At 39.5% G+C, this 144,179-nt stretch overlaps 2 protein-coding genes across 4 annotated transcripts; one reads left to right on the top strand and one right to left on the bottom strand.

Moving 5' to 3' along the window:
- The first annotated feature begins 29,379 nt into the window (after positions 1 to 29,379).
- On the top strand, positions 29,380 to 125,703 carry LOC128741156 (protein expanded). Of its 3 annotated transcripts, none has more exons than XM_053836760.1 (6): positions 29,380 to 30,395; positions 103,764 to 103,898; positions 104,165 to 104,310; positions 119,994 to 120,073; positions 120,143 to 123,533; positions 123,598 to 125,703. In XM_053836760.1, the coding sequence occupies exons 2-6, from the start codon at positions 103,807 to 103,809 to the stop codon at positions 124,110 to 124,112; spliced, it is 4,224 nt and encodes a 1,407-aa protein (XP_053692735.1). In that variant the 5' UTR covers positions 29,380 to 30,395; positions 103,764 to 103,806; the 3' UTR covers positions 124,113 to 125,703. The 3 variants fall into 3 exon arrangements, with proteins under 3 accessions (XP_053692735.1, XP_053692737.1, XP_053692738.1); XM_053836762.1 differs by lacking the exon at positions 29,380 to 30,395 and adding an exon at positions 94,461 to 94,608; XM_053836763.1 differs by lacking the exons at positions 29,380 to 30,395; positions 103,764 to 103,898; positions 104,165 to 104,310 and adding an exon at positions 119,812 to 119,899.
- On the bottom strand, positions 125,413 to 141,234 carry LOC128741157 (neutral and basic amino acid transport protein rBAT-like). The gene is made up of 2 exons (XM_053836764.1): positions 140,252 to 141,234; positions 125,413 to 127,095 (listed from the first exon to the last, which is right to left on the bottom strand). The coding sequence occupies exons 1-2, from the start codon at positions 140,782 to 140,784 to the stop codon at positions 125,736 to 125,738; spliced, it is 1,893 nt and encodes a 630-aa protein (XP_053692739.1). The 5' UTR covers positions 140,785 to 141,234; the 3' UTR covers positions 125,413 to 125,735.
- Between the last annotated feature and the right edge of the window lie 2,945 nt (positions 141,235 to 144,179).

Raw genomic sequence — 144,179 nt, 5'->3', positions numbered from 1 at the left:
GAGGGTTAATTTCTAATTTTCTATGTGTATTCATTCAAGCCAAGCAAAAATTATCGTTTGTGGCTACATTTATGGTTCTATAACACGGAAAGAAATTTGCTTCCGATGCCATGAATGAAATCATAAAATCATGAAATGTGAGTTCATGTCAAATCATGACTGAACTGCCATATCAGACAGCACAAAATCATGAATAATAGTTCATGATTTTGCGTTGTGTTGTACTGCAAGAAGCTCGTGATATCATGATTTTTATTCATGGTGTATTTTCATAAATCATGAGCTAGAAACCAGGAATCATGAGTCATTTTGCTCGTTTTGAAGATCAAATTTCTACCCGTGAAATTATGTAAATAATATAAAACTAAATAAGATGTTGTTAAACTAAAACAAATGACGCTTACAAATATTTGCGTACTCTTGGAAGGAAAATATAATTATTGCACGCAATACGGACTTGTGAATTTTACTGTTAAATAAAGATTTTGAAGAATAAGGAACTGATATTTGAAAACATAGCCAACTTAATTATAGATGTTCCTGAGAAATTAAAAATTAACTGTTGTTGCAGTAGAAAGGCTGGGTCGCACCGCTAGGTAGATTAATTCGGGTTTTTAATTTATATTTATGACGATATGGGCCTACTACTTGTTGGTAGCAAAAAGAGCACTCACATAACATAATCTTACCTAACCTTCTTGCAATCCGGCTGATCATTTCGAATTTTAAAGTGGCATTCGACATCCATTTTCAGCTCTACCACTATCATTCAGCATATAAACTCAAGATAATTTTGAAAATTGGCATTTTTCTGTACACGTGAACGGGCAACCGCGCAAACGCAGGCCGCTTGGCGCAATTTGGTATTTAGATGAAACTTTCGCAATTATTTTTATTTTCTCAACTTCTACAAAAGTTAAATAGTTTCTTTTACCAACGGAACCAGATTTCTCGCATAAAAATGGCTACTTCTCAGATTCGGTACTCGTACCTCTCTGCCTTCGGAAACTTCTTCGGAATCGAACGCTGCTCTTCTGGGTGTTAAAAGAAAACAGTAGCCAAATTGGATGGAGCTTTTTTGTATTTTTTGTGCCTTTTCACCTTTTTATTGCTTTCAATTTTTATGTTCGTTCCATACAATTTTGTTCGCCTCAGCTTCGCATCTACCGGTAGGTATAGGTAGGTAGGTAGGTACCGGTTGCGCTGTCAATCGCGCGCTGAACAGCAGGGTAGAGTTGCGCTGCACGCGAAACGAAAACACGCAGAGTCCTTATTAAAGTTTATTTTGTTCACCGGTAGGAATGTGCAACATCACAGAGTGCAGCGAAGCGGGAGTGAAAAGCTTGTTCTGCCAAAGCTGAACAAATAAATCTTTCAGTCTGTTGCATTCTTGGGTGTACTTTTTTTGCCTCCGGCATGAGGCCATCATATCCGAAGGTTTTGCCATTATCACTCATAATGCTTCGCCTATCGGCGAGGACATACTACTATATATTGGCAAAGGTTCCGGACAATAATGGAAGTTCGTAGGTTACGTCGTGTAAGGGTACTTTCTTGAAACGAGCATGAGTGTGGGGTCAGCTAACTCGGAAACGAATTGTCATTCACTACTATATTTATATTATTATATTATATTTTCCAGCGCATTTGTTTCATATCATAATCCCTCCTAAATTATGCTTTCAAACTGAGAGCCGTTGTGAATTTTAGCGTTAAAACAGAACGACGGCGGATTCAAGTCAATAATCATTTGCTGCATAAACGTGCACACAAACGGAACACAATGTAAAACTCCAACGAGACGGCCATTGGCCGGATTACACAAAGTGGCTTCTGTGGCTCCGTGAAACTCCGCACGACGCGACGCGAAGGAAGCATCATTTTCATATCGAATTAGCATCATTAACGTTTTCGTGGCTCATGCACGATGGCATGGCCCAACGGAAAAAGGTTCAAACAAAACTCGACAACATTCCGGCCACTGCACATTTATCTGGGTAAAACGGAATTGACATCGCAGGATTATTTTTAGCGAGGGTACATTCCAGCCAAGATGCGATTGCTCCATCAATCATACAATGCTCTGCATCAGCTGCAACTATGTTGCCCCCAGGAATGTGACTGCCCTCAAACTTAATGCGCCGCTTGTGACCGGTAGTGTCGTGATGCGGGAGCGGATTAGTGTGAAAGAAATTCCTAAGCGGCGCCTGCAACGCTAATGATCGCGCCTTTTGCTTGGAATGTTCGGTTGCCCGATGTGAGAGACGTGCATCGGGCGAAACTGCATATTCATAAATTGTTGAAGTAATCTCTACCATGTGCTGGAACGGTTTTAGTTAAAACGAAACATCTTTAGGGTACAATAAATTAATAAAACTGCAGCATGGGAAATAGGGACACGTTTGTATCTGAATAGTGCAGTATAAAATACGCAAAAACAGGACTGACATACATACATGTTAATTTGATTATAGCTGGGCTAGGATTACAGGTTCTGGAGCGCCCCAGTCAGGCAAACTCGTTGCAAACGCTGACCGTTGAATAACTGAGATTATGATTTTATTTTAGAAATTAAATAAATGCGTGCTTCGGCCATAAATTGAATTTACATATATGCATACTTCAGGTTCAACCCACGGCAATAATGCCGCGACAGGAGTTCTTGCAACATTGTTGCTTCGAGCAACGTCCATTCGGCTATAAAATCCGGTTGTAGTTACTTGTACGAACACAGAGTTCACTGGATGCATGCTGTGAAATTATCTTAATGCTTTGCAATTTACGTACGGATGCGTTGATGTTAATAATATTGACAATAAATGATCATTGGACATTTTCCAATAGTCGCATCATTCTGAAAACCTCCATCTAATGCTTTTCACTTCACGGGCCTAGTAGCATGGACGACAAACGTGCGATTAAGTAAAGTAGCGTTATTTTGAAAAATTTCACGTCATTAATTTGATTTAACAAAACCGGAACGGCACGATTGATGTGGTTGACACTCTAGGGATAAGTAACCACGAACGGGCAACATTGTAAAAACGCTATCGACTATTTTTTCATGTAATTATACCCGAAGGGAGCACAAATTTTTATTTTTACGCAAAAAATTTATTTCGACGGTAAAAATTACTCAAAGTAAGAAATAGTCCATTTCGTATTTCATGTCCAAAGCTCTACGCAGATACTTTTCTTAGATGTTTTCAGATATTAAAGTCATATAAAGGATGTAAACTACTTGCAGACAAGTTTTGCGATGTATATTTTTATTCCAGATATCATATTTCTTCATAAGTAGAAATGGCAAAAATAACCAAAATATTTTTTCCACAAATTTCTAGAATTCTCGTAGTCAGAATACTGTAGTGTTGGTACGAAAATGTCAAGAAATATGTACTGAACACATTTTCAATATTGTCCATTCAAACAGTTTGAAGGTTAATATATACCAATATTCTTTAAGAAATCTGAAATAACGTCAAACCACAGACTAACAAACGTAACACTGAAGCCACATTCCATCGCCAATAAAAGGGATCATTTTAAATTTTCACTTTAGCCAAGACTCAAACAACAGTCACTGTGCGAGAACGCCACTAGCTTGCGCTGGCGCTGTTGTCAGATAATATACTTGAAAATTTATAGCATTGCTAAATTTATAGCAACCTACTCTGACGTAGCGCGAAGACTGCACCAAAATTCAAACTAATATTCTGAATCAAAGGAAACTAAACTGAAGTTGAACGCAATCGAAACAAAGTTCAGCAAGACGTGTTTTTCTTTTTATCATTGAGGTACAATTAAGGAACTGTTAACCTAAACCTGAAATAAAATAAAGTTAAATGAAGATATGATAGAAAAACTTGATAGAAAAAAATCAACGGACCAGCTGAGTAAACGTTAATACAAATTCGAGTACCAAATTAAGAGAGGAAAATTAAACAAAAATTCGCATTTGTATCTGTAAACCCTATCTATCTCCCACTGTCCGGCAGTGATGTAATGGAAAAAAGGTAACTGCAGCCATGCTTAGTCTCCCCAATCATCTTAGTTTCGAGCTATAGAAGGTGTTAGCTCAACTGACATTCCAAAGATGCATGAAGAATAACTGAATATCATTTCCCTTTGAGCAAACGCCGCCAGAGAGTAACACTAGAATCGTATGGATTTTACTATTACTTTCGGACTTTCAACCCTTTTGGGATGTTCATACCAAAGGAGTCGACAGTGATGTACAGTGAATTTAAAATCAAATTTTAAGGATTTTACACCTTCCGGGCTCACTAACCTCGGCAACGCACACTCTAGCTTAGCTTCTCATTTTCGAACATTACCGGGTATGGCCACGTCAGGCGCTAGGTAGGGTCTTGATGTGGCTAGAGCTATGTTTGATGCTCCTTCTCAGTTGCCATTCCTGTTTCATACCCATTAAACACCAATTTGTACCTGTAATATTTTAATCGTTTCAGAATTTGGTTTAAATCATTTTGGAATCGTTTTATTATTATTTTTGCATCTGTTTGTATGTATATGTTATTTTTGTGCATGTTTTCTATTGTATTACGTTATTTTCATATTAATTTTGAGTCGTTTTTATGATATTTATGTGCATTTGTGTCATTCTTGTATTATTTTCGTATGTCATTCATTAGACATTTTTGTGAAGATTTTCAGTAGTTTGAAATTCTTTTTTATCATATTTTTATTCATTATCATCATCATCATCACCATCACCATCATCTCTTTGCAACACTTTTTCATCTCTTTTCAGCACTTTTTCGTCTCTTTGCATCACTTTTTCATCTCTTTGCATTACTTTTTCATCCCTTTACTTCACTTTTCTATCTCTCTGTATCACTTTTCTATCTCTTTGAATCATTTTTGCTATCTGTATCACTTATGAGAGAGTGAATGCGTTTTTGTGAAGAACGAACATTGGAAGAACTGGGAAAAATGATATGCAAACAGTAAAAAATAATTGACTGTCCACGTGGTATTCCTGTATAACCTTTTCATCTCTTTGCATCACTTTTCCTCGCTTTGCATCACTTTTTTATCTTTTTGTATTACTTTTTTATCTCTTTGTATCACCTTTTCATTTTTTGCATCACTTTTACATCATTTTGCATCACCTTTTCATATCTTTGTATCACTTTTCTGTCCTTTTGCGTCACTTATACATCTCTGTATCACTTTTTCATTTCTTTGCATGATTTTTTCGTTTCTTTACTTTTTCATCACTTTTCACCTCTGCATCACTTGTTTTTTATCTCTTTGCATCACTTTCCACCTTTGTATTGCTTTTCTACCTCTTTGCATCACTTTTCTACCTCTTTCACTTTTCTTTCTCTTTGCATCACTTTTTGCATCTCTATATCACTTCTTCATTTCTTTACATCACTTTTTTATCTTTTTGCATCACTTTTTCATAGCTTTGCGTCACTTTTTCACCTCTTGGGAGCACGTTTCATTACTGTGCATCGCTGTTTCATCTCTCACTTTTTTATCTCTGCATAACTTTTACATCTTTGTATCACTTAATTTCAGTTCTTAACACTAGTTTTTCGTTTCTTTGCAACGTTTTTTCATCTCTTTGCATTATTTTTCCATCTCTTGCATCACTTTTCTATCATTTTGTATCACTTTTCTATCACTTTGTATCGCTTTTCTGTCACTTTTCTATCACCTTTACATTTCTATGCATCTCTTATTCTTCTCTCTGCACATCTCTTTCATCTCTTTGCATCGCTTTTTCATCACTTTGTATTACTTTTTTACTCTTCATCTTTTTACATATTTATATCACTTTTTATCTCTTTGTATCATTTTTCTATCTCTTTGCATCACTTTTTCATTTCTTTACGTCACTTTTTTGTCTCTTTGCATCTATTTTTCAGCTCTTTGCACCAGTTTTCCATCCCTTTGTATCACCTTTCTATCTCTTTGAATCACTTTTATATCTCTGTATCACTTTTTCATTTCCTTGCATCACTTTTTCATCTCTTTGTGCAACTTTATTGCATTTTTCTGTATCTTTGTGTTATTTTTGTATCGTTTATGAATAATTTTGAATCCTCTTTGTATTCTACTTATATCGTATAGTTATCATATCTTTGTTATTTCAGTATTGCTTATGCATTATATTATTTGATTCTGGATCAGTTTCGGGTCATTTCTATATATTATTTGTGTCCATTTTATAGCTATTTGGCCTTTTGTGGCATTCATTTTTACATTGACATTATTTTTATGTCAAAACTACGGAAAAAGTTTTGTGAATGCGATACTGGTCTAACAACCCAGTCATCGTGGGTTCAAATCTCGGCTGAGCAGAGCTGCAAGAATCAGTAGGATCTTTGCACCAGCCCCGTAGTTGTTCTGTACTCTAATAACCGGTTGCGAAGTCTGTCGATAAAGAAGGATCAAGTCTTAAGGACGTTTACGACCCAAGGCTTCGCTATGCTTGTATTGTTTTTAAAGATTTTTCACATCATGCTTGTATCAAAAGTTTTTTGTTTTTTTGTTTTTTGTGTGTCTAATTTATATCATGCTTTTTTAGTTTTTTATCCAAAAGACACCGACTTAACCAGTATTTAAACAGTTTTGGAGTGTTTCTTGTATCCTTTTATTTATTTATTTATCTTTATTCTTTACTGCGTCTTACATCTTGAATCATTTGGTGTCATATTTATATAACATATTGATTATATCTAAATCTCTATGCTATATCTTGTGTATTGTTTAACCATCTCCTACAGGACATTATTGTTTCAATTTTATCAATTTTTATTTGTATTTTATTTTATCAATGATGGAGTCATTTTTAAATTAGTTCTGTATCATTTTTGACAAAGTAAATCATACATAAAGAATACCAAAATAACGTAAGATTGCCACAAAAATAATTAAAAAGAACAAGCAAGTAACATGTCAACGTCACAAAAATGTAATTAAAATTAGGCCATTGCAAATAAGGCCATTACAAATCATATTTAAAGTTTTTGTCACCCCGCCCCCCCTTGGAAATTGGCTTGAAAAATCGGGGAGCAAAAAAATAATTTGTAGGATATGACTCAAATTTCTTTTTATAAAATCAATTGTCTGTGGGCTCTACAGTCTGAAAAACTTGAAAAATGAGTGTACGAGTTGAGTTAACACTTCTATCATGAATTAGAAATGGAAATTCAAACTTCGGAATTTACGAAAATCGGCCAAAAAAATTTTCTTTCGTTTTTGCCTTTTTTTCGTAGATTTTTGCATGAAAATTAACAACGTATATATTAAAAGCAACAATAGATTTGGTTTCCACGTTTAAACTTAAAATAAAAATGCCTAAAATCCATTTTTTTTTGCTCGATTAAAAAATTCACTTTGTTTTTTTTTCGCCCCCCCCCCTTCAGTGGTCCAACACCGGAAGGACAAAAACTTTTTAAAATATTTGTGATGGCCTAATATATAGGTAAATAGACGCAAAGACAAACACAAAAAAGCACAGATAATACGTGAACTATTAAGGTCATTGCAAATTATTTTTTAAGTTTTTGTCAACCCCCCCCCCCTTGGAAATTGGCTTAAAAATTCGTCGGGGGGGGGGGGGGGGGGGGAGAGCGAAATAATTTGTGAGATACAAGTTGAACTTTTTTTATAAAATGAATTATCGGTGGGCTCTACAATCTAAAAAACTCGAAAAATGAGTATTAACGCTTCTAACATAAAATAGAAATGGAAATTCAAACAATGAAATTTCCGAAAATCGGCAAAAAAATTTTTTTCCAATTTTTGTCTTTTGGTTCCTAGGTTTTTGCATGGAAAATAATAATAGTTTTCACGTTTAAACTTTAAGTAAAAATGCTTAAAACGCAATTTTTTTCGCTCGATTAAAAAAATCTCTTTTTTTTTTTTAACACGACCCCCCCAACCACCCCGTCAGTTGCCCAACACCAGCAGGACCAAAACTTTTTTAAATATTTGTTATGGCATAAACAAAATAAAACAATAGTTATACAAGAATGAAAAAAATAGTACAGAAAGAAGTGAATTCGATTTTTGAACAGAAAAATAAATGTTTATATTATAATTGCGTCATTTTGAATTACGCCTTGGTTAAAATAGATAGGTATGACAAAAATAACAAAGAAATTGTCCTAAAATGATGCTGTGACAGAAAAACTATTCCAAAATGAAAAAGTAAAAAAAAAAATAAACTGATTAATAAACAAAAAGTATCGAAATGGTTTAGAATGCAGAATGGGAATTCACCAGAGAATATATTTAGGTGCATTAAAATTAAATCCGAATTAAAGCTACGATTTTTATTACAATTGGCAAAACGGATCTACTGTGCGTTGCAACAGATTGCAGTTTGCAATGAAGGGCAATGAAGATATATGTTCAAAAGAGCGTGACATTGTCTAACAGACACCATATCGATGAAACGGTTACAGTTAACTCACATCAATCAAAGTAAAATTTAAATTTGTTGCACACAATTCAATATATTGCAATGAGCAATAGTGCAGCAACACCGGTAACAACGGTCACCGTATAAAAAAGAAGTCTGAACTTGTCGTAAATAAATAAATTTCAATTAACCCCGTACAGATTGTAGGCATACGCAAAAATGCCAAGCTAGTCGAAGTGAACGTACGCTCCGCCGAGAGTACAATATAAAAGGAATGTGAAGAATTTATTTGGCCAGACTCGATACCAAGCATTTTTGTATATATCCAGTTAATATCTCTCCAATAAAGCGTCCGACCAAACGTGTCCGCAAGGAAGAAAGTTAAAGAAGGACGTAAAAGAAATAACTTGATGTGAAGGAAAAAAATAACGAACCCCAATCGACAGCCATGAAAACGAGCAAGAAGAAACCGGGAGAAAAATACGAATTAAAAAAAATTCAAAACATTCCTTTGAGCGAACATCTTTTCTTCAATATCTTCCTCCACTTTGGGCTCCTCTTGTTTTGCAGTCTTCTTTCAGGCCGTTTTCAGTTTCTTATTAGCCACATTTTTCTTGCGATCGCCTTTTGCTCGCTCCTCCACTCGCGCAGCGTTTTCCGCTTCTGCTTCCATGCCTTAAGTGGTTGAACGTAAATAAATTTTTATATTCAGTCTTTCTTCGTCTTTTATATCATTTTATTTTATTATATATACACGTTTTATGTGTATACAAGGTATTTTTGGTGAATATCAAAAGCCCAGCATCACCTTGCTGCCACACTACCATCATTTTTATCACCGCAGTTCCCCATCTGTCGGGAGCCTGTCGGGCGGCGCGGTGGGCCAGGCGATGTTGGCTGCGCGGAGCTGATAGCGAACTTGGCCACAACAGCCGAGCTGCTCCAGTCAACAGACCATTTTACCCAGCGGAGCCTTCGTGATCCGGCTGCTTCTTCTCCTCATCCTCCTCCAGCGCGGTCTCCTCCACGTCCCGTTGGTTATTATTATTATCTGCGTTTTAGCTCATTTTTCAGTTCATCTGTCTGCCACAAGGACCGTCCGATCGTTCGGACGACACGTAAATGGCGTGCCATGGTCTGGTCTTCCTCCCTGTGTTACCCTAATCCGTTTGGAGTGATCTATCAACAGAAATCATTATCTTTGCTTCAGGCGCGGAAAGCTACGCCGAAGATTTCAGTGTGTTAATTGAAACTTTCGTAAAATAATCGCCAGAAATCGATACGTCTATCATACAAAAGCAGTTTGCTATGCTTAACTATAGGCAGATGAAGTAAAACATAGTTTATTGAATAAAAACCATTGGCCTAATTGCTTCACGTTAATAAATCTGATGCATGGAAAGATTCCCGCCCGGTTTGTTTACTTTTGCAATTAGGCTCTTTTGAAAAGTAGCTTTGCAAATAAAGGCAACTTCAAACTGAAATTAGATCAACCCAACCGACGAAACGTAATTAGTTTCGCAAGTGCTATGCCGTTCATTAGTCGCTTTAATTTCATTTTATAAACATCATTTGTTTGGAGTTCCAATTACAAAATATCTTGTATTCTTGTATGAAATTGTTCCCAGAGGGGTTGGGCTGAATCGTTCCGATAGCAAAAAAGTGCAAACCAAACAATTGCTATTGTTTACTTGCGTGAGATTAATAATTTTTCAATCGAATGGAAGATTCTTACTGAACATTAAAAAATTACATAAAATTAGTCATGTTTTTCTTCATTATCTTTAGCCAAATTAGCTTTCTGCTAAGAGCTGACTATTTAAAACCCGTTACGTTTACCGTAGATATCATCGCTTAAATCTTTGTTTACAGAAGAATTCTAATTGATTTAAACCCGTCGTGCGGAGCTTCGTTCGACACTCCTTTTTGTATTTTTCGACTTAAAGTAGCTGCAATTTTCGCGATGAGTTTTAGTTTTGAATTATTTTTACTTATGTAATAAGTTACATATGTGTAGTATTAAAAATAAAGTTAATTAAAGTAAAATGTATTCAAATATAAAAATCGCACTAGTTAACCGAGACTTTTGACGCTTTAAAGATATCAGTTGATTTTACTAAAGAAAATATTGTGGTATAGTTTGAGTTACATTTTCAGAACTAGGAAAAATTCATTATTTTTCCAATTTTTTTTTATCTCCGGAAATATTAAGTCTAGAAAGATACGATTTTCACATTTTTAACCTTTCGTTACTCGCGCAAACTTGGATTTATAGGCATGCTTAAACCTAACAGAATTCACTCCAATACTAATGCCGCTTGGTGTAAAACTTATGAAAGTTTTTCCATCGTTTGAAAGGTCTTGGTCTACGGATTAACTTTGCTGAAAACAGTAATTTTTTTTATTGCTGAACTCCCGAGATACACCGAGATAAAGTTAACGATTCACAGCCGTTGTACAAAATACAACAGCGCGAGTAACGAAAGGTTAAAGGAAATTGTCCAAGGAATTCGATAGAGATGTTTTTTTTCAGCACCAGTGCCGCCAAAAATATTTTTTAATTTGATTTTAAAACTAAATTTTCATTTTTCTCTCAATGAATATAAGGCCATTACAAATCATTTTCAAAGTTTTAGTCACCCCCCCCCCCCCTTGGAAATTGACTTGAAAAATTGGGGGGCAAAAAAATAATTTGTAGGACATGAGTTAAATTTTTCTTATAAAATCAATTGTCTGTGGGTTCTACAGCTTAAAAAACTCGAAAATTGAGTGTACGAGTTGAGTTAACGCTTCTAGCACGAAATAGAAATGGAAGTTCAAACAGTGGAATTTCCGAAACTCGGTCAAAAAAAATTTCTTTCGTTTTTGTTTTTTTGTTCGTAGATTTTTGTATGAAAAATAACAACGTATTTATTAAAAGCAAGAATAGATTTGGTTTCCACGTTTAAACTTTAAGTAAAAATAGAATCCTAGAATCCATTATTTTTTGGTCGATTAACAAATTCTCTTTGTTTTTTTTTCGCCCCCCCCCCCCCTTCAGTGGCCCAACACCAGAGGGACAAAGACTTTTTTAAATATTTGTTATGGCCTCATCTGATCCCAAAAATTTCAACTCCATCCTATTTTCCAGATTTTTTTACATAAGAATCACTTATCGTCACGAGGTAGTAGTTGCCGATCCAGAGCTACAACATTTTGAAGCAAGCAACCCCCAATTTCTCATGTAAAAACCAAGAGCGAAATTAATTTTTCATGAAGCAGGGTGTCTCCTTGGAATGTAAAAATCAAATCATCAAAGTTAAATTTTCCTTAATAGCATTGCCAGCTTTTCAGTTTAAATTTGGCACTTGGCAACACTGTTGGGAAAATATCTACTTCGGTATGACACATATATATTCGAAAAAAAAAATCATCTTATGCTTGCAGCGGCACATACAATTAGTACAATCAAACTAAGACCATGTGTGTGGCATCATGACTTAAGTCTTACTTGACCTAGTTTCATTTTCGTATTGTATCTCGTTCGGTGTACACGTACCAGAGTTTGAGTTACGGTCGTTGATAATAAATAAATTGGCAAACCGTGCTACATGCGGCACTATTTTTCGTGACCTCAAACATCACGGCATAAAAAGAGAATTTGTATACTATATACTAAAAAGATTTGTCGAGGCGAGATCTGTTCAAAGTCGTAAAAAACGGAAGAAAACGAATTGTTAGTACTGCAGAGGTCAAAATACAGCTTGGTCGCAGTAATGAGTCCACACAAGAAAAAAAACTCTGTCACTATCTCTATCTCTATCTCTATCTCTATCTCTATCTCTATCTCTATCGCTATCTCTATCTCTATCTCTATCTCTATCTCTATCTCTATCTCTATCTCTATCTCTATCTCTATCTCTATCTCTATCTCTATCTCTATCTCTATCTCTATCTCTATCTCTATCTCTATCTCTATCTCTATCTCTATCTCTATCTCTATCTCTATCTCTATCTCTATCTCTATCTCTATCTCTATCTCTATCTCTATCTCTATCTCTATCTCTATCTCTATCTCTATCTCTATCTCTATCTCTATCTCTATCTCTACCTCTATCTCTATCTCTATCTCTATCTCTATCTCTATCTCTATCTCTATCTCTATCTCTACCTCTATCTCTATCTCTACCTCTATCTCTATCTCTATCTCTATCTCTATCTATATCTATACCTATACCTATCTTTATGGCTTAATCTAGTTCTATCTCTATCTCTATCTATATCTATACCTATACCTATCTTTATGGCTTAATCTAGTTCTATCTCTATCTCTGTCTTTTGATCTAGTTCTATCTCTATCTCTAATGCATCCGTGAGAGTATTTGAAAAGTTTTGTAAACTGATAATGCATCACGTTCAAAAAAAACATCGGCAACCATCGTGCAATTAAAAACCAAAATTCGCTAATTCTCCTCATTCGTGCAATTAGCGAACAAGAGCTGTATTTTAGTCTAGAAAAATCAAGTAATCATCTAGCGGATCTATTTTTATGTAATTTGCCGAACTGTCCAGTTGCATTCCATGCATTTTTTGCAATTATTATAGAGAAAGTAAGGCAGCATGGGCTAATTCGTGGACAGAAAATTATGTTATATTATTGTATTATACTGAAATTGGTACTTCTAACGAGGGACTAAATGTGTTTTGGTGAAGAAAGAACATTGGAAGAACTAGGAAAATGATATGCAAACTGTGAAAAATAACTGTGTGTCTAGGTGGGATCACTAAATTACTAAAATCGCTCGAACGATCGATCAATCATTAAATTTGGGGCTGCATTTGAATTTGACTGACTTGAAGATTAATTTAATATTGAGCTCAAATCTTACTAGAATTTGGACTGGACAAATTGGACTTCAAATTAGACATGGAATAGGACTCGAAATGGGGCCTGCAATTGGACTTGAAATAAGACATATCGAACTGTAATTAGATCTAACTAGTTAAAAAAGTTTAGTTAAAATTCTGATTAACCCTTAAATGCGCAATGTTGCTTTAAAACAACATAGTGAAAAACATACCCAATCTAAATTATTTTTACCGCCTTTAGATAAGTAAGTTTTTTTTAAAAATGAGTTTCTTCAGCGTGCGCATTCAAGGGTTAAAACTAAAACTAGCTTGATAATATTCAAAAAATTAAAATTTAAATAGCAAACAACAAACGACAAAAGTCGAAAAAACATTAAAAAGCTCTGCTGCAAAATGCTTAGAGTTCTTCGTAGCACAACATTTTGGAATGAATTTTTTCTTTATTCATATCTATAATTTCGTTAAAGCATTCAAGAATGATTTTTCTAGTTATTGCTTTCGCGTGCAAAAAGGGATTCAAAACAGCGCAAATTTATTCTGATTTCTGAATTAGTATTTTAACGAATTTTAAGAAATCCACCTAAATGTCCTGTTTTACGAAAATAAAGTATTGTGTCTTTGTCCTAATTCAAATTGATTCTATGACAAAGTACTCACACGCCTCCATTAAAAAGAAATTTTTATTCATAATGTTGAAGCAGTGTATCCAATCAATATCGTATTCACTAATTACCTATTAAATTACTTTTTCAACCAAAAGCAAAGCCATGGGTTTATACCATCTTTAGACATTACCCTTCTTTATCGACAGACTTCGCAGCCGGCTGTTAGAGTACAGGAAAATTACGGGGCCATTGCAACAATCCTACTGACTCTAACTAGTAAGCACCGCCTAGCCGAAATTCGAACATACGACGACTGGCTTGTTAGACCAGCATCGTACCTCGAAGCTAGCTGGGCGGTTTCCAACCAAGACGCATCAAATGTCAAACTTATTAAGTAAGTTTTTGATTTGTGCTAGCTTACAAATGGATTTAAAAAATGGCATAAACACAAAGTAATTCAGAAAATTTGAAGCAATTTGGGCCTTTGCGAATTATTCGAATGTTTGTGCCATACGCGAGTTTCGGTTACGTCTTATAATATTCTTTAGTGTTGGGAAGGCATCCCACCAACCGTTAAATGACAGCACCGAAGTTACCAGTGGGACTCTTCAGTTGACAGCCGTCAACGTGACAGACGCTACCGCGGCTCTCGGTGTGCGATCATTCTTATCCGGTGACGGCCATCATGTTTCATCATTCTTATTGCGATAGCAGCAGCTCGCGGAGCACCTTTTATTTCATGTAGTTAATTATCGTACAAATATATGTTTTATCGTTAACCGCGAGTTGCCACTATACCGGAACGCCCTATCGCAACAGTGGCGACGAGATAGTGGCGGAGTTATACCGAAATTAGTGCGTTTTTCGAATGAAATAGTGATTTAGTGAGTCGGAGTAACACGAGGAAAAAATCGCGATGGCGACTAATCAGGCATTAGGAAGTGCTGGAGTTCCGCAACAACCAAGCGTCACGGATGCTATAATACAGATCCTGAACAACCAGCACGCGCTCATGGCGCAGCTTTCACAGCAGCTTTCCGCCACGCAGGTTGCCATTTCAAAGCTGTCTCGCGATGAAACCGTACTGGATTCCCTGGCAAGCAACATGGTGGAATTCGCGTACGAAAAGGAAAGCGGACACACATTCGACGCGTGGTTTTCTCGCTACAGTGATCTTTTCGATAAGGATGCCGACAAGCTGGACGACGCTGCTAAGGTACGACTCCTCCTACGCAAATTGAGCCCACCGAACCACGAGCGCTACAATAGCTTCATTTTACCTAAACTCGCTCGTGAATTCACCTTCACTGAAACGGTAGAAAAGCTAAAATCTCTGTTCGGTGCGTCCACTTCCATCTTTCGCCGGCGCTACAACTGTCTCCAGACAACCAAGGAGGATAGTGAGGATTATCTCGCCTACTCATGTAGGGTGAACAAATCCTGCGTCGACTTCAAACTGTCAGAGCTCACCGAAGAGCAATTCAAGTGCCTGACGTTTGTGTGTGGCTTCAAATCAAAGCAGGACGCTGAAATCAGGATGCGGCTAATTAACAAGCTAAACGAAGCTGCGGATCTCACTCTTCAACAAGTGGTCGAGCAATGTAATAACCTGATTAACCTCAAAATGGATACCGTTATGGTGGAAAACCCGCCGACTGTGAATTTCGTTCATCGCAACCAGCAGCAGTCTAGGCATCGATCAACCAGCAGTACACCGTCGCAGGATCAACCTAAAACACCTTGTTGGTCTTGCGGAGGGATGCACTTCAGCAAGGACTGCCGCTTCCGCGATCATAGTTGTCGCGACTGCGGTAAGCGCGGTCATCGAGAGGGGTATTGCGCATGCTTTTCATCGAAATCATCGAACAGCGTTCCGAGCAAGCGCAACCCCATGAAACACAGGAAGAAAAGAAACCGTGAGCAGTCAACAAAAACGGTGACAGTGCGGAACATCCATCAAAGTCGGAAATTCATCGACGTGCAGCTCAATGGTGTTCCTCTCCGGCTGCAACTGGATACTGGGTCGGACATATCCATCATCTCGCACCAGTCTTGGGTCAAACTTGGTCGGCCAAGAGCACAGCCAGCATTGTGCCGAGCCAAAACAGCGTCTGGGGAGCCACTCGACATTGTTTCCGAGCTGCAGTGTAGCATAACCCTCAACAACATCACCAGAGAGGGTAAGTGTTATGTATCAGCTCCTAACGTTCATCTCGACATTTTAGGCATAGATCTGATGGACCAGTTTGGTCTATGGAATCAACCGATCACTGCATTCTGCAACCAAGTTGCCATTCAGCAGACTCAGGATGTTTCCGATCTCCGGGCCCGTTTCCCCGACGTATGTACCACGAAAATGGGTCTGCGTAACAAAACAGACAGGAAGACTACCATGGAACCCTGGCCCCCACCGACAAAACCGTGGCAGCGCCTACATCTAGACTACGCCGATCCGCTAGATGGGAACTATTTTCTCATTCTGGTGGATTCGTACACAAAACGGTCTGAAGTGATACGAATCGAGGAGATTACCACCACAGCAACCTTGCGAATCCTTCATGACATCTTCGCAAGGTACGGTCAGCCGGAAACACTGGTTACTGACAATCGGACGCAGCTCACCAGTGACCGCTTCGAATCGTACTGCGACAAAAATGGTATCGTTCATCTGAAAACAGCGCCTTTTCATCCGCAATCAAATGGAATAGCTGAGAGGTTTGTCGACACGTTTAAACGTTCGCTTAAGAAAATCATCGCAGGAGGGGAAACTCTCGACGAAGCCATAGACACCTTTCTTCTGTGCTACAGAACCACACCCTGTCGCAGCGCACCTGGTGGGAAATCTCCCGCTGACCTGATGTATGGACGAACTATCCGTACGTCCTTGGAGCTACTTCGCCCGCCTACGCCGTACCACAAGTTGCCGAGTACTGCTCAGGAAAAGCAATTTAACCGGAAGCACGGAGCGAAAGCTCGGTGTTACAATCAACAAGATCACATCTGGGCTAAGGTCTATGCAGCAAATAAGTGGACCTGGCAACCTGGTATAGTGATCGAGCGCATCGGTCGGGTGATGTATAACATCTGGCTACCATCAAAGCAGAATCTCATCCGATCCCACTGCAACCAACTGCGGACTCGTCAATTAGCTGAAAGTGATGCAGAAACTGAAACGACACCGAGTAGCGTGCAAGTACCGTTGTCTATTCTTCTGGACAGTTGGGGTCTACGTCCTACACTTGAGCCGGAAGCCGAGGAAACCGACTTGCCGGCCTTTCTCCAATCAGACCTGCAGCCACAGGTTATCCGTCGACGTCATCGAACTCCCCTTAGCAATCAACTGCAGCAACCGATTCCTACTCGCCAGTCTTCGAGATTGCGAAGGCAGCCTGCGAGGTACGATCCGTATCACCTGTTCTAAAAGGGGGAGGTGTTGGGAAGGCATCCCACCAACCGTTAAATGACAGCACCGAAGTTACCAGTGGGACTCTTCAGTTGACAGCCGTCAACGTGACAGACGCTACCGCGGCTCTCGGTGTGCGATCATTCTTATCCGGTGACGGCCATCATGTTTCATCATTCTTATTGCGATAGCAGCAGCTCGCGGAGCACCTTTTATTTCATGTAGTTAATTATCGTACAAATATATGTTTTATCGTTAACCGCGAGTTGCCACTATACCGGAACGCCCTATCGCAACATTTAGTAATGGAAGTTATGAACTGCACAACAAAGTAGATAGTTTCTATTGTTAAGACATCGCTTTTTTGGTTGATAAGAAAATTTGTTATAGTTTTAATTTTGTGGTTCTCCTAGAAAAATACATTTTTTAGACATTTGATTTAGGAATGTCAAATCTTTTCATGAGTGACAATGCGAGATAACAACAAAGCTACCATACAACAAAGTCTACTCGTTATTTTGTAACTTCGATATTAACCAAATTGTGTGGACTGTAATTTCCTGCCAAAGTGCTGATTCAGGTATATATCCCCCCTTATCAAAAAGCTACAAAGCGACAACGGAAAATTGCACAAAATACAAATGAGCAAGGACAAGCCCAAATTAATACACAAAGCACCTTCACTCGATGCAAGCGTACAGCAGCTACCGGGCACAGCTTGGCAGCGGTAGGTACTTATCTTCTCAGAAATAATTATATTATTTAAATTTCATTTCACCCAACTCTCCGACAGGCCGAGGTGACTGTCTTCGACCATAACAGGCACTACCTACTGAGCACACAGCTACGTTTGCCTCTACAATACAGCGAAAGCGCAGATGCTAAAACGGCTGCTGCGCGGCAAAATAAAAAAAAAATATTTTGGAATTTGCTTCGAGCTTTGTAAAAAGGTCAAAATTTCTTCTCTTCCTGCCAGAAAGTAGTTTCAAGTAGCTGCTATGGCTGCTGTTTCATTTTGATCGAAAAAAAACCGGCTAGGCCCAAACCGAGGCACAACTTGAAACGCTCCACCACCTCCGTTCTTCCCGAAACTCCAGTCCACAACTCTCCACGCACCGACCAATCTGCGTTCCTGTCCAACCAAAAGCAGCCCTGCTGAACGAGATATTTTTCTGCTATCGCTTTTCAAGTTATAGCTTTTTGCGCGCTAATGTATGGAGATTTAAAACGCGCGAGATGTAGAAGAAGACTGCTGCAACGGTCGAAAAGGTAAGAAAAAAGTAAACTCACGCACACATCTGCTCGACAGCATCACCCAAAACCCATCCAACGGAGGGGGGGGCATTGCGTCGCAGAGCACGTGTATGTGAAGAACCCCAACATTCGATGGTCTACCATCAAACGCTTTTAAGCCAAACCAGCTTCGAACTCTCGAAAATGCCACATCTTTCTTTGCTGCCATGCTGCCACCACCCGCTTTATCGTAACACCACGGCCAGATCGAGCGCGCAGCTCCACAACTCACGTATTGCGGATCGCGCGCCATCGAAATATCATTATAACATGCGAATGTTTTCTTGCTCTCCTTCTTTCTATCTCTCTTTCTCCCCATCTCTATCTCGTTCGCTCTCTTTTCATCTCTATACCGTTCTTTCTCTTTCTCTCGCCGAGGTTCCAAGCCCAGCTTTGGCCAGTACCATCAAACCTCTGCTCGTGTCGTCTCTTTAGGATGCGAGGTTGTTTGATATATCAAAGCCCAACATTCCTGTCGTTCGGCTAGGGATGTTCAGTTCAGACGCAGACGCACAGTGTAGTTCAAAATCATGCTTACACTTTTTTGCTTATTCTGGAAGCTTTAGCAACATAGATGGAGGCGGATTGTGTTTTTTGTCCCCTCTCGATTTATATGATACCTACTGGATTTCAAACTCGTTGGATCGTAGCGAATGCGCTAGGGACGAAATGAAGGTTAAATATTCTACACATATTTGTTTTGCCTATCTGTGAAAGACGAGTTTCAACCCTAGATTTTCAACAAAACCAATGGAAAATTTAAAATAAACCATGATTCTCCTTTGTCTAATGTTGCAAACTCCATTTCCAATTCTATGCAATTTCTATTTGCTTTGTAACATTTGTAGCTGTTTCTATATATCAATAGCAGTGATTCTTCCAAAACGCAAGCTACTAGTTTATTCGACAATTTAAATACATAATTACAGAACTTGAACTTCATTAATGTATTACACTCACTACTACCGTGTGCCCCCATTGATTACTAACTAAAAGGGGACGCGTGGTTATTTTCTATTTGTAATACAAAAATTTTCGAAAAAAATTAACGATGAATGAAGAAAGAAGAATGACGATCAATCATATGTAAAAATGGCCTTTGTATATATCTCCTTGCTAAGAGCGACTCTCCGGGTAAGCTTCCATTTGTCTTCGTAAATAAATTCGTTCGAAAGTTGATGATTCGGCAAGGGATTTGTAGTAGCGGCGAAAAAACATGCAGCTAAATTCTAAAAGGAACAGACTTTACTGTCAAGCGAATAAGGTTGTACTTTATAACCAAGTATCTGGAACCCTTATCCTATTTGTATTAACTTGGTTTACTCTGTTTATGCGATAATCAAAAACTGTTAAACATTTAAGCCTTCAGAAATATAACAAAAAGTGATGAAACGATGACTTCGAATATGAAGAAAAGACAAGAAAGAGACGACGAACAGATGACATGAAGACGACGAAAATGTGATGTAAAGATGATGAATAGTTGACGAAAAGACGACGAAACACGACAAAAATAAGACGGAAATAACAGACATGTGCAATCAAAAAACGACGAAAACAAGCCAAAACAGCGGATAAAAAACAAAACTACGACAAAGAACGTTTAAAACATGGTAACAAAACTTGCAAAAGAGACGACGAAAAGATAATGAACATTGGACAGAAAGAGGACGAAAACACAACAACAAAACGGCGAGAGAACGACAAAAAAACGATGAAAAGATGCGAAAAAAAGTAGAAAAGATAAAAAAATGACGACGAAATTGATGTCTTTATAGCAAGAAAAACGACGACAAAAAGCCACCATCATCATCATCATCATCATCATCATCATCATCATCATCATCATCATCATCATCATCATCATCATCATCATCATCATCATCATCATCATCATCATCATCATCATCATCATCATCATCATCATCATCATCATCATCATCATCATCATCATCATCATCATCATCATCATCATCATCATCATCATCATCATCATCATCATCATCATCATCATCATCATCATCATCATCATCATCATCATTGAATACAATCAATACGTATGTAATTGAAACAAGACAGAACAAAAAATGCTTAAAAAAATAAGAAACAGTTGAAAAAATTAAATGAAATTTAAAATATACAAAATTTATTATAACAATTTAAACTAAAATACAAATTGATGTGAAGATGTGAAAAAGGGTTGAAATAAAAAAAGTTTTTAGAGAGTTGATCAACGATGCCGGATAGTCGTTTGATTTGAAGAAAATGTTTATAATTGAAAATGTTAAACGTTGAGCATCACTATACAAATATCAAGAGAAACAAAAAAAAAACTTCGCGCGCGGACATAATATCTGCATACATTTTTATACAGCCGTCTTCGCTTTCGTTTCCCCAAACCTCGGTCGCCCGGCAACCCAGTAGGGTTAGGCATCGCAACAGTCCTCCTGATCATCACCGAAGTCGATACGACGACCTGGACCAAACTGGTTGGTTGGTCGGTTCGTTGGTTCGTTGGTTAGTATCATGGAACTCCTGTGAGGATACCAGCGTGATACTTTTTTCCATTATCTTTCTTAAATCGACACCTGATATTAGCATCGGAAAGGAGGTTATTCAGCTGCGCGCGCGAGAGAGGGAGAGAGACCCTGGTAGCGGGCCGGCCAGTGGACCGTGTGGTTGAAGCCTGCCCGAAGACAAGGGAGAGAAATTTTGCACAACACCAGTGGCTTGACAGGCGAAATAATGTTACCAACTTGAGCAAGCAGACTGTGCGCACGTTTAATTTTTTTCTCCAGTTTTTGGGCGAACGGCACGGATCCCTGTCTCTGCACATATTCGCGCACGTTTGCCGATGATTTTTAATAGCCACAGCGTAGGGGTTATTTCCCTACCGGTGCCCAGGATTAACCTAAACAATGATTGTTGCTTGAGTTTTTCGTGAACCCTCGGCTGAAGAGTTGGTCTGCATACTCACCGGGTTGGGCAGTTCACGCCAAGTTCCTAGGACAGCTTTTTTTAACAATAATAAAAATTCTGGAAGTTAATGTATTCTTCTACAACATTCTAAATAACTGAGGTTTTCTTAGTCGCTTAGCGGACAATTTTTCTGTTTTTAGAGCAATATTTCTTCCTGATTCGATAGGATTCGATTCCTTAGTACTGAATAAAATAGAAAATAATATTACCACTTGGTAATAACGCATAATTTATTGAAAGTGAGCATGAGTTCAAAATAATAATTAGCTGTGGATTATAAATTCCCAAATATCTTTGATTTCAAAACATTCTCACCAACATTCACCCAAGCCGAAACCGAATCGCAGATTTATGATTGTGGCTATACGTGCCTGAGCCTGTCGTCAGAAAGTGGAAAGTTCAGTAAAAATTAAACATTTCCTTATTAAATTAAACAACTAATAATTGTCAGTTTCCGGCAGCTACCGTGTGCGTTTATCAAAGCGATCTTTTCGGCTCTCCCTACCATGCATGCATTGCAGAAGTGGTACGCGTGACGCGCATTTAGCAGCCAACCGACCAACCAACCAACCAGCCAACCAACAGCTCAAAACGAAAGGTCCGTTCGCCTGAGAGAAATAAATGATGCCTCCAATCGTTGTTGTTGGTTGTCCGGCACGTATACCCATAGCAGCCGTCAGAAGCAGCGACAGTTGATCCAGCCAAGTTTTGGCTCCTTCTAAAGGTTCTAAAATCTCTCGTAAGAATGTAACCAATGAAGATTATCAGCTGACCATGAAATTCACATAAATGTTCGAAAATTTACGAAGCTAGGAAATAGGCTCCCAGCAACAGCACAAACTTTCAAGAGGTCTACGATCTTTCAGAATTAAATGACACAACAAGCTGAAATATGATATCATATGAGTTCTCTGAAATAAAATAAACGACAGGATTAAAAAATAATAAGGCAGGTTTTAGGAACGTGGCGTCATACACTGATCATAAATAATATTTATATTACAACATAATAATAGTAAAAAGAGGCGAACCAGCCGCAGGCTGAAAACCTCTCTAATATAGAATTAAAAAAAATAATAGTAAACATTTAATTAACACTAAATTTTTACCTGAAATTGATAAACAATCTAATATTTTTCCAACACTCAAGCTCTGAAAATAGAAAAATATGAATTTTTTTCATTTTTTTTTCTACGTTTTACTCACTATTCTGACCGATTTCACATTCCTCCTTAGAGTTGCAAATTACGTCAGCGTTAGATTGATAAAATTAGTTGTACAATTAAATGGAAAAGTTTAATTTTTTCTGCCAGCATAATCAACAAACAGTTCGAAAGCAACATAATATTCAAAACTAAAAAAAAACATTATACAGCAAAACACGATATTCAGCAAACAAATGTGGTAATTAACACGAAAGGTTCCATGATTGTTCCAATGTACATACTACGTACAATGGATAGTTTCACAAGAATCGTAAAACCTATCCCGCAGAAGCTGATTTGCGCTATTGAGGTCGAAACAAGCTTTTAACTAGCTTTTTACGATAAAATTGTTATGTTCAATCAAAGAAAGTAGTTATTCATGTGGAAACAAAATAATAAACTCCGAACAAATCAATTGGTCTTTTGAATTCTTGAACAGTCTAGTTTTGACAGCAAACCATTAACTTAGAGGTTCCTTCTATATTATTTTGAATGCCATCAAATGTCAAAAATTAGAGATCAGAAAATTAGTAAACGCAATGATGTGGATTTTGCGGTCTCCTTTTGTCCAGCGCCTCTATGGTTCAAAGGTACAAGTACCAGCGAACCACATGCCCTGGCGGGTGTTGTGGGTTCGAATCCGGTTATAATCTCAGATTACAGCTTGGTTCGACTCATGCACCTTCCAGCATTGGACAGAAGGTAGGAGTCAAAATGACTACTTGTTAAGCATAGCTACCAATACCCCCCCCCCCCCTTTCCTTTCCGCACTTCCCCTCCTTCACCAAAAAATTTTCATTTCTTCCCCTACCGTCCCTTCATCAATTGTAGAACCATCGTTTCAAAAAAAAATATTAATATATATGTATGACCGCATTTCAAGGTCAAGACTAAAAACTTGAGATTAGTCTAATCAACTGTTTGCAATTCGTGTCTCTTCAGTTATTTTTGTACACCGAGAAACTCAAAGTCCCGAAGAAATCTTCAATTGGGCGCACTGAGACGGATTTTTCTGGTCGTGGTTTTTGGGTAAAAATGGGATCAAATGGGTATTCTGGAACGATTGTGTTTTTTTTTGGCGTAATGCGATGATGCTCTATCCGGCCATCTGCACGTATTGTCCATCTGCATAATATTTTTGTAGAAACGGGATCAAAATTTTCTTCAAACATTCGTCTGGTGCATCTTAATTGATAGTCAAACCAGAGGGCTTGTTATTGAAGAAACGAGAAAGAGAACGATGTCCTTCTGCGCCCATAATTTTGGCTGGTCTTTCACTATGTTGCTTGCGAATAGTTGTTGGGCATCTTAGGATATAGTAAACAGTCCAAACCGCAACATATTTGCTTTTTAAATGTTGTACCGTATACTTTTTGCCGAGATTTTTGTTGCAGTTCGTAGAAGTGTACAACGCGGTCCCGAAAGGCTTCTTGTTTCGACGCCATTTTTAGCAAAACTGGGCAAGCATAAACAAAACAAAAAAATATTGACAAAGAGAGAGAAGAGAGAGCTAACACATACACACCCTCATTCCTCTTTGAGCTCGTGTGTTGTCGAGCATAAAGGCCGCGAAAAAAATCCAAAATTTCAGTTGCCACCCGTTAGTTACGCTATAACAAACACAACAATTTATTGTTTCAATTCCAGTTGCAGATTTGCTTAATTATATTAACTTTGTCTTTCCAGTTTCAATTAACGGCGTTTAGGTGTAACCAAAATATGACCAAACTGTTTGTTCCCTCATAAACTGTATTTTAGTCTATTAGACTTATTTTTTCGGTCAGCTGGGTTTAGTCCTTTTCGGTTTTATTTCAAAGCTTATATCAGTATAAATATAAATATTATGTGTTTGAACTGAAAATGTTCGGTAGTACATCTAAAAAATGTATTAAGACATGAAGTTTTGCGCTGAAACACTTTACTTTTAATAGGTCCCCTTTTAATAGGTGCGCCAGGTGCTCTGAAGTGCTGACCTTATTTCGACCAATTTATTGATTGCCGTTTGTCAATATGAACAACTAGTTTCGGGTGTAACTTGGTAATACATTCATTATGTTTACCTATTGATAGAAAGGCATGTACTTTTACGAAAGCCTGTGGTCAAAATATCATTTATAGTCAAACTTACAACGCAAATTGACTCAAACAACGCTCAAATTTAAAGTCCAATTTTGGTGCTTGTATTGCCAATTATAAATAATCTATAATTTTAATGCATGCGTTTGAGTTGTATCTTTCATTTCTAGAAAGGTTTGGTTGGAGAAAATGAGGTTAAAGAGAGTTATGAGCTCCGCTCCCACTTACCCCGTATTCCACACACAACACTTGAGAACGGAGCGTCCGATTTTAGCTTTCCTTTTTTATTGTGGTCGATTCCACCACCACAATATTTTTACAGCGAGAAAAATTGGAAAATTTGCTAGAACGATGGAAAAACTCGAAAAAATAGTATTCCGTATAAAATTTGAAACGCATCATCAGCACCATGTCATTGAATATATTTTTGCTAATAACCATTGTTGTGAGGCTTTAGTAGATAATCTAGCCACCATTACGTAATGTGTTGTAGGTACAACTTATGCTATCAAATGAATCAAAAATTAAGTCACCACTCCACCCATTCGCAACACTTTGGTGGGTTATGGGAAGCCGGTGTCAAAAGTGTAAAATCCGTTCTGGAAACATTTTACCATTCCGCTTCTTTGACATTCACGGAATGCTCAACCCTCCCCTCAACCCTAAAATTGAGGCAATTTTAAATTCATGGCCGTTATATGCCCACTCGGATTATCCTCGAGTTTTAGAAGTTTTAGTCCCTGGAGACTAAACTATAGGCCCTTAGTCGCTGTTTCTGAGCCTTCGTATACAGAAATTTCGTAAAATCGTTTGGGACGGTGGTAGCACGTACTTCGAGAGCACTTTTGGAATCGTTGATAGAGATCACATCAAAACGAGAGCATTTCAGCGCACGTAAGAGTCGAGTTTTTTTGTCAGCAATTGCTGATTGCCAACCTTTTCCCCCTTACCGTCTTTGAAGAAGTTATGAAAACTACTGACTCGAATTGATAATATGAAAAAGATATTCAAGATAGATCTCTTGACATTTTGATATTAATATCACAACATTATGACCGTGCGTTCAAAAGTTATCATCTTTCAAAATCAAGAATTCAGGAAAATTCCGAAAAAAAAAATTATTGGCGATCAACTGCTTGTTGGTTTTGGCCCCAAAATTACCGGAATAGATCCGCCGTTTGAGAGAATTTTCAGTCAGCCGCAGCTGAGAAACGTTGGGAGGTTTGGAGATCTGCGGTACAACGTTTGTCTTCAGCCGGTCCATCTTCTCCGGTGTTCGAGAGTCCCCATCGTCCTTCGTGTGATACTTCTTGATGAAGGCGGTAACTTCTGGCGGACACTTCGTACTGTATATTTCTCCTTTTACCGCAAGCTCCGAAAGAAAGAACAGCGGCTTGGACTCGTCATTTATTATGACCACGACGTTGCACCTCGCCGGAAAGATGGTTTTTACCTTCACCTTTAGCCACTCCTTTTGAGTGATTGCTCAGACATCGTTCATCGCTTTCGCATGAAATGTCCGGGTACCTTTTTGGCCGGGTACGTTTCCTAAGTTTGGTTGGTTGCTCCGACCTTTTAGTTTAGTCCAAGGCGCGACACTGAGGAAGCAAATTTCCATTTGACACTCTTGCTTTTCTCCTGCAGGGAGATGTATCTAACGATGTCCAGCTTCTTCGCTCCAACGTGGAGCTGGCACTACGAACAAAGTATCCAACGCAGTTGCTTACCTATTTTCTTCAAGGCTGCTGCCAAATAATTGATAACTCTGCACAGTGGTCCAAAATCTCAAAAAGCGGACATTAGCAATTGGGTAAAATATGAGAAATTTTTGATTTTTTTTTATGAAGCCTGCGAGCCGTAGGTGAAATACGTATCTGTCGCGAATAAATAAAAATAGTAGATTTTAATTTGGAAAAAGTGAAAAATATGTGATGAGATATGAGTTGGATAAAATTAGTAATAACTATGAGCATTAGAAGCAGCAGAGCGTAAGCAGCATGACTTAGGTAATGAGAAGTGAGCAATGAGAAGTAAGTAAAGAAGAGTGAGTAGTTAGTAATGAGAAGCGAGTAGTGAGAAAGTGATAAGGGAGTAATGCAAAATGAATAGTGAGTAGTGAGATTAGTGGGAAGTCGTTCACGCCCCGGAAAATGTGTGCAGTCTTGTCCTATAAATTTTGTTTAGTAGTTTTAGTGGCCTATTGCGAAAGTTGTCATTTATTTCGGTTGGTGTAAACCAGGGGGGATTTATTGCTGTCAAATGCCTTGCATGTGTGCGTTTATGCAGATGTTGTTCGTCCACGACGTCCTGCCAAACAGCTTACGATTGACTGCGAACCAGGGGACTCGCAACTCTATTCTTTTCTACTCCATTTAACTCACATTCTAAATATGCAGCGCAATGTTAGTTTGATTTATTTTGATGCCGGTAATGCATTCATTTCCTTTTCTAGCATAAATAAAATAAGTAACCTTTTAGAAGCTATGATGGCAGGAGCATCAGATCGGAAAACAAAAAGTGGCAAGAGCGGCATATGAAATCATGGTCACCTGCCTGGCCTGCCTCTTGACGTGTGAGTTTCACAATTCTTGACAGCTAGATCCCCCCCTAGTGTAAGCTGATCAAACGTTCCGAATTTTGTCGGGCATGCACGGATTAGGATAACTTATCACTCGAGTTTCTATTTGGCATGGCCGGTTTGGTAATGGGAAGTCAACCAAACAAATTAATGTGCTCTAAGTTTTGTTTTCTGCAAATGCACTTTCTAAATTTTGTTTTCTGAAAATCTAGCTTGGTGTAGTCCAATAAGGGTAAAAAAATTTTAAAAATCGGAAAAATGAGTAAAATGAGGCACTTTTCGATAACAACAACGGAAGGGATGGTCTTCACGTAATTCTTCGGAAAATTTTACACAAGATCAGTTATATTTTATCATTCTTCAAACAGTATTTTAATTGCGTCCGTGTTTTGGGCTGCTTTTCCCATAGTGCATTCCCAAAAAACATTTTTGTTAAATAATAGCTTGTTCATCCATTGTACAGCTAATTACCAGGTACAAATCGCTTGATAAGCTGTTATTCAACAAAAATGTTTGGTGTGTTGTTGTCTGATGCAAAAAAGTAAGAAATTGTTACTCAAAAGTAATGCAATCTTCTTTCACTGGTTTTAATATCCAAATTAAAAATACGTATTTTTATCAACAATCTCACATTACTTCATCACTTTCAAAAATACTCGGGTTATTAGGCCTTATTGCTGGCTCCTGCACCATTATAGTCCTCTAGAAAATAAAACTATAAAATACTTAAATTTGCTTAGGTCCATATGGTTTATCTGTCTATTACCACTACTGCTATACTACTGTATAATCAACCCGCCTAGTTAGCTTCGGAGTACGATGCTGGCCTAACAAGCCAGTCGTCGTATGTTCGAATCTCGGCTGGGAGGTGCTGCTATAGAGTCAGTATGATCGCTGCATTAGCCCCTGTCGATAAAGAAGGGTCAAGTTCTCAACAAGACGTTTATACTTATGGCTTTGCTTTGCTATATAATCACAATCTGATTAGACACGTAGACATTGAGCAGTTTCGGAGTCTATTTTTCATTATAAGGAAATATTGCATTCTATCACCATTTTATGAAAGTTTATAAATTCTCAACTTCCACTAGGCCCTCTGTCTCTATTTGGCAATTTTAATATAATCCTATCCTTGGCCGGGTCTCGGCATGATGATTTCAAATTTTTATTTTTGCAGTCCGTGCGCGGAATGGCACGATCTTCTTATAGGAAGCATTCTTTCGGTACCTTCATGTGATACCCTCCGGTATCAAATGATCGTGTTTTCTCTTTGTTTCTCCCATTGGAAGTTGCTTTCCAGCTCGCTTCGCCAGGTGGAGTTGAAAATGGAATCGATGTACGCACCGCACCATTCATCCACTCTACTCTGCTCTGGTGCGAAAGAGAGTGTGATAACTTTTCCGAACGTGAGGAAGAAGGAACACACCGAGCACAGAAACGAGTATCAAGCATGTTGCTACTTCTGGTCGGTTTTTACTCTGCCTTGCGCTGGAATTTTTGAAAAGGCATCCAGCAACGGGTACAGTGAGTGGTTGATTTTTATTCGGTAATCTTCGATTGCTAGCTGAATCATAATTTAACCACGCTTTTGTTCTATAATTTGTAAGCAACCCGGTGTGTTATAAAGGCAGGGAATAAAAGTTGGCAACTCACTGTACGTATCTTTCTGAGTGGCCGTCCAAGTTCCAAAGCAATATCACAACCCCAAACGACTTGGCGCGGCTTGCCATTTGCGCTACTTCAGTTCACATAGCAGTGTTGTATTTTCCAGCAGCATGTTTCTCTCACACTACTAAAATTGCATGTTCATGGTAATCTCACGAATGGCGGAGTATTGGGCATTGCAGCGTCCATTTGTAGTAGTGTAAACGTGGTTTTAGTTTGTACAAAGCATATTTTTTTCTATCTGTGCTTTCAGTTTGCAAGAGAAACTTGTTCGAGCTGCAGTGTTGATCCGGACAGTCTCCGTGCGGACAGCTAGCCCGTGTGTGATTTTGTGTGTTTCAATGGTGGCTCCTCCACCCCTTTACTGTTAGTGTTATTTTTCGGAGAGCTTCTGGAAAAACTGCTATACCACAGTGAGGAACTTGTGAGTGAGAGGCAGGAGTAAAGCTATTTTGCCTAGTTCTCCCTTCTCAAGGTGCAACGAATGTGACTTGCAATTGCAGTGCAATCACGTTGCATTATTTTGTCTAGCGAAGCGCGATTTTTTGAAGCCCAGAGTGTAGCACCGCTGACTAGATGGGACAGTTTTGGAGCTGACTTGCCTGGTGTTGAAAAGCAAATTCAAACCTCGTTCAGTGTGTGAAACCCTTGCCCCGAGTGAAATGTCCAAATGTTGCGACGGAATTTCACCAATCGAATTCAATAGTGTGAAATGTATAACAATACGTGGATATAAATATTTATAGATATCAAAGCGAAACAGAAGAAATTTGTATGTTTGTTTTCGGATCGTAAATTCGAATCCAGTGTATATATTTAAAAACAAGTTAACGGAAGAGGAAGGAGTCACGAAATATAAGATTAGTTTACAATGAAATGCTTCAAGTGACCTTAGTTACAACAGAGTTTTGAAGCAAAAAAACAAGCGACCAGAGAGAAAGAGTGCAATGAAAAAAGGTATTAATATTATATGTAGTAATGAAACATGCTACTAACCAGGCGATAAGTTGCAGTTGATTGAATGAAACATGTGAAAACATCAAAGCTCAGTGCAAGTATACACACAGTTTAGTGCCGTTCACACTGAGCGTGGAATAGTTACAAAAGTAGGAAAGACGAAGACCATAAAATTGTTTCCTTAATCTGACAACATAGTTTATACGAAACAACAATTACGTTAAAACTAACCATCAATACTAAAGTGCGCGTAAATAGAAAAAAAATCGCTCGAGTGTAAATAGAACTTAGATGCAATTCCGACTATCTCAAACTTTGTGGATTATATTGAAAATAAAAACTGATTTTTCGCATGTGAAAGTTACACCGCTCCAACACCATGGTAAGTTACTACCTTCACTAGGGTTATCTTAACCTTAACATACACCCTATGCCCCACGATGCCCAGAAGAAATCCAGTGAATGCCAATTATTGATAGAGGGTCAAATGGCAGGCCGCAACAAGTAGTTTGTCCGCTGAGTTGAAGCCTGCTCACTGTACGCGGGGATTAGAGATATTCACAAAACAACATTATTAACTTTCAATTTAAATAGTCTACCAGAAGCGAAGCATGTATTTAAATCCATCGACAGTGTGAGTTTCATCGGGTGCTCGCGGTGAGCGCTCCATCTCGCTTGTTTGCTTGCGTCTAAGCGAAAGAAAAATAAGCAGGTACACACACACATACACACCGCCTAGGTTGTAGCAGTGGCTAAGGAATTTCTTGTCGCTGATAGTTTCATAATACGGCATTCCACGAACGGGTGACCCAAAAGCTACTCTCTTCAATGATTCTTCGCTGATTAACTAAATGCTAGCATAAGCATGTAGCGCGTGTTACACTAGTGAGGCTACGTGGTTGAGTCGATCCATCGAGGTGCCGCATTGCACAAATGCATCGATCGATGCACTGCCAGCAAACACCAGCCGGGGCCAGGTTTGACGATGACGATGACTCAACCAGTAGACTGCAGTTGAGTTCGCAGAAAGCCGATTGTTTTTCATGTTTCTTGTATCAATTGTGGGAAAAATTAAATCAAAACTTGCGCCTCTGATGGGCAAATAAAACTGGTTAGTTTTTAATATTTTTGCACTGATCGATCAGAAAATCTTCTGCGCATCGATTCGCATGGAAAAAAGATCCTATTTAGCAAGTCACTATTGGAACAAGCAAATAAAGCACTTTCAACAATTATTTAATCAATCAATCACATACATGTATGCACGCTTTTGTTTCCCAAGACCGTGACAAAGAAAAAAAGTGACAGTCTTTCCGGTTAACATATCACGGATTATTCGTTTACAATAAAAACACTCTGTCGTTTTCAACTAATTTGATTGTTTAAACATTGAACATAGACTAATTTGATGTCCTGAGAGTGAATTGTTATAAAAAAGTGATCGACCATCCTTTCCTTTTGCCCGATTGTACCCATATGTATTTCAAAAGTTTATTCTGAACTAATGCTTTGTACGAAACAGCGTTATTTGCACATGTTACGTGATGCAGTAACTCTCAAAGTGAGGAAGAATTAGCGACTGTCTGATCCGAGAATAGGATTTTGGACGTCTAATTTGCTACTTTGTATCAGTTAGTTACTTGCAATTCTTTACATACTTTCGATGATGAAAAGGATATGCAGAGCACAGGCATTTAGGAAATTTAAACTCATCTCATTTTAACTCCATCTAACAAATGGTCGATGTTAAGTCAGGCCGAATCAAGTGATATCACTTATATAAGTTTGATTTCGAGAAAATTCAAAGTTTAAAGGTCGTTCACTTTTATAGCTTTCAGTCATTCTGCTCAATTTTTCCCCAAAACTTTTAGTTAATCAGCAACAAAGCCGACTAATGCTATTATTTTAAGAAAATTATATTTTAACCTTTCGTTATTCGCGCCAACTTCAATTCATAAGTGCTGAAACAGAACAGAATTCACTCGAATACTAATGCCACTTGGTGAAAACTTTTGAAAAACTTGATCTACTGATCCAGCTTGCTGAAAACAGTTACTTTCTTTATTGCTAGAATCCCAAGATATAACGTGACAAAGTATTACCAATTCACGTTTTCTTTGTATCAAATACCTAACAGGACACGATTGAAAACAGTTTTTCGAAACTTTTGAAGGAAAAATATGGGAAGTTGTCACACAATGCTCATATTTAAAAAATTCTCCGAAAGGCTGCATCATTACCAGTGCTCTGAAATTTTGGAATACAGTATTGTTCCGATTATATCAGCCTTTCCGTGAATGCTAGTCTGACATAACTGAAAAAAATTTTTTTTGCCTGTAGTATTCCAAGTTTACTAATGAATTATGTTCTATTTTTTACATTATTAGGGTACTCACGTTTCCACACATTAAGGTGATTTAAAAAAAAGTTTTAAATGCGTACCAAAAATATGATGTCTTTATAAAAGTTGTAGAACATACTAAAATAAGTAACTTTGTCGAATATAGTAACTATTTATCTGTTATGGTTGTCGAAATATAATGATTTGCTTGTAAAAACGCCTGAAAATCTAATTATGTTAATAATCAATAACTTTTGAGGATATAATCAGATACAGACAACTGCTACTTGCTTTTAAGGGTTGTTGTACTTCCATGAGTAAGTTATTTGATATGCCACCATTTGCCATCTTGAGAAATATTTGAGATCAAAGAAGTACTGTTTTTCACCGAAAAAGCTCAATATCTCGGAAAATTTAGAAAACAGCATATAAAGATGTTCCATTAAAACGTGCATTTTAGTAAAATAAATAACTTTGTAGAACACTATGAATACGTAAGAATTGACCAGTATAATTTAGAGACAAAAAACAATTTTAAGAGTTGGTCCACAAATAATGCTCCGTAGCTAATTTCTATGAAGAGATACAGCTATAACTTCTTTCACAAATTTGCTTGTAGTGAAAAAATAAATTTCGTGTTTCACTTTTAAGAAGATTAATAACATAATGGTTCCTGTCAAACGAAGGGTTTTTTATACCAAGAAGGGTTTTTTATACCAATAAGGGTTCTTTTATACCAAGCCTGGTCCTTAAAGGGTTGAAACGTCTAAACACTCATTTGGCGGTTCACATGACATCAAAGGAATCATTAAATAACTTGAAAAGAACAAATAAAAAATAATAATTTTTAGGGGTTGGAACCGTACTGTATAGTTATTTAGTCAGTCTACTTTCATAGGAACATAATGCTTCATTCAAAAACTTTAGCTCCATTTTGTGTGCTTTGCCCACTATTTTTTACTGTGCGCCGTAAATAATTGGTTACTTTTTCTGCTGCTTTTCCCTAGCACATATATTAAATTCGTCTAGGTTTATCGCAGTCCTAAGAAGTCTTATTGAGACGAGCAGACCTTGTGATTTTTTCTGGCGCACTTCCGTAACGAAGCAAAGCCTTGGGCTTAAACGTCTTTTCTAAGACTTGACCCTTCTTTATCGACAGACTTCATAGCCGGCTATTAGAGTACAGGACATTTACGGGGCTAGTGCAACAATCCTACTGACTCTCACCGCTATTCTATATTTCGAACGGACTGGTATTTCGAACGAAAGTTTTTTCGAACGAAGTTTCCGCCAGCAAAATCAAATGGGCAAAACATCTTGTTCGAAACAAGTCGAACGAAATAAAGGTTCGTTCGAAATACAGAATAGGGGTGTCTATCTAGCAGTACTGCTTAGCCGAGATTCGAACATACGACGACTGACTTATTAGACCAGCATCGTACCCCGAAACCAACTAAGCGGCGTACTTCCCTAACCCAGATATCAAATTTGTGTAGGTTTTTCGTGGTCTTAAGAGAGAGGATTTTTCTGGTGTACTTCCCAAGCAAAAGACTTCAACTTGGTTTTGGGTTTAATCGTCGTAAAAATTCTTCGACCTGTTCGGACAAAGAGATTCTGTCACTTTTTTTTTTCTTCTAAAAACACGTTAAAACTTTGATGACATCTTATCCAACCCTTCACGAAGCGAGTGCTTCATTGTTTTCAGTTTTTTTACCGTGCACACTTAAGAATCAAAATCGTCATTTATTTGGCTCAACGCGTGGAAGATTTTCCGATCGATTGGTGCAAAACAATAGAAAATTGACCCGGAAATTGTTATTAGCGTCCAAGACCTGACCACTTTTCGGGATAGATTTTTTGAAATGATGTCCTACAACAGCTACCTACCTGAAAGACGTAGGACTACGTCGTCAAAAATAGCTGTGGTCTCAAATTGCTACCATGTGGTATACTATTAAGAACTACTAGTAAACGCGCAAAATCGGCAGAAAGTTTTAAATTCATAGATGCTAGTATCCAAACAGAGTGTGACAAGGCATGAAGGGGAAAGAGTATAAAATTAGGTAAGGGAGGGTCATTGAAACTACGCTTATTAGGTTCCTAATATCGAAGAAAAAGTTAACTTTTGCACGGATATTTATGACGCATATATGGACGCTCATTGAAAATGTTGTTAATTTTCGATTGTCTTCAGGACAAATTGTGGAAGCAACAAGTACAGCAATGTTTCGATTCTGTCAGCCCCATGTTGAATTTTGGGCTGACAAAATGGGGAAACTGACAAAACCAGGAAAAAAAATTCCGAAATTTTTTCCAAAATTCAAGACTTAAGACCTTGCAATATCGAAGACTTCTATTATTCTATATTCTAAGTTAATTTTTAGAACTTTTTACCCTCAATTGGTCAACCGAAAGCTCAATGAACCGGACACAGCACACTGGTCCAAAACCGTTTTTGGTGCGCATTAGCTTTGAGCGAGAGAACTTGGTTTTAGGTTTATGGAACCTTTGGAAGAGTTTCTTAAAATTAAAAGCTCTATCGTCCAGCGGAATTCAAATTTTGATTAATCCCCCTAAAAGTGTAATAAAAAATTCATTTTTCTTCAGTTTCAATATAATACATGGATGTGTTCTGCAAAGTTTTACAGCATATTATTACAAAAAAATTTGCTGAAGGCAGTAACCTTCTATCTCTTCAGCAAAGAGAGAAAAATCTTATTTCTCATAAATGAAAAATAGTTAAAATCAGTTTTTCTATGTTAGCTGTTTTCGTAGTTGTTGTATGACTTTTTCTTGTTTTACAAAGTTTTGCATATAGTAAAAATACACTAAATTGCTGAATATAGTATACCTCTATCTTTGCTTGTTTAGGAATTATAGAACTTTTATTATAAAAATACCCTAATTTTGACCTCGCAAGAAGGCATTCATTTTATTCATAAACTCTCCCCATAGAATCGGAATAGTTTCAAGCAGGCTGTAAAGTATTATAAAACATTTTTAAAGGCACAAAAGTTGAGCAAAATTTGTTGGCTGACAAAATCGGAATAAAAAGCTGATAAAATCGGGGGTAGACAAAATCAGGGATAGACAAAATCGGAAGCTGACAAAATCGGAACATTACTGCACTGCGTTTAATTAGACTTATTAGTATTGCGTATTTTGCACCTCATAAGGAGCCATCCATAAAGTACGTCACGCTTATAGGGGGGAGGGGGGGGGGGGTTGACCTAAACGTGACGATTTGTGACGTAGGGGGGAGGGAGGGTATAAAGTTATGTGACGTCACAAGAAAAAAAAATTCAAATGTAAAATTTATTCGGGGATTTATAAAAAGGCTACTTCATTTTGAGATAAAACTATTGAAGGCTTCTATAAAATTAACGTACTGATGGATTTTTTTAACATATTTGTGTAAACAGGACTTATTTATATTTGTTGTATGAACTCTCCATTAAAGCTTTACAGAATATGCTGTACACCATTGAAGCACTCTTTGAGTGCCGTCCTGCCTAAAAGATTTTTGCAACCGCAAATTGTAGTCGCATAAACTCTTTAGGGGCTACGGGGTGCTACCAGAGATCAATGGCAATGTTTCCACTTGATATTCTTGCTGAACTCAAACGATGAACCTAAACTCATACCGAAGTTCCACGGCTGGTTTTCAGGTTCTTCTGTACAACCTATACTGCCCCTCTCTCAAAAGCTTCCCGGAGGATAGAGTTTGTGCCACTTGCGGATTAAATTTCGCATCTAAAGTAATGTTGAATGATTGCAAAAAATACACAAAATGACAAAATCCGTCAGAAAAGTTCTTCCAAGGCGTGTTGCTACAAGACGTCAGCAGGAAGTCCTGATTCTTTCAATTATAGTTCTATAGATCAGACGAATTTGGGTGGATGGATGTAAAGGACGTGGATATGCGCGAAACATTAATCGATGACTTATAAGCTCGAACATGCTCCTTCTTTTATTTGCTGAAATTCATTTTTATTATTTGTTGAATTGATTGAAGTGAATTAAATTAATAGTTTGATATTACAAGGCTGGAACGTATATTTAATTTTTTTGTTGTGAAGGGGGGGCGGGGGCGGGGGTGCGCTGACGTGACGTACTTTCTCAGGGGGGGGTCATGAATGTGTGACCAAATGTGACAATGGGGGGAGGGGGGTTGATTTTGGTCAAAATTTGCGTGACGTACTAAATGGATGTCGCCTAAGAGTGATGTGCAAAATAATTTTACATAGTGATTATTTTCGCACCTCTCGTACGCACATGCCGTGGTGCTTGAATACCGTGAAGCGTACATATTGGCGAACCAAGAATTGTAAATATTAATAAAATGTCAAAATATTTTCATATTTGTTTGTCAACTCGAAAGTCCACCAATTGCGACAAGACATGACGTCAAACTCCAGAAAAAAACAAATGCACTGATCAATGTGGTTTGTTTTTGGAGTTTGTTGATAGAATCGTCATTGTTATTATTGTTAAACAATTAACTTTCACTACCATGCATGTTTAAGACACATTGGCTTGAGAAGTATAACTGACAGCGGATTTATATATATTATTGCTTTGATTATGCTAGACTTAACTGACATCCTGGATTTTGCTCTAATTCTTGCGGATTTGGATAGCGTGTCTCGGATGACCAAGCTTTTCGAAAGGTGTGCTACGTTGATTGATATTTTTATCGTACCAGTTCAATGTTCAAGCGCTCAGAGTTCTCTATTTACGAGCAAGTTGAGTTGCCACTAAATCAATTTGGTATGTAGTACAGAACCAATTTGGCAAATAAGCCATTCAATATATCCCATAGTCATCCAGCAAAAATCTGCAAGTGTGGCAACTTAAAGTACTGGACTGCCACACTGATGAAGGGTACAAGTCGTAACCGAAATACGTGTATCTATGAAGGTCGCTTAAATATAATAGAAATAAAAGGAATTCTACAAAAACATTCGAAAATAATTTATAATTAGAAATATAAATGAAGAAGAAATGAGACGTGATTTGTTCCCTGAAAATTACTATAATCTGGTGTACCTTTTTTGAAGGTCTGGTCGGGCAGTAATACCATACGTTTCAGTAAATTTATTGTATGTATGTAACTATCTACAAATGCTTTTCAAGTACAGGAAGCAATCAATGTCAGACATAAATTTAGATATTTTTACCCGTATTGTGAACAGCCATCCACTCAAGATTGCTAATCTACGATGACTAAAACTCACTCATAAAATTTATTACCGGTTCCTATATTTGGATCTGACGGTATCATCAAAATGTGAAGTATGTCAGCTACCAACTTTGGGACTAATCGCAACTCTCACTGTAGTTTTTATTTCAAAACCCTAGTTGCATTATTTTACTAATTATTTCCTCTCGTTCAACGAAACTTAAAAGTTAACCTAAAAGAAAATGAACCAGAACGATTCAGTTGAACAATCATGACCGATGGATTGCAAATAGGTAACCCATTCAAAGACGCAAATGCTCTGCTGATTGTCCGTCCATCGATACCCGTTATCGGCATAGGGGGGCACAACTAGACTCTAGAGTCTGTATGCACTGCAGAAAAAAAAACCTACATTATTGCAAGTCCGAGCAGGCTCAACACGTTCAGCTAGCCAGCAGTCAAACACCAAGCTGGAACCAAGCGAGCAGCGTCGTTCGTCCGTTCGTTCGCTGAACGAGAGCAAAATTATGTGGCATTGGAATTCCACCATACCAGGCATGCCATTGCGCACACACAATGCCAGCCTTCGGACAAAACCGCATCAAGACCTGGTTCTGCGTAGGCATTTCGGATCGGACCATTCTGTGCGGCAATGCAATGTACAAGGCTCGAAAAAGCGGTGCTCAACCAGTAGCCCTTGGAGCCGATGATACCACATGGTCGGGATACTTTTTATGGAAGTGAAGATTGATGCGATTGGGCGCTTGCGGAAGACGGTTCAGTGGCAGCTGAGCCGAGGCAGGCGCGTCCCTTCACGATCGAAACCATTGCATTGGTCTGCCGTTGTTGGATTGCCGTTTGCGCGAGAAGAGGAAAAAGACCCGTTTGACAAGTTCTAGTTTCAGTTCCAGTTTTTACTGAGCAGTGCTTGCACTTTTCGTTATTACTTTAATTCATGTTCTTGTGTACATCAATTTTCAGCACTAAGAGGACGTGATATCGAATGCGAAAATTCGAAAATTCATCGCACGATGTAATGACGTGAGTAACTGAGGCCTAGCACTGCAGTTGAGGTAACAGCCATGTGCACAGGGAAAGCTTGGCAGACATTTCGTGCCGTCGGTCGTTCAGCTTCATGCTGCAGCGCGGACTGAGGCTGAATCACGCGTGTCGTTGAATATGTATCAAATCGAAGAAACAGAGGAAATAGGTGGTTTGGTCTTTCTCTGCCTGGTGCATTCATGGTCAGTACTACGATAGTTATCGTTTTGATATATCTACTATTTGCAGTAAGTTCGTAAAAATTGAATGCTTTCTTGTATTTCTGATGTTCACCAATACCGGTACAGCTCTTATGATGATTAACATTCATGTTGGCGGCAACAATACCTGTCCGGCGAGCTCGATATAGACGCCTATCGTAAAGTTTGACCAGCAGGGAAATATTGGACAAAGGTGCTGTATTGCATAATACAAACTCAAACATGGTCATGTTACCTTTCTGATATGCTAGTGGAATATGTGCAATTTGGACGGAAAGTTTAGTTTAAACATTTCCCGTGCTACTTAGTACATTTCCATAAGTAAAATCCATGTCGGAAACGGCCAAAGCATGTAAGAAACAAATAATTGCAATAAATGTGATTTTTAAATCACTAATGAAATTTAACCTTTCTGAAAAATGAAATGTACCCATCCCAATGAATTTCTATTAATCATGAACAGCTGGGGATAATTGCGCTCTAATTTTGTTTAGCTTGGTTTGGTCAGCAGAATCAGTTCAACCTTCCCGCGATTTGTTTGTTTTTATTTTGGCCACGATATATGGATCTATCGATTCACAAGAAGAAGTTATACCGCCATAGTTTCAACGCTCCGCTGAATGAAAAGGAGGCTAATTGGATTTAATGAGCAGCAGCAGCAGCAGCAGCAGCAGCAGTAGCGTGTGCTTCCATTGTAGTGAAAATTGTACAATTGAATCATTGGATATAGAGGAAAAAGTCGGAAAACAGTTGCAAACATCATTAATTATTACTTCAGCGTGTGATTGCTGACGATCGGAGGTGTGAGAGAAACAAATCGAAGACACTGAGTAGAAGCGTATCGAGCATGCCGGTTGCGAGACTGTTTATGATTATTTATTAATTTTTTAAAAATCATCGTACGCAAATGATTTTAACAGAATCAGTTATCATCATGACATATTCACTTAAATCCAGGAATTCAATTCATCGCCGAAAATATAAGAGATAAAGCAATATTTAATACAATTTTGTAAAGAATAACAAGCTCTATAAATACCCCATACCTACATAACTTTTTCAAATTTAGTTTGACTGAAGTGGTACAGTCAAATAAGTAAAAATAGATAAAATGAGAGCATAAAGAGTAGGACAGCCCTGCTTAGGTCTCATTTCATTGATGTAGGAGCTATATGAAATCTGCATTTTTCAAAGTCGGAAAACTACGGACATCAGACGCTGTAACCAGTATAAAAATCAGAGGGGTTGTGTACAAGACACGACCGCATATATAGGTGACGCAGGACTACGTAAGTGTCTTTGTAGTGATAGTAGCATGTATTCATGCTTGTAATCATTCGACTCTTCATGTATGCATGCTATATGCAACATATATACATGCTACATGCGTTGTATGTAACATTTATCAAAAAGTAGTAACATTGCATACGTTTAATTATCAAAAGATTGTACATTTGAAAACAATTTAACAAAATCAAGAACACAAACTATTGCTTTCCTGCTACTTTACTGAAATTAAAGACTGTTTTTATTACCCATGGTTCCCCACGTTGAAGGGATTTTACCAATTCAATCCTATTTTATCAACAGCACATCTTTTCACTACACTTCTAATGAAACGGCAAGCATGCGTATTCATACAAAGTCGTATTATAACCGAACACTACAGCTGTAGTACATTTTTCCAACACAGATATCAAATTCGTCGACGTTTAATCGTCTCGCAGTAAGGAATTTGCGATCTGTTGGGACAACGAACTTGTGTCATTTTTTTCTGACACACTTCTCTAACACAGACATCAAATTGGTTTAGGTTCAATCGCGTTCGTAAGAAATCTGTTGGTACGAGGGGGCTTTGTCACTCTTTCTGGCATACTTCCCAAGCAAGGACATCAAAATGGTCTAGGTTTAACCACGGTGTTAAGAAATCTTGTTGAAATGAGGAAACTTGGTCACTTGTTTTGGTTTACTTCCCAAGCACAGATATCAAATTGGTATAGGTTTAGATCATCGTAAAGAATCTTCCAACCAATCACAATGCGAGAATTCTGGTAAAACATAGGTTCATTATTTTCAATTTTTCAATAGTTCAACATCAAAAATCCATACTTTTCTTCACTTGGGTCAATTCTTAGAAGATTTTCCGAACCATTGGTGTAAGAATATTGAAAATCTATCGGAAAACCGCTGAGCTATTAGCGCTCAAAACCTTTCATTTTTCGTGACGCTCGCATTTTTCGATTTTTTGGAATGACACCCTATCTCAAAACTTGCCGTAAGACGTAGTCCTACGTCAAAAGACAACCCAAAATACACAAACCAGGACCCGAAATACAGGAAATTATTACGGCAAATGGATCACCCACGCAACAGATTGTCACGTGATTAATAACTAAGTTCCAAAAAATGCCCTCAAAATACCTGAGTCGGTCCATTACCAGCACACGAAAAGTCGTCGAATACCTAAGAACACATCGAAAGAACTGACAGAAAACAATATAATGGTCTCTTTGGATATTGTGGTTTTATTCCCTAGTATCCCAGTTAGTAGCTTACATTGGCATGCCTAGGCTAGGGAACGTACTCTACTTTCTCTTAAAAATCTTGTGCAGAACAAAATAATTGCTTAATGTGTAATCCGGAAGTATGCAGATGTAATTTCAATAGCCAGTAGTTTTTCAATAAGGAACTTAATTGCGTAAAATTAGATCCAACCGGTCTCAAGTCCGATTTCAAGTGTAATTTGAAGGCCAAATTTAAGCCCATTTTGATGTAAGATTTCAGTTTAAGCCCCATTGCAATTGAAACGTTAAGTCCAACTTGAAGTCCGAATTCAAATCGTAGTGCACAGTGATTTGATTGCTCTGGTATAGTGAACTTTTTTAATAACTCTTTTCATAGTGTTTTTTTTTTTCAATATGGCGTCTTCGGAAGAATTTCTGTGCATCAATAGATGCATCGACTGATGGTTAGTATTAGCTCGGAACTAAAACACAGGTTGCGCTGCAAAATTTAACTTTCTAATTTGATGATATAGAGCTATAGGGTAGATGCTCAGTAATGGAGGGATTATGTCGGGGGATAGTGTGTAAAGACAATTTGAACGCTCAATTTATCAGTTTCCAATTGAACTACATGATAATATGATGCACCATAGTGTTGGCTTTGAATGCATACCAAAATTATACCATTCTGCTGGTTAATATATCTAAAATATTGCTTTTCCTGACATTAGTATGCGCTCCTAAAGTAGTGGTAATGTTCCTATAATAGTGGAAAATTTGCCTATAATAGTGGAATATTGTTTACCGCCTTAGCAACGCTTGCAATGAGCATGGCAGCAGGTGGATAACAACGTAGGCTTGTTAAAATGCTATGGATTGTTACGAATTTCTTAAGCAATTGCACTCTATTGGACTGCTGAAAAGGAATTTGTAATTTTTGCACCAACATCTTGAATTTTAACTGTGTATCTTAGATAAGACTGTTAACAAATATATATTTAACAATAGAAAACGGAAATTATCTCGAAATCCGCCAAAATCATGATATATTTCGAGTTTCCACCACTACTGGTACCACCACAACTACTGGAGCATCTACCCTAGTATGTTCTAGAAAGTTTTAGATCATCTTATTATGAAGCTTTTTACTGAAAACATTGTTCCTCTAAGTATCACGGTTTTTGAGACATTAAGCGTCTTTCGTGCCGCACCCTCAAAAATCGGGGTTTTCGCTGTAGCTTCAAAACTATGTGATTTAGATTCTGCAAACATTTGCATCTATTAAAATCACATACTTTTGCAGAAGAATGTGAACACGTACCTTCTGTACAGAGCAATTTAGGTAAAAATTAGCCATATTTCGTACTGCTATACAATAAAAAGTTAAAAAAACTGATAACCGAGATATAATTAAAGTGAAAGTACATTCAAAACTGATCTTAAAATATGCTAAGTCATTTGTCTCTTTTAGTATCTTCATCATTTAATTTGCATTTCCAAAAAGTGTGACTCAGTCTTTTGGAGGCATATATCCTAATGTTTACTATATCCCAATTGGCTATTGAGCAACACGAGGATAACGCATGGAGGAAAAAAGTGGGAGAATATTTAAGGCGCATGCGGTTGTGCTGTAGGAGAACTACCGTCAAACGGGGTAACTTGCAACAGCTCTCAACTATGATCGCAAGTAAAAGTAGTTATCTCTAGCACATTTGAGGACATATAATTTATACAAAGCTATTAGGTCTAGCAAAGAATAATTTCACATATTGAGAAAAAATATGTGCTCAATATTGGTTGTTGTAGAAATTTTATACTAGTTTGTTGCTAGGAAACCCTTCAACGGGGTAACTTTCAATAAGCAATATTTTTTGGAAATTGAACCAATTTAATGAATTTTGACTTAAATATGCAAATGTTAATCCGACTTGCGAGTTTTAAAGCTTTTGCAATGAATATATGTCCTATGTCACGTTGGTCAAAAAAATTAATGAGGCCATTCTAAGGCCATTCTCAGTATATCCCGAGAATAACTGGCATATTTCCGACTTACCGAAGCCATCTTACACTCTTCTGTGCTGTGCTTTAGTTTTGCTCGATACAAAAATTAAATGATAACTTGCCTCGTGAAGTTAACGGAACACAGCTTTTTATGTCTACCAGCTGTTGCAAGTTATCCCGTTTAAGTACTTAAGTACGAAAAATGTTATAACAAACAGGATAAACAAAACTAGTCATCATGAATCAATTATTTTGTTTCCTTATTATACACTTTACTATAAAAAATGTAAAGTGTATAATTTACTATAAAAAATGTATGTTAGGCTTCTTTTATTTGAAGTGCTTGTGGGCGAGAGAAACGCTCTACAGATGAAAAAATGACAACGTATTTGGCACCATGTTGTGAGATTTTTTAAAAATCACCAAAACAGCAGAAAATCAACATAACAGTATCTAACGCTTCTTTGACCTGTTATCAACAAGGTTCAGTCACTGATATAGATTAAAAATTGAAGTAACAGATCAAAAAAATACAATAAATTCGACCGATATAGCATTGTTACATGTTACCCCGTTTGACAGTACACTGAAGTCGCTTTTTACGCGACTGTTCTTACGCGAATTTCGGAATTTACGCATTTTTTTACGCGAATTTTGGAATTTACGCAGTTTTTTTATGCGAATTTCAGAATCTACGCGGTTTTTACGCGATTTTCGGAATTTAAGCGGTTTTTTTACGCGAATTTCAGAATCTACGCGGTTTTTACGCGATTTTCGAAATTTACGCGGTTTTTACGCGAATTTCGGAATTTACGCGGTTTTTCTACGCGATTTTCGGAATATACGCGGATATGCTCAGTCTATTTTTTCCCGTAGTGTTGAAATCCACAAAGTTTTTTTTACGCGAAATTTTGGTTTTTTACGCGAATTTTGAAATATACGCGGTTTTTACGCGAATTTCGGAATTTACGCGGTTTTTTACGCGATTTTCGGAACTTACGTGGTTTTTTACGCGATTTTCGGAATTTATGCGGTTTTTTACGCGATTTTCGGAATTTACGCGGTTTTTTTACGCGATTTTAGGAATTTACGCGGTTTTGATTTACGCGGGACGCATCCTTCGCGTAAACGCGACTTGAGTGTACTTCATATTCAGGGAAAATTTCTACTATCAATTCAAACGAGCACCAATGAGCAGTCCGCTATCGCCGTCCTAGTACGAACTGATTATTGTAAATTATGAAACAAAGCTGGAACAAAAACAGCTACGATTAAATTTTCTGAGAACTTTTTTGAGGGCCCACTGTATAGTACGATAAGAAAACTGATGAGATTCAAATAGAGTTTTGAAACTTAGTAGAATCAGGACGCCCGATGTCAAGTCACTTTAACATAGTTTATTCGTAAACCCAACCACATTTTTTATACGACCGTGTAGCCTCTTGACAAAGTTAGTTATAAGAGCGTTAGTTACTGGCTTACTTATTTACTTTTTCGGTAACAATTTGCTTATCGAATCTAGCCGAATCTTCTCCACCCTTGTCGGTCTTAGACTACCACTCTCTCTAGCATCCTCGTCAACAGTGATCATCCAATGGGTACAGGGTCTGACTCGAAGTCGGCGGCGCCTTTCGGGTTACCTGCTGAATGTTGATTCCGCTGGTCTCTAATACGGCATCCTTCCTACGTGGCCAGCCCACGGTAGCCTGCCGTGTGTTATTCGTTTCACAATAGTCGTATCTTTGTAAAAAAAGCAAAGCCTAGGTGCTACATTCCGTTATCGAAACTTGACCTTCTGTTTTTATACGACAGACTTTGCAGTCAGCTGTTAGAGTACAGAACCATTGCAGGGCCAGTTGCTACGATCCTATTGACTCTAACAGCCTCTCCTAGCCGAGATTCGAACATACGACGACTGGCTTATTAGACCAGCGTCTTACCTCGAGGCCAACTGGGAGGCAACCGCATCTTTGTATGCTTGGTAAATCTCGTGGTACATGAGCCTACACCACACTCCTTTTTTATAACATGTCACCAATAATTGATTGCAGGATTTTACACTCAATTACACCAAAAACTCGTCGGTCGCTCTATTTCAACGTCTACGCTTCGTGGCCGCAGACTACCATCGGGCGGGAATTAGTGTCTAATAGAGCGCGAGTTTTGTTCGGAATTGCAAGCTATGGGAACCTCAGCTGACTATGTAATCCGTAAAAGGCCCTGTAGGCAGCTGCTATCTGCTTATTATTTAACGGCTCACATCGTTGTCACCAAAAGTACCAACATAAACAAATTTGTCGACCACTTCAAAAGTATCTCCATCTATCTCCTCCGCAATTCCAACATCCAAAGCGATGTCTCATCCGCTGTTCTGATGGTTTAATTTCAAAATAATTCAAGCATAATCCACCACAGCTAATTTCATTTAACTGAATCGTACGCCACCTTCAAGTTTCTAAACAAATGGTGAGCCTACAAGTTGAATTTCCGAGAATTATCAAGGATTTGTCGCAAGACGTACATTTGATTCGCCGTGGAGCATTCCTCTCGAAAACCGCACCGGTATTCACCAACAAAGGTTTCCTGCAACGGCCTCAGTCTAAGAAACAGGATGCGGGAGAGAATTTTGAATGCAGAATTCTAGAGAGTCATTACTCGATAATTGGTGCATTCGAATCGATGATCCTTTTACTAAATAGGGCATATGAGACCTTCCAATAATAGGGTATTGGCGTTATCGTCGGGCCACTGTTATGGTCGGGCCATCTCGATTTTACAGTTTTAGTAACTCATGATATCTATGATACAACCATTGTAAAACTTCTTACTGTGATAGCTAACTTTTCACAATATTGTGAGTTTCAATCGTGTATTCAAAACACCCGTACTGAATTCAGTGATTAAATCTTACAAAACAAAGTTTTCCAGGCGCAATGAACTTTTCTTCAAGAAATGATTCATGAAATGCAATTATCGAGATAAATTTTGAAAATGTATGAAGTGTCTTGTGCTGCACACGAAGACTACAGAATAATCCCCTCCAGTAGGGTGTTTGGGAAGGCTAACGGGAAATACTAGAAAAGCGCTATTTGTAAAGGTCACTTGTGTAGGCATGGTTGAGCCACCATAATTTTAAGCGCAGAAGCGCAATAATCGCTAGAGAATATCAGTCACGTAAAGTGTGATGAAATAAAGCAAAATTAATACGAAGAAATTTTAGATTTTTGTTGTTTTTTCATTGTAGCTGTACACTTCGGAAAAGGCGATTGTAGCAATATTGATTTTACAAGATCGCCAAAATTCCGCAAAAATGCAATTAAAAATAGGGTATTTGTATCTATATGAGCCGTTGTTCACGGAATTCAATCTTTTTATGTCTCCATATAGAATTTCAATACGTATGTCTTAGATTTTCTGCGGTGGCTCAACCTGTACAACATGGCCCGACTATGACAACATTTTTTGCCTTCACGTTAATGCCTATAACTTTTTTATTTTTCAAGCAATCAGTTCAAACTACCTTATTCTTAGACCTTTGCAACGATGTATTTATATTTTCAAAATTCCTTTTGAAACAAAAGTTATGGGCGAATTCCAAAACGTGGCCCAACCACGACGACACTTCCCTACATATGAGTCCGTAGGTAGATGCTCCTCAGTCCATACCTTTAGTATAACCTGATGGATTGCATAATACAACCGTTCGCTCCCGACTTTCAACGTCTGGCCATCTCCGATTTTTTGGTAATATGAACAGTTACTAGCACGGTTACTGGCGGTTAATGGCTTAATGAAGTCTCTTAGATAAAGGCAAACTATAACCAGCTTTTGAAGTTCTTGACTTTAGAAACGAAATTGGAACTGAAAAATGGTAAGAGAATAAAGGCAAAAGGCTAAACACGCCAACACTCAAGCACGTAGAATTGGCAGTTATCGGTACTGCAATGAATGAAGTGCGGAATACGCAATGTAACAAAAATGCTAGTCGCAGTGATAATGTCCAGACAGAAACAAGGAACGAATAAAACTTCCTTTTCGGTAATGCCTTTTTCTACTGTAATTGCTCTGTATTTGGGCTTTGGAGGGGGTCTAAGGCGACATCCATTTTGTGCGTCACGCAAATTTTGACCTAAAAACCCTCTCTCCCCCCTTTGTGACATTTTTTCACGCTTTCATGACCGCCCCTGAAAAAGAGCGTCGCGTCATCCGAGCTCAACGTCACGGCATTAAATCTGAACTTAAAAGTAAAATAAAATGTTGGTTTCATTTGGTACTTTAATTAGTATAAAATACAGAAAAACTTTACATTCATGTTTCCGTTTAACCGAATTGCCGAGCCTTCCGTTTAACTCCTGCCAACAGTTTCTGCTTGACCACCTCTTCCACTTTGTTCACCGAAGAGCGTCAGTTTGCCTTAAACTACTTTTTTTGTGTGTCTTTTTCCGGTTCCGCGTGACCATGTTCAAAATTTCTCGATTGAGCGGAGCTCTGGAATGTTGGGAGGGCTCTTGCCTTTGGGAGACATACCATTCCATGAGCTTTCTTTTATATTGGCAGAATGCGAAATCCGGCTAAAACAGCACGGAACAATCGTCCCGTTTCAAAAAAGATACAGTAGACGTTTTTCTAGAGACACTAGTTCACGTAAATTTCGTGGTGGATGGCCTTGGGCTTAAACGACTTTAAGACTTGATCCTTCGTTATTGACAGGATTTGCAGTTGGCTGTTAGAGTACATGACATTTAGGGAGCTAGTACAACGATCCTACTGACTGTAATTAGTAGCACCACCCAGCGGAGATTCAAACATACGACTAAAATGGCTTGTTAAACTAGCATCGCACCTCGAAGGTAACTGGGAGATTCGGTTGCAATAAAAATGTCGTTTTTTAAACCACAGGTACAGATACTTATTACCGAATTTGGACAGTTTCATATGCTTGAAAATGTCTAACCATCTTTCTCTATCCGCTTGTCTTTAAAATTTCTCAGAGGAAGTTGTTCGAAATTTGCTTTGATGTCGTCGATCACCACGCAATTGAGTTTCATCAGCATCGTCCTGCGCAACTTCCGGGATTGTGATTTGACCATCTTGTTTTGAAGAGTTTGTGATTCCGCTTGAAGGCACTTGACACTTTTTTGTTGTCATCGCTGCGAATTCCGGCCCACAAAAGTGCTCTGGCTAGTGACAAATGTTCCTCGAAAGCTTTTATTATGTTACTGACAGTTGATTTGGCCTCATTCAACTATTTTTTTTGGAATATACAAGATGTAATGTAATTTATCACAAAACTTCAATCAGTTTAAACAGCCAAATGCTGTCCACACAGTCGGATATGAATGTGGCAGAAACCATCGAAAATGGTCAGCTTTTTTATCGGTGTATTTATTTAGCACCCACCCAAATTAGCGAGGAATGATTAATCGAGCACTGGAATCCGTACCGCACCGGGGTCGCCCATTTGCACAGCGGCAACCAGCCAGCAGGAGCAGCAAACGGCACAGGCCACAGTTAACCATTAATCAACCAATTTCGACAGCTCTCTCCGCCGCGCGCACGGTTCGAGAGCACAGCTCCGTCGAGCGGTTCGAAACCGCAAAAAAAAGGTCGAGAGGTAGAGCTTGAAAGAAATATTTCAGCGATCACTCAGCAAAATTTACAATCTCCCTCCCCGTTTGCAGAAGTGGCTCACAATTACTGCAGGCACGACGAACGGTGACTGCTGGTCGGCGAGCGTCGTTAATGGGTGGACCCGACTAGTGAGGCAAAAACGGGTTGACCAGTGTGGAGCCAACTCGCGTTCGAACATAAACGTGGCACTCCACACTATTCCCTAACATCCAATCAATTACGTATGGACTAAAAAAAAAGCTGTGAGTAAGCATGTGCCGCATTTTTTCCTCTATTGTGTGGGGATTTTCACCAGAGCACAAGCACAGCAGCCGTACAGCGCGTTTGCCGTTTTTTATTAACAATAATAAACGCGCTATTAGCTTTCGGAATTTATTGGCCCATTTACGCTCCCGACAGTAGCGAATCTGGCCGCATTCTAAACTTTTCTATATAGTCAGACAAGACGGAACACAAAACGTGGGGAGAACCGGTTGTCGCAGTTCCAGTTCCCGAGCGGATCGTTCAGTCAATCGCGTCAATGCCAATACGGGGCGATGCATGCAAAAATCCACCCTGCAGCCGAAAGGCATCCCGTGTGTTCATGCAGCCAGAGAGCCAATATAAATTTAATTGCATATTGTAGCACAATTTATGCCAGTACTATGCAAGTTTTTTTTTTTTGCTTTTGCAATGACGATGACGATGTCATTGCATCGCCAGTTACCTGGTATGGCCGATGAGCACGGGCAATCCAGCATTCCTATTTCTATAAAGAACGAACATCGGCATCGATCCTACTAGCAGAGCGTTAAAAACTGCTTCATTTTAATGCCATGCCACATTTTACCGTCTGAACGAAACGTTTGAAAGTGTTACGGTACTAAGCAGTTGATAATTGATTTTTGTTGTTCCTCAACAACAACACCAGTGACTGAGGCGCCTTTTGGATTGTGGGATGATGAGTTTTATCTGTGCTACGCTCTACGGAAATAACCTTCATAATGTGAGGAATTTCGAATCCCGATGCGAGCGTATTTTATTATCAATTAGAAAACTTCTGTGAACCAATTTTGAACAATTCACAGTTTTTTTATATGTTTCGTGAACAAAGCCAATCAATTGTCTGGGGCGCATGGTAGCAAGACAGCGTGATTCAGCAGGAAATCGTAGGTTGCTGTTTGGATTTGCATAAATTCCTTATCGGTGACGGACACCGGCTGAGTCACCGAGTTAGCTGATCCACTATCTGGGACAGCCAGTGTAATCTATTTCAACAGTTTGTTTAGTCGCTCGTTGTACTGCTGCGTAAAATTTGCACCTGATTGCGAATTATAAACTGTAACGTGACGGCCATGACGACGGACGGTACCGAAATTAAACCCGTTGTGCGCAAAATTACCGTTCGACAACTCATGCGAATTACGAGTGCCCACCGCTCGACCACTAGGCGACTACTCCAGTTCCGCGCAAGAAGCACTTCCAATGTGTCCGAGGGCTCTTGAGCGTCCGTCGTACTGCCGCGGCCGAAGCTGCCGCTGCCCGGTAGGTATCGCAATAGACGCCATAAAACCTTGCCAAGCCATGCTGCGGAATGCGGAAATCATAAGCTTGAGCATGGTTAGCAAGAGTGCGGCTTGAGGTACCCTCGAGCTGGGTGGAGAGCTTTCGTCGCGATTTTTTTTTCTTCTTTTGTGTGTTTTAGCAGACAGGGTCGTAAAAGAGCGGCAAGGTAGAACGGTTTGGGCAGAAAAAGGGTAAAAATAACCCAAGCAATTCATACGGATAACAGTGAAAATTTCACTTGATTTATTGACTGAAATTCAAATACCTAAAAACTTTTTTGTAAAAATAACAAATTAAAGAAAACTGGTGTACATTTTTCAAGAGATATCTCACTTCAATCAATTAACGACCTTGCCCAGTACAGTATTTTAAAACACTAATTTATATTTCAATTTTAAAAATGCTGCAATTAAAGTTTGGAACAACAGTTTTTGATTGCAAATTTTGTAAATTTTTGGCTGAATTAAAAAAACTCGCTTGAAACACTTTGTTTTTTTTTTCGTTGAATGATGTTAGCCATCGGTTAAGCACATCAAAAATGATTAGAATGAATAGAACAATGAACGTTATTTTGCTTCCAAGAGAATTGCAGCTTGATTACACCGTAAATACTGAAGTTAGACTTCCACTAGCCCATAACTCTGCTGTACTCTAATTTCCGACTATGAAGTCAGTCGATAAAGAAGGGTAAAGTCTTAGAAAAGATGTTTAAGCCCAAGGCTTTGCTTTGCATTTTACTATAGTCAGAGTAATTCTGTAATCATCAATATTGAAGATGATTAATAGCTCTACAAGTGTCTCATACATAACTTTTTACATAACTTACTAGTTGCAAAAACATATCGACGAGAAGGAATAAGTTTTGAGCTAGATGACCACTACTTTAGTTATTTACTTACTTACTTATTCAGCCGAGAGCCGGAGTGGCTCTTGCCGTATTAAGAATTCCTCTGCATTGTACTCGGTCCCGGGCTACTCGTCGCCAATTCGTTTCGCGTCTCGACACATGCAAGTCGGCTTCAACCTAGTCGAGCTATCTACCACGTTAGGCACCTCTATTCCTGGTGCCGGTGGGGTTCTTGAAGAGAACGGATTTCACTGCACAGTCGTCCGGCATTCTTGCTACATGGCTGGCCCACCGTAGTCTCCCAACTTTCGCCAGGTGTACGATGGGAATCTCTCCAAGCAGTGCCTGTCGAATCTAGTGATTCATATACTTCCGCCACTCTCCGTTTACCGTTTGTATACCGACAAAAATACTCCGCAACACCTTTCGTTCACTATTTAGTACCTTTTATGAAAAATTAATCTCAAAATATCCGAAAACGCTTCTTGAGGTTAGAGAGGCAAAACAACAAATCTCGAATTTAAATCTTTGAAATCTCGCTTACAGGCCAAAAAAGGTAAAACATGATTCGAAATTAAGGCAAAAATTCTAAATTAAGCTTAAACAAACTGAAAAACGCCACATAAGTCCAGAAAGAGTCAAAAAAGGTCACAGATTAAGTTTAACATATTCACAATATGCTCACAAAAAAGAGTCAGAAAAGGTCAATAGAGAAAATGTTTCCAAATTAAAAGAAAAATCGGCTGAATACGCTTCTAAACGACAGAAGCGTTTTTTAATCTTGAAGTAACTATAGTGGTGATCAATAATAAACAAAAAGAACAATATTAGCAATATTAAAGCAAGGGTCAAACAGAATGTTATTTTGACAGTTTTCCCAGAGGTGATGTAGAGCACTACACGGTGCCCTTTCCCTTCTGGTTTGAAGTTATTGTGTGGTTTGTTTTGATCACTATTTTCTTTATAATGGTTTCCTTTTTAAATTAAATTTAATGTTTGTGGATATATTATTAGTAATTTGTAGCACTTGTTGCTGCACCGGAAGTTCGTTACTTTTCCGATGCCGAAAATTGATGGTATTTTTTCACAACGCACATTTTATCATTTTTGCAGCTTTTCTGCTGGTAGTTTTTACGAATAGGCGGGCAAAACAAACCAAACATAACTGTCAACCTGGTACGGGAAGAACGTGCTGACGACTACGTGCAACGGTCTGTAAAATATTCTCCAAAATACTTGGATGCACCGGAGGCCAGTAAAACGTTGCGATTTTTCATGAAAATAAAAAAAACATGCTCACGTTTTGATTTTCATGCAAATATAATTATCAGAAGGAGCACCAGATAAGAAAAAATAGGAAATTTGCTGCGTTGGGCTGCTCTATTCTTGTGACGCGGTGGGGTTATTGAAGAGACAGGATTTCCCATCTTTAGCCAGGTATACGCTGGGAATCTCTCCAAGTAGTGCCTGCAACTCGTGGTTCATACGCCTATGCCACTCTCCGCCATCCGTTTGTACTCCGACAAAAATAGCCAGCTACACCTTTCGTTCAAATGCGGCAAGTGCACGTATGTATTCTGTAAGCAAAGTTACTCTCTCTAGTCCGTATATGACTACCGATCTGATTAGCGTTTTGTACATCGTCAGCTTTGCACGGCTGCGTATGCTTCTTGATCGAAGCGTCTTGCGGAGGGTAGGCTCGGTTTCCAGCTTCGATGCGTCGTTGGATCTTTGCACTCGTATTATTGTCGGCGGTGACCAGAGATCCCAAATATACGAACTCATCAACCACTGGCAATTCATCGCCGTCAATAGTCATTATCCGTGGGAGGCAAACGTTGCTTTCTCTGGAGCCTCTTCCTACCATACAGTTGGGTTTCAACGCAATGGTTTGCAACCCAATCCTCCTAGCCTTTGTTTTGTGTCTAGCGTAGATAGATTCCGCCGTCCCAAGGTTTCTAGTAATGATGTCGTGGTCGTTCAATAGCGATATCAAATAACATACAGACCAGTTCATCCCGTTATCGAAACCCTCTGTGTGAATTGAAAGGACTTGAGTGTGCTCCTAAAATGCACACGTAGTACTTCACTCGCTCCAGGGTAGCTTTGATCAGCCGCGACGGTTAGTCCGGAAAACTGTACTCGTGCGTTATCTGCCATTACTATTCGCGTTCAACTGTATCGGTTGCTGCCGTGAAATCCACGAAAATATGTGTGGGCATATTGTATTCCCGACATTTCTGAAGGATTTGTCGGAGAGTAAAAATTTGTTCCGTAGTAGCACGTGCCTCCATAAAGTCCGCCTGACACTACGCTACGAATTCTCTTGCTATTGGGGATAGACGACGCAACAAAATCTAAAAGAGCACCTTGTAGGCGGCGTTGAGCAGCGTAATGTCGTGGTAGTTACAGTCATCTAGCCGGTCGCCCTTTTTGTAGATGGTACAGACCACATCTTCCAGCCACTTCTCTGGTATTTTCACTCCCTTCCAAATTCTTGAAATTACCCAGTGAAGTGCCGTTGCTAGCGGTGCTTGGCCATTTTTGTAGAGTTCTTTCGAGAATCGGGGGACTAAACTACTGCTTAGGTATTAGGCAGTCTAGTGCCTAGTTTGGGTTTATTCTCTCAATTCTATCATTTCCGTATACGCACCACATGCTCCTATGTGACGATATATTTTTTGTGTAACAGCTCTTTGTTTCTATTGCCAAGAAGATAGACTGTTATTTACTCGGTCAGTGCGATAGAAACAAGCAATACGTTGCCGATAGTCGCTCCGGCAAGTCTTGAATTAATCCACCACATGGTGTGTTTTTTTATTTACACTTTTCTGTATACAGTAATTGTAAATAATGGTAAAAAAATAAAATTACAAGTTAGGTCCAAACTTCCCGAAAACCATTTTAAATGCCAAAAAGGATTAAAAAACCAAATCAAGTTCAAAACCATCGAAATATGCATCTACAGGGTCGATCTCGAATGGTCCCAAAACTCATTTCAAATATCAGAAAAGGCCAATAAAATGATCCCAAATTATACTCAAAATTTACTAAAAACGCTTCTGAAGGCCAGAAAGACCAAAAGAGATCTGAAATACTTTTCTAAAACAAGAAAAGTTGAAATACTAATTCGAAATTTACGATCACTGAAGACCATTTCATAGGACGAATAAAAAGAAGAAAAGAAATTTAACTTACAGCCGCCGATAAAGCCAGGAATGGCCAAAAAGATTCCAAATTAGTCTTGAAATGCTTAGGAAAACAGTCAGAAAAGGTTAAAAGAGAAAAAGATTTCGGATTAAGGACAAAATTTCTGGAAAACGTTTCAAAAGAACAGATGATTGCGAAATAAGACCAAACTCTTCGAATAACATTTCAAAGGTCAGTGAAAGACCGAAATCAACTCTAAATTATCGCTCCAGATTGCCAGAAAATGCGTTTGAAGGCCAAAAAATACAGATAAAGGTCCTAAATTAAGCTTGAAATATGCATAACAGGCTTTCTATAAACCAAGAAAAGCCAAAAAATATGTCAAATTAAGAGAATTATAGTAACTGTGTCAAAAGTCAAAATTGTCAGGCAAGATGAAGCTAAGAACCGGCGAAAAATGCTTCATAAAGCTAGAACGAAACCTTATAAGAGATCCCCAAAATCGCCGAAAATGCTTCTAGAGGTTAGACAAAGGCAAAAAATGCTAAATTAACAACGAAATCTCCAAAACACGCTTCTAAAAATCAGCAAAATGAGCCAAATCCAAATCCAAGCCATTCGGGAACTTTTTCAAAGGCCAGGAAATGGTTCATAACTGCTGGAAAGCGGCGCCTTTAACGACCGGAAAAGGACAATAAAGAAAATGATTCCAAATTGAGGTCAAACTCACCAAAAACCATTTCAAAGGCTATAAAAGGTCGAAAATATAGTCTAAAACTATGTTTCAGTTCACCGACAAACTGTTCTGGAGGCGATATTTTACATTTTCGGTTTAGACGATTTATTTTCCGATGAAAATTGTTATACCAAAACCAATACACAGTGGCACGTCAAAACAGATACGACTATCACCTTGTAACAAACCTAATCTCTGTGCAAACCAATTCGGGAAACGCGCACATGACTTTATTGGCTGCAAACAACATTCTCCAGCAACCACTTGCAGTCACCACAGTTTTACTGCCCCCCAAGGCAACGCACACACAGCCCACGGATGGATGCTGGCTGTAAGGAGGTAAAGGAAGGTACTACTAGCAAACCGCAATAAACACTAAAAGGTGGATCGGGGAGAGATGGAAAGCTTCCTAGAGTAACGATTGCGCTTTCCTGCTAGCGTAAAATTCACTTTCTATCCACGAATAATGGCAGACCTGAATCATGTGTGTAAATAAATCTACCACCACGACTGGATTGAACTGGTAAAGTGTTGAGGAGATGCAAAGCGCTAGCAACCACGTCGTAGGGTCTTACGCTATGCTGTACAAACACAAATGGAGGGAACCACAAAAAGAGCATGAAAAGATTATAAACTTACTCAAGTTCATTACCATTACAGTTGGTTTTAGTACGACTTCTCTATGGCCGGTGGTTCGTGTGGTTTAAACCTCTTTTCCGCTTCCTATGTTCTGTGGAAAGCTCGGTTCCACCGACCGAGCTGAGCCCCCATTGAATGGTGGTGTAATGCAACAATAAAGTCAAGATAGAAGCAAATACGATATGCTTTGTATGCCATGGTATGCTGTTATCTTTCCGGGGGCCATTTCAGATGGTCAGTTCCACTCTGTTGCCACAATGTTCACTTTTCTATTTAAAACTCGCGAGTATCTCCAGATCGGGTTTCTATAGGAATACATTCTTCAACAGTTCATTCTGCCTTGCTCGTTGTGGTAAGAATGTTCAATAGTTGTCGGGTCTGTGGTACTTTTCAAGTTCGTCAGCGAGTAAGCATGTAAATTCAAGTACCTTTCTCCGGGTTCCGATAGAATTACCATCGCTGGCTTTCAGTTTGTGGCAAAACGTAGCTCGCGTCTTAAAGTAGGTATACACAATGAGAATTTTGATGGTACACTCGCTGATTAAGAATTCACAAATCCATTGTAAGAGAAATGTACTTTAAATCGCCTAACAAGCACACTTCATAGGGCAGATATTCTATGTTGATTCTTGCAGTTCCTGTTCTTACATCAACGGCGGTCAAACTTTTGGTTGAAATTACCTTTTTTTTGTTTTAGCTATTACCTATTTTGGTATTAAAATTGCCAATTTTTCAGTGAGTTCCTTTAATAGTTCCTGCTGATTGAGAACTATTAAACTTTTCTGTTTAATTCCATTATGTTTTCATTATTTTACTGTCACGTATATTGCCTTCGACTTGCAGCATATATGAATGAGTAAACAGTCTACAAAAATTCCTTTCATCAACCGATAAATTATTTTGGGATCTACAGACTGTCGAATATTAACATCTTTAATTGTTGAATCTATAAATGATTATGCTTTTTTGAAGGATTTTGCGAAATAGCGGATGGGAAAAAAGGTGTTTTTAGAAAATAGCCATGCGTGCTCTTCAGCTTCGAAATCGGTGGAGGTAACTTGTACCTTGTTCGGTTTTTGGCGATTTCTATGCCTCGCCAAGTTAAACTACAAACCTGGGTTGGAATGTGGAAAAGTCGCTATTTATAGGCTTCTTATAATCGAGCTTTAATTTCAGTTCTTTTTCTTCTTTTCTGATCTTTGACGTTTCACGTCCACAATAAGGAGTATCACTAATTGTTTTCGGCAGCATTATTCTGCGGGATATGATTGGGCTGTTGTGCCGTTCCCTGAGCATGGTGTGGAATTTCAATATTATTTTCGACTAGAATTTCTGCCCATGGTCCAGGTATCGGTGATCTCTGCCAGTGGGCCGAAGCAACGGTAATCTAATTCAGTACATGTGTACAGGATGTACCAATATTTTAATACAGACCAATAGGAAAGTACACTTTCCCAATTAGGACGCAACCACTTCATTCATCACTTCTAACGACAGCGGTAAAGACCACCTGGACATCCGACACCAAAGCGGTCCGATTAGCATCACAGAACCGCACACAATAACATTAACCGTATGTTGCTTATACGACATGCTCTTGAAATATCTTCCGATTCAATGTGGCCCTAAACACTGACCATCAGTTGTTTCCTCGATACCTGAAAAGAGTGACTTCTTCGAGCACACACGTACCTATCTCGTGGGTGTAAATTTTTTCTGTTTATTTTACTGCTTCCGCTCAATTACTCCCACGGACTTGACACTACGCATAAATTGCCCTACCACCGTATACCGAAGAAACATCAAAAATTAACCAAGACTACCAACGATTCAAACCACTTCCCAAACGGTAGCTGATTGTCTTACAATGGCACTTAGAAAACCTTTCCGACGCTTCGGATTTTCAGTTCTCTCTCTCTCTCGCTCTAACCGGCTGCTGCGTCCCAGCAGCCGTCACCGTGAATGCACAGGTGTGTCTTCCAGTTTCCTCACTCTTTGGCTTATCTGCGAAATAGAATCTAACAGCTTCGGGGGGCGACCGGCACACTGGCACGTCGGTCGCGGTCGTCCAAACCGGATTCATCGATTCGAATGAAATTAGTCTCAAACCCCGTCGTCAGCATGGTCCTACTGGGGATCTAGAAATACACCCAGACTCCCGCCCTCTCGGAGCGAAACTCGTAGCGGAGCTGAAAACCAGTAGCTTTAAATTGTTTCTTATCTTAATCTCGTACCTATATGATTGATAGTGACTGCGCTAATGTTGTAACGGTTTTCGATTGGACGCGGTGCGCGGGCCCGGCGTTGAATCTCGCTTGGATCGCTTGTGGGAAGCTCTGGAATATATATACGTACGTACGGTCGCTTACGATAGGAATCTGTTAATAGGATTGGGAGTACGACGTACTAACGACGACGGTTTATTGTCGTTTTTCGAAAGTGAGATACATATCCAATAAATCGGGCTTATGGTTGTCGCGTTTCCGTGACGGCTAAAGTTTTGTGACGTTTATAAATTCATAAACGTTGATTGATTGAAGGGATTTAGATTAAATGGTTGAAACGGTTTGCTTTGGATGAATTTTCGTATGAGATTCGGATCATTTGCATGACAAAACTATACTACAAGCACTTTGTTGAAGAATATTCCATAGACAGACATAATTGCTGCTTTAGGAATTTGTTTACTACGAATTCCTTTCAAGTCAAATTGTTTCCCCATTATAAGCGCGACTCTCTCTAAACTCATCTGCTAACTTAGTACCTATTACTTTTGCAACGCATCATTGCCTCGAGGCAATGTCAGCAATTCGAGATGTCATCAGCGTGGCAATTCGTCGCATTCTCTAGTGCTTACCTTCGCTCGAGCGAAGTACGATGTAGCACGTGCACGCAAATTCCTCTAATGCTGCAATGTTCCTTCCGTTCCGCATGACCCACAACAACAACGACAATGGGGAGGTGCACGGAGACGAACAATGACCGTAATTACCGGTCAATTTCCTGTGCACTGCGCATCCACCAACTGCAGTTCGGCTCATACATATAGCTAACTAATAGCTGTTCCCATCATTGCATACCTCGGCACATAGGCACATAACTCAGCGACAAAGTTCAATAGCAGTCATTTTGTATCTCTACCCGTAATTATCTTGTCATTTACACGATGTCAAACCGGTAGCATCAACATTCTTGTCCGAAAACATTCTTTCTGTTTTCATGGTCGCTCGCACTCGATTCTACGACGTGACGCCTGCTGGGGCGCGTGGAGAAAGGGTTTATTGGAGCATGGACCCCTCGCTGGGAGCAACAAGCACCGCTTGGTAAGCTTCATTCAATCAGATCTGCATTGCTGGAAAAACGCATCTGGAGCGAGTGAGCCAGCGAGGGAGATGAAATCAAAAATTAATTGGCCCCCAAAATCATACCCTGTTGAGGTTTAATTTTACTGCCAATTTTTGCACGTTCACTTCGAAATCATAACAGTGCTGGCGAGTTGATATTCATTAATGGTACACAGTCACACTGCTTTTTGGTAGTGCTTAAGATACGGGAATATAGTCAATTCCCGGTTGGGTTGAAAACGTTTGTCGACCAACAATTCAAGAGAGCCAATAAACCAAGTGTAAACAATAAAACGAATGAGACTTCCTATTCTTGTCCAACAGAAAAGAACTTATAGAAGAAAGAAATCACAAAAATTTAAAATGCCTATTTAATAAATTGTTAAGGCCATTACAAATATTTAAAAAAGCTTTTTAGGCTGTAGAGCCCACAAGCAATTGATTTTATAGAAAAAATTTGACTTATATCCGACAAATTATTTTTTTGCCCCCCGATTTTTCATGCCAATTTCAAAGAGGGCTGACAAAAATTTTAAAAATAATTTGCAATGGCCTAACTCGCTTGAACCAACGAACTTCGTTTTTGAAAATGTGAATATTTCCGATGGTATTTTCTCTAGATTGCTAAAAAAATTTACTGGTCTTTTTTTAAATAAGGGTTTATGTTAAACTTGAGCCTACAATTTGGAGACGAAATATAGCGAATAAACAGGGAATTTGAAAGGATAAATTTAATCTTTCTCAATCTGTAGTTTCTATTAAGACTCCCACGGAAAAAACATTAGACGAAATAACATAAAAGTTGTACTGGAATAGCACAATAATGACACTGTAATAACATACAACTGACACTGCAATGACATACAAGTGACGGATTAATGAAACAGAAAATAACGTAGAAACGATACAAATGGCCATATTCTACTAACATGATATGCAACATCGGATAGTCATGATAAAATGGCATAGAAATGGTTCAAAATTAATGCAAGCATGTCACTAGGATTATACAAAAATGTTATCAAACAGAAACAAATGCACATAGGAGTAACGGGTGGCAACTAAAATTTTGTATTTTTTTCGCGGCCCTTTTGCTCAATAACAAACGAGCTCAGAGAGAAATGAGCGAATGTATGTGTTAGCTCTCTCTCTCTCCTCTTTTTGTTAATATTTTTTGTTTTGTTTATGCTTGCCTAGTTTTGCTAAAAATGGCGTCGAAACAAGAAGCATTTCGGGAGCGCGTTGTACACTTCTACGAACTGAAACAGAAATCTCTACAAAAAGTATACGGTACAGCATTTAAAAAGCAAATATGTTGCGGTTTCGACTGTTTTCCATATCCTAAGATGCCCAACAACTATTCGCAAGCAAGGTAGTTGAAGACCAGCCAAAATCATGGGCGCAGAAGGACATCGTTCTCTTTCTCGTTTCTTCAATAACAAGCCCTCTGGTTTGACTATCAATTGAGATGCAACAGACGAACTTTTGAAGAAAATTTTGATCCCGTTTCTACAATAAACATCTTGCAGATGGACAATACGTGTTTTGGCCGAATAGAGCATCATCGCATTACGCCAAAACAACACAATCGTTCCTGAATACCCATTCGATCCCATTTTTACCCAAAAACCACGACCCGAAAAATCTGTCTTAGTGCGCCCAATCGAAGATTTCTTCGGGATTTTGAGTTCCTTGGTGTACAAAAATAACTGAAGAGCCACGAATTGCAAACAGTTGATTGGTAGAACCAAGAGTTGCATTCGCAAAGTTGACATGACGACCGTACAACGCTCCTGTTTCGACGTCAAACGAAAGTTTCGCCGAACAGCCGATTACGGACTGTTTTCAAATGTACACTAATTTTTTTTCAACAATGGATAATGTTTCTTTAATTTCGATAAATCAGCTCTTCTTCCTGTATCTTTGTCTTTTTTTGACAGCTTGAGAAAAAAAATTCCAAAATTTTAGTTGCCACCCGTTATTTGAGCCGAAAATTTAGGCAAGAATATTGTTATGCATTAAAATTCTCCGACAGAGAAAGAGAGTTAAGAGAGAGAGGGAGGGAGAGAGCGAAAGAGAGAGAGAGAGAGAGAGAGAGAGGGAGGGAGGGAGAGAGCGAAAGAGAGAGAGAGAGAGAGAGAGAGAGAGAGAGAGAGAGAGAGAGAGAGAGAGAGAGAGAGAGAGAGAGAGAGAGAGAGAGAGAGAGAATATCTTTTCTACCTACAAGTCCAAATGCTTTCGTGTAAAATGTAATTAAAAATTATGTAAACATATTAGGCCGTATGAATAAAAGAGTTAGAGCAAATGCTCCCATACAATTTAAACGGGAAAAGCAAAGCAAACCGTTTTATTCATACGGCCTATTATCAAAATCATGCAAACTAACGCATAACAAAGCAAAAACACGGAAAGATGACAAAAAATCAATCAAAATAACACTTTTATCCCAATAATAATATCAACAAAAGACTCAGATAAAAATTGATATCAAAACAACCGAAACATTATTCAAAAATAATGTAAAAATAATATAAATTGATAGAAAAACAACCGAAACATTATTCAAAAAATAATGAAGAAACGGCACAAAAAATAACACATAATAAAACTAGATAAAAGACACAGGATTTTAGTGTCCTAAAACAAAAATCAATCGGTTTTCAAAAAAGCTGGCTCAACCTCAAAATTCGGCGTTGACTTAATAATGAAGTCAGACATTGGAAAACAAAAATACGCAAAAAGCACTAATATAGGATCAAATAAAATTATGCATTTTATAATAATATTAGTTTTAAAATAGAAACAAACATGACGAAAAAAGTCAACAAAATCAGAAGATTTGTGTTCCAGACACGACCGCATGGCTAACGTAGTACTATGTTAAGCATATTTATGCGATTTACAGTGTAGTAAGCTGATATCGTCTTAATTTTTGTAGAAATTTCACCTAACTTTTACACCACAAAGCAGTGAAATATAGGGCATTAGATATAGTACTTTATTCTATGTTGTGTTAAATGTAGTCTGGCTTTCTGTAGCCCGCAAACAAAAGTTCATCAAAGCAAAGTGGGAGTTACTGAAAGAAAGTTGTTATCAATCGGTTTTCATGTCACGAAATTCAACTAGAATGGTTTTGCTTGGAATTGAGATTGACTAAACGAACAAACCTATTTTGTTTAAACAAATAGTTTTCAAAAATTTCGGAATAGCGTCGATTTCAGGTAGGTGGCTTGCGCATATGCTGCACAACCTACAACCTAAAAGTAAAAGTATTTGTCGATATCGAAAAGTCAATTTCTTCATACATGTCATTAAATATACAGCACATTGCATTAATTGGTTTTTGTTGTCCATAATGTGTGCGGTACAAGAATTCTCGGGATCGAAGCCGTCGAGGCATAAAATTCACGTCTATCATACTCAAAAGCTCTGGAGCCGAGCATTGATCTCCCATTTCAAGAATTAGGCTACAAAGACTACTCTGGAAACATAGGGTTTCCACATTCAGCAGTTTATAACGATTCTGGGAGATTTTGATGCTCCGACCACGAGAGATTAACGTCTTAACGCGTGTCTGATAAATCTCCACTGTGCCATTTGCTTTTGAAATAATGTCTGAATAATGGTTGTTGAAGGTCATTCTAGTGTCCACCTTAACTCTTAGGTCCTTAACAAGTTTGACTCGCTCAAGACAAGAGTTGTCGATTTCATAATTGTACACTAAGGGTATTTTGATTCGAGTGAAGGTAATGACTAAGCATTTGAAAATACCGATGGTCAGGTTGTTTAAGCGACACCATATTGTAAATTAGTTGACGAAGCCTTGAAATAACTTACAGTCCTCAACAAATCGGATAGAGAGGAATATCTTTAGATCATCAGCGTATAGTAGCTTGCAGCCCGATGGGATCACAAAGCAAACGTCATTAAAATATATGATGAACAGTAACGGTCCCAGGTTGCTTCCCTGCGGAACTCCAGATTGATTGCGAAAACAGTTCGATTCATTTGTGCCTAATTAAACTGAGATTAGCCAGTAGACGAAGCTAATAGGAGCCCTTAAGCGACTCAGTTTCCGGAGCAGAATTTGGTGGCCAATGCGTTCAAAAGCAGCTTTGAGGTCTGTGTATACTGAGTCTTCTTGAGTTGCGTCTACTATCTGGTGAAAGCAAAATGAACAGAATTGCAGTAGGTTCGTATTAATTGAGCGTTTGGGAAAAAAGCCATGTTGCTCCATCGAAATATATGATTTCACTTTACTAAACAGTAGCTCACTCACGAGGATCTCAAGTAACTCAGAACCAGGACATAAAGATGTTATTCCACGGTAGTCGCGTCGTTGCATTTATATCCTTTTTTAAATACTGGAAAAATATAAGAACTTTTCCAGGACTCCGGGCACTTACTTTGTCGAAGAGACGTATTGCAAATTTTCAGTAATATTTGACTTCGATTATTGTGCAGAGGGGGAAGGGGTTGTGAACCACCATAGAAACAAATCCTGCCTTCAGAAATTCTCACATGCCAAAAATGGTTCCATTTGCTTGATTAGTTCTCGTGTTATGCATAAATTTCTATTTCACTCCACCCATAAATTTCTATTTCACTCCCACCTTTTCAGAAGGGGAAGGAGGTCCTGAACCATCATAAGAACCTTCCCCAACCCCAAAAACCTCTGCATACAAATTTTCTCGCCGATCGGTTTAGTAGTTTCCGAGTCTATAAGGGTTACACACACAGACAGACAAAAATTGATATAAGATTCTTTAGGATTTTTTTTGTTTGACGGGAAATTAGCTGTCATTAACTTTTCGTCGGAGATCCCAATTTTGGAAGCAGTTTTTGGACTCAAAAGCGGGGTTCTGTTTGCAAAACTGTAAATACTGCATTGTTCTTGCCAATATGAACGCAGCAAATATATTTTCATTAAAAGAATTTTTGATTCAAACAAAAAAACTGTTTTTGAAATTGTCAGAATCGATGACGGCAAATTTTACCTTAACCAGTTTGGGTCATTCGTAACTTCCTCGGCATGAGAGGCGTGAATGCTAACCACTGCGCCGGGACTGGCCCCTGTTAGGATATTATATTATGGTCGCTATAAACGAAATCGATCAGGATGATTTGACAGCTGTTTTTTTTTTGACTGTCGTGTATCTGTCGTGAATCAAATTCATAGTGGAATTTATTAGTGAAAAAGTTTTTCTTTCAATCAATTCTCGTATTCCACTAAAATGCTTACAAAAACATGAGTGCAAATTTAAATTACTTCTCACGGTTATATATTTGAGTAATTCTCGCTGAAACGGGGCCACTACTGACTCAATGTCTTCAAATATTGGAAGTTCCAATTTGGAACTACACTTTTAATACCTCGAAATACTGGACTCCTCGTTCGTCCCTTCGGGGCCTTACAGTTTCAAAAAAAGTTGAATTTTGAGCAAACCTTGAGATCTATATCATGTGATATTTCATAAATTTGCCATGAAACAACTAAGAAACGGTTTGGTTCTGTGTAGAAGAAGAACAGGGTTTTCAAATGGAGTAAAAAAAGTTTTAGCGGCCATCTTGGAATTGGTCGCCACATAGGATTTTATCAAAAAATCGCCGTTTTCACCAAGAGCCCCCAACCGATTTTCATTTTAAGACCAGCATTGGAACCCCCCTGGGCCCTAGAGCAAGCGCCTCACCTATAAAAATTAATGCAAAACAAAATAATTTCACAACGTGAGGTCCGGAGTTTTCCATTTGAACGTCCAGTGTATTTGCAATAAGTTGGATTGCGGCTTCAGTGTTTCAGCCTATTTCTATTTTGGGCCTACTCTCTGTTCTCCGGATCCTAAGGGGGAAACAGGGATGGTTCGATCACTTTGACTCAATTGTGATTCATTTGACAGCACCGTCTTAACGGGGCCAAATATGACAAAGTTATGTATGGGGCATTTGTAGAACAGGTTATTATCTATAATTTTGCTGAATAAAGTTTTGCTGTATCTTTTGTAGTTACGGCGCTACAATGCTAGTATCTTATTAGTGACTAAATGAACGTTCATTTAGTAACTGGTGAGTTACTAGCGTTGTAGCACTGTAACTACTAAAGATACAGTAAAACTTTGTCCAGAAAAATTGTAGATTAGAACTAGTTCTACAAATGTCCCATACATAATATTGTCATATTTGGCTCGGCTGAGACGGTACTGTCAAATGAATCAAAATTGAGTCAAAGTGATCGGACCATCCCTGGGGGGAAACCATCACTAATTCTTACCCATGCACTATTATGGTTGCACATTTGTTTCGTGGGAATAAATTGGTTCTTCAGGTACAGGCAACACGAATACAGAGTAGGCGCAATAAGTAGAAGCCTGTCGATAATACTATCCAATACCTTAAATTATTTACATAAAAATAGATCCAGTTTCAAATCCAATTTCAGGTTGAATTTTAGGTCTGATTTCAAGTAAAATTTAGATATTATTTTATGTTCGATTTTACTATAGTTTTAAGTATGCTTTTGGATATAATTTCATGTCAAATTTCCAGTGCAGTTTAAGGCCCAATTTCTATCCTATTTTAGTCCAATTGGAAGTCAAACTGTAAGTCTTATTTCAAATCAAATTTAAGTCCAATTTTAAGTGAGATTTCCAGTCCAGTCTCAAATGCAGTTTGAAGCCTTATATCCCGTATAACTTCAAATACAATATCCAGTTCAATTTGAAGCTTGCCCAGTTAGTTTCGAGGTACGACGCTGGTCTAACAAGTCAGTCGTCGCATGTGCGAATTTCGGCAGAACGGTGCTGCTAGAGTCAGTAGGATCGTTGCACTATTCTAATGTCAAGTACAATATCAAAGGTGTTTTTTAAATCCAGCTACAAGTTTACTTATGGGACCAGGCTCCATTGCTTCTGTAAATTTTCGGTGTCCTATCTTAAATTGATATCTGAATTAGTGTGTGTGTGTGATTAGTATTAATCAATATGAGACATAACTCTCCTTATATGCCTGATTCAATTATTTTCGCCTAGCGTTCCAATTGCATACCACTTCAAAGACCCGCATTCTTGTGCTTGAACCAAATTACACAGCAAAACAAGTATCACTTCGATGAAGTTACGCAAGTGATAAATAAAATTTGCAAACGGGGAAGGCAGTCCAGCATCATACATCATCTGCGGGGCACAAGCACCGCCTAATTGACGTTGAATGTCTGACTAATGTTCAAATAATTGGATGACACTAATGCCTTTCGATTTGGTAATAACAACTCTCGAATCCTCCGGCAATGATGGTGTGCCTTCCTATGCTAAACCCACACTCGCTGGCCGGACATTCCAGCGAGCGAGCGTGTAAGCGGCAAGATGCTGCTTCGAAGAAAACATATTTAAACGGAATCACCGTCTTCTGCGAATCGCCTTATGAAAACAGCGCAAAAGTTTAGCCCATCACAACGCATTCAGCCTGCAGGCTACAGTTCGAAGGTTCTAGTAGTCGAAAAAGCACGCTGGCACACACTAACCGCTGCTGGCTGTGCTGCTCATCATTCCAATCAGCCAGTGCTGGCTCACTCGCCTTCACGGACCGAGCCAATATATGTAGGTACTCAGTAGCGAGCAGCGAACGAACAAATCGCAGAATTATGATACACCTCGATGGGGTTGGTGGGTTTAATTTTGGCAAAACCCACGACGAGCTTCGGTTGTGGATAATAACGTAAAGGAATGCATGAGATTAAATAGCGATGAATTCCTCGAAACAAGCAGTCCATAAAAAGACAGGAACGTAAATTAGTTTCCCTCTGTGCTTGCGGGGGCCCAATTTAAATTGCAAGTAATAGAAACAATTTTTAATACTTAATTGTGCATAGGTAAAATTCTGGCAATTTAAAACTAAACAATGTTTAGTCCCATTCAATAATGAATCATCTGCTGCAGTTTAGATTACCACCGTGAGACTTTAAATTATCCAGAAGCAACTAGTGATACATTTTAAATGGTTTATTTTTTTTCTTGTTTCTCTCTTCTGGAGTGCCTTCAGGCAGCCAGAAAAGAATGAGTGAAAAGAAAAATATCGTTTCTCCCTGGCTTTAAGTTAATAATATCCAGCTTCAAAAACCGATTAAATTATACTATCAAACAGGAATCCGGCAAAAGAAGTAGCCCTTTCGCACTGGAGGGCCCAACCCTTGTGTTTGAATTTTCATTCAGTTTTGCTTCGGCGAACAAAAAAAAAACAAAAAAAAAGTTGCATGTTGCATGCCACTATTTGATTGACTGGAGGGCACTCCCTTTCCGTGACGCCTCATTCCGGCCACAATCCCTAAACAATCATTACCGGTCCAGTCCAGGCTTTGTGGCCAATGGAGCGGAGATGCACCGCCGTCGCTGCCGAGGTACGGCTTCTGTCAAAATTAATTTCGGCCTGACTGCCCGAGCTCCTGAGCTGAGCTGAGCTGAACTGAGCTGTTCGTTCGGCTCAACGAGAACCTGGAATGTGACCTTCAGACAGCTCTCTGACGACCGGGATACACTCGTCGGATGGGCAAACGGCAAAACTCAGTCACGCTACAGAATTTAAATTAAACTGTCGCTACGGGTTTTGCATCAGAACAGCGGCTGAATGATTGATGACGGCTTGGCAAGTTGACCAGTTTGGAGAATTAGCCGGTTTGCGTGATGTCCGTCGCTATGCGGCCGCCGATTCTGCGCTACCTGAAAAATGCTAATTTAGTGCAAGCGCGAATACTTGGGCATTTTTTCTGAGCTTAGCTCAAAATTTAATTTAGTTTTTTTTTGTTTTGCATGCTCTACACAGTTTATTAATTTGATTTTCTTTTCTTTTTCAGGTAAGCAGATTAAGGCGCAACAGCCGTAAGTTCGGTTAGATTGTATGAATTATATGCGATGACAACCAATCAGATTTTGTAGCAATAACATGAGAAATAAATTATAATGAGCAGCTACCTATTTTGAATAAATCAGCAAAGTTTTGTGTCAGACTGAGGTCAGCCTAGGAATCGAAAATGTTTATTTTCGAACAGCATTCGGAACATCTACAAGTAAATTATTCCGGATGCAAACGTTGATCCGGGATCACATCCGAGACCATCAGCGCACATTTCTCTCGACATCATAATCTGCCCCTCCAGATCCGATGCCTACAATACTTTTATAGCAACCTAAGCGGCCAAATCGAAAGAAGCTATTCACAGCACCGCTATCTCTTCGCTGTCTATCGGAAGTATTAATCTGCCAATGGTACTTTGGAATTCCAACCATTTGCGAGAGCGTCGCTGCGATCCACCCATTTACTCACTTTGGCAGCCGGAAAAATATTTATCTATAAACCGCGATAAAAATCGAAAGCCACTGCTGGGCTAGCCAGGCTCCTAGAGTCCATATGAAGCGAAAAGCACGCGCGCGCGCCTTTCGTTGGCGCGCCGCTTAATAACCGCTCTGTGGCCCCAGTAGCTGAGCAAGGCTTTGGAGCAGGCTTCAAAGTTATAACGTGGAAAAAGATATCAGCATACCATTGCGGTCGCTCACACTCTTCCTCGCTTTAGTCCCCACAACTACCCAACTAATGGGTGTTGTTTGCTGACAAGAGCGTACTAGCGGCAGCCAGAGTGCTGTTTGTTTTCGCGTGGCGTTACCTGTAGTTTGCAACTTTGCTACGATTGCCATCACCACCTCATACTGAGCTGTGCGAGGCTGTCAGTGTGTACATTAAAAATTAAATTAACTGCATCATTTTAATGTACTCCTGTAGACTTTTCAAGGAGTTTGAGTGTAAGGTAGAGCGCAATGAAAGATACCTGCCCTCTAAGTGAAATCTTTGCTCTTTCTATTCTCCTATGCTAGTTTCAAATAATGTAATTTATTTAAAAAAAAATTTATTAAAAAGAAAAAACCACTCAACCGTGAAAAGATTTTCTCAGCTTATATTGTTGTTTGTCAACTTCACAAACATTGTTTGTGGCTCGTTTGACCTTTCGCTGCTTTTACTGTTTCCGTCCTACAATATTTACAACTTTGCTCTTTTCCTACAATACGAACTATAAAAATCAATCATATCATTCACTGTTTCTCTAATATGATTTTTCCGTCTAGCGACTAGCCTATACCAACTGACAGTGATTTCATATAAAGTTGTTTAATGTGAAACCTGTTGTCAGCACAACTTTTTATGTTTCTAAACTACATTCACTGCATCCTTTTAGCAAACAAAGCACAATGCAATGGCTAGATTTTCTTGAACAGAGTTCTAATTTTGAGCAAACAAAACTTGCCTTTGAAATGAAACAAGTCAATAACCGCGAATTTCACCTTCAGCGCAATCAAAGAAAAACAAATCCGTTTAAGAATGTTTACCTCGACAAAAGAATTGTTTAGTTTGGTTTGTTTTAAGATATAACGTTTGAGTTTCTTCTTCTATTAGCCAAGAGCCGGTGGCTGTTTTCCTATCAAGAGTTCCTCTCTCCTGTACTAGATTCTGGGCTACTCATCGCCAATTCGTTGAACGTCTCGACACACGCAAGTCGGCTTCAACCTGGTTGATGCATCTAGCACGTTGGCCTCCTCTATTCCTGCTGCCAGTGGACTTCTTGAAGAGAACGGATTTTACTGCACAGTCGTCCGGCATCCTTGCAATGTGGCCAGCCCACCGTAGACTCTCAACTTTCGCCAGGTGCCTGTAGTACAATGGGAATCTCTTCAAGTAGTGCCTGCAACTAGTAGTTTAAACGCCTACACCACTCTCCGCTAACCGTTTGTACTCCGACAAAAATAGCCAGCAACACGTATGCTTCTTGATCGAAGCGTCTTGCGGAGGGTAGGTCCGGCTTCCTGCTTCGATGCGTCGTTGGATCTGCTTACTCGTATTATTATCGGCGGTGACCAGAGATCACTAAATATACGAACTCATCAACTACTTCCAGTTTCTCACCGTGAATAGGCCCTGTCCGTGGAAGGCAAACGTTGCTTTCTCCGGAGCCTCTTCCTACCATGATTTTCGACGCATTGATTCGTAGCCCAGTCCGCCTAGCCTCCGTTTTCAGTGTGACGTAAATTGCCTCCCCTATCCCAAGGCTTATATTAATGATATCGAGGTCATCTGCGAAGCAGGGATGGTTCGATCACTTTGACTCAATTTTGATTCATTTGACATTACCGTCTCAGCCGAGCAAAATTTGACAAAGTTATGTATGAGACATTTGTAGAACTCGTTATTATCTACAATTTTGCTGTATGAAGTGTTGCTATAACTTTTGTAGTTACGGCGCTACAATGCTAGTACCTCTTTAGTAACTAAATGAACGTTCATTTAGTAACTAATGGTGTACTAGCAATGTAGCACTGTAACTACAAAAGATAGAGTAACACTTTATTCAGCATAATTGTAGATCCAGTTATTATCTACAAAAGTCTCATACATCAATTTGTCGAATTATGCTCGGCTAAGACGGTACTGTCAAATGAATCAAAATTGAGTCAAAGTGATCGAACCATCCCTGCTGCGAAGGCTAAGAGTTGACTACTCTTGCTGAAAATCGTTCCTCTCGTTTCAATGGCCGCTCGCCGGATCGCACCTTCAATAATGAGGTTGACTAGTTGGTTTTCCACGTAATTTTACTGAGAATGCACGTGTCCCAGTGAGCCACTGCCTGGACATGCCAATGATTAAGAAGCAATGAAAGATAACGTGTTTTGAATATTTTTTCCGCTTATTCGAATCTGAAACGTCTCCTCTTTTACTGGAATTGGTTGAGGTTCCTTGTTTGTGCTAGTATACCAAACAGTGGTGGGATTATGTAATTAGATAAATCCAATTTATATTTCAGAGGGACTTTAGTCAACCATAACTGTCAGAAACTTAATACAGCAATCCCTCGATTAGTGGTGGTGTATCTGCTGCTGGTCACCCGCTAAGATTTCTCGGCTATCTACTAATCAAAGTAGCAGGGTCTAAATCACAATTTTGCATGTGACCTGTTTAACTAGATTTAGATCAACTGAGCAGTTATGATTGGTGAAAGATCCCATCCACTCAGTGGACAAAATCGACCGAAAAGACGGAACTTTTTCTTGCCGCTGTTTTTTAGGGGTAGAAAGCGACTTTTATTATGTAAAAAATCACAAGAAATCGATTGGTGATGATCTCAACGCGCTGAAATAACAGGAAGTAGCCCATTTTGCCCCATTCACCTCTAGTTTCTAATAGTTTTGAAAGAACCGTGTACAAACTCTCTCTAATTTGAGATTCTGTGGTAAGAAAAGTAGAAAAATCTTAGGAAAAAGGTATATGAACAATTTTATTTTGATACAACATAATCTAGAAGTCTGTTTTGTCCCATTTTACTCAAGGTTTTTGTATTACAGGCAAAATGCCTGTACGAAAGGTGCTAAAGATTTACGACCTTCTGCCAAAACAAGTGTTTTAACAGCTTCGATAATCGTCTAGTACGTATTCTTGTAAAATGTAACTGATAAAAGTTAAGTTAGAAAAACTAGTTTTTAAAGAAAATGCTTTGTAACTCTGCACCCAATAGAGATAGGAAAGTATTTTCTTCAGTTAAGTTGCTTGCTTTCACGTTTTCAATAATTTTGTCGAAGAATTCATGTCTCTATCTTCAACACAAGAACTACAAAAGCTTATGATACAAGCAAAATACATAAAACGTATGCCTGCTTCACTCAGTTATGGGTGGGTAGGGACAAGCGGCATCTTTTTGCAAGTTTGTAGTACTTGATCTAAACTGCAAGATTTCATATTTCTAGTTGGCCCATTTGAATTTGATTAAGCTCAAAAAATGCGATATTTAGATTTCTATTTTACAGGTTTTTCCGCTTATTTTGTAATGATCCGACCACAGAAACTGGATGAAAACTTATCCTCCGCAAAAGTATTTCAGTACCTAACGGTGCAAGCCAGTCGTGGGATAAAACGCCGCTCCTATAAAAATACGACTTTCAAACTTCAAGTACCTTTTCATCGGAAACTAATGAACGTATTGAATTTTTTTTTGGTAGAAGTTTAGAGAAGATTTTTAAAACTTTTAACTTGCGTAACCTAAACAGTTTCAGTAAAAAGAAAAAGAAGAAAAGAATAACCGTAAAACTAAAATTTCTACTTTCCCTGAACTAACCTCACAAGTTATAAAAGCCGACTTCAAACTTCTATCAACAAAACAACGAAAAGTTTCGATTAGTTTTCGAGAGTTTCGAGAAAAAAGTACATAAAATTTGAAACTCATGTTTTTACAGGAGCGACATTTTATTGCGACGAGTTTGTTCCACGCGGTACTGGAAAACTTATGTGTAAGATAGTTTTTCATCCACTTCATTACACTATTAATGTCAACAGAAGCGAAAAAGTCTGTAGAAACGAAATCTGAAATAAAACAGTAATATTTTTTCAGTTGTTTATGTCCTATTAAGCATGCAAAACTAATTTGTAAGTAACTGCTAAAGAAAATACTCTACAACTCTGAACCCGATGGCGAAGCAAAGTGCATTTCTTCATCAAAGTTGTTTGTTTTTATGTTTTCTTCAATTTCACCCAAGAAACCATTTCTCGTCTCCTTACACAAATTATTAGTTTTTAGATTATTATTATAGTAAACCATAGTTATCTTCTGATCCATTCAGATGATGGGGGGCATTGATAGGATCAAATTTTAGGATCACAACAAATGCTTGTCAAGGCTTACAGTGAACTTGTTCTAGTAAATTCTAACGAGCTGAGCGAAAAACTGCAGGAAAATCGAAAAACCATACCTAATGCTAACCGTCAAAGACCTTGGGTATAACCAGAGGAACCATCATCATCGGCTGCACGTCCAAATCGCTAAGGACGAGAGACAATACTTTGTGTTTGGTGGGATTAGAAGGGTTTAATCTACACAGCTCACAGCTCAAACTTGACGAAGCCATTAATACTGAGCGCTATCGAGAACAAATGATCAACTTGAATCAAACTTTGAGTGAAAAATGGCTAGCATAGAAAAAAAGGCAACACAAAGTGATTTTGTTACATGCTAATGCTCCATCACACACTGCAAAACCGGTCAAGGAAACGATTAAGTCATAAAGTTGGAAAGTTCTTTCACATTAGGGTAACACAACAGTCTTAGCTCCTTTCGCTTACAACCTATTTGCATTGATTGCATTAAATTTGCGTATCCCCAATTGCTGACCAATACTTCAATTCATATGAAAATTTGGGAAAATGACTTTATGCATGGTTTGCCTCGTAAAGAGGAGTAGTTCTTTTTGTGTGGCATCCACAAACTACCAGAGAAATGCATAGCTATCGAGCGATAATATTTTGAATTCAATAGGGTTTTTCATTTTTTTTTTGTTTATAGTCACTTTAACGAGTTTTGGATCATTCGTGACTTCTGCGGGGCTGGGATTTGAACCCGGGTCCTCGGTGTGAGAGGCGTGAATGCTAACCACTACGCTGGGACTGACCCCCATTTTTCATTTTACTTTTTTCTTGCTTCCGTGCCACCGTTAAAGCACCACAATACGAATATTTATTTTAATTCACTAGAAAAATCTACACCTTGAACCAGACGAATTAACGGTTCTATGGCTTCCAAGTTCTCTACAGAATAATCGATTTTAATTTTTATCTATCACCCTGAAGCTACTACAAAAAAACAAACCTCCAAACTAACTTACTGCAAGGCTTCCGATAAGTCGGATGCTATGATCCTTACATGCAATTCCGAAAGATTTCCGAAAAGCCTACCCTCCTTGCTCGTCGACAGCTCGAGTGGTGTTGACCTTTTTCAGCTCGGAAACCGCGCGCCCATAAAATACCAAACTCGTGTCCGCCGTTATCATGTTCGCGTGAGTAGGCCATAAAAATTCCTTTGCTTCCATACTTTTACATTTATTTTTTTTTTTGCTTTTGCTGTTGCTGTTTGCTGCTCGACTGGGCTTTGCCAATGCTCTTCTCTGGAGCCCTCCTGAAGACTTTCTTGATTATTTTCTTTCCTTTCTTAACGGACTGAGGCTCGAAGCCTCCAACCCGCACCGAAGAGTCACATAACACGAGAAAGAAAGAAAACGAGATCTGGAAACCGTTGACCGCGTGTGTTTTGAAACGGGCTCGTAACATAGGGAACGAAATCTACGTTTCCAATGAAATTATGGTCATGGTCTGACAGGGACGGTGAGGGAGTGGAGCGGGATGGGGGACGGCGAGCGGTGGCGGGCTTGCCGTAGTAAAGGGAAAGATAGCTAGACCACGATTACGCGACCACATTCTGCCTTACGGCGAAAGAAATATTTTCCAGTCATACGAACAGAAGCACAAATACACACGTGGCGCTGGTTGGCTGGCTGGTCGGTTTACCAGCGCGAGGAGCCCCATTGGGTTCCATCGGAGAAGCCTATTGAACTCGCTCTTTCTGTGTGTATATTTTTCTGTTTTTGTAAGGCCTATTACCTACCTACTATCCGGCAAACAGAGAGAAGGTGATTCGAGTCAAACGAATACATTTTTAAAACCAGCGACAGCAAAGCGGACGTTACATTAACGAATGTTTGAAATGAAATAGAAAAGGTCAAATTTTTGCTTCTAAAGGAAACCCAGCTGGTTGTTTCAGTACGAATATTAAAATTAATAGGACAATTTTTTTAGAAAGCACAAAATGACAGAAATTGCAAAAAAATTACAAGGTTTATCTTCCTAAACCTAATATATACATGTACACCTCAGAGTTAATTATTAAACTGAGATGCGGCTTTCTAGCAAAACTGGTAACTAAGACATTCAGCTTTACCTAACGGGATTACAACTAGGTCCAATCGTAACTTTGCGTAGTTTCCTGAGATAAAAACTTCCGAGAATAATTTTGTAATTGTTTACATTTATTCATAAACTCTTCATAATTAAATTATAAGAAATTTATTCAGCAAATCCAGCATTCCACCGTTTAATTTCATTCTATCTATATGCTGGTTTGATAGTCCCTAATTATTAAATAATTAGTTTGGAGCCTTGAAGTGGAATTTCCATATTGACGAGGAAATGTGCAAAATATTTCATGAATTTCCATTTAATTTTACTGCAAATTTAATCATCAATCTGTTCCGTCTTAAAATCCTTGGAGAATAAAATTCTTCTTCATCAATTCAACTGTACGTTAGTTTGATTCCAAAGCATAACCAAAATGCAGCTGCAGTAATTTTCAATTATCAAACTGTATGTACGTTAGTTTCAATTCTTCAATTCAGTTTCACGATGTCTGCAGGGTACAAACGAGCTACTTTAGTTTTTTTTTATTTGATTCATCGTATTTACGCGAGTGGCATTAGACGGCGAGCGCGCGCACGACAAGTCATCACCAACACATTTCATGACGACTGTGATTGGAACCGCGTCGCGGCCGTCGTCCGTCAGTCAGTCGCGGCTTTTGTGTGACTGTGGTGGTTGCGACCACGTACCTACTATTTGCCATTCAACCGAAGGAGATGCCTTCGGAAAAATAAAGCTTTGAGCCCAGGTAGAGTAAGCAGGAAACAAACAAAACTCGCGGTCGACGTGTGTCTTGCGGTACTTCCATAGGTACCTTACATTCATTTGTCTGCTGGTGAAGAGCCTGCGCTGCATGTCAGTGTATCACCGCACCACCACACGGGGCAGTGAAGGTTCGAAAAATCTAAAAATCACTAACCTAGCCTGGAACGAAATTCAAAATTGTTAGATAAATTCTGGAAAATCATAACTATTACCGAACGAACGGAAATGATTCAGTTGTCGTAGAAATATCTAACATCAATGAACGTAAATTCGTTAACGCTATACACTAGCGGAATGCATATTTGTGCAATACGTGTTTTTCTGCATTTTGCTACTTGTTGCCAATGCATGCAATGCATGCATGCACGCTTGGTTTTATCCAAGATAATGTTGATAAACCTTTTTCTGTAGTTGCCTAAAACTGCAACGAAAATGTCAATCAAAAATGTTCGTGCCAACCCAGGTATAAAACATGCTTAATGCATACAACTTATAAAAATTTTGTGAATTTTCCTCATAATCAAAAAATTGCCTTGTGTATATTATACAACCATACAAACCATACTCGATACGTTTATTAACATTCAAAAAAGTTTCCAATGTTCAACTAACCACTTCCGCAAAAAGTGAAACAACGCTTTGTTTTCAACATATTAACGTTTCTATTGACAAAAATGTAATTAATCAAGAATTAATCATGATAAAATTGGCTTTGAACAGTAAATAGCCGTTGCGTCCCGCTGATAAAACCAGCTTTAGCTTCACAAATCAAACAACCTCTCGTACACGATTCAGTATTCATTTTATAGGTAATAAAACTAATTTGCGTCATTGTGGTGAAGTTGTGATTCAAATCCGGTCTGCGCCATAAGTAATCCTCTTCTCTAGCATTTCGGAAATAACTCTCCAGTTGAAAATTATATGGACTAGCCGGGTTTCCGCAAGAAAGCTGCCCTAGCTAGCTGAGAACCCAATTAAATTATGAATTGTGTGCTTAGCCCGTGAAGCAGTTTGGCAAATTTTTACAAAATCAAGACTGATGGCGGCAACAGCAAATTTCGATTTTCGCAATTCACTCAGAAAATAATTATTATCTAAATCTAAAAAAAATCACAGATGTTGCACTCTGCACAAAATACATTTAGGTACATTATTTGTTTAGAAATTTTTTGAAGCAAATATCACAGTAACCGCATTGGCGTAGCTAGGAACTTTCCCTGGAGGGGGCCCAGGGGGAGCCTTCCAAAAAAATTATGATTATGATCTTGTTACTCTGGCGGTCACTGATAGCACAAGGTATTGTAGGGATATACCAGCCGTGCTTGATGAGGGTCCGCGCAATTACCAGATATGCCGGGAGCACAACCTGTCCGCGCATCACATGTTTATTGATTTCAAAGCAACATACGATACAGCCGATCGCGACCAGCTATGGCAGATAATGCACGAACACGGTTTTCCGAATGCAACTGAGCTTTGCTACATTGGAGAGAGTGTTGTGTTTCGTGTGCATCTCGGGGATACTTTCGAGTTGCTTTGAGACGCGGCGAAAGTTGGGACAAGGTGACGACTTATTTTGCATGCTATACGAAATCGGAATCTAGGACGAGTGTTCTAAACATAAATGCGGCCTAGACCAAATACTCGAAGGAACTGTAACTGTTGATGGCGACGTACTAGAAGTGGCAGATGGGTTCATGTATTTGGGATTGCTGGTGCACACGATCAACAACACTAGTAAGGGGATCTAGTTGCGCATTTAGGTGTGAAATTAGGCTTTCCTTGCCCTTCGCAAAACGTTAGGCATACGCTATGTTCGAGCGGAAGGTAGTGCGGACTATATTTGGCGGAGTACAAACTGAAAGCGGAGAGTAACGGAGACGTATGAATCATGAGCTACAAGCATTGTTTGGAGAGATTGCCATCGTCATCTGGCGAAAGTCAGTAGGCTACAGTGCGACGAAAACAGTTCTCTTTAACAACTGCAACAACAACACTGCTCCCCCGAGTTACATCCCCTTAAAGATTACATGTAAAAATTAAAAAACCATCGATAGCTGCCAAAGGGAAAAAGATAGAGCTCTACTGCCTTTGACGGAAATGTGCAATTTAATGTAATTAATAATTTCTTAGAACAATTGAAAAGCATACGAAGCGTTATTAAAGAGCTAGATCGAAAAAACTGTTTTGAAGGGTGTCCCTAAGAGTTTGGCTCTATAATTTCTTTCATGTAAGAGTTAGAAATCTTCAGTATTCAACAAAGTTCCTCGAAAATAGTTTAGCTACAACTTGTCTGTAGGTAGCAATCATTTCTGACTTAAAATAGAGAAAATATTTTTTGTATCTGATTAGGGGCACCCTGATGGCCGAATATTTTTTCATCACTAGTAAGTGCTATTTAGATGAAGAAACTTTTCTGAAGCAACTATTATGTTATATCTTAACCTTCCGTTACTCGCGCTGTTGTATTTTGTACAACACTTGTAGATTTTTGGATGCCATTTTGTTTTAAAGTAACAGATCGATGTCAAACCAAAATCACGGTGTTCAAAATACCGTTATTAAAAAATAAAATAGGCCATTTAAACATCCCAGGGGTTTCCGGAGCCCCCCCAAATATATTCAGATATGACCAAACCTGACCCTAGATAGCAGATTTGGCTTCCATTGATCTAGTAATTGAATTCTAGTGTGATTTAAGGTGCCGCACGATAAGCTTTTGTTTATGGACGAAATTGGCCACTCGTCTGGGTGTTCTCGGAAGTCCTCGGAACTTGTCCAGATATAACCAACGTAGTGCTAGGTAGTTGATCTGACTGTCAGTGATCTAGTTTTTAAATTCTGGTGTAATTTGCGGTGTCGCATGATAAGTATTTGTTCATGTTCGATACTGGCTATTTTCCACAGCAATAACTTAATCCGGAACATTTCCGGTTAGTCCCAATAAAGCGTAAAGCTCCTAAAATGGTCGGCAATGGTCATATGTTGCATAAAAAATCAATACCGGCTGTGATTTACGTTTATTTTGGAAGTGTCATTGAAGATTTTTATTTACTTTATGTGAGCAATCTGCCCTTTAAAACTTCAAAAGGGCGTAACTCAAAAATTCGTCGATCGATTTTTTTAAAAATTGGCTCAGAGGTGTAGGATGGCAATACAAACCAACTGGCACTTTCCGTTTAAATGGCCTATTTTATTTTTTAATAACGGTATTTTGAACACCGTGAAATATGTTCTTCAATAAACTTATTATGAAAAAAATGATATAATTATTCAATACATTAATGCATTAACTGTTTAGCAAAATAGATGATCATAAACCAAAATCGCAGAAACGATGCAAACGGCGTATGACGGGTATCGCACTTGGTCCCCACTGGAACTTTCTCTTATTTTTTCATAAGGGAAAATGGTTTCTGTATACAGCAAAGTTATTCAGCAGTTACTGGTCATTCCGCAGGTGTGCAAAAGTTCATAATTTCATGACTTCACGGCGCTAGTGTATGGGCTAGTTTTCTGAATGTGTTCTATCTACAGAATCTGTTTATTTGTAAGACCCTTTTTTCAGAAAATGTTTTAGTGGACCAAACATGCTAGGCTGATAAACGGAAATAGTCAATTTTTACAATATGTATCATCATGCAAAAAACTGTCTAAACATCCTGCCCAAGCAAATCAAAACACAGCATCAGCCCTACTTTCTAACCACAGTTTCCCTACTTTCTGCCAGCAGCGGAAATGTTTTACTTTATGTGATGAGTTGTTTTATGTGAAAAATATCTAAGAAAATATGATAACTGCTAAAAAAAATTTAATCAATAGAATGCTACATCATTTAGGAACTATAAAGGGATCTTTCCGAATTCAGCAACTTATATATGGCCAAAATTGTAAGAGGTACAATTTAGAGTGGGTTTTAGCGCCGCCTGGTGACAAACTTATAAAATTCTATCCCTCACACGAAAGGCTTTAACCTACTGATTAACTTTGCTGAAGACAGTAACTTTCTATATAGCCAGGATTCCGAGATATTCCGAGATAAAGAGTGTTGTACAAAATACAACGCGCGAGTATCCGTGTTACAAGAGTTGGTGCGAGTAACGGAAGGTTAAGGTTTCGATGCTATTACTTATGTCTCACTATTTTTGAAGCCGTCCCACTGTGCGGTGATCCGCCATCGGTAGCGCCGGAACCCCTGCAGAAACCACTTCCATTTAGGTGTATGAATTTTCCTACGTTTACTGACTAGTAGGCATTATCCTTTAGTTAAGTTCAAACGAGCGGTAGCGAGTAAGGACAGTATATAAAAGGTGTCCCACATCAAATTACATCACAGAAGAAACGCTGTATAAATTACCCATTGGGTATTTCTCTTGCAAATTTGGATAGAAGTAGTTTAGTGTGTATTGTTTACACTGTACTTTTATCGCGGTCAGTTTTTCGAAAATTGGAAAAAATAGCGTCACTCGAAAAGTTACGTCGCGCGCGAATTTATTTTGCGGAAGTAGGATACGGGAGGGTATTTTCAGCAGGTTTCTAAATTCAGCCTATTTGCGTCTTCTTTCGCCAATAACAATACTTTGCTGGCATACAATTTTAATATGCTATAACTATTTTCTCAAGACTGTAAGTAATCTACTATTTTTTATTCAAAGAACGTCAAAACCATCTGTGCTTCCACTAGAACTAGGCCATAGGCCGAAAAAATAGATGCCATCGCTTAATAGGCTGAAAATACCCTCCCGTGCCCTACCTGGAAAACTCTAAATTCTCTCATGGATGATGAGACTAACGTCAAGGCGGACTTCCGGCAGCTTCCGGTGCTACTGTACTTCATCGCCCAGCACAAGTTTGACGTTTCGAAAGAAGTAAGAATGCAGAAACTTTGCCAATAAATACATTATTTGACCAGCGATATGCTCATGTGGCAAACAGAGTGCGCCGTTCGTAACTACCGGAACTGTGAACGGGCAGATCTACTTCAAGGAGTGTCTACAGAAGCGTCTGCTTCCTCTGTTGAGGCAACACGAGGGCCCTACGATCTTCTGGCCGGATCTAGCTTCGTGCCAATATTCAAAGGATGTCCTGAAGTGGCACGAAGCCAACGGGGTTTCCTTCGTACCAGGACATGAACCCCCCCCCCCCTTCCCGCAATGCACCGGAACTAAGGTCCAATGAAAAATACTGGTCTATTATGAAGCAGGCACTACGGAAGCATCCTAAGGAGGTCAAATCTAGGGAAGACATGGAGAAAAAGAGCTGTAGCGAGATGTTGCACAAAACTTTTTGAGTGAAGTTAAGCGTAAGGTGCGAGCATACGGTTATGGTATTGAAGTTGAATGAAATAAATATACCAAAAGCTTACTAATGGATTATATTTTATTGTCTGGAAGTTTGAAAAGGTTCGGTCAATTAGGTAATTTTCTACAGCGTTTCTTCCGTCGTGCAATTTCATGTGAGACACCCTTTACCCAACATTTGTGCAGGTTGAAGGCCATGAATAATTTCGACCGAATATGACATTCGACCATTCGTGTTTCGACCATTTGTGATTCGGCCATTATGCCATTTGTTATTTCGGCCCTTCGTAGGTAATGCTTTTCATAGTTGTAGTAAGTTGAAGTTCCAGTTCAATTCTAATCCATATTCAAATCTAATGTCAAATCTTAGTTAAAGTCCACTGATGAGCCCAGGCTGGTGCACCTTTTCCACCTTCTCTAAAAAAATTATTGTAAAACTTCATAACAGGACTTTGACTGTCCATAGTTTTTAACCTATGTGGCCAACATTTTTGCGATAAGTAAATTAATTGTGTTAAAATGAATCCGCTATCTTATCATTACACTACCTGACCGAACCAAGAAGATTCGCATTCGCAATATTTGAAATTCTTCGCATTGGAATCGTGTGGTGGAATTCTCCATTAGATTCGTATAGAATACCTTGCTTACAGAGCCAGGATTCCAGTATGAGAATTCAACAGGCGAGTCCCCAGGAGTCCTACAACTTGGTAAAGGAATTCCCTTTCCTATAAAATCGGAATTTTCGGGATTCTAAGAACAGGAATCCTGTGTGTGCTAGTAACGGTATAATCGAAAGATTGTGATTTTCGGCCAAAATTACCTTTCTAGAGCCAAATTAATTATAGATTATATATAGGCCAAAAAACGGACTTTATTCGATCCTTGAAAAAGACTACAAAGAAATAGTCGAAACGTCGGAAACATTTTAAAATATAGACTAATCTCAAGTTTTTAGTCTTGACCTTGAAATGCGGTCATACATATATATTAATATTTTTTGAAACGATGGTTCTACAGTTGATGATGGGACGGTAGGGGAAAGAAATGAAAATTTTTGGTAAAGGAGGGGAAGAGCGGAAAGGAAGGGGGGAGGGGGGTATTGGTAGCTATGCTTGACAAGTAGTCATTTTGACTCCTACCTTTTGTCCAATACTGGAAGGTGCATGAGTCGAACCAAGCTGGTACAAGGTACAAGTACCAGCGAACCACATGCCCTGGCGAGTGTTGTGGGTTCGAATCCGGTTATAATCTCAGATTACAGCTTGGTTCGACTCATGCACCTTCCAGCATTGGACAAAAGGTAGGAGTCAAAATGACTACTTGTCAAGCATAGCTACCAATACCCCCCCTCCCCCTTCCTTTCCGCTCTTCCCCTCCTTCACCAAAAATTTTCAATTCTTTCCCCTACCGTCCCATCATCAATTGTAGAACCATCGTTTCAAAAAATATTTTAAAATATGTTATTCTCGACGTAGACTAACAACTGGTTACAAATAACATATTAAACTCAACAGTCGACAAAGCATATCCAGTCATGTATTGGACACTTATGGAGCTATAGGTAATATTATTTGCATTATTTTTGAATTGAGCATTACTACAACTTTTGAGCTTCAGGTGCTGCAAGACTTCAAATCGTTAGTTGAATTGAGTTGAAACAATTTATGAAATTTGTACACGGACATAGTTCATGGACTTATGAACGAAAACTTTAATGGTAATTTTCCGGTATTCATAGATATCGCTTACTTCCTTAAATATCGCTTGTGAATTTTTTAACCACAACTTTTTATCAATGAAGCAATGTAGTATAAAACTTATTCATTTCATAAAAAATCAATTTTTTGCTTCAAAAATTAACAACTGTCAGCAATTTTTTCACCAATCTAGGCAAAATATTATCAAAAAGAAGGTATCTAAAAAATTTTCCGCGATGGTAGAAAACTCCACAGTAAAGTGGAAAGTATTGTTCTCCATGGAATTTTTAATAAATATTTTTGTCTTGATTGCCAGTTTTCAACATTTTAGTGATAAACATTTCACGATAGCTTTAAGCGTTATTATTCATTCCTGAGTTATGACCGAAAAACTAATAACCGGTCTAGCGCTGAAGTCGAAAAACTCGACCGAAAATATAAAAAAAATTATGATGGAAATAATTAACAAAGACTATACTGACGTGGTAATAAAATAATAATTACCTATAAAATATTTTATTTAACAGATATTGCAACGCTAGCCCTTCACTATGTTTCCGTTCACTATTTGAAAGTTCGTAATTTGCAGAAAAGCACACAAAATCATTCAAATTCCAGGGTACAGCAGCCGTATAGCAGTTGTCATTTTTCAATGTCATTACAATAATTCCCCGTCGGAATGCGAAGCATTTTGCCGGAGCCGACAACATTTGGCGCATTTTATGTTTATTTATTTCTTCACTCGATATGGATACACGTACAAACATACATAGGCTGTACGCTCTCCCACAGCTGCGTTCCAAGCATTCCAATGTTCGCTCGTCCATCCGATGCACACACAGCACGGAGGTGAAGCTTGTACGTTTAACGATCCGCTCTGTTATGCATCTGGCAAACGGGGCATCGCATCGGGATGAATTCTTTCTCTTCTTTTTTGTATTCAATCTGTAATGGCCTGCTGTCAACCCAACGCGATGATAGCGACGCGGTGGTGCGTAATAGCTATACTGCATACGCGGAGCAACGTATTGGCTTGTACTTAGAATTTTATCACCATTGATTCTCCAGAATGCAGTACGCAAGTGCGTAGCAAGAAACCTAGTCTGGGGATAAACGCAGGCAAAACTAAACCATATTTACCATGAACGAAGGACCACGCCAATGCTGCCCGAAGCATCGTACGTAGTTTGGAGTGTGCGTCGCGATGATCACACATGTCACTTCGAATACCACGCTGGTGGTTCAGATCAAAAGTGTGATCGCACATGCGAAGCCGCACATCCTCGAAGGAGTATTATACTTACATATAGGTGGCAACGTGGTGTAGTAGTCTCCTCTCGGCTTTGTACCATTTTCCCGGTAACAGGCGGCACTTCGCCACATCGCATCGGAGATGACGATGCATTCCTGTGCTCCCCCCTATTTGCCTTCACCAGGAAATTTGATACGACTTTTCAAGCTAATGCTTATTACGCGCGACTGTATTATACGGATGTTCCGTGAGGTAGACATTCCACGCCGAGCTGGGTGTATATCATTAATTTAAAGCCCAATAATGAGTTTCGCCATGGAAGCTCGGGCAAAGAGCGCTGTAGGATGGAAAATGAGATTAAAATAACTCTTGACAGAAGCCGTGGAGTACGGAGTCATGAGTGGGGTGGAATTTGAAAGGAAATAAATAACATATCAAGTAAACAAAGGTTCGAGCGCTCGGTGCGCGTTCACCGGCAGCAAGGTGTCAATGGGGTCTTTGTAAGCGAGCTTGCAGGCAAATGGTCATTACAAAGGGGCAACGGTTGTTACATCAGAGATGGATTAAATTTCAAAGACAGGCCTGAGATTTGAGATGTCACACAACGGTGCATTAAAATATTTCATACCTACTTTTAGAGCTACTTCAATTCGATTGTACTGTAGTACCCTATTGGTAAAAAATTAAGCAAACCACTACTAGAGAAATAGAACATTTCAGTTTCTGAATACCATTCGACTGAACGTGCCTCGAGACAGGAAACCATCTTCATATTGGCGTCCTTATACGGACATCGGAATGCCGGAAAGCTTATCGTCCTATTCCAATCCAAAGCTCATCACTCACCGCAAATCCCCTTCGGTTCGATTTGCATTTCTAATTAATTAAACCTCGTATAAGCATTTCTATATAGTTAACAGTAACAGAAGCTACGAGCAGACGTTACCGGCGCCGATGAAGGAATGTTGCGGTGTGGGAGGAATTCGGTGGGATTCCACTAACTCCTACGCTCGCAGTGTCTGTAAGGGGTACGGATTGGATTGCGAAGCGCTTCGTGAATTTGCATCTTTTAACGTTTTTAATCCTCTCAACAGCATGTCGCTTTTTATTTTTCTGTTCGATTTTGAAAGCCTTCCCTTTGGGTGAACGGTCCTCCGCTCCACTCCACCGGAGGTTGGCACGGAGCACTAAATGGAAATCAGTAAAAATGTTTCATTCATAACTCTTTGCAATGAAGCCCACGCAGAAAGAACAACTGTGATTTGGGGATTGAAAACATTGTTGCCGGTTCGTGTTAAATAAATAACCTATGTCCGGGCTAACTAACTTAAAATTTCGTTTTCAGATTTTTTATTGAGGCAGACGGACAGCCCTTGCGGTTTTTTGTTGTTTCGCAGCTCTTTTGCATATTCAACGAAAATGAGCATCGAACTTAGCGTAGGAGGCTTCAGTCAGGTTTTGTCGTTTTAGCACGCAAATTAATAACGTTGATGCCAATGATACATATCAAGCAGGAGCTGGAATAAAACGAGTCAAATCTCCCATGAAAACTGCTACTATTGAATGTGGTTCACTTTCCTGTACAAATGATAGCGATAAATAAACAATTTGCTACCTTACAGTGCGCTGGGATATGATTGATTGGGTATCGAGTTGGTTGGTGAGAAATTAATTATAAATCCATTCGAACCAGCAGCGCAGTCCAGTTTCTCACACAATCGCTACGTCTGGTATGTGACAGTTCCTGATCGTACCGCAAAACGACAGTGCTGTGGTACATTCCCATAACATTCGATCCTACCCGCCGCCACCCCACAGCAACAGTCAGCAATTGCCATGTGACTGACGCATCGGAGCCAACTAGCAGCACGGAGGACGCTCGCTAACGATATGGGAACACGAGCATCCGTCGCCGTCGCCGTCGTCGTGATGTTCGGCTGAGCTGCTGAGCAACCTTTTTCAGGTTAATTAATTTATATCCGCATTTATCGAACGTGTTCGACAGTTAATCGCAATTAGTGTCTGTCTGAACCGGGTCATAGGCGTCACTGCTAGTATGGGAGCTTGGCAGCCTGGAATGTCTAACTCTTCTAGTTTCTTAAAAAGACAACGCAACAAAAAATAACTTATCTTATGCTCAGCTATCTTCGAAACATTGAAAGTTTCATCTGGTGAAATTAAAAATGGGTTAGAAATATCAGCGGACCGACATGACTGCCCTGAGGGATACCAGAACAGACGCTAAAAGTCGTCAAAAAACATCGATCGAAACCATCGTAAGAACAGTTTTAAGTGCTTATGGTTTCGATTAAACGGTTACGTAGCCACAGGTCATGCCATTCTCAATACAATATAATCAAAAGTATAGTACAAAAGTTAAAAAAAACAATAAGAAGCACCCGATCGCACGCCCAACTTTGCCAATAAAAGCTTTTTTAGGTCAAAATTCGCGTCGGAATTACCAACCAAATGTATGTCGAAACTGCTTTTTCTTCTTCTTTTTGGCTTTGGGATGATCGAAATGCTTTTTCACCTGTGTTTTTTGTTTTCGCACACAAACGATGAAAACGATTGTCCGTTTCATTATTATTCCATTCAGTTGTTTGGTTTCGATTAGTCAACCCCTGTTTAGTAGCAGCGGTGGAGTATCAATAGAGCAACAGAGACAGCGTGAACAAACCGCTGCGGCTAATCAGACGTTGAATGAGAAAACAATAATAAAAATATATTCACGAACTTGTGTATTGTTGCGAAATCTATTTGAGCCGTGTGACAACCATTGCATTGAACGTAATCGATAAAATACCCTGAGATATCCTAACAAAACTTTACTCTCCTCAAGCGTGTTTGACACTCGCGGCAAATCAATAACTGAGCCGTATCAATTGACACGAAAAAAAATCGATAATAGTTAATCCGCGCAACCGTACGCGTTTGATATGTTTTGGCATCGACGACGCCGACCGACGCACGGCGACCGACGTGAGGATAGGTTTGATATTTAAAATACTTTGGCATTGTGTCCATTTAATTGTCGTTTTCCGCTCTCCATGCCATGGCGGTCGGCAGAGCGAAGTGGTAGAGGAAACATTCCATGGTTATCTGGTTTTGTTGTGCAGAAATAGAAGTCGTCATATTTAACACACTAATAAATTGTGTGAGGAATTCTATCCAACCTAATCATACCGGCAGCAAGGCAGCAATGCGGGTTGAAGCGACGCACTTAAGCTAATAATAGATTGGTTTTCTGATTTTATAGTCATGGTTGTTCGAGAATTGCAATTGACACAGTCAATGTTGCATGAATCTATGCTATTTGGCTGCTGGAAGTAGATTTTATGTCGGCTTTATCATCCAAGAAAATGCAAATGTTGCAGTTTTTATTTGACTCTAATTTTAATCACATTGCATGTCAAATTGATTCTGATTTCTGTTTGATGAAAACCTAATACACTAGACATTAAAAAGTTGCAGTTTTCGAACGTCTAGTGATAATAAACGCAGTCAATTTTTTTGGTTAAAAATAAATTTCAATCATCATTATTTAATATTTCAAAGTATTTTCTGTTCTATTATTGCCTGTTTTGCCTGATTTTGTGTCACTTTTGTATTCGTTATTTAATTTTTTTCGGTGTTTGTGTGTCATATTAGTGTGATTTTTTATCCATATTTGTATCTTTTTGAATCAAATTTTAATATGTATAATTTTGACATAGAACTACGTATTACCGCAGGGTGTCATTCCATAATTTAGACTCTATTTACTGTCATGAAAATATGAACGATTTTGAACGCTAATAGCTCTACTAATTATAAATGGATATTCATGTTTTAGCTGCCGATCGACGATCTCGTCCCAACGAGATTTCTTACGACCGCGATTAAACCGAAACCAATTTGAAGTCTGTGTCAAAAAAGTGCGCCAGAAAACGTGACAAAACTCCCTCATCCCAACAAGATTTCTTACGACCGCGAATAAACCTAGGCCAATTTGATATCTGTGTTGAGGAAGTGCGCTACAGCGGTAGTTTTCAGTTACGATTTGATTCTATATATATGCGCAGCTTACATAAGAGAAGCATTGGGTTGTGGTAAGGATGTGCTACTGTTAAAAAGGAATAGAATTGGTAAATTGTTTTCAACGTGGGGTAAGGGTTGATAATGAAAACAATCTTTGATTGCTGTAAGGTAATAGGACAACAGTAATTTTGTTTTTGGTTTTGTTGAATTGTTTGCAAATACACATTTTCGCCGGGTAACTATGGCGTTTTCGAGTGGTTCAGTTTGGATATCTTTGTGCGTTAAGTGGAGGGACTGTACCTACAGATGTATACATTCAAAGTCGTTTGTGTAGTACGGTTGTGTTTTAAGATACAGAACCTTCTATTTTTTAACATTTTTTGTCTATTTTATATCATTTTTGTATGGTTTTGTTAGTTATATTTTTATCTTTTTGTATCACTTTAGTGTAATATTTATCTTATTTTTGTGTCACTCTCGAATGATTTTTCTGTAGTTTTTATATCATTTTCGTGGTAGTTTCTATGACATTTTTATATTGATTTTTGTATTGTTTTGTATCTTTTCCCTGTTATTTTATTGCCATTGTAGTAACACTTTTGTATAATTTTTAGCTATTCATGCCATTTTAAAATATTTTGCGTTAATTTTGTATCACTTTTGAGTAATTTTTATGTCACTTTTGCAGTTTATATAGTATATTACACAGGTCTGCAAAAAATAATTATTTTTCAGATGCATGAGATATTTTAGGTGAATTATATGCGTTTTGGGGTGCTGAATTCAAAACTGATTCCCGTTTTTCTCCATCACGTACCGATTTTTTGCAAATTATGCTTCTTATATGCAAAAATCACAAATAATATGGAAAAATTATTATCACAGACTCGTAATCAAAAACCAAAATAAGATCTTTTTCTATTATTTTCGTGAATTTTTACTTAATAAATACAGGAAAAATACTACTGGACTGAAATATTTTATCTTTACTATTTTTTTCTCTTCAACACAGGGTTATTGTACTCAGGTACGCTCACTTACACATACATATTCAACTGCAGTGCCCCACAGAAGCAAAATCTGTACAAAACATGTATGGAGCATTTGTAGAGCTGAATGTAATGTACAATTTTGCTGATTAAAGTAGTGCATTATTTTTTCATTTATAATAGAAACGGCCTTTAAACTTTGCTAAATAAATAGAACGTTTGTTTGTGCCAAGGATAAAATTGCAACACTATTACTGCATAAATACAAAAAATAATGAAGTACTCAGTTGAGAAAGATCATAGATTACATTCATTTCTACAAATGTTTCATACATAACTTTTACCGAATTTGCTTCTATAAGACAATACAGTCGTTTGAGCGGAAGTGGATGTATTTGAGCGCACCAAATCTGCTTTAAAATAATATTCTCCATAGTTTCTCCATCATATATGGGTTTCTTTCAAAATATGGAAGGGTTTACATTAATAAATACAATTCTGATGTAATAATTATTTTTTTATTGTAAATCACTACCGGGATATTTCTGCTTTCAAGATTATTCAACCAACCTACCAACTTTCAAGATTGTTCAACAAGTATTGCATGAAAACGTGACGTGTTGGACAATTTTTATTATTTTTCTAAATTCAGTGGACAAAAATCTATTGAAATCAGTTGAAAAATCCTACGCATTTTTTTTATGCAGACCTGTGTTATTTTATTGTCTCTTTTGTGACATTTCGCCATATTTGAAACTTTATTTAGGCCATTGCAAATCATTTTCAAAGTTTTTTTCACCCCTTTTGGAAATTGGCTTGAAAAATCGGGGGGCAAAAAAATAATTTGTAGGATATGAGTTAATTTTTTTTATAAAATCTATTGTCTGTGGGCTTTACAGCCTGAAAAACTCGAAAAGTGAGTGTACGAGTTGAGTTAACGGTTCTAGCACGAAAAAGAAATGTAAGTTCAAACAGCGGAATTTCCGAACCTCGGCCAAAAAAATTTTCTTCCGTTTTGTCTTTTTGTTAATCGATTTTTGCATGAAAAATAACAACGTATTTATTAAAAGCAAGAATAGATTTGGTTTTCACGTTTAAACTTTAAGTAAAAATGCCTAAAATCAATTTTTTTGCTCGATTAAGTTCTCTTTGTTCCCCCCCCCCTTCAGTGGCCCAACACCGGAGGGACAAAAACTTTTTTAAATATTTGTAATGGCCTTAATAATATTGTGAGTGTAATTTTTGCATCATTTTTGTATTATTTTTCTGTTAATTTTATATAATTTTGTGACAGTTTTGTATTGTTTTTTATTATATATGTTCCCTTAGTCGTCATTGTTGTATATTTTTGTGTCATGTATTTTAAACTTTATATCCTTATTGTTTAATATTTTCATCTTTTTGTTGGTTTTTGTTGAATCATATTTTACGTTTTTGGTGTCACTATTTTTATTTTTTGTGTAATTTTTGTATGATTTTTTATCATTTTTGTATTATTTTATGTCACTCTTATATACTTATTGTGTTGTGTTTTCCAATATTTTTATTTTTTTCTTCCAATTTTCTGTATCATTTTTTGCGAATTATCATTTTTATAGATAGAATATTCTACATATTATAGGAAAAGTACAATCTTGATATTTTTTAAATATGTTTCTGTGTCACTGGGTTGGAAAGTGTAAGTGTTTGTTCCTCGATAGTTTGTTCAGGAGTTAGGAATTTTTGAAAAAAAAACTGTCTCCGAAATAACTGTTTTGAGTCCACAACAACCACCTTGCCTCGGATAAGGAAGTAATCGTTAAGCGTACGCACCAGCTTGGGTTAGGTGAATATATTTAGTGTCAGCTTTGTGTAAAGCATGTGCGGACCGAGCTGTATTTCTAGTCACAAACCCCGATTTAGTCCACCTAGTGGTGAAAGGAACCTTTGTTATATCATCTTATATGTCATTTGATATGGGCATTTCTAGCTCAAATATTATTTTTGATTTGTATTTGAATTTGCAATTTTTATAAAACTGACAGAGAAAAATTCTATACGCATCACTTCGAACTAAATTCTTATATAAACTGTGTCTTAAGCTCATCCGTTATTATCCGTTATTCAGTTGTGAAATCTATAAATTAGCTATTAGAGTCAACTCATGCAACGTATCCGATAACCGTGTAATCGACCTTCACAGATTTGAACCAAATTTTGTCAGACTGTTCATTTTAGGCCAGAAAGCAAAAATCTTAAATTTGGTGACGATTGATATCCCCCACGATTAGTGGTAGTACGTAGTACCTCCTTTTTAAAAGGAAAGACCCATTTTGTCAAACTTTTTTATTTTCATTATAGATAAACATGGAAATATTAGGTTTAGAAAGAAACTATTTTCACATTTTCATATTCCAATTCCAATCGAAAAGAGTCGAGTAAAAAATGGCTTTATTTAGCGTTTTGAGCTGGAAGTGATCATATAGAAATCGACACGTCTTCGGAACTTAATCCAACTGTTTATTAACGCTATGCTTGTTATCATCCATATGTATCCTAGCAATAAACAATCTTCAGAATGAATTTAAACCTGTTAAATAACTTTGTAGAATATTTGAACGCAATGGAAACATCTTGTGCAAAATGTTGGAGCAGTATTGATTATAGAGTGGTTTCTTTGAACCAATCGTTAAATTTCGCAACCAGTAAGAGATAGATAGTTACTATATGCATCAAAGTTGCTTATTTGAGTGAGTTCTACAATTTTTGTGAAGACGCTATGTTTTTTGACGCGCTTGAAAAACAAAAATTTGTATCACACTATAACCGTGAATCCGCATTCACGGTCACCCTAAAAGTGTAAGAAAATGTGCTATATTTTATTAATAAACTGCTCCAAACAAACACTGGTTTAAAAATTACACATTTTTACTATATTATTCTGTTTTAGAGGTTTGGTCTCATTAAAGGTTTGGTCATTAAAGTTTTCTTGAATAAATTTCATCAATCATTTTCAAATATCTTTTGACCAGTAGAACCAATTCTTATGAAATTTGGCAGATACATTAACAGTGTTAAGACCTCTCGTTTAATACTAAAATAATTGAAACTAGATAAATTGTCTTGGTTAAAATCGCTATAAATTATTGTAAATTTTAACGTATAACTTTAAATGCTCAAAACTTTCAAAATAAAAGTCCAATCAAAAACAATTCAATAGTGATCTTTTCGGCTATATTATTACTCACGGAGTCCATTGCTTTGGTTTTTTAGTGGTTCAGGCTTGCAAAGCCCGCAACCAACCCCACAGTATCACCGGAGGGCCAACGTAGCTCGAAGGAGCCCTCCCTGTCAGCATACGACCTTGGTTTCCACCGGGGTTGGTTACCCGATCTCCACCGAAGTTGCTCGTATCCCGGCTGGTACCACGAGGAGATAGGGGTAGGAGTTGCTAGGTAAGAGGCTCTGAACCACTGTGGGGTCTATTTTATGCCCAGTGCACAAGGCACCGAAGGTACGCATTACCAAGCCGTTTACCAGCGGCTATAATACCTTTCAAATGAGACTAATACCGCATAAATCGGTTTGGCAATCACTGAGAAACAGGCGATAATTATTACATTGTCAAAACACATTTCTATGCATAACTTTTAAACTACGTGTTTGATTTCAATGAAACTTCCTGAAAATTTTTATGATAACAAGAGCTTTCATTTCGTACTGAGATCATTGAAATCGGTTGTGTGGTTACGGAGAAAATCGTGTCTCGTAGTTTTCACATTTTTGCTTATAACTTTTGAACAAAACATTGGACCACGAAACAATTCAATGGTGATGTACTAGGTAATAATACCTTCCAAATGAGCCTAATATTGCATAAATCGGTTCAGCCATATCCGAGAAACAGGCGATATAAAATGAGCAGCACACACACATATACACACAAACACACACAAACACACACAGACATTGCTCAGTTCGTCGAGCTCAATCGATTGGTATATGTGACTCGGCCCTCCGGGCCTCGGATTAACTTCATGTTTTTAGACCAATTTCTAAACCTTTGTTATATTCTATAACAAAGGTAAAACATGACAAATCCTGTCATAGGCTTGGTCCAGAGTCCAGACCCATTCAAAGAATTTCACTGTCATCGCCAATTTCTACTAACAAAACTGGTCATCAAAGGCTTCATTAATTCTTAACTCTTATTAGAAAGAATATAGAACTTTTTATGCATGTCTTATTTGTTTCAATTCCATTGATCATTCATCCATCAGGTTGAACGTATTTAACATTCTAGCCAAGCGCGTCTAGCCGGATGCGTAGTTGTACAAAGAGCCAGGCGTCCTCAAGGATGAGTAACTTCAATGCGTAGAAACGGCGAACTCGGACCGGATTTTCCAACCGGAAGTGCCAATTTAGCAACAATTTTGGGGAAGAACGTCGTCAATCACAGCTTGTTTCCTTATAGGTGGTGCGAAAAATATTCACGATACAAAGTAGTCGTTGCTGTAAATTTGACCTCAAGGGCAGCTTTTTCCCCCCGCATTCTCAGTTGATCAGTTGATATTCATCCGCACAATCTCATCAGCATGAAAAATTGCTTCCAAAGGCAGATGGAATCAGCAACTATTTACTTCGGCGAAGAAACTACCGCGCGCAGGCAGACTCGCTGGAATTTTGAGGCCATCGTAAGAAAGGTCAAAATTCCTTCCATACTTTGTGGTAAATGAACTGAATATTTTCGCTTCGTTTCTTCCTCCAATTCTGCCTCCGAGGCGTAAACGTGTCCATGTCTGTGTTGCTGTTGTTATTTTTATTGCAGTTAAGACTAGCTCGCGACATCAACATCGCGCGTTCGGTTGATCCCACGCGGGTTACTTTGGGCCGAACCAGATCCCGGTCAGGGGTTTGTATACTGTAACTCTGTAGTACAAGTAAATAAATGAGGAAAAAATGTAATTATCACTAGATCTCTCTGGTGAGTTTTTTTTTTTTGTTGTTTTCTGTGTTCCCTGCTATAGCAAAAGGGAGATTCCTCATTTTCCGTCCCATTCGAGGCATTTCTCTGTGTCCGAAACATGGAGGCCACGCGGTACCCTCCACTGTATTTACACGCTGCTGATGACGCCGGCAGTTCGTAATAGCAAAGAAGCGTTGTTTTAGTGGAGCGCGATTAAGCGCGCGCCTTCGTTTTGTTTGAGTTTACTCGTATAAGAAGGCACACACAGAGACCGATTTGAAGGCCAGCCGCATTCCAGAGCATGTTGTTCTCCGGTCGGTCTCTTCACTGGTTTGCAGCTGCCTCGCTCGCTCTCTCTCTCTCTCCCTCGCTCACTCTCTCACTCTCGGTCTCACTCGCTCTGCGGTCGACGGAAGGATTTGCTCTTCGGGACGAGTGGCTCACACGGCACGGTTTGCTCTCACAAGGTTTTCCTACCAGAAGCGAAGCGGTTCGGTTCGAAGCTTACTCCGGTGATGTGCGATCGGAATACTACGAAGTTTGGGTGTTTTGCGTGAAAAATTGACTGGTTGATTTAAGTTAAACGTTTTGTAATAAAAGAAAGAAAAAACAGTTCAAGTTTGTGAATAATTGAAAATAGTGTTCATTCCACCATAAACTAGCAGTTAAACAAAAATGTAAGTGAAAAGATAACACCGTAATAGGCAAGATAAGCAATGTGTGATTTCAAATGTTCAGCGAAGTGATCCCTAGGTCTACAAATTGTGTCCGATTTTAATTGAGGAAAAAAAATAAAACGCTAAGAAAATCCTACCTAGAAGTTAGAAGATGTTTCATGACACAAATAATGAGTGCTTTTTACCTGCAGCAATCGTTAAAAGTACTGACCAGAACATTGAACGAAAAATTGTGAGAGTCAATCAGACTGTGCAGTGTGTAGAAAAGATCAACGTGATTGTACGCTCATTCAAACATTGCATTCCAATTGTCCACTCTGATCTTACCGATAGAATAACGTACAATTTCTCAACACCTGGGGTTTTTTTCCTCGACTGCAGCCAATCACCGTCATCGATTATAGCGATCCACTTTGACGCGAGGATAAATCTTACCAAAGAAGAAACAGAAACGCATTCCATTCCCGAATGAGAAGAAACAGACGAAAAGGTTCAATAAAAATTGGTTGCTTGCTCGTTTGCCCCGAAGAGGAGGCATTTAAACGCACGCAAGAGACTTGGCCTAGTGTTTTCTGTGTATTCATTTGAAGATTGAAAATGGAGGACTCCTGCCGTGTCAAGCTGTTTCATCTGGTGTTACGTGTCGATCATACAAACCGAAGCTTTCGTGATGTTCTAAGAGCATAATCTAGTGATTTAGGGCGATGGCGATTGGCTGGGAGTGACGTTAAAAAAAATAAAGTGCCAACAAATAATATACTGCTTCAAGGTTCGAAACTTCATTATTCGGATCCTATTGGGATAAGTGCATTTATGAGCACGGTAGAGTTGTAAGCGATTCAACCATCTGGTACCACCACTAGGCGTTACCAGTGTAATACCGGGAGCTGTGCAGCGCATAAAAAACAACTCCATAAAACGGTTACGACGACACAGGCATCGTGCTTTTGCTTCGTTTTAACCCTAGCGGGGTTATGCTGCTGCTGCTGCTTCTGCTGCTACCTACCGACCGTCGCGTTGCGCCGTCTTTCTCGAACAGTAGTGTAGTGGCAACATTCACAGTGAAAATCAGCATCAGCAGCATCATCATCGCCGGATTCTTCGCCGCTCTGTCAGCTCAGTGTTGTGCACACTTTCACGACTAGCGTCGCGTTTCGCTTAGAGCAACCTGTCGAGCATCGAGCATGTGCTGCAGTTGCAACATGGTGGTGCACTCTCCGAACTCCGAAGCAGACGTTCAACGTGGTTCAACCTGCACGGGAATTAATCGCTTTGTTGCGGTTGACTCTGATTGAACTTGTTTTAGTGATGGTTTTTTTTTTCTTTTGACGTAGGGCTCCGGCTTACTTAACCTTGTGTAGAAAACTTGTGCTGGCTGCACCTTTGGGGTCAGTTTGACCTCAAAATTCAAATTCCTATATCTCTGCAAAAACTTAACGGATTTTATGATTTGTAGATGTTTTAGAAAAGTAATCAGTGAACTGAATGATACACTTATAAATGGCGGCTTGGATGAGTTAACTTTATACCAGAAGGGGCTGTTGGAAAAATTGATCGAAAAAATGGGATAACTTTCACATTTTTTACGTTTATACCACAAAATGCTTACCACCTAGAACGGTACTTCCTTCTACAACAATATTCGGGAGCATAAGATCTTCAAATTTGACAGGATTTGCTCGCAGGGTGGCGTAAATATGTAAAATTATGCCTTAAATTTAAGAGTTCTAGTAGGTTTACGGTGAAATTTTTACTGGACAATTATCGTAAATGTTTTAAAACCCCGGAAAATCGACGCACCAAACTTTGTTGTTGGGCATTAATTTAGGAAAACGGCAAAACTTTCGATAATTGACGGTGTCTGAGTATGATAGAGGAGTCATTTTTAGGTTCCGGGCATGACGTAAATTATTTTTTTCATAAAACTATCTGTCATCAGTTTTCCCAGAAAACTAATGGAAATCTAATGGAAAGTTTTCGGTGTTTTCGAACATCGCTTATTCCAAATGTTCATATCTATCGCAGCAAACATCGTAGAACACACTTTTTCTTAATAAATGCTATCAAATTTTCTCAGCAATCCGTAAAAAATATCGGGAAATAGTGTATTATAAAATTGTCTACAGCAGTGTCTCCCAAAGGGGGTTTGCGAGACCTTCAGAGGATCGCCAAAAATTTAGCTCACAAAAAATGGTATATAGTTTTTGGTGAATCTAAAAGAGTTGGGAACCACTGGTCTACAGTAAAAAAACTTTTTTTTTAATATTTCAAATTCTACTGAGAAGCTAAAAAATCTTTTGATTTTGCCCAAAAAATTAAAGACTTTCTCTGGTGGTAAAATGTGTAAAATTTTGTAAGAAACTTTTTCAGATAATCCTCCTAAATTGCACAGAAAAATTATTTGCATTTTCCTGAAAAAGATGTTCGTTCTTGGTACAAGATTTATGAATATTTGAAATAAGCATGTTCAGGAAAAGTTGATTCTTTTCGTCCTTAACTTAATAAAAAAATATTTATGTTGCTAAAACAGAATTAAGAAAACCAGATTTTTTCCACTACATTCCGCATAGTTTTTCTGGCTATTTAGAACCAGATAATATTTTTCATAAATTACCGTAGGCGCTCCTAATTCTGCGTACCTCATATTTTCATTAAAAATGATAACATTCAATAACAATTTGGACGTTTGAACGAAAATGTGGGGTGCGCAGAATTGGGCGCGCTTACGGTATTTAGAAAATTTGCATATATATTCCAGGGCTCTGTAGCTGCATTATTACAAAGTCTCCATTGACGAAGGAATTGTCGTGGGTAGGAATCTCAGCGCTGGCGTACTCAGACTGGAGCACACTGGAACACGTGCCCCGTCTTCTGTGTAAATTTATTTTAGAAAAATTCCTAAATGTGTCACTACGAAGTGCTAAGATTTCAATTCAACAGCCCACTATTCTTGCGATAAATAGGCTGACTGCGTAAAAAATCCATTCAAATTTTAATTCTGATTCAAATCGGATTTCAATCGTAATTTCAAATTGAATATGCAAGCCAATTTCAAGACAAACTTTAAGCAAAAACTCAAATTCCGTTTTAAATCCTGTTTCATATCATAGTTCAAGTCCAATTTCAATCTCAAGTCTAACTTACAGTTCAATATTAAGGGAGACTTCTGGTCTAAATTAGTCCAAATCAACTTCTGGTTGAATATTAAAGTAAAGATTTCGGTTTAAATTGGTATAAAATTATGTCCAACTTCATGTCAATGAAAAGCCCAATTTCACGTGCAATTTCAAGCTCAATTTTAAGAAATTTTCCAGTTCAATTTTACGTCCACTTTTAAGCCTAATTTAATTTCGATATCAAGTTCAACATTGAGATCAATTTCAAGTTCAATTTAGTATTAATTTGAAATTCCATTCAAGTCTTATTTAAAATTTAATTTCAAGTCTCTTTTCAAGTCCAGTTTTATGTCTTATTTGAAGTCCAATTTTAAGTATAATTTCAGGTTTACTTGGCAGTCCCATTTCAGTGCCCAATTTGTGTCCAATGTCCACTTAGTCCACTTTTTAGTCCAATTTTATGGCTAATTTCAAGTAAAATTTCGTATTTATTTTCAAGTCAAATACTTCAGGTCCAATTTTAGGATCAATGTTAAGTGCAACTTCAAGTCCAATTTAACTCCCATATCAAGACCAAGTTCATGTCCCTTTTCAAGTCCCATTTAATGTCTGATTTCAATTCATATTTCAAGTCTAAATTTAAGTCCAATTTTGGGTTCAATTTATATCCAAATTATAATCTAATGTTAAGTCCATTTTGATGTTTAATTTTAAATTTCGCTTCAAGTTCGCAGTGGGGCCCAAACTGGGACACGTGTCCCATTTTTTCTATTAAATTTAATGTAAAAAATGGTGCTGTAACCCAGAAATTCGGTGTTTTTAGTATGTTTGGCTGAAATTTTTGCGCTAAAGGAAACAAAATTATATAAAAATAGATCCGCTAAAACATGCTTCTGTTTATGGCTGGGCATTAGAGTGTCCCAAAATAGCACTATGTCAGAAAATCCCGGGGGCTCACCCCTCGAATAATAGCTTAGGGTGCCACAACAAAACTTTTATATGGTTTCAACATTGGTTGACGCGATTTAGAGGTCGCACTTTGGAGTTTTATGAAAAATTGGCATTTTTCAGGAGTAAATTCAAAAAAATATTTTTAGAAATGTTAAAACAGGTGAAATGAGGTACTTAACTATTTTTTCACAATCATTGAGATCTGATACGTTCGTGTCAATCAATGTTGACGCTATATAAAAGTTTTGTTGTGGCACCCTAAGCTATCAGTTGAGGGGTGAGCCCCCGGCTTTTGGGAAACTCTGGGCATGCCAGTGAATCTCCAGCAGAATCAAGTCAAGTGAGTTGAGCATGGGTTGATTCTCAGGCCCCCAAATTACCCTTCCTTGTAGGTTAACCCGTTGAAACCTCTTGATAGCACAAAAAAGATCACTCTTATAGTTAAGAATACTGGGTAAAGAGGGGACCCAACCATTACACTATGGGCAGAAACGAGCCAAAAAACGGACGCAATTCAGAAACGGCCATCCAGCTTTCAAAATATAAGTTATGTTATGTAAAATTTTCCGACAAATTCGATTTGTAAACGGAAAATGTCCCATTTTGATAATTTTCCCCTGATTTTAACAATAATTACACTTATTGGACTACACCAACCAAATTTTGTGAAAACAAAACTTAAAAACGTAATTAATTTGTTTAAAGAAGGCCGCAGTATTGAATAGGGTCTATTCCATTTGGGTTGGACCACATTAATTTTTTCGGTTGAGTTTTTTTCGTTTTTGAGTTTTGTTTTCTCAAAGTCGTGCTGGATGTAGTTCAATAAGTGTAAATATTCTTAAACATAGGAGAAAATTCGCAAAATAGGACACTTCCAGATAACACACAGGAAAGAAATGGACACCACTTATATTTTATCAGCTGGTCGGTCGTTTCTGAATTGCGTCCTTTTTTGGCTCGTTTCTACCATTAGTAGTGCGTTGCCAGGGCAGCTGTAACTGGAAAGGAACTGATTAGGAGAGGTCGAGGAACGACAGATTATAGTAGAGCAAGCTTGAAAGGAATTGTCAACCCGGCAACCACAAGCACGCAAAACTCAATTTATTATTGTTACACACTCAATAGCGATTATAGCCATAAGAAATGCAGTACAGAATACAGTTCTACAAAGAGAATTTTTGAATTAAGCGATGTTCGAAAAAATTGGAAAATTAACATTTGAATTTTCGGGGAAAAATAATGATCTCGAATTTTTTTAATGTCGTATTTTTTTACACATGAAAAAAGCATAAATTAAAATAATTTAATCTACACTGATCTAAATGCTGCTGCGTTCATCCATATTGACCATTAATAACTATTTCAAAGCTTACCAGCTCGGCGCATCCCAGAAATTTACTGAATGGCTCAACTCATACTTATTCAATAAAGGTACGGCTACGTACGCAGCTTGCTTCCTGCAACTCATCTCATTTAATAACTCCTCAGGAGTTTCCCATGGAAGGAACTTGTGATCTACTCTATTTGTGTAAGCTTTGCTACTTGAAAATGGTTGCAAGTTGTTGTATAATAACGATTATATTCGACGATATTTTATTCGGTAGTTCGCTCTGTTGATGATTGTAACCGGCTTCAAAAATACTTGGAAAGGTTTGGTGATTAATCCGTCCATGCTCTACATCATTTTAACAAAGCTATCTTTAAATATTTTGTCACTAAATTCAGAATCTTTCCCGAAAATCTTTTCTGAGTTCATAATTCCCGAAGACCGACTCGGCTCTTTTAGATAGTTTTGTCCAATTACTGAAATTTGCTTTAAACATGTCCATGACCATGACCATTTTAGTGAATTTTGCGTTGCTAAAAATGACGTAGACTTTAGAGAGACTAAGACTGATCTGGTCTATAATTACCCTCTGAAAACGTTTATTTGGAGCCCTTGCTATTTTTTTTCAATCTGAATAACCAAATCCTATGGATAATCGAGACATTCTTCGAGTTGCTCTTCTGACTGTACCGCCTCAACGCCCTTTTTTTCACCCGGATAATCGAGTCCGACCTGTATTGCTGAAATGAGCATAGCTTCGCCTGTTGTATTTATAAAGCTACAAGGTTGCTATACCGTTGAAAGAAAACAGAGAGCTCTTTTACTACCAACGGAAAAGCAGCTCCATAAAGTAGCAATTTTTAAAGCTAAAGCAATACTTACTTTAGCAATATTATAGATTAACTCTATGAGTGACTCATGCATAACCTTTTAAAATTATGCTTAGTTGAGCCGGTACAGTCAAAAGAGCAAAACCAGTTGTAATCAGTTATAAAAGAGCTGTGCTCACGTTATTTAAATTATCATCGTATTGGTATGTATATGAAAAATCGACTTCTTAGACAACATGGCGATGGTCTACTAAGCAAGTAGGAATATTTTTTACAAATTGGCCTATGATAGGCATTGATAGTGGCATGATACCTATCACATTTATAGGCTGATAAAAATTGCCATGATTGTCAATTATACTTTTCATCGGTCGATACATATAGGATACGCCACATTAATGTGAAAGGCACTTAAACACTTTTACGATGATCTATCAGCACCTCTACGTGTCGACACAAGTGTAGTGATTCACTGCTCGACCACACGATTGTGTTCTCCCATAAATGACCGGCGCATGTATGGCGCATATTGGTTCTGCGAGTACCAGAATGATGTATGTTAAATTTTAAAGCATTGCTTATGATTTTTTATTAAATTAAATTCCACAATTCTATTGAACGAAGTAATAGTTGGTTGTAATTTTTCGGATTGTTTTTGCAGTATGACAGTTTATGATTAAATTGTTTTAAAAAGCCAATCATCGTATGTTAAAACTTCAACTGGAAAGTATATACAGTAATGTTCCGATTTTGTCAGCCTCATGTTGAATTTTGGGCAAACAAAAGAATTTTTTCGAAGATTCTTTCAAAATTAAAGACTTAAGACCTTCCAATATCGAAAACTACTATTAAAAATTAAATTTTAACCCACAATTGGTCAACCGAAAGCTCAATGAACTGGGTACAGCACACTGGTCCAGAACCTTTTTTGGTGCGCATTAGCTTTGAGCTGGAAAACTTGGTTTTAGGTTGATGGAACCTTTGGGAGAGTTTTTTAAAATTAAAAGTTCTATCGTTCAGCGGAATTTAATTTTTGATTGATCCCCCTAAAAGTGCAATACAAAATTTATTTTTCTTCAGTTTCAATATAACACATTAGTGTGTTCTGCAAAGTTTTACAGCATTTTATTACAAGAAATTTTGCTGAAGACAGTAACCTTCTATCTCTTCAGCAAAGATAGAAAAGTCCTATTTCTCATAAATGAAAAATCGTTAAAATCAGTTTTTCTATTTTAGTTGTACTTGTAGTTGTTGTATGACTTTTTTCTGTTTTACATAATTATATAGATAGTAAAAATACACAACATTGCTGAATATAGTATACCTCTATCTTTACTTGTCTAGGAACTATAGAACTTTTTCTACAAAAATACCCTAATTTTGACCCCTAATTACCCGCAAGAAGGCATCATTTTATTCACAAACTCTCCCCAGTGAATCAGAATAGTTTCAAATAGGCTGAAAAGTTTTATAAATCATGTTTAAAAGCACAAAAGTAAACAAAATTTATAGGCTGACAAAATCAGGATGAAAAGCTGGTAAAATCGGGGGTAGACAAAATCGGGAGCTGACAAAATCGGAACATTACTGTAGTTAACCACAGTAGCATTATTACGACTCTTGTATTTCTTTTTTTGTAAACAGACGGCACTGCAAAGTCGTTCGATAACAAATGACCAAATCGTTTAGATACGTTTAAGCTAACAATGATGTATTTTTGCGTCCTGACCAGGGTTCGTAATATATCTTCCCTTTACCCTTATTGGTTATTGGCATCTCTTTGTCGATTGTTTCAAAAGACATAAAACAAAACTGTTTAGAAACAATTAAAAATTTCAATCTGACAAAGTTTCATCTAAACGTCAGTTTATGCGAAATCTTCTTGATCTATTCTATACCCGGCACAGGAGCCGGCCACAAAATCCATCGAAAAATAACGAATAAATTAAACTCAACCGCTCCGGCATGCCTAGCGCTTTTCCGCGAACGAACAAACTTTCAACGACGCGGTTTCAGTGCCAGGCTCAAAAGGAAAAGATAAAAAATGCCAAGCATCGCAGCAAACGGGTTCAGATCAGAGCAGAGAGAGAGAGGGAGAGACACATACACAGCGTAGCAACAACAAAAAACACGAAGAAAACAAAAAACGGATTCACATTCCTTTTGGTTTATAACCCGAAGGGATGTAAAAACTTCTTCACAACTCGCCATCTGTTGTGTTCGTGCTGTGGTTCGTTGCTTACATTCTTTTCATGCAGCAGCCTGTAGCCTTAAGAAAAAGAAAACTACCAGCCAGCGTCAAGCTGCTGCTGCTGCGGCTGCGGCTGCTACTTGCCGCTCCTCGAATTCGCTCTCGGCGACTGAGTCGACGACGAAGACGACGACGACGACGACTGATACAGAGCATCTTCCATCGTGGAAGCATAAAATCATAATAAATGATCTGGACGTGAGGGAACCATTGCCGAATTCAAAGACTCAAACTGTTGTTGTATTTCAAAATGAAGAAGGTTTTGCTCCTCGCTCCGAAGAATGTGAAATGGGATTTTCCTACCAACAACAGCACCGCAATCAAGCCCTGCGGTTTTTTGGTCGATGCAAAAAGGCAAATTATCCGTGGAATCAAAGCGGGGTTATCAGGAATCCACATGTGGAGAACAAAAAAGAAGAAACCAAAGGCACATCCAAGCGAAAGGATAATTATACAGTTAGTGGTTTCCCAATTTCGGCATCTCCCGAATTACGAAGAAAATCATCAGCTTCAAATTACTACCGAATTTTTCCTCCCTTCTTTCCTTCGGGGGCATTTACATTGGATTGTAGCATTCCAAATGCAGTAATAATTCCAGGATCCTATGCTAAAATGAAACCCGGCTGTGTATGTTCATTTTGAGGTTAATTTCTTTTTCTTTTTCTCTGTTTTTTTTTCAGGAAATTTTTCGTAGAAGTTAGTTGCAGCTGGTAACGATGCAGCATGCGAGCTTTTTGCACTGTAAGCGCACCCTTAGAGGTTTGCGCACCACCGTCCCGCCCTCTACCTCCGGGCACAAGATTTCTAGCTTTAAAGTGAGTAAAATCTACACATTTAAGGTCGACAGCTTTAATTTGTAAGAAGTTCAGAGCCCCAACAACCGTTTCGTAACATCCCCAGTAGATCAGCATGATTTATATATTTTATTTATCTCCCTGACCTCCTTTAATAGATCCGCACCCATAAATCTCATTTGTTTTCTTTTCTCGTTTTTTTTTTTCTTAACATGTTCGCTGTTAACGCGCTGTGGCCGCTATATTTTGCCAACACTCTTGACACTCGAACTCGAACCCGAACGCAGACTATTAGGAACGCCACAACCACGCACACTCTACTTCCTAGTCGAAGCAAAAAGTCGCGTCCGCGAAGTATACGCACAAACATGCCATCACTTTTCCAAGCAGGGAATGCTGGACACCGAACTGTTCGGACTAGCCGTGCTGATAGGTAAGTGTCGAAACGAAACCCGTGATACTGCATGATATTTACTAGGTACCAACTGCGTAGAGCTGCGTACCATCTGTTACCTTTGAATCGGACGGTGAAATAATTCTAACCAACCAATGAACGCAACGGTTGATGGAAGTGAGGCTTTTCCTGTTGGCTCTGAGATGAGTTCGTCGTCCAAAAGCGTTGAAGTCTTTTGAGATATGTCAGAGCTCACCGCATTGCAGGATAATATTCTGTTTCCTTTTTATAATTTGATTCCTGAAATAAGTATATGGCTTTCTTTGTTCTGGTTGGTTATTAATTTTGGTTGATCCCGACACTGCGCAGATTGAATTTATTTATAGAATTGGAATCGGATTTTTTTTCGTGTAGGTAATTCAAAATATTGAAGTGAATAATCAAAAAATATATTTGAGAGTCTTAGTAGAATCTCAAATATAAGAAAAAGGAATAAGATATTAAGAAAGTTTTATCACCCAGCAGTAGGGGTGCCAACTGAAAAATTAACAGCTTGGCTGATGAAAAAGAATTTCAGAATCTATCAGTCAGGGGCACAAGAGATTTCGTTGAACGCTTAAGATCCGCGAGATATACCAATAGACCGGAAATAATGGTTTCATCCAACGTAGCGCCTTTGTTTACGAGCGTTCAAGCGAATTGGACCTTCAATTTTTCGAAAAACTGACTACTTTTCCAGCACTGTAACAGTAATTGATAAAACATGATTATTAATTATTTGCTGTTAACCAAACTGTTTATGGAAGATTTATTTCACGTTCAAAGATAAACTTTATAAGCAGACGTAAGGCGCATCCATGGGGAATCCGCTTTCACCTTTTCTCTGTAAGCTCTGCATGGCAAACATGGAAAATAAATTGCTTGAAAGAAATCCTCAACAAAACCGTTGGTTTGGACGATATTTTTTGTATTTTTATTGCACAAGAATTTGAGCAATTTTAAGAATTTTTCATTTAACATCAAAACCATTTAAATAGTTTCAGTGGTTTTTCAGGAAAGAAAAGCTGCAATAATTTCGATTTTTGGGACTTGGGAACTCTGACTCAAAAAGGGGACCCTAAGTGCCCAATAAATATACGAAAACTTGAAAAAATAATAACCACAGAAAATTTGAACAAATTCATAGCACAAAATTCATAATTTAAATATCGATAATACTGTTTTCAATAACTGAAAATAGATAAATTTAAAGACCAAATATTTCGCTAAAACAATGACTCAAAAAATTAGCAACACTGCGTGAAAAGTGCTTGCTACGTTGATTAAATTCTAGTCAGAAAGTACACAGGTAACCAATAAGCATTAACATAAGCAATAAATCAGCCATTCATTAGCATAACTGCATATTGCTGTTTATTATTATTAGCTTTTTGACTGCCTAACTGCATTAAATTGTTTTAAATTAGCATCCAAAATTCTATTTAAAGTCTTCTTTTCGGTAATCAGCCACAAATGAGCATTGTCAGCACTATAAGAGGATTAGCAGTAAAGTAGTTATATATTTTGCCATTTAGGGTGACTTAAATGTAGGCATTTTCCTAATCAAAGCTTGTTCTAACTCATAGAATATGATTAACATAGGTATGCCGGAATACTATAACCGTTTTTTTATTTCTCACTAGATGATTAAACTGGAATTATACTGGAAGGAAAACAAGGTGCACTATAAAAAAAATTGGCGTAAACAACCAATCAAAATGTCATATTTTCTCTTTTATTGCTCCTGTGCAAGAAAGAGAAATATGCTACGTATTCATTTTTTTGAGCACACACTTTTGAAAACATTTGTTTATTCATGACTAGCTAACCCGACAAACTTCGTATTGCCACAAATTAACCTGTGTTGTACATAAATCATGAATCTCGGATGATCTTTGTCACTTCTCGAGTTTTGCAAGCCCCCCAGTGGGCGGCGCTTCCGACGGCGGGTCACCGGCAACACTCGCGACCGGCTCGTCCTGAATGATCTAGTGTTACTATAGATAGTTTTTGTGGTCTTGTTATTGATTAATGTTTTATGGAAGAGTCTCGAATTTCTCGAGTTGGATTAGTTTTTGAGTTTCGCCAAAATTTCTGTTTTATTTGTATGACAGTCCATATCCCCCTACCACAGGGGTGAGAGGTCTCTAACTATCATAAAATAAATTCAAGACTCAAAAATCTCCTACATGCTAAATTTGGTTCCATTTGCTTGATTAGTACTCAAATTATAAGGAAATTTGTATTTCATTTGTATGGGAGCCCACCCTCTTAAGAGGGAAACGGGTCGTAATACACCACAGAAAAAAAATTCTGCCATCTAAAACTCTCACATGCCAAATTTGGTTCCATTTGCTTGATTAGTTCTGAAGTTATGAGCAAATTTGTATTTCGTTTGAATGGGATCCCCCCCCCCTCCTAAAAAGGTAAGAAGTCCTAATTCATCATGGGAAAAATGGTTGCCTCCAAAAACACCCACATGCCAAATATGGTTCCATTTGCTTGATTAGTTCTCGAATTATGAGGAAATTTGTATTTCATTTGTGTAGAAGCCCCCCCTCTTGAAGTGTGGAAGGATCCTAATTCACCGTAGAAAATATTTTTGCCTCCAAAAACCTCCACATGCCGAATTTGGTTCTATTTGCTTGATTAGTTCTCGAGTTATGGGGAAATTTGTATTTCATTTGTATTGGAGCCCCCCTCCTAATGTGGGAAGAGGTCCTAATTCATCATAGAAAAAATTCTTGCCTCCAAAAACACCTACACGCCAAATTTGGTTCCATTTGCTGGATTAGTTCTCGAGTTATGAGGAAATTTGTATTTCGTTTGTATAGGACCCCCCCTCCTAAAGTGGGGAGGGGTCCCAATTCATCATTGAAAAAAAAATTGTCTCCAAAAACACACACATGCCAAATTTGGTTCAATTCGCTTGATTAGTTCTCGAGTTATGAGGAAATTTGTATTTCATTTGTATGGGAGCCCCTCCTCTTAAAGTGGGGAGGGGTCCTAATTCACCATAGAAAATTTTCTTGCTCTCGAAAACCTTCACATGCCAAATTTGGTTGCATTTGCTTGATTAGTTCTCGAGTTATGAGGAAATTTGTATGGAAGTCCCCCCTCTTAAAGGGGAGAGGAGTTATAATTCCTCTTATAAAGAGGGGAGGGGTCTCAATTCACCATAGAATAAATTCTTGTCACCAAAAAAAACATCCACATGCCAAATGTTGTTCTATTTGCTTGATTAGTTCTCGAGTTATGCAGAAATTTGTGTTTCATTTGTATGGGAGCCCCCCCTCTTAGTGGGGGGAGGGGTCTCTAACCATCACTAAAACCTTTCCTGGCCCCAAAAACCTCTACATGCAAATTTTCACGCCGACTGGTTCAGTAGTTTTTGATTCTATAAGGAACACAGGACAGACAGACAGACAGACAGACAGAAATCCTTCTTTATAGGTATAGATAAAAAACTACAAAGTATACAGCCCTAAGGGTTGTACGAAAGGGTGACGTAGGACTATATCAGCTCATTAGATCAAAGACTAATGTTAACTGCATTGCTGGCATATATATGTTTATAAAAATCTGTGAGTGCCATTATTTCAATACACCATAAAAAAAACTTTGCCTTCTGAAACCCGCACATGCCAAATTTGGTTTCATTTGCTTGATTAGTTTTAGAGTTATGAGAAAATTTGTCTTTCATTTGTATGGGAACCCCCCTCTTACGGCCTCCATAAAATTGCTCTCTTACCCCTCATAAAATTGCTGGTTATTTTATCTATCCACCGACATATAATTTGTTTAGTTTCGTTTAGTAGTTTATTAATTATAAGCATTTGAAATCTTTTATTCAGACGTTATTCTTCTATTTTCGTTTTCATAAAGTGCTACCCAGTCCCAGTATAGTAAACAAAGACGTAGTCCTACGTGAAAAGAGACCTAGCATTGTGGTTAGCTCTCTTTTTCATCTGTTCTCGCTAGGGTTCACTCAAACAAGAGTTATTGTAAACAGTATGTAAATACATCGAGCAGTCTTGTAATGCCAAAATTAAAAACTATCGACGAGATATTGAAAATGACAAGTTTCGAGAGACGATTTAGCTCCGAACCCGAAGCAACTAAAGGATACTACTGAATTTACCAGGATGTAGAAGCCAAAATGTTACCCTTTCAAATGTACGTGATCTTTCCTTGAACTATTGTCAACTTTCCGTGATATTGTGGAATGAAAAAGCATAATTTTCATCAAAAAAGTCATAAAACCTGCATAAAACTTAGTATGACTTATTCAGTAAAATGGTGTGTTATTAAAAAATAAGCAACTTTCTAAAACATACTGTGCCTTCAAAATGCCATCAAAAAGAGTAAAGCGGATTTTTCTACTTTTTAGGTGTTGTTCATACAAAAAATACCATATTTCGTTTGATTGAAGAGATAGACAAAAAGTATGTCCGACTACGTTTCTCTAAATTTTATTTTCTATAAGTTTACTGAAGAACACATTGTGTTTTTCCGAATAATTGAAAACATATTTTTTATCTCCCTTTAAGGTTTCCTTTTCAAAATGCTGAAGTTCGCATTTTGAACCACTGACGAGGAGATTTCGTCACTTTTTTCTAAGAACACGTTGAAACTACGATGGTGTCTTTTTCAACCAATCACGAAGCGAGGATTTCCCGTTGGGCAATGTTTCATTATTTTCAATTTTTCAATAGTGCGTACTTTGACAGCAATAGGTTTCTTTGTTGGAGTTGATGCGTAGAAGAATTTCCGATCGATCGACGCAAAAATATTGAAAATCTGGAAACCGCTAAGTTATTAGCGCTCGAAACCTTTTATATTTTCGTGACGCTCGCATTTTTTGGTTTTTTGGAATGACTTTCTATACCAGCTACCTTCCTGAAAGACGTAGTTCTTACACGAATTTTGGAAATTATGCGTTTTTTCACACGAATTTTGGTATTTATGCAGTCTTAACGCGATTCTCGGGAATTAAACGCGGGTGTTCTACGCGAATATTTTTACGATGTTGTTATGCAAAATTTGCATCAGCACTGATTTTATGTGGATTTCGAAATTTGCGCGGTTTTTTGTGCTTCGGAATTTACTGGGATTGTTACGTAGTTTTGATTTGTGTGATACGTATCCTTCGCGAAAAGAGAGATTTTATTTTTAAAAGGTGTAACATAGTACTTTGGAGTTTTCTTTTGAGTTTTCCCCCAGCCGTCGAATTTTTTAAAGAACTTATTCCAACTCTTATTCTTCTTAGATTACTGAGAAAATATGTCTACATTTTTATAAAGAAAACTCAGCAAAGCTTGACTCAGGTGTAGTAATATTTTTAAATAATCAATATTCTAGGAAATTAGAAACTTTCCCATGTAATTGGCTGGGAAATTGGGAGACCTCTAATTATTTATTAATTTCTTTCAGTAGTCCATTACCTGTGTCCGCGTACACAATTTACTAAAATTTCTAAATTTTTCGGTTCATTTTCTATCGTACAAACTTTAAAAATGCTCGACAAATTTGGTTTCTACAGTTTAAGATTAAAGGTTATGGCTTCCAAGCATTTTTAGTTATTTTCGAGTACTCTTGACATTTTGTCCGACTCGAGCCCGACATCACAAATGAAACAACTACTATGAGTCTCCTTTCTTTCGGGATTCGATGAAGGCGCGTTATCAGTTAGGGTCAGGGATGCAAATTCAGTGATTTGGATGGACTTTGTATGTTAGTTAAATAGAGTAAAACACATTTTTTTGAAAGATTATAGTCACTTTAACAGCTTATGCCGTTCGTGACTTCTGCGGGGTTGGGATTTGAACCCGGGTCCTCGGCGTGAGATGCGTGAATGCTAACCACACCACGCCGGGACTGATCCCATACAAAAACACATGTATTTAATTAAACACACTTAAAAATCATAATTTGTGCAGTTCATGATAAATTTTAGTCTTAAACATAAGCTGTTATTCCCTTAATAACTCTCAGCAGTCGATTATGGAGTTACATCTAATCTAGCTGCGTATTAATATGGTAACTGTACAGACCATGACAAAGTATTTATTACTTGTCAATAAAGCAGAATATGATCGATCCTATGCTCTTGATCGGTGGAAACAATTTTTCCCATCACTACCCGGTTAGGTTCACACGATTCCCTGTAAAATTTAGAACGGGTCAGATTGTTTCCTTTAGAAACTGTAAAATACCAAGATATCGGTTCATCAATCAAAATTTACTATATACTAACAAAGCACGTGAGATTTTTCGAACCTAAAAAAATCTTATTCAAAATTTTCCAGACAAAAATGAGTATACAAATCTCTAATCTCGAACAGAATCTGATAATTAATATTTATTGTTCATCCGAAGTTGTCAGATAATTGATTCGCTGGCGTTCCACCAAAGCATGAAAATCGTTTCTTTCACATTTCCTATTATCTATTTCCTGAGATAAATTCCAAGGAATTAATTTCACACACTAGATTCTAAACTAGTCAACGAAACGATCAGTTTTCGGAATCCAAATTAGCATCTCCTTCAAATTGTTGGTATACACCAGAGTGTGCCGTAAAAGTTCTGTTGCAAATTGGCTTTCATTCGTTAGCAGTGTTTGCTTTACTCGACACAGGCAGCTATAAAATCAAATTTATTGTTCATTCCACCGAACCCCGCGCAGTCCAATAGAAGAAATCGATAAATTAAATTCCTTCTTTTCACAAAATTTGGAAATTGATTCCCGCCGTGGATTGATTCCGAGCTCCGCCTAACCAAAGCTCTTAACGTCCATACATCGGTGCAATTTAAAATGCTGATCCGGAGATTTATAGCGGCAGGCACAGTTTATGTGCACTGCCAATCTGGCAATTTATTTCTGTACGGGCAGGCGATTCAGACGATGGAACGCGCACGACCCTATCTCTGTCTCTCCCTCTGCAGCGCGCCAAACTCCAATCAGTTTTTGGGGTGAGATGCACAAAATCTCCATCTTGTCATAAATATGTACATGTGGCAGATAAGCCATCGCCAGCCAACCGGCCAGCCCGCCAGCCAGCCAGCCAGCCAACCTTCGCGCACTGTCGAATGAAACGAAAACCATCATCAACCGAAACAACAGAGACCCTGTCGGAGGAAGAAAAAATGGGTACACAAATTATAAGCCAACGAAACGACGTCGACGACCACAAAAAAACAACAACTTCAAGCGAAAACAACAACAACAATGGACCCAACAGCTACCTGAATTACTAAACACGCGTCTTGTGTCTTTTGGATCCTCTGCTCTCGTGAAATGAAATTCCTCGTTTTTATTCATGCTTCATTTTTCCTTCCTTCTTGCTTCAGCATCACTATAGCCTCCTCTTCTTTTTCTTCCCGACCGCTTGAAATTCTTGTTCAATCGTATAATCTTCCTTTGCCTGATCTTGCTTTGAGTTCGTCTTACTTCACAATCGAGCCGATGGCCTGCCTGGCATTCCTGCTCCAAATGTGAGAGTGTCTGTGTCGGTGTGTATATGTATCTCGTTCGGTTGGCTGTATGTCCCGCCCGAGGCAAATTTCCTGTTGAACAGCATTCAAGACCTCTCCTCCGCCTCGCTACGCCACCTCCTGCTGCATACCAAAACCGCGCTCGGTCGCTCGCTCGCTGCGCAGTGCCCCGATGCCCCGAAGAGTCCTCCTTGCCAGCGCGCAAGATGTCCGCGAGATTTCAACTTGATTCGTTACAACTTAAAATAAGGTATAACGAACACGCAAACCCAACCGGATAGTAAATGCTCGGGCCCTGCCCATCAGGTTCTGATTTCCCCGGGACGTGAGCAATGATTTGAAAGTTTGGTTTTGCTGCAGCAAAGAAAAGCAAACATCTGTCAGGAGGCTCTCTTGAGCGTTTTTTTTTATTTTTGTTGTTCGTTTCAGGACGAGACGACGCACTCCATTTGCTCTATCATCGCGTTACAGCAAATAGAGAACGTTTTGAACCATCCTGCCTATCAAGCTGAAGTATGTAATTTGAATTGTACCTACAAAAAATCCACGTTCAAATTTCAGCTTACATTCTGCTTTGTTAATTTTAAACTCTTCAATAGGGTCGAAATTCATTCTGAATTTCAAATTATTCGTAGAGTAAAGTGTGCAAATCAGACTTACCTTAGGCAAGTTTAGTAACGTTACACAAATCCAAAGCCATGATTAGTGATGTCCTCATGCATGCTGATTTTTTTTCTATTAACTTATTAATTGATTCGATCCGTCTTATTTTATCTAAATTGATTGCAAAATATTCGATTTTTATAGCTAAAAATTGGCTCCCAATTAATTGAACGATTTATTGGACATCACTAGTCATGGGCAAAAATTTGGAATATTCAAATATCTCTTTTCGTTTTCTTGTCCGTCTAAATCTGTACGAAGTTCCAAGTGCCGGGGCTGGTTGGCGAAGGAACGAACGCGCGCGCCAGCGTTGGGCAAAAAAACAAGTTTTGTTCAATGTATAAATGCGAGAGTCGTATCCACACAGACAAACTGTCCTGGTTGCTACGTCCCCCCATCTTCGCATCAGCGTCTCGTGCTGCTGTAATGACCGAGTGTCTCACCACATCGATGAACTGACTTTCGCTCCACACTGGGCTCCACGGTGAATGCTCAAGACAGAAAGCAAAAACCGGACTCACCCATAACATAAGCCTTGAACTCTCCCGTCACGCGAGATATTAGATCAGAGGCTCGCACATACAACGACCCTTCAACCACACACACACACATACAATTCACATTTTTTACCCCATATCAAGAGTTCAACTCCACGTGGACCTGTCCAATTCCTGACAGCATCCGCACATTAAAGCATCCCAAAAGTGACCTGGTACTTGACTCGGTACCCAAAATCACCCAAATCTCCCCCTGTCCCAGTTGTTCCGTCAATCACCCCAACCGATTCGAAAAAGAACAAGAAAAAAACAAACTCGTTAAAATTTTAATCGCTATCATCCAATTTCGTCTAGACCAGTTTTCGCAAAACCGAAAATTTCAGGCACGTTTCTTCGGAACGCCGCATTCAACCCAACCAACCGAACCATTTGCTATGCTACGCCGCGTGTTGAAGAGAAAAATGTTTGTCACACAACAGCAGCAGCAGCAGAAGAAGCAGCAGCTCGGTTATGGTTGTTGCTGCGGCTGCACCCAAAACGGGCTTTCCGAGAAGTGCTGAACTGGGACCCGAAAGGGACGCGTAACTACATGCGAAAGCACGGACAAAGCGAACTGCCAAACTGCGTACAAAACAAAACCTAATTTCCATAATCGATTTGTATTTGTCATCATCAATTTTACTTTTGGACATTGATTTTTTCATTCTGCTTCTCATTCTCGTCGCGCGGGTCAAGCGAAGAATGAAAAATGTATTTTTTTTTGCGAGACCGCATGCCATTAGTTTTTTTTTGGTTGGATTAGATTATGCTTTTTTTCGCGTACATATATGTGTGGACAATACACAACCCGGGAACACAATGGACCGGGGAGCGGAATAATCGGTTGCTTCTTTTTATTTTGCATGGTTATGCTGAAAATTTTCGCATGTTTAGAACCGAATGTTTCTGAATTAGATGTGCTGCTTTTTTGCTGGAAGCTAATTGAAAATTTTGCAACTCATACTTTTGATTATTGAGTATATTGAAATTATTAGGACGCACATTTAAATTAAAATGTATATTAAGACCCTTCCAAGTTGTCGAAAAACATATTGAATGCGTCTTAGGAAAAATATAAAGAAATGACGCACGTTACATCCAACATAAACAACGTTGCCTTTTCCTAGAAGTATTTATTCAATGTGGTTTCCAAAAGTATAATCAATATATATAGAATGCCAGTGTCGCTGGTGTTTCATGGATATTTTGGTGGCAAACATGTTGCTGGTTCGTGTCTTGGATACGGGAAGTACATTGTCAAATTGCCCAATAGAAAATTTTCCTACCGACGAAATACCCCAAAACGACCAAATCGGGTGATTTATTCTACGTGATTTACGGAAAAGCAGAAAGATTTTTTATTGGGTTGCCTTTTTAGTTTGACAATCAAATTCCCGTTTCGAATCGATCACTCACACATACGCGCATACAGTGTAAATACGTAATTTTCAAATGTGTGATGTTTACCACGAGCACTGCAGCGACACTGGCATTCTATATATATTGATTCAACTTTTCCAAATGACTCACTTGATTCATGTCACAGCATTTCGTTGATAACTCATACACAATTGGTTAATAGAATTTGGCATAGACCATTGACGTCATTTGACAGTTCAAGGAGCTCGTTTTGTTGGACTCTTACTTACTTACTTTACTTTTTTGGCAACAATCCGGTTATCGAATCAGTGTCGAATTTAGGAACCGTGTTTGTCAGTCTTAGGTTTCTGTTCTCCAATAGCCCCTAACACCCACTGTTTTAGCATCCTCGTTAACAGCGTTCATCCAACGGGTACGTCTCGAAGTTGTCGGCCTCTGGCGGGTTCTCTGCTGCATATTATTTTCGCTGGTCTCTCATCCGGCACTGTAGCCTGTCGTGTTTAGGTTGCTCCACAGTATCCGCATGTTTATTTGGTATATTCCATGATTCATGCGTCTATGCAACACTCCTTCCGCTAATATGTTATCAAGCAAACGCCCAGAGCTCGTTGGACGCTCCCTGTCAATGTCCACGCTTCGAGCACTTAGTTCTAACGGTTCTGGTATTTCACCCGCTGGTTTAACGCTTGACTTTAAACCATCAAGGATAGCACGTACCAGCCTAATCAGCTTTCTTGAAAAACCATAATCACGACAACAATCCACCACAGCTCATTTCGTTTAACTGAATCGTACGCCGTCTTGAAGTCTGTAAACAGATGCTGAGTCAGCAAATTGAATTCCTCGGTTTCAAATTGAATACGTTGGAAAACCGGGCGCGAATCCTTGCTTACTACGTGATCCCTAGTGGTCCGTGTCGATATTTGGTCGAGACGATATCCGAAAAGTGCCGACCATCGACCAGAACGTGGTCGATCTGAGAGTAGGCCTCTCCACTATGGGGTTTTTCAGGTATATCTTCGAATAATCTGTCGTACAAAATGGGTACTACTCATGGTCATTTCTCTGAATGCAGTGCAATTGACCACCGATTTCAGGACGTTGTGTTTATGATAAAGTGTCCTGGAATTGAATAAACGAAAACTTATCCAATTTAATTCTATTATGTATATTCATTCTTGACAGATACGTATTTCGCCTACGACTTGCAGGCTTCCTCAGTCACTCAGACGCTCCAAAAACTCCAGAGTTTATAGAGTGACTGTCTCTACCCGCAACGGAGCGAAAGAACTCTTCGTTACCGACCTGTGCTCTATGCATTTGTATCCTCGATGACAATCTTTATGTCATGTTCTGGGTGCTTCACGTAGGATTTACGACAAACTCATAAAACTTCTCCTTCGCGTCATCAGGTTTGCGTTCGTCGATGCATTGATCAGATGATGAATTTGACCTTAATCCATAGTTAAACCAAAGTGCAAAATTATATCATCTTGAAATATTAAGCATTCGAACAGCGGATAATGCTTAATGGAGACCTCGAACAGCAAAATCTGGCCTTCATGGTGCCCCAAAATTACTCAACCGGGTAATGTTCCGACGAGTTCGGTGGGTTAACATTATCACTGTTATCTCTGTCCCAGTCTAACATCAACTGATGGGTGAAAAAAAGCCACAAACGGCCGAAATTTAGAAACTGCCTGCCAGCCGAAAAAGTGCATTTTGGTCATTTTGGTTTTTACGTCAACTATGCAACCATGGGCAGTTTTGTTTGTCGTTCCAGTTTGATGCCTTCCGACCCTCGAAGACGTGGAGGACTGCTCGGTTCATCGTTTTTGGAACAAACCAGGTGGTAACATCCTTTTTCTTTGCCGCATCGCAAGTCAATAGTCTCAGCCGACGCGTGAACATAGGGTAAAGTGGTGCAGAATGCACCGCTTAAGCAAAACATCATTTTGCAGAGCAACGGCGTGTTCGTTCCACGTTTTTCAACTTCTAGAAGACTTTGGGATCTTTTTTACACTTACTCCTGATGAAATTTCCTAACAAAAACCAGTATTTTTTGTTATTTTTGACGATTTTTAGCAAGAGTCAAAATCATTATGTGAGGCAGAACGCTAAAGCCCGTGGACAAAACGCACCAAGTTTGCCCAGCTAGGCGTTAAACGCAACCAAAAAATTTACATTCAATCACGTGTTGTATAAACTCCTAAAACTAGGCTGCCGAAATGGCGGAAGCGTTCGTTATAGCGTTTGTTACATACGCTTGTTTGCTGAGATACAATGGGTTCATATCTCAACATAATTGGCAATAAAATTTAATCATCTACTTTTCTCCAACTGATGTGTGATGAAATATTGTAAGTTAAGCAATGTACAAGTAGGTTTAAGACAAATTATAAGTCCTATACAATACATAATATTGCTACATTTTTAATAAATAATCCGAAACAAAAGATGTACTGCAAATTAAAAATATTTTATACCTGTTCGATCCCGCTGTGATGCATTTTACCCCTGTTTTGTATTTTGAAGTTTTTTGCAATATATGTGAAAAACATGCCAGGTTAATGCCGTTTTTGTGATGAATCATCGAGTATGACAGTATATCAAATAGATAGACTGTATTTATTATGAAATTTTCATACCAACTAGTGGTAAAAGCTTAAGAGAAAACCGTGATTTCTTACATGTGGAATGAGATCGCGGACATTCGCTTGATTTTATTGGATGCGGCTATGTTTGAATTATGAATTAGCTTGTTTTACACCAAAATAAAATGCGCATTCACTATTTTACCAAATAGTTTCCGCGTTTTTAAGCATTTAATAGCATGGGCCATTCTACCCCCCGATGCGTTCTGGACAGTCTTTCCCTACTCGATACCTTCCTGGCCTTCACCTTGTTAGCTTTCTTCGATTTTCTGTCAGTGTCTGACCGCCGCTGGGTCACCTAAGTCCCTTTGAATGACTTCCCTTCACCGTCGAATGTTGAAATCTCAAGTGTTTACCGATCCATCTGTGGGACGCAATCGAATGCTCCACGACGGCGTACATGATTTTTTGGCGAATCCGCTCTTGCTCCGATGTCATCTCTCAAATACTATCTAGTTTGAGGTCTTATCAGTTTCGTGTCGTCTCTATATTTGCCTAACTTAGTATATTAAGGTTCCGATTATATCTGCACCCAATTATATCTACTTCCAGGCTTCATTCTCGGTTTTTTGTTCAGTAGATGCTCAATTGACTATAGCGCTTCAACTAAACAGAATTCGAAAAAGTAGTGTAAAGGGCGATTGTAGAGCTTATTATTATCTGCATTATTGTTGAAGAAAGTATAGTTCTATCTTTTGTATTTACGGCGCTATGCGATTGCTACCCCGTTGGTAGCCAAATGACTGCTCATACAGAGTGATTATAATTGCATGTCAGTAGTAACCTTTGGTACAGTACGGGAGGGTATTTGCAGCAGGTTTCTAAATTCAGCCTATTTGCCTCTTCTTTCGCCAATAAAAATACTTTGCCGACATACAATTTTGATATGTTATAACTATTTTCTCAAGAATGTAAGTAATCTACTATTTTTTATTCAAAGAACGTCAAAACCACCTGTTCTTTCACTATAACTAATAGATGCCATCGCTTAATGGGCTGAAAATACCCTCCCGTGCCCTATATCCAATTTTATTGAGCCGGTTTCTCTATGCAAAATAATCTAAGAGATTTAAATCCGAATCCGATGATAAAGCAGCATCCTTTCTGGTGATGACAAGAAGTGGGGTAAATTTTGATGACACCACTCTTGTGTTGAATTTGACTGGTGGAAACGAAACGTGAAGCTCGAAAAGTACAAAGTTTCGAAAAATATTATTTTCGTAATCAAAACCTTTGCCAACGCATAATAACCTTTCAATACATTGTAAATGATTAGTTTATATACCTTCAAGATAGCAAGTTGATGCGATTTCTTGTTTGGGTTGGTTTATGCGGGACATTTTTTACAAGCGTTATTTCCGCGTATTTTTGATCTCGAACTTTGAAACCCTGTTTAGGCTAAATAGTTTGCTAATATTATCTGTGTTCCATTCTGAGTTATGAATAAATATGTTATGTTCATCATCATTTTGAATTTAGGTCACCAGTTTCTATAGATATAATAAATTTTCACAAATAAACATTTTTGGTTTTTGGCACAATCTCACCCCCGTAGCACAATCTCACCCCGGATGGCGGTACCTAATACTCGATATTGTATCCCAACAACAATGGCTGTCCATTGATAGGAAATGTATTCCCGCCCAGTGTTTTTAACGTTTCCGATCTCAGTCACAGAAAGATGGCCACGTGCCAGGAGATCGATCAAAATCTATCTTAGAATGTCACGTTCCCGAACTTTCTTCCAATATTACACAGAGACAAACTATTCGCTCCAATGACATTTGTTTGGTAGCGTGTGCTCCATCACTCTCCTTGTCTCTTTCTACACGGGGAGGTACGCCAGACCCGTGCCAGAAACTGCTCGCACGTTTGCCATCTAATGTCAAGCACTGTGATTACGAAACCAGTTTCGCACGACAGAGCGTTGTTGCTGTTTTCCTCCGATCCCACCGAACGACACCGCCCCATGTTTCTACGGTTCCATATCAGGAGGCAAGCTGAGCGGCATGCGGCGCGGACTGTGCGGCGATATAGTTGAGCTGACTTTCCTTCTAACGCAAACGTTTAATTATCATGCATTCCGATTGGTTTCGACGACGTGACGAAAGGCCTGCAGCGCCAATACTGCAATACAGCAACAGCAGTGGTACTGCAACAGCGCACCGGCAAACCAATATTTACGAGGCAATCATTTGAACTCATTTGGTAGCAGCAGCACCATCAACGATGAAAAAAATACACCATGGAATTCACAGCCAGGAATAATTCCGCTATTTTTTTGCAAGATTATCAGCTTCCTATTTTATGCATTTCAATTAAAAGTTGAACATAATCTATTGTGCATCTTCGAGACCTCTTGGAAGCAGTTTAATGGCATTTCTTTGAATAGGGTTTGCAATGGAGTCTTGGTCTGATATGTGTCAGTTGAACAATTCGCCTCACTTTAATGACAAGCTGAAACAGCAGTTTCGCAATTCAAGGCTAGGCACTACGCAGCTCGGAGCTCGGAAGGTAATGTGTGTGTACGGGAGGCGAAAAAACGCATTTGTATTTCGACTCGTCAGTCCGTGAGTGAGTGAGTAATGCGAACCTGCCTGGTGCCAATTGTAAATATTTACATGTACTTAGCACACCTCTCCCCATCCCATCCCCCCACCCACGGAGCAGGGGTATGCAATGGCGCAAAACCACCTTCATTCGGTATGAGCACGGGTTTGAAGCTGTCAAAACGTAATTAGTAAAGTTATCACGTCGACACATTGCTTGATCTGTATGATCATGCTATGCTACTACGGTAGTTGCTTTATTTTGAATTACTAGTCCGGCTAAACCTTCAGCTTAACTGCTGGGTTGAAAAAGGTTGAGATGATTTACGATCAATTGTTTACCTTATGATTCCACCAACAATGTGCATCATGTACTAATAGCAGTCCTTCTTGCTGTATCTTTACAGATGGCGAGTATCTGTTTGCCGATCCCGAAAGCAAACTATCCAAGTACGGTCCGAAAAGTTGGCGATCTTCGCACACACACGTAAGTCTGCTCACTTCTACTAATGTGGCAAAGTTAGACCATACTAACCGTTCACCGTGTACTTTCTAGGGCCTCGACGCAAACGGGAAGCCTCTCCTGGAGCTACACTTCCGCGTGCAGTTCTACATCGAGAGCCCGTTAATGCTGAGAGATGAAGTATCGCGCCATAATTACTACCTGCAGCTCAAGTACAACGCCGTTAATCGGGATCTACCGAAAGAATGCTCGGAGCAATCGTTGCTTCTGCTCGGTGGTCTATCGTTGCAGGCTGACCTCGGAGACTGTCAAGATGAGAACGGCAGCCAGATCTGTGGCAGTAGTAGCACAGCCAGTGCAACCAGCAACGGTGGCAACACCACTGGTGGGAGCACTAGCACAAATAATACCATTAGCAACAGCGTGACCATCAATAACAACAACAGTAGTAGCAGTAGCAGCAGCAGCAACGGCGGCAGCGGTAGCAACAGTAGCAACAGTAGCAGTTGCAACATCAGCAACTCCAATTCTGGTAGCGGGGAATATTTCCGACCAGAAGAATACATTAACCCGGCGCTTCGTACAGCTTGGGGCATCTCAGCTCTTACTTCTTGCCATCGTGAAAACCGTGGAATGTCTCGGGCTGATGCTGAAACGCACTACATCCGTGAGGCGTGCCATCTTAACGAAGTCATCAACGCTCACGTGTTCCATATGAAACTGTCGAAAAATGAAGTTGGTATGGGTTCGGTATTGCTCAGCATCTACGCGAAGGGAATACGGATCGCTGTTGAGAACTCGACGACGACCACCTTCAACTGGCCTAGCATTGGGAAGCTGAGCTTCGATCGGAAAAAGTTCGAAATCCGATCCGGAGATAGCAAGATAACACTGTACTCGGTCAATGACGACAAAAACAAAATGATATTAGCTTTGTGCAGGGAAACGCATCAATTTTCTATGAAAATTGCCCCACGACTTACAGAAGCGATCAAACGAGAGGAGGAGGAAAGTAGCTGTATTCACGGGTATCCTTATCTCTACTCACGTGCGCTGAATCTCCCGTATAAAAGCAAAAGCGATCAGCGAATTTCGGTCATTTCGAGTACCAGTTCCAACACAACCTCCGGGATTGTGAGCGATCGAGTTCATTCCGAGGATGAACTGGAAATCATTATCAATACACCACCCTCGGCAACCATAGCAGCTCCATCGACGGAGAGTCTTGCGCTTGCACATCTGCTGGACTGTCCTAGTGTAAGCCGACAAACCTCCTCGGTGGGTCAAGTGTCGATAAAAGACCTCGAAGGTACCCTAGCTGCTCTGTCTGTACGTTCCAATGCCACTATTCGTTCAGCGAGTAGTGACAGTACGGAAGCAAAGGAAAGATCCGTCAAGGATTGCGAGTCGTCGCCCTCTTCGCAGCACAACATAGGGTCACAATGTTCGTCAACGTGCAGTACCGTCGTTGTGGCCAACGATTGCATAAGCTTACCTCAAACTAATGTCAACGGCACAATTGAACGACGTCAAACGTCCACCTGCAGCAGTCTCGAGCTCGGTTATAGTCACACTGCTCAAAATAGCACCCTGAGTGTAGCGACCAGCACCTGTCTGGACCATGACATTAACGAGGAGGAAGAGGAAACCAATTCCGGTGTGTACACCCTAACTCACGCACCACCAACGGAAACTAGTGGAGTTTATACGATGAACAGCAGTGAGATGACAGGGCAATCGTCAGAAATCGCCGAATCGGAGTCTCACGAGAGTTCACACTATGGAAGCTTTCAGCCTTGTCAGAGCGAAATGGCAGAACCTCTTGAGCCGGTAGATTCCGTGGACGGTGATTTCCGACCTCGTCTGGACAGTAATATGAACGAATTCCGTTTACGGTCGGATTCTAACATCTCGGCTGCAGGGTCGTTTCGAGGTGATGGTAGTGATCCAACGGATAACAAACATTCTTTACTCAGCGCCGAAGAATTGACGGATCTGATTGTTGGACGCGGAACTTACCCTACAAGAAAAACAGTAAGCCACACGCTCGATTCGGATTGCGACTACGTAACGTTGCCACTACCATTAGAGGGGGAAAGCTATCTACAGGGTAGTGAAGATACGGCCCCTACAGAAGACGAGTATGACGACGATGTTCTACCTCCTGCTCCTCCCAAACGGATTGACAGCAACATGCCAACACAACGGCAATCCCTTTTGAATTTGGCTTGCGCGAACGATTCTCCTCCTCCTCCACCGCCATACAACGCTCACCATGAAACAACGGGACTTCGTGGGCCTGACATTCGATCTGACGAAGCACCCGTAATTCCTCTACGGGATCCACCTCCCTACCCGCAAAAACCAACCAGTATGGTACGGGAAAGGCCAGTGCCGGTTCCAATCATGCCAACATCTAGCAAAACCTGTCTCCCAGCACCACCAGTCTCGGAAGAAGTGCCGGCCCGGTTCATCACGACAAGGCCTCAAATCAACATCCTGAAAGCTCATACCAGCATTGTAGGGGAAACGCCAAAGCCTAGCTTCGCAGCGCCCACAGTCAACAATATTAGTAACCTTTCACAGTCACCAATACCTGCAGTAGTGGCCGCTGCTTCGTCGACGGCCAGCGCAATCGGTATTCCGGTTGTACCGTATCATAAAAGCATTACCTCGCCTCCGCCACCATATCCGGAAATGCCAAAACCACCTCATCGGACCTGCGTCTTACTTCCTGTAATCAAACCCCGACAGTACCACCCACCACCTCCGCCGACTATACCACGACAACCACCACCACCCCCACCAACACACGCCCTGGCAACAGTCTACACGGGTCAGCTGGCGCGATCGCAGATCGAACTTTACCAGCAACAACTCTACAGCGATGTAGACTATGTAATATATCCCATCCAAGATCCTTCCATTAGTCAGCAGGAGTATCTGGATGCAAAGCAAGGTTCGATTCTGGCTGCGATGGCTCAAAGCCCACCTCCTCCTCCATACCTAGCCTATCACACTGTACGAGCACACAACCGCAGCTGGGATGCCTGTAAAAACCATGCTATCTATCGCAGTACACCCTACCTGTCGATGGCCCTATCCTCCAACTCCCGTTATGCTTCAACGCAAAACCTCTCGGATACGTACGTACAATTACCGGGAGCCTATTCGCCGTTGTACAGCCCCTCGGTTGCCAGTTTGTGCTCTTCGTACGAACCTCCACCACCTCCCCCGCTAAGACCGCGGCCCATTTCGAGTAGCTCATCCTCCATGTTCATCCGTTCACGATCCGACGACAACATCCTCAACTCAGTAGAAAGTACACCGAAAATTCGTCGACTCCCGCCGCCTCCTCCACCACCGTACGAAACCCGCAAAGCCATCCGTAAACCACCGATTCCGCTTCCGATGGCCGAGAAGCAAACACCACCCGCCGCAGCCTCCGCTAAAGTGACATCACCAGTCGAAAATCCCCCAGAAGGTGAGTTCAGTGTTGTTAAATTCTTTAGAAACCACCAACTAATCGCTTTGCCTAATGATTTCAGTACCCGCGAAACCCATGCCCACGAAGCCAACCGGTCCGAGCGCCAAGCTGCAAGCACAGATCAGGAAACAGTATCCTGATTTCGACTTTAGCACCCTCAGCACAAACACTTCCATCGACATCAAAACCCTTCGGGAAAAAAGCAAAAATTTGGATCTCCCCCTTATATCCGCCCTGATGCACGACCGCTCGCTGCTCAAGCAAACGCGTGCCTTCGTTATGCCCAAACATCCCAGCAAAGTTGCTAGTAACGTCAATTCCCCTAGCAACCCGATCACGCCCGCCAGCCCCAACCAGCAGAGTCTGCTGGTTGCCCACAAGTCCAAATATCCGGTGTCCGGTCTCAGCACCACCCAGCTCGCCAAACCACGCAAATCGTCGGCCGTTAGCCATCGGCATCCAAATGACAAATTACCTCCGCTACCTGGTCAGACAGCAACCGAGGGTAATAACTACGTTATGGACCCGACACCGGCCAAACAGAAGAGCTACAGCTCTTCGCAACCCAGTGCCTGATCCTGGTCGGTTGACATATGCTATTGACATTATTGTCAGCGCCACCAGATTGGAACAATCCACGGAAAATGATAGACTTTCACGATCGGAAACACATTGTGTCATGCTAAAGCTAAGCTAAATAGAGTTTTTTTGTCATTTTAGTTGCATTTTAATAAAATGGACCATAACAATTTTTGTTTGCTAGTAAGAAATCGACAACCTTCATGAAGGTTTTTGCCCAACCCCCAAACAATGTCATAATAGTGACTATCGTCGTCAGACATAACCTCCAAGAAAAAAAAAACACATTTGCAACGTTCCAACCCACACGTTCCCACATGTTTTGTAAATTCCCCCGAAGCTCTACGATCAGATAAAGCGATCGATAAAACAACAGCAATTTTGGATTTAGATAGAAAACAGTGTCGTACTGCAGAGTAGTCATAAATCAAAATATTTTCTTTTAGAGGAAATTACTCAGGATTCTTATTAACAAAAAAAAAACAAGTTCTTTTAGGCAAAATTAGTTCTGTTGTATTTTGATAGTTATAAAGAAAAATCTAAATAATGTAAATAGGACTTCGAGGAGATATGAAATGAAACGCAGCACATTCAAACATAAGAAATTATCTTTCGGGTTGAAGTTCTTTCCTAAACTGTTTTTTTTTGGCATGATTAGAAAATCACGGGTGTTGATCCTGCAAGGCATCAACCCACAATATCCATGCAAGTCGTGCCAAATTTACTCGCTAAGTAGTTCGCAAAAGAAAAAAAAGAGAAAAAAATCATACATTCTTGAACAGCTAGTATAGATAGAGTATATAGAATGCCACACAAGGAGGACAAGACTAATGACTAGAATAAAAACAAGAAGTAAAGTAAAAGCAATAAAACTTTCTTTTCGAAATGTTTACAAACAATCTGTATAGATAAGTATTCGTCGGTCGCGATGATGAGAGAAAGACCCCTGCTTGTTTTTTTTCGAGAGTAAAGTAAAGTAAAGCAAAAAATCTGAACACAAAAAATGGAATTCTACACTCAAAGTGAGTCGCCATATTTATTTAATACCCGAACGGAACAGAATGGAAACGAAAAACATGAGTGCATGTGTGATAGGAAACATTTTATGCAGTTTGGAAATGAATTGAACACACAAAAAACACCACACAGACACAGGGGCAAGTAAATGATAATGGTACGTTTTTGCTCAAATTACCTACTGTAGGAATATTGGTATATAAGTAATTGAGGTGCACAAGCGCATTGGTTTAGGATAGTGTTGAATTTTATTTAAACCGATATTTTATTTTTATTTTTTTCTTTGTTTGGAGAGCGAAGCGATGATGGTATCAATCAAACGTAGGGAAACTACTGACAAAAAAACACGAGTACGAACTGTTGTAGGGACTAGTAAAGTAATCGTTATGTTTTTCCTATAGATATTTTTAATAGATTTTTATTAACATTCTCTCTGCTCTATACAACACAGCTATGGTTGATATATGTACAGAACAATTTAGGGTGTAAAGTAAAGCTACTTGTAGGTTAGTTATTATTTGAATTTTCTTCTTTATAAGAAAAAATCCACAAAATAAAATCAAAACTGAATCAAAAACAAAACTGGTGCGATTGTTCTGCTTTTTATTTGTGTAATCTCACGATGATGGTTTCCAAAGCGTTCGCCGCAAATCGTTCAAAGTAAACACGCTCCTTCTTGCCGGTCGTTCCTGCAACAATTTCTCCGCTGTAAAACATCGCCGTCAGATCAAGAGAAACATTTTTCGACCCAAAATTACTGATAGCAGCAAAGGAGTTCCTTCTCGGGTACCACCGTTCAATTATAACTATGTCATTTTGGCTGGACTTTATATCAGTGTTCGTCAAGACTTGACCTTCTTTCACGACTGCATTCAAATAAATCGAAGGCGATTTTTTACGCAACGCAATCATCTCAAGCACAATTTCAAGATGATGAAACGAAGCGGAAGCACTCCTTGGCAGCCAAGGTAAAGTTCCTCGTCCCGTAAACTGACTACCACTCCATGCCATCGCAGCCAGATGATGCAAATGTTTAGTCTCCACGTGTTCCCCATTCGGATCGCTTGCCTCTTCCAGAGCGATTTCGTCTCCATAGAAAATACTGACAGTTCCGGGTAACATCAGCTGCATCAGCGTAGCTGCCAAGGTAGCATTGGGATTGAGCCCCGACGATAACCGCCGCTCGCTGACACCACCGAGACTCCAGTGAACCCATGGATGTTCAACACCTTTCATAACTTTTTCGTCACTCATTACATCCTTAACGGTACTCGCAATCACTTCAGCTCCTTTTGCAACGTCCAATAGAACGTCTATCAAATCAACTTGACTAAGGACCTGGGAAGCGATTGAATCGGGAACCTTTTCCACAAACTGCTTGCTAACCATTAAAACCCGATCTCCTCCAAGAGTATACTTCCATTCTTTGATATTTTCCAGTAGCAGTGGATCATCATGGAAGTGTTCCAACCCTTTGATATAGAATCCATCAACGCCAGTTTTAGCAAGCCAAAACCGAATAACGCTGGTGATAACATTCTCCTGCTCGTGCAGTACAGATCTAGCCAACCGAAGGTACTCACTAGTGGGTACATCATCCGTTCGATTGGGCAGTCGGTCAACGTCCATCGTCGGTGGGTTTAAATGATCCACAAACGGATAGATGGGCAAATCTAGAATCAGCGAAATGTTTCGTTCGTGCAGAACGGCGGCAAATTTTTGCAGATCTTCAACCTTTCCCAGCACCTCGTCGACGGCCGTCAGCGAGGTAACGTCCTGAAAGTGGTCCGGATAGTGCTGGGACGGGAAAATGGAGTTCAACCGAACCGCACCGATGCCTAGGCTCTTGAAGTACTCGACCCGTCCGATCAGGCCGTGAATGTCACCCAAACCATCGTCGTTCGTGTCCTGGAAGCTAGCCGGGAATACTTCGTAGAAAACGGATCCTTTGTACCAGGCGACACTGAAAAGAGAGCGGTAGCAAATGGGAGCTTAGTTAAAGTATTATGAATTACAAAAACGAATGTTGTTTGCTAACATGTTATACTACAGATCTAGATAAATGCCCAGCCATACTGCGATTCTAAATATCTATGGCCCCTTGCCACCATCATAACATATCCGTGGTTACGTATTTACCAGCCGTACCAAATAATCTAAGGCTTGAGAAGAAGAATCAAGATCGCTCTTCGGCAAATCTCAAGATCGACCAACAGATTTCAAAGACCATCATCCCGCTTGGGGATATCGAATCGCTAATCACAGGGGCTCTGTTATCTTTGAGCCCATCGTAGAAGGTGATTCTTAATGACGGCATCTCTGCTTTCTGACCTGGCGAGTGAAGAAACTGTCCTCCGTATCAACTGGAAGCGAGGAGGAACTGAGGAGTAGCTACTAGTCTACTCTCCTCATCACTATCAGAGACAAACCCATAAATAAGCAAAGCTTTGGGCCTAAACGTCTTTCCAAGACTTGACCCTATTTCGTCGACAGACGTCACAGTCGGTTCTTAGAGTACAGGACAATTACGGGGCTAGTGCAATCGTCCTACTGACACTATTTAGCAAGCACCGCCCAGCCGGAATACGAACATGCGACGCCTGGCTTGTTAGACCAACATCGTACCCCGAAACTAACTGGGTGGTACCCATAGAAGTGACCAAAATACTGCGCTGGTTTACGCTCATAGAGCTGACTGACCTCTGTACAACACCGTTTTCTATGAAAGAATCCGAAAAACAATACTGGAATTCATCGACCTAGTTGTAATCACTACGAACATTGTCGCTCTAGCCAGTGCGAGACCAAAAAGAAAGTCACTTCATAGCAATGGTGATCAGAGGACACCAGAGGGCGGTAAAGGAATAGAGAAAGACCTTGTTGGCGGCCAAGCGTCCCCAATCGACCACAAAGTAACGTCAGAAGTCGATATCGACGGTCATCCATGCTACAAAAAGAACCTCCTTAGAAAGATTCTTTGAAGAAATCCGCAAGGGCCAATCAACTAAAGAACAATGGAAATGGGTTAATACACATAAGAGAAATCGCTAATCTACGAAAGTGGTGTTCAAAACTGGCAACGGTAGTGATGGCTGATGACTTCGCAGAAGTTTGAAAACTCGATCGACGTTATAGAGAAGGGCAACGTACTCATATAGTACATGGATCCCAAAGCGTCGCATCCCGATGCGCGGTCCGCATGACTATATTAACGGCCCTTTCTTAACGACAAGTAAATCAAAGCCTAGATTTTACCTTAACTAGGATCGGCCGGGGTAGAAAAAGTAGACTTTCCTATGATCAAGAATTTACCAGCAACTGGAAAGGAATCCCCACTACAGTTGTTGATGCCGAATAGTCACAATGAATCATGCGACCGAAAACAAGGCATAGCTTCGTGACTCCGAAACCAACATCGGATGCACAAGGTGATCAGCCTGCAAAGTTTTGATCCATATCGCATATCCAACTATTAAAACGCTAGAAAGGATAGTTACCCGCCGGCTTAGCTGTTTCCTTCGATGAAACAACCTAATGGATCACAGAGATAGCATGCCTTCAGAGCTTGGCACGGAACGAACTTCTATTTCACCGCCGAAGAGGCGATCATGATAATTTTTGGATTTTGGGAAAAAATATGTGATTACTCCACTATCGACAGAAGGACATAAATGAAACCATCTAAATTTTGTAGCTTTATTCAACCAGTTTCTGGTTCTGGCCTCTCTGGTCTATCAACAGATGATAGTCGAGTAATTCGGGGTCAAAATTGGGGTAGGTTACTGTTCTCAGCCAAATTTCTTGTAATAATATGCTCTATAAGGTTGAATTCCTCCAAACGATACAGCTTTAACTTTCAAGAAACTTTGCTAAAAGTTCGACAAACCAAAAAACCAAGTTTCCCTACTCAAAACTCTAATGCGTACGTTTTTCTTTTTTTTTTTGGTTTTGAACTACCATGCTACGATGGGCTGTCCACGTCGTACCAAGAACAGAGTGTCCCAACGTGCCAGATGTTGCGACCAGGTTTCAGTTGACCTGCGTTTGTTCATACGCTCTACGAATCGGCGACGAGTAGCCCAGGACCGAATATAGTGGAGAGATATGAACTCAGCTGGTAGTCAGCTGGGCCGATCAACGCCTGAATGTGCAGATTAAGAATCAAGGGCCGCTTCTTTAATATTAGCATCATTAACGTGCACATCCTTCACCTAGGAAGTACCGATGATCACAAAGACGAACTTTACGTGCAATTGGAGCGCGAATACGAGGCTGGCAAATGAGTGAACATGTGCAAATATATCACCTCTGTTTTCTAACTCCTATCTCTACCTCCACGAGGTGCCGGCTGGGGTACGGTAGCCAAAGTTGCGCACCTGGTGGTACGCAACCTTGGTTGTCGTATGCAGACAGAGAAGGTGGAACACTCGCCGTGTGGTTTCCGGCTACCTAATCATGCAGTTCGGCGCAGGTTTTTCGGAGGGCGCGGCTGCGGGGTGTGGGCACACCGGGAGAGAGTTATTTTCTCAGCTGGCTTAGCACAGAGAGAGAGACTCTAAATCGGTCTGTTTTACACAATCTGCAGTTAGGCCCTTTGGCGGTTGGTGCCGAATTGTACGTTTGGGCAAAAATTGAGCCACGGGACCTGATCCTGCCGGGAGTCGGCAAATCAGGAGCCCCTAAGTCAAGGTCTACCTCCGTGCCGATGACTGAATGGCTGGAGGGGTGAAAACATGCCAGTCGCGAACGGAGTGCTTTGGGCATCTGGCCCCTACTGTGCCATGCGGGGCTCTGGTACGGTCGATCTTTGTTGTCCCTTGCGTTTCGTGGGAACAGCATAGTAGTCCTGCCCAATTTCCCTTATGGGTTTTACGCCAAGTGCGTTCTGGCCAATATAATTGGCTTCGCTTACAATTTGCTGTCTGATCTGTGTTGGAGTTTGTTTGTGCATATACTCCGCTAGTCAAATAGTTAGGGTCGCACAAATAAATCTTCAACACAAACGGGCAGCAAATTTGTATTTATGCGAAAAACTTTTTAATGGCTCTGTCACCATCGCATTGGTTCAGGAACCGTATTTTCGCAAGGGGTACTTTCATTCGACGGATATTGGAAACCAGAACTTTGCTGCTTTCAGCAAAACTGGTATGACAAATCCTCGTTTGATGCCCAGGGCATGCATATTGTTGCATAGGTCAATAAGTGCATGCCTTATCTCTGAGTTGACTACTCGAGATATTTGTGCAGTCACAGTAGAACTCGTCGTGGATGATGTCCATAGGCGCTATGTCTACTGTTCTGCATACTTACCACACGATGAACCGTCTCCCAGCGACGATTTCAGAAATGTGGTGAGATACTGCCAATCTAATGGGCTTCCGCTCATTGTAGGCAGTGATGCCAATGCCCATCACATCATTTGGGGCAGCTCGGATATCAATCCGAGAGGCTCTGATTTGATGGAATATTTGAGTAGTACCAACCTTGGAATACTCAACATTGGCAATTGTCCAACTTTCATACGAGCTGGTAGAGAGGAAGTGTTAGATATAACACTCTGCTCTAACAGGATCAGTCATGAGTTGGCACAATGGCATGTTTCAAATGAGACACCAATATCTGATCATTGCTTTATATATTTTGATCATTTGGGTGTCTCCTTGAACGCTGCAACCTTTCGCAATCCGAGATTTTCTGACTGGGAACTCTTTGAGGAGGAACTGGCGACGAAATTTCAAGGATTCGAACCGACGATTGAGTCATCGATCGACTTGGATGTGGCTGTAGATGTCACAACATCTTTTATTGCGGAATCTTTTGAAGTAGCTTGCCCGCTAAAAACTATTAAAACGACTAGAGGAACACCGTGGTGGAACTCTCACCTCGCGGAACTAAAGAAACGATGCAGGAGAGCCTGGAATAGACGTCGGAGGGATGGCGTGGAGCCTTTCAAGCAGGCCCGGAAAGCCTATGCAAAGGCTCTACGGTCTTCAGCACGCACGAGCTGGCACAGGTTCTGTAGCAACGTTTCCAGTTTCGGCGAGGCAAGTCGACTTAATAAAATACTGTCAAAATCGAAAGATTATCAGGTTAATAACATTCGAAGTTCGAACGGTGAATACTGTTCGAATGACAATGAAATCCTGGAATGTCTCTTTTATAGTCACTTTCCGGGCTGTGTGGAACCTGAAGTTCGAAACGATCCAGAAATCGTTTTAGGTGGCTTAGACTCATGGGCTTTTGCTCGGAGACTTGTCACAACTGAAGCGATTGAGTGGGCCGTGAACAGCTTCTCTCCATACAAATCTCCTGGAACAGATGGAATATACCCTATTCTACTGCAGAAAGGATTCAAGTACTTCAAACACATTCTGAGAAGGATGTTTGTGTGTAGTATTGCTATTGGGTACATCCCAACTCAATGGCGTGAAATAACCATTAAGTTCATTCCTAAAGGTGGACGCGCGACATACGAGCAAGCAAAAAGTTTTAGACCAATCAGTCTAACGTCATTCTTGCTTAAATCACTTGAGCGGATTGTTGATCACCACATCCGCGAAACAAGCTTAGTAGAAGTTCCTCTTCATTCAGCACAACATGCTTATCAAAGTGGCAAATCTACAACCACTTTATTACATGATGTGGTGGATAAAATTGAGGTTGCTTTTTCACAAAAGGAATCTTGCTTAGGAACTTTTTTGGATATTGAAGGCGCGTTTGATAACGTATCTTTCGCTTCCATTTTGGAGGCTGCTCGTTATCATAATGTGCCTTCAATAATCATAAAGTGGATAGAACAAATGCTTAGTAACCGATTGCTTTTTTCGTCCTTACGGCAAGCAAGCATTTGGAAGCAAAGTGTTTGTGGATGTCCACAAGGTGGCGTTCTCTCGCCTCTTTTATGGAACCTTGTGGCGGACGGCCTATTGAGGAAACTCAATAGTCTAGGCTATCCGTCATATGGTTTTGCGGATGACTATCTCATCCTAGTAGTTGGAAAGTGCATAAGCACATTATTTGACTTAATGCAGCAGGCACTACGTGTCGTAGAAACGTGGTGCCGAGAAACTGCACTTTCGGTAAATCCGAGCAAAACATCTATCGTCTTATTTTCAAGACGTAGAAATACCAATGGAGCTCGCGCTCTGCGCTTTTACGATTCGGATGTTGATGTTGTGAACGAAGTGAAGTACGTGGGGTTGATTCTCAACTCCAAGCTTGACTGGTCCACAAATATTGACTTCCGAATTAAAAAAGCGTGCATGGCCTTTGGGCAATGTAGACGAGCAATTGGCAACTCTTGGGGGCTTAAACCCAAATACATACACTGGTTATACACGGTCGTTGTCAGACCAATACTGGCGTATGGTTGTCTTGTATGGTGGCAGAGAGGGGAAGTTGTGACTGTCCAGACAAAGCTAAACCATCTTCAAAGGATGTGTTTAATGGCAATGTCTGGTGCATTTACTACAACTCCTACTGCCGCCCTAGAAGCTATTTTCAATATTAAACCTCTACACTTCCACCTGAAGCAAGAGGCACTAATATGTGCTTATCGACTACACGCGATTGGCCTTTGGCAGTCTGTGGACGGTTCCACTGGTCATACTCGATTGTGGTCGCAAATTGTTGCTGAGGACAAGTTTGCCCTTGCTCCTAGCGATGTAACGCTCATGCGTACTTTCCCGTATAGGACTTTCTCAAGTGACTTTCCTCCTAGAGAGGATTGGATGTCAGGCTACATGGAAAGGAAAATTTCCGACTATGTAGTCTGTTATACCGATGGTTCCTTGTACGAAGGTCGCGCGGGTGCTGGTGTTTACTGCCGTGAGCTAGAATTGGAGGAATCCTATTCGTTGGGTAGTTACTGCACCGTTTTTCAAGCTGAAATCTTTGCAATTATGTGCGGAGCTCAGTTTGCACTTCAGAAAGAACTGATAGGCAAGATTATCTACTTCTGTTCTGACAGTCAAGCCGCTATAAAAGCCCTTTGTGCGGCTAATTCTAAATCTAAAACAGTCATCGCCTGCCACACCCAATTAGAAGAACTAAGCATTCTAAATGCCGTTCATCTGGTTTGGGTTCCTGGCCATTCTGGTATAACCGGAAATGAATGGGCTGATGAACTAGCAAGATCTGGAGCAGAAAAGTCGGTTTTCGGACCGGAACCTGCTTTACCAATTGCGGCATGTTGGATAAAACAAAAGATTCGATCTTGGTTTTCATCTGAACATGTACGTTATTGGGAAAATCTTGAAACTTGTCGTCAAACGAAAAGTTTCATTGTTAAGCCTTGTGAGAAGGTTGCGAAATTTCTTTTGCAACACTCAAAGGTAAATTGCAGTATTCTTGTCAGATCACTGACTGGTCACTGCAGGCTAAATTATCATATGGCTACGATTCAGCGAGCTGAATCGTTTCATTGTAATTTATGTGAATCCGACTACGGTACACCATATCACGTAATTTGCAACTGTCCTGCAGTAGCACAATTGCGTCATAGGATCTTTGGATCCTACGTCTTAAATGAATCGGATTTTAGGAAACTAAAATTACGAGACATTTTGATGTTCCTTACCGAAAGCGGTATTGAGCTATAAGCTCTTATTTATCATGAGTATACCCCCCAGGGGGTGTACTTTTGATAAGTTAACTACCAAGGATTGCAGTATCCCTTCGGGGGTACAAAAATCTCTCGGTATATATATGTTTGTGTTTGTCCAAATTCCTCATCCACCCCTTCCCATTCCTCCTGTTTTCCTTCCCGTCCTCATCAGGTAAATGATGACACGGGCAAGATGGGCAAGGCACAAATCTTCCACATGATTGTGAGGAACGTGCTGCTCGAGCCAAAGATGCTGATACCTGATACCAGCCAAATTTCTTGTAATAATATGCTCTATAAGGTTGAATTCCTCCAAACGATACAGCTTTAACTTTCAAGAAACTTTGCTAAAAGTTCGACAAACCAAAAAACCAAGTTTCCCTACTCAAAACTCTAATGCGTACGTTTTTCTTTTTTTTTTTTGGTTTTGAACTACCATGCTACGATGGGCTGTCCACGTCGTACCAAGAACAGAGTGTCCCAACGTGCCAGATGTTGCGACCAGGTTTCAGTTGACCTGCGTTTGTTCATACGCTCTACGAATCGGCGACGAGTAGCCCAGGACCGAATATAGTGGAGAGATATGAACTCAGCTGGTAGTCAGCTGGGCCGATCAACGCCTGAATGTGCAGATTAAGAATCAAGGGCCGCTTCTTTAATATTAGCATCATTAACGTGCACATCCTTCACCTAGGAAGTACCGATGATCACAAAGACGAACTTTACGTGCAATTGGAGCGCGAATACGATCGCTGCCCAAGACATGATGTCAAAATCATTGTCGGAGACTATAATGCTCAGGATAGTCAGCGGGAGGAATTTAAACCGGTGATTGGACGGTTCATTGCACACCCGCAAACGAACGAATACGGCCTTAGACTTGTCGACTTCGCCCTCTCCAAGAACATGACCTTACGTAGTACCTTTTTACAGCATAACCTCTACCATCGGTACACCTGGAGATCACTCAACCAGACAGAACCACAAATCGCCACGTTCTTATAGATTGTCGGCACTTTTCAGAACCAAACGGGGTGCTAACATTGATTGGGACTTGACCAAACTTATGTTTTTTAGTCTTTTGACCTTGAAATGCGGTCAGGCATATATTAATATTTTTGAAACGATGGTTCTACAATTGATGAAGGGACGGCAAGGGAAAGTAATGAAAAAGGATTTTTTGGGAATGGAGAGGAAAGAGTGGAAAGGAAGGGGGGGGGGGGGGTAATAGGTAGCTACGCTTAACAAGTTGTCTTTGTGGCTCCTACCTTTTGTCCAATGCTGGAAGGTGCATGGGGCGAGCCAAGCTATAATCTGAGATTATAACCGGATTTGAACCCACAACACCCGCCAGGGCATGTTGCTCGTTGGTACCCGTGTACCTATGAACCACAGAGGCGCTGGACAAAAGGAGTATGCACAAACCCCCTTATTAAAGTAGCGACATGGGTTGGGCTATTTTTAGACACAAATTGTGCCTCTTCCTTCACCTACTGTAGAGACCACCGACCGAGAAGTTTTGATCTAACTTGCTTTTACTTTCAGGACGACGACACTATGCAGGCCCTTACGACTTGCAAGGTACTCTGCGTATGACGTTGTACGTCCGTAAGCGTGAAGTACGCGTTTCTCAGTGCGGGTCTTCGGAGAAAGGCTCCGTTCCTATGAAATTGACCAAACTCGTAGCGTAGCTACCTATTACCCCCCCCCCCCCCCCCCCCTTCCTTCCCTTCCGAGTTTGGTCAATTTCATAGGAACGGAGCCCGCGCTGACAAACGCGTACTAACACGCTTGCGGACGAACAACGTCACACGCAGTACCTTGCAAGTCGTAAGGGCCTGCATAGTGTCGTCGTCCTGAAAGTAAAAACAAGTTAGATCAAAACTTCTTGGTCGGTGGTTTCTACAGTTGACGGAGGAAGAGGCACAATCTGTGCGTCTAAAAGTAACCCAAAATCCAGATAGGTCGCTACAATAATAAGTGGGTTGCGCAGTCTTCTTTTGTCCAGCGCCTCTATGGTTCAAAGGTACACGGGTACCAGCGAGAAGCGAGCCACACGCCCTGGGAGGTGTTGTGGGTTCAAATCCGGTTATAATCTCAGATTATAACTTGGTTCGACCCAAGCACCTTCCAGCATTGGACAAAAGGTAGGAGTCACAAAGACAACTTGTTAAGCGTAGCTACCTATTACCCCCCCTTCCTTTCCACTCTTTCCCCTCCATTCCCAAAAAATCCTTCATTACTTTCCCTTACCGTCCCTTCATCAATTGTAGAACCATCGTTTCAAAAATATTAATTGATTCGGACCACGGATGGTAAAGATTCGTCAAAAACTATGTGTTGTGAATAACATACGATACCGGCGGCGCCAGCCACGGTATTATCTAACGCAACTGAAGCAACCGGAAGCCGGATTATCTCTCGAAACCGCGCTGCCAAAGAGAATGAGCTGGATGAAGCCCCTCTTGAGGATTATTGGAATGGCGTGAAAACAGCCATCGTAGACATCGTAGCAGAGAATGTCTTAGGTCGTGTGGTACCGAATCGACGTAACGAATGGTTTGACGGTGAGTACCAACATATATTGGATGAGAAGGAACGCAGCGCGGGTACAAATGCTGCGTAGAGCCATCCGTCAGAATGTGGAGACAGCAAACCCGACTCTTCGAGGAGAAAAAATGCCACCAGGAGAAGAAGTGCCTTCAGGAGAAGAAGGAGGGCGAAGAACTCGAGCAGCTGTACCGCTTTCACAACACACGGAAATTCTATCAACAAAGCAAAGCCGTGGGTTTAAACGTCCTTTCTAAGACTTGACCCTCTTCTTTATCGACAGACTTCGCAGCCGGCTATTAGAGCACAGGAGAGTTACGGGGCTAGTGCAAAAATCCTAATAACTCTATCTAGCAGCACCGCCGGGATTCGAACATACGACGACTGGCTTGTTAGACCAGCATCGTACCTCGAAACCAACTAAGCGGCTGAGATTCTATCAGAGACTGAACGAATCTCGAAAGTATTATGACTGATGACCGCACGGTGTTCGAAAGGTGAAAGCAGCACTACGATCAACACCTGAATGGCGTGCAGGTGGAAGATAATGATAGTGATGGAGGAACCTCAACCTCATTGATACAGCATACAACGGAGATGTGCCACTGAACTGGACTGGAAAGAGGAGGTTATTTGTCCTATCTACAAGAAAGGCGATAAGCTGGATTGTGAGAACTACCTAGCGATCACTATCCTGAATGCCACCTTCAAAGTGCTTTCCCAAGTCATCGACTATCGCCAAGAGCTAATAGATTCGTGGAAAGTTATCAGCCCGGTTTCTTGGAGGGTCGGTATACAACGTATCAAATCTTCACCCTGCGGTAGAGCCTCCACAAGTACCGTGAATTTCAAGTCCCCAAGCCACACCTGTTCGTTGATTTCAAAGCCACATAGTGTGAAAAAGGGCAAGAGCCTTGGAAAATTATAGACGAAAATGGCTTTCCGGGTAAGCTTACTAGAATCATCATGGCTACGATGGATGAAATCCAGTGCTATACGCATGAGAATATCGGTTGGATTGTCGGACCCATTCGAATCTCGCAGGGGACTTCGACAAGGAGATGGTCTTTCCTACCTGCTATCCAAAATTGCGCTTGAAGGTGTTATAAGACGAGCGATGATCGAAATACGGGTCATGATTTTCAAAAAAATGCAGTCAATTTACCTGCTTTACCGACGACGTGGATGCTGTCGCAGAATATTTGAGGCGGTGGAAGATCAGTACAGAGCCGGCGCTACAGTGCGCGATGCCCTGTACAGATTGAGCAGCGAGGCCCCCACTATGAGTCTTAATGATCGTCTTTAAGACAGACTTCGATTGCTGTACACAATTTACGGACTGCTCATACCCATTGATGAAATTGAGCTAGATAGTTGTAATCCTGTGCCCCAATTTTGCACTCACGGTTAATAAAATCAATGACCTGTTGGGTTTTGGGTTCTATGCTCGGTATGGATTGCGAAGGAAACATCTGTAGAAGTTATGCCTAATTAAAGCAAGGACCCCGCAATTGCAGAGCAGATGCGCTGAACTTACAAGTTCAGAGTTACAATGATACTGATACTCCGATATTCTTTAAATGATATAGAGTGGAACTGTGTCCAGCTACGAGTTCCATGATCGTGCGTAGCTCACTGTATAACTGTTTAGTTTACAACCCTGCATAATCTAAGTGGCCAGCAATGTCCAGTTTTTTATCCTCAGATATTCCGAGGTGTTGGTTTTCATTACTGAAGCTCAGCTTACCACCAATCAGTACAGGAGAAGCCTAGCGAATGATATAACGACTGTTTTTGGGCGTTTAATATTAAGCTCATCTTGTAAACTTCATAACATGGTTAGCTCCAAGCTGCACTGTGTCAAACTGCTGCGATAGCCTGTAAAGGAATGCGTCCGAAAGGCTACCTGTGACCAAAGCAAGGGTGAGAGAGCTTCTTGTGGACTTCCTTCAATCGCCGAAATCGTGACCGATATATCTCCCATTGATGTTGTGATTTCTCTGCTTGAAAGCATTGCTGAAATCTAGCTCATTGTGGTCGATTCCGTTTTGAAAATGAACAGTAAAGATTGAAGCGAAGAAAGCGTTATCTACAGCGCCTTCAATATCAAGGAAAACACAAAGTCCAGTCTCTGATATTAGAGTGATTTCTCAATAAACGTCACAACACAGTGCAGCGTGGTTTCTTTAGATTTTCCGTTCTGATATGTATGTTGATTTCCATGCAACGGAGAGTACTGTAAAAACTCATTGCGGATATAGTTATCCGTGATTTTCTACTTGAGAACTTGAGAGCGTCAGACTTATTAGTCTGAATGCCTTTTGCATGGTTTTCTCTTTATTATCTGCTTTAGGTATGCCTTTAGGCATCTGCCTACTTTCCGCCAATTCTCTGGGAAATGTCCCAAAGCGAAACTTGTTCGAAAAATGTTGATAAGCGCGGACGTTATAACGCTGTCCATTTTCTGTAAGAAAACGAGTAGAATACCATCTAAGAACTAAGTGCCTATTTGATCGAAGCCTCCGTTCTGAACAGCCAAGGGTATTGTACCCATTTTTTTCTAGTCATCACCAAGCGCGAGGCCCCCTGAAGCACGAGGCTCCGTTCCACCGCACAAGTTTTCCGGTCTAGCCCACTTCACCGGTTCCACTTCACCACCAAAGGACTAGCGAGCACTGCGTGCCAACGGATCTGGAAACTGGTTGTCGTGGGCTGAATTAAATGGAGAAATTATGCTACGCTGGCCTTGTCATAAGTCGTATGGCCAACTAAGTAAGTAAGTAAGTACTCAGCGGAAAATTCTGGAGGAATGACTACTAACGTAATAGATTTTTTAGTGTTTGGCGTATAAGCTTAAGCCATTTTTAATTTTTGAAGCTTATTTTAACCATTTTCTTGAACTGTCATACCACCGCACCGGTAGTGAATAATCGTATTGCAATCCAATCCAAACAAATCACGCTTGAACTTAAAACTATCCTTTTCTATGGTGCAGTGGATCCACAATCGTTTTATTACACACCCAGAGAACGCTCGTAGTTTCTAGTCCAAAACTATTTTTAGGTGCTTAACAGCAAAAAGTTTTACTCTAGCTTCAGTCGCCAATAAAATTACCCTGAACCCTATGTTCTTTCCTGTAAAGTATTGTGTTATAAATCATCACCAGCTGCGAAAAAAAACTAGACCAATAAAGAATGGAACCAACAAACCACCATGCAAGGATGCAGGAAACCGTTTTTCCTAACTGATAGACATTTTTAGAGCTATTGACTTTATCTCACTTTCTAAACTGTTTTTGTTGAACTCTAAATTTAGTAGATGACAGAACTTTTTTTCTTAAATTTTCTGCTATTGAACAAAAAAAGCTTATAAATATTAAAAGAACGAGAAAGTGATAAAAATGTTTTATACAGTTTGACTACAACAGTTGTTAAATTATCTCAATTCCTCTGTGGATTCGGGAATTCTATTAAAATACTCAACAATAATTTTTAATCATTGAAAAATCAATATTACTGTAAGCTTTAAAGTTACCCCATAACCATTTTTAGAGAATAATAATATATGAACCGATACCTATTATATGTAGCAAACATTCCTTGTAATGAACGTAGCATCCAGTCATGTGACCAAACTCTTTTAGCTCTTGTATTGTTTTTGTTTTTTCCCATTGCAGTGTACATACATCCGTTTGTTACCTTCGTTCACCAAAATTACACCAAATTCAAAACGCATGAATGTGTACGTTTCATGTACACCATGATGCCAATACTCGATTTACACCATGGAGTACAAAATCGATTTTTACCAGTAAACACATATTGCGCTTGGAACGCAATACATTCGCCATTCGGCTCGATAAATTTGCTAAATGGTTAATCAAAGCTATGGAATGCGTGTCATCCGAGCGACATTACTTCCATAAACAAAAACAATTTCCAAACGATAGCAAATGAATACTCACGCCGGATTGCAGGACTTGGGCAAGGTAGCAATCATCGTCACCACTACGCCAATCATAGCGACGATCCCGGAGAGAAACACGAAAAACGTACACTTCCGAATCAGGGGCCAATTCCAGTGCACAAAGCTGGGCATATCCTTGGAGATGGGAATATTTAACGTTCCATTCATATGCAGTCCATTTTCCGGCAGCTTTCCATCGCTAGTTTTCCGCAAATGTTGGTAATCGCTGAACAGCGTTCCCGCTCCTGACGTACAGCCACCCACCATTCCTATACCGGAGCTACCGGAAGAACTGGTCTCCGCAGCAGGATCGTCACCGGCTACATTGTCACAATTGTCGACGTTTGCCATCTCCAACGGGGTTAGTGGGTGAGTGAAGTCCAGTGGTGGACTGGGCGTTCCCGGTAGCAGTAAGCATGTGGAAGCATCTTCCTCCGGAAGAAAAGTCGAAACTGAAGGCGATGTAGTCAACGATTCCGGCAAATCTGCCCCCAACAGTGTCGGATCGGTAGATATTTGTAGATGATTCATTGTGTCGTCTAGATAGAATGCACTTTTAAATACGTAGGGAATGAATCTGTCACATGAAAGTGCAAATTCTCACTGATTGCACAACACTGCTCGGCGCACACTGCTAGCGCCAGCCAAACTAACGTATGTGCTAACTACTCCTCGCGGAATCTTGTGACGAATGACGACAACAGACTGTTTTCGTTAGGTGAGCCCCAGTCGGAAGCACCAACACTACCAGCCGGGACAATACCAGCAGCCGCTGATGATACGATTGGATATGAGGAACAGACGAACTGCTGGGATGCGAATCAATTGACACGAATTAACCGAGCCCGTAAATGGCAGAACGATATGTTTAACGTAGAGCCAGAAGCTTCAGAACTTTTGCACTGTTTTGATGCGATACTGGAGTGTTCACGATTTCAGTTAAAATTCAATGAAATTACTCAGTGCCTGATCAAGGGCGTTCGGTTTTACGCACTACACAGATGTGAAAATAAGCATTTTATAGCAAGATGAGGAAAATTTCCCAACATTTCGGAAGCGCATGCGCGAATACTTTCATTTTTCACTAATACCAAAAAATATTTTTCCCAAACAAAACACCACATTCGTGTTAAAAATGCAACTACCGGGAAATTGAACGTGGGGAGTTTATCGTAGACTCATATTATGTACAACCTTTTTATGGAAACGGTATCCTGCTGGCTTACCTGATGGATAATGATGATTGTATGAGCGAAAAGGATGATGAGTAGTAGTAAGAGCAAGGTTCGTGCATTTGGACATGTTAATGAATATGAATAAAACAAACGGAAAGGTTAAACAATTGATTGAAGGTTGATTTTATTCACTGAAAGTTTGAGGATGATCGGTTGAATGGGTAAATTTTGTCGAATCTTTTCTTGTGATAAAAATTGATTCCGGACACCCTTTATGCCGGTGCTAAAAAACTTCATAGGGGCCGTGCACTAATTACGTAAGGCATAATGGGGGGAGGGGGGGTTCCGCGAAATCTTACAAAATCTTATTTGGGGGGGAGGGGGGTTTAATAATTTCTTAGGTAAGATTTTCACACACGAAAAAATTATGAAAAAGTCACATTTTTAATAGCAGCTCATGTTATTTGTTACAATTTTTTTTAAATTGATGAGTTAAGTTGTGAAGTATCGAAATCTTTCATGCTGCAAGGAAATGCGTAGCAACCTGCTGAGTACTTTAGTCTTGCCCACTCAAGGAAACAGCAGTTGGCCTACTTGTTCCAGAGCCTCTGTCATCGGTTTATGCAATTATTCCAACATTTGTCTTTGCAATTGCCTATCCCAATCCCGCAAGGCAGTCGCAATCCCTTATGATATCATGATTTTGTTTAAAAGTAGCTTACTCAACTAATGTATAGCTGCACCAATGGAACAAGTGCTTGATAAGCTACTATACAACAAAAATATTTCTTGGGATGTATTGTTCTTCTGTTCCCAAAGATCTTGCCTGCCGCATCTGACAAGAGTGGGGTCAGTATTTTGCTTCAAAGGAAATCGCGGATGGGCATTACAGATCTATATATTAGACGCAACGCAGTGTCAATTCCAACATAAGACCATGTCGCGTGTCATCTAGAAGAAGCAAAGAAGTTCACTACTTGACGAGGACACGTGTTCAGACGATTTAGATTGGATCAATGCGAATTAAGTGAACGCTAGTGAGTTTCTGAGCATTCACCAACATTTATTGACAACCTCAATGCTGAAAAACGCTCTGTTCGTGAGTGAGCCATAAAGGGATTTACAACAGATAATTGATATTGTTTGTTTTTTTATGAATATGTTTGAATTTTGGATTTTATGAACTTGTTTGAAATTTGTTAGCTGTTTCAATATTCTTTCAATGTCTAACTTTTTAAATAAAACTTGAATTTTGATGTTTCAAAAAATCTTACTAAGATTTTTAAGGGGGGGAGGGGGGATTGGCCAAAATCTTACAAAATCTTATATAGGGGGGAGGGGGGGTTCAAAAATGAGGAAAAAGACCTTACGTAATTATTGCACGGCCCCATAGGACCTCGGCTCAGTTTTGTGCGATAATTTTGAATCCCTACTCCCTTTGTGCCTAAATCTAAATAGGGTATGTTGCTACATCGTCGTAATTGCCTATTCCGGTCCTATCCAACACAAATTATTAAAAATATCAGCTTTTTTATGACACACAATGCAAAACTAGTTATTCCCTAATATTTTAGTTAGTTGTTTATCATACGCGATCAATCAAAGTGAGCTGTTATCTATTTAAATGCTTTTTATCATTAAAGAAGTCCTACCAACCAAATTTTCTACGTTTTTTTGTGCAACGAAGAAGACAATGTCGACTAATCGTTTTAATTTCCATCATTCATAAAATGGAAATAGCTCACGCTACGCATTGTTGTTATTCTTCTTCTTCTTCTTCTTCTTCTTCTTCTTCTTCTTCAGCATAGAGCCGGGGTGGCTCGTGCTGTTTCAAGCACTCGTCTCCATTCAACTCGGTCTTGGGCTACTCGTCGCCAATTTCCTAGTCGTCTCAGAAGTCGCAAATCGCTTTCGACCTGGTCGAGCCATCGTGCACATTGGGCCCCCCTATTCCTGGTGCCGGTGGGGTTGTTGAAGAGGACTATTTTCGTCGTACTGTCGGCCGGCTTCCTTACGACGTGTCCGGCCCACCGTAGCCTGCTAACTTTCGCTAGATGTACGATGGGAGTCTCCCCAAGCAGTGCCTGTAGCTCGTGATTCATACGCCTCCGCCACTCTTCGCTTTCAGTTTGTACTCCGCCAAATATCGTCCGCAGCACTTTCCGCTCAAACACGGCAAGGGTGCGCATGTCCTCCGTAAGCAGCGTCTCGGCTTCAAGTCCATAAAGAACTAGAGGTCTAATAATGGTTTTATACATTGTTAGCTTCGTGCGGCGGCGTATGCTTCCCGATCGTAGCGTTTTACGAAGGGCAAAGTAGGCCCGATTTCCCGCTTGGATGCGCCGCTGGATCTCCTAACTAGTGTTGTTGTCCGCGGTCACCAGCGATCCCAAATACACGAACTCCTCTAACACTTCTACTTCGTTGCCGTCAACGGTTACCGTCCGTGGGAGGCGCGCGTTTGTTTCCTTTGAGCCTCTTCCTTTTATGTATTTAGTTTTAGCCCAATTCTCCTAGACTCCGTTTTCAGTCTGGCGTAGATTGCCTCCGCCGTCGCAAAGTTCCTGGCAATGATATCAAAGTCATCTGCAAAGCCTAGAAGTTGGCTACTCTTGGTAAAAATCGTGCCTCTCGTTTCGATGCCCGCTCGTCGGATCACCCGCTCAAGAGCGATGTTGAACAGCATGCAGAATAAACCGTCACCTTGTCTCAATCCTCGCCGCGTCTCGAAGGGACTCGAGAGTGTCCCAG

Source organism: Sabethes cyaneus, chromosome 3 (genome assembly GCF_943734655.1).
Source record: "Sabethes cyaneus chromosome 3, idSabCyanKW18_F2, whole genome shotgun sequence".
Taxonomy (NCBI): domain Eukaryota; kingdom Metazoa; phylum Arthropoda; class Insecta; order Diptera; family Culicidae; genus Sabethes; species Sabethes cyaneus.
This window is presented reverse-complemented; position numbering and strand designations above follow the sequence as displayed.

Excerpts from the sequence above, each read along its gene's own strand:
- LOC128741156 (XM_053836760.1), top strand. The coding sequence starts at position 103,807 with ATGCGAGCTTTTTGCACTGTAAGCGCACCCTTAGAGGTTTGCGCACCA. Across the intron at positions 103,899-104,164 it reads ACAAGATTTCTAGCTTTAAA|ACTATTAGGAACGCCACAAC; the intron begins GTGAGTAAAATC and ends ACCCGAACGCAG. Across the intron at positions 104,311-119,993 it reads CGGACTAGCCGTGCTGATAG|ATGGCGAGTATCTGTTTGCC; the intron begins GTAAGTGTCGAA and ends GTATCTTTACAG.
- LOC128741157 (XM_053836764.1), bottom strand. The coding sequence starts at position 140,784 with ATGAATCATCTACAAATATCTACCGATCCGACACTGTTGGGGGCAGAT. Across the intron at positions 127,096-140,251 it reads CCCAAGTCCTGCAATCCGGC|TGTCGCCTGGTACAAAGGAT; the intron begins GTGAGTATTCAT and ends CTCTCTTTTCAG.